Below are 103,547 nucleotides of genomic sequence, written 5' to 3' on the forward strand. Positions count from 1 at the left end.
GTACACGACTCAGCGTACGGATCCGGAGATAATAAACCAGTCAGAAAGTATTGCTTCACCATTACAGTGACCCAGCTTTTACGGGGCTTCTTTAGCTAAAGGCCCTCCTCGGCTGTACATTATTGATGGGACTTAAATTGAATGTCTCTTTGTTCCTGCGTGGATGGACACAAGGCGTGCGTCTCCCTCTAGATTGAGAGCAGTAGTGGTTTGTGGGCAGCGGGGGAGGGGAGCGTGGGTGGGTGACTCACCCCCGTCCCATCACGCAGCAGGCGATTCATCCATCACATTAAGAGGTGCCGCATCAATCATTAACAAGGAGCCCCCCTGTTGAAAGGATGATGGACAGCTTGACAAATAAGTTAAGATGAAGTGGGACAAGGTGATGCTGGCCTTTTTCACTTTTCGGGCAATTTATTCAAGACACAACAATGGCATATCCAAACGCAGGCAATGAAATGATTCTGAATTGAAATTGCCATAAGGAAGAAAATAACAGATAATGGGCTCTAACTCTGAGAGCTTTAAACTCAACTCAACTGAACTCACAGAATGAATTTTCTGATGCTTTTAGGGAGTCTGGAGTGGTCGGGCATCGGTTAATACTTCTCATGGGTGGCCAGTGTTTTTTTGTGCTCGCCAGGTGTAAAGGATGCATATGCTGATAAGTCTTGAAAAACCTTTGAGAGGATTTTAACAGCAGGTATGGCATCCGCTCATTCAGAATAGTTTCATTCAGCCTTTTCAATGGGGATGTGATATTTTAGCTGTTTGCACACCAAAAGCCGCTAATCTGTTTGTCTTCAGTCAGCACACCAAAGACCTGCACCTTCTTGTAATTTTACCTGATGGACTGAGTAATGAGGTGCTGAAGACACAGACAATAGTATTTAAAGTTCAGTGGATCAAGTAACAATGCATGGAATGAAGGATCTGTCTCTCTGTGGTCTTCTTCAGCTCTGCAGAGCAATTTAACACATTTTATTGTTCAGATATAGCGATCTGGTTGGGTTCGCTGTCACTCCTGTAATGATGTTTTCATCTGCAGACTTCTCAGCAAAACAAGCTCTGAAAACCCTGCCTGGCACTAAACAGAAGATGGGGTTATGAACTGGTGATGGTGGAGAATTAGGCAGCTACTTATGTTTTTCAGGAGTTGGTGAGGACAAAACAGATCCATCAATTATTCAATTATTATTACGTGTACAGCTATTTTCTATTATTTTTTGAAATAGTGGTACTTGATATGTCCCAGCCTATTTATTTGTGACATGTCAGAGCCCAAAAAAGTACCCAAAGCAAATCAGAAAACAAACAAAAGAAAGAAAAAGAATCCATAATTAAGTAAAAAAAGATTATGTCTTTTTCTGTCTATTAAATCTGCTTAAAAGACTAAACACCCTGCATGTTTGTCTCACTTTTGGTTCGACGACTGTGTTTTTGGTATTAACTCACAATAAAACTGTGCTGCTCTTTTAGACGGAACAACTCAGGGTTATGGATATAGACTCACCCGCTACTTTGTTAGGTAGAGCAACAGTAACCACTCATTACAACTGTGGTATGCAGAAGAGCAGAACATAACAAACTTTGAAGCAGCTGGGCTACAGCAGCGGAGGGAGCCACTCCTGTTGGCTAAGAACAAGAAACTGAGGTCACAATTTGCACGAGTTTACCAAAACTGGACGACAGTCGATTGGTAAAACGCTGCCTTGTCTGAGCAGTCTCAATTTTTGATGCAACATTTGAGCTGTAGCGTCAGTATTTGGACTAAACTACATGAAATAATTCATCACTGACAGTTTAGACTTTTGTTGGTGTAATGGTGTGGAGGATATTTTCTTGGAACAACTCAGGCCCCTTTGTACCAGTTGAACATTGTTAGAAGAATGAATGTTGTTGCTGACCGTTTTCATCCCTTTTGTCACGATCCTGGGTCTTATGACCCAGTGTTTTGAGTTTTAGTTTATTTTGATGTTTATAGTATATGGTTAAGCTCATTAGTTTTTCTATTTCATTTGTTATTAGATTCCCTTTAAGGCTGCAGACCCTGAATTGGGATACAGCCAAAGGCCACATTTTAAGGCCGATTACGTCACCACGACGCGACGAAGGCTGTCCCAATTCGAAGGCTGCTCGAAATGCGTCCTTCATTTCCCTGAATTTCAAGGACGTGGCGGTGTAGACTTCGTGGCCCAACATATCCCAGAATGCATAGCGCGGCGGTGGGTGTGGATAATTTTGCCGAAAAAAAAAAAACGGCGGATGAGGCGCGCCCGAAGAGTAAACTTTAAGTAAGTACTGAATATTATGTCACGTATTTATGTGCAAATGTTTAATAATGAAGAACATTAAAACATTACTGTTGGCCACATGTCGGCAAAGTTATGTGACATTAGTGACGTTTGTACTAACTTGGTTTTAAAGCCTTTACTTTCAAATATACGCTGTTCAATAGCTGAGCTTAATCTTACAGAGAATGATCAGAGCTCATGTAGAAACAAACAAACAAATGAACAAAAGATTTTCTCCTTCATTTCTGTCAAACAAAGCTGTATGAAACGTTTCCAGCTGTTAGTATCATGGTTGCTAGGCAACCTGGACGGAGGCTAGACCATCCACTTCCTGCCTTAGCGGTCTTTAAGTACGCGGCCCTTGAGGATCGTTGAGGCTGCGTACTTTAAGGCTGCAGACCCTGAAATGGGATACAGCCCTTGTGTCTTCCAACCACTGTTAAGTCTCCCTTGCCCTTCATGTGTTTCACGTCTTGTCATGTCTGCGTCTCGTTATGTTTCCTGTTTTATTTTGAAGGGGTCCTGAGTTCCTATGTTCAATGTTTTTAGTTTTACTCTCCCCTTGTGACGTCGTTATGTTCATGTGTGTCAGCTGTTTCCCTCATTATCCTCCTGCGTGTATTTAGTCCGTGTGTCTTCAGTCATTCCTTGTCAGGTCGTCTGTTGTTCACACCATGCTCTTTACACCAGGTTTCATGTCCAGGTTTTTTTATATTGTTGTTTAGATTCCCCAGTTTAGGTTTGTGTTCATTTTGCTTCAGTTTGCCTTGCCTTGTGTTTGTACCTTTTACCAGTCTCATTAAACGGCTCGCTTTTTGTCAACATTCAAGTTTTGTTCCCTGTTCCTTGGAGTCTGCGTTTTGGGTCCTTCTCGTCAATTCATACAGTCTGCCCTCGCCAGACTGTGACACCTTTATGACCTCAGCTTCTGATCTCTGCTTCCAGCAGTATAATGTTTCATGTCATAAAGTTTAAATACTTCAGACTGGACCCTCACTGGACCCTCTACAGTTTGCATACCGCCACAACAGGTCCACTGATGACACGTATGTGAGAATGCCGTTTGTAGATTACAGCTCAGCATTCAATTCTTCGTTCCCTCGAAGCTGGACAGGAAACTGCAGAGCATCCTCACGGGATGCATCACCACCTGGTACGGCAACAGCACCGCCTACAACCGCAAAGCTCTCCAGAGAGTAGTGCGGTGCTCTGAACGGATAATTGGAGGTGAGCTTCCCTCCCTCCAAGACATCTACAGGAAGCGGTGCCTGAGGAAAGCGGGAAGGATCGTCAAGGACTCCAGTCACCCCAGCCATAACCTGTTCAGACTGCTTCCATCAGGAAGGAGGTTCTGCAGCATCCGGTCCCGTACCAGCAGACTGAGAGACAGCTTTTTCCACCAGGCCATCAGACTGCTGAACACTTCATAGAAACCTCACCTTCACTACTGGAACTTCAACATTATCCACTCCACAATGTATATAAATGCCACTTGTTTTGCACAATATCCAACTACAAACCTCTGTATATTTTATATATTTTATTTTATTGTTTACTAGATTTAATTTGTAAAATATGTATACACACATGTAGATATACATATTTAGTATACGCATTCAGTAATATGCATACACTCTTATATTGTACATATATTTATTCATATAACTCTCAGATTTAGCCATTCTTATATTTTGCTTGTTCTTATAGTATTGTATTTTTGCACACCTCTCTTGCTTGTGAAGCTCGCACACAAGAATTTCACTCACATGTACTGTACCAGTGTTCCTGCACATGTGATGTGACAATAAAAGTGATTTGATTTGATTTGATTTGAGACTGTACATGGCAATAATTTTTTAATTCAAATGGTCTCAACAGTCCAACAGAGCACCTCTGGGGTAGACTGGGAGATTCGCATCATGAAAGTGCAGCCAGCCAACAAATCAGCAGCAACTATCATGTCAATATGGACTAAAATCTCAGAGTAATGTTTCCAACACCTTGATGACTGTGCTTCAAGAAGAGCTGAGGTGGCTCTGAAGGCAAAAGCAAGGTAAGTCGCCAGCACATGCTTCTTCAGCTTCCAGTGCTTTTCGAGGATAGCAGAGTCGTTAAATTTAGCTTTAAAACGTCCAAATATGTTGCTCGAGTGAACAATCACCACTACTTTGTGTCATGACCTTTTTTCCATTGCTCATTTTGGCAATCAGAGTTTCTGATTGCGCTTATTTAAACCGAAGAAGCTCGTCAAATCCTCGGTTTGAAACACATTCGGAAAAGATATTTTGGTACTAATTTTAATAAGAGTGAATCACACTTTTCTTGTTCTCGTTTGAATGTGTTCTCACAACTAATTTTATTGTTGGCATTTAACTGAGCTGAACTAACTGGAATGTGATTGCCTCTAAGTTTACTCTCTATCCCCTAATTTACACCCGTCAAGCACGTCTCTAAAGCTCAACATTTACCTTTGAAAATTAATGCTAATAAGAGTCTTAAGCTTTCATGCTCACACATCACATATAATGCTTCCAGCTACCTGCCAATCAAACTGTCTTCATGATGCCTGAGACTTTTCCCCACTGCTTTTGGTTTATCTTTTTGTCTCATATTTTGCACCGATCGATGATTGGAAGTAATCTGGTCTTGTAGAACATTTATGGTGAAATGGGCACCAGCATAGATCGTTGCTGGATTTATCCCACAATACCCCCTTAAGGCTCAACTGTGAGTGAGTAGTGTGTCCGGTCTGGCTCTCAGCACTAATTGGACCAACACTGACCCACACACACCCGACACATTGCACCGATGCTGTGCTACACTTGGGCATATGCTGCATTCACATTGTATCACATAAATACTAGCTGCAGACTGAAGAAACCTCAGGTTCTTGTTTAAATCACAAGCAGATCCATGCGTGTTACACTCGTAGTAGCACATGTAGCCTCGAGCTGTGAGTCTCAAGAAGAGAGGAGAGGTCTACAGAGGCTTGGTAAGCTCTCTTCTTTCTAACTGCACATCCTCACATTTTTTTCCCCTCTTTTTCGACTTGTAGTCTTCACCCCAGCTGATGCTGACTCAAGTGATTTGAATCAGTTTATCAGATTTTATGCAGCTCCCTAAAGCCTCTGACGTTTTTGGAAAGACCTTTAAATATGTTTTGATTTTGTGTAAAATCTTAGGAAATATCTTTTAGATTCTCATTTTATTACACTGAAGAATACACTTTAGCTGATATAAGACATCATGTTTGCTTGGTTTTATTATACCACTGAACATCAAAGGATTCTTCACATTCTTGCTCAGCGAAAAAAAAGTCAGACCACCTTATCATACTTTGGTGACATTATTTGTTAAGGAGCCGGGAGATAGCAATATGTGTAGCATAATCTCAAAAGAAAGAGGGAGACTACTCCGTCAAAAGTATACAACAACTAGCTGCATATACAGACCTCTAAATGTCATGTTTTGGAGTGTAGCAGAGGCGGAGGACATAAACACAGACTCCGGAGATGGATTTGAAATGAAAAAAAAAGAAAGAAAAGCTGAGCCTTTATTATGAGTCCAAAAACATAAATACAAAAAAAGAGGCAAAACAGAAAAGAAACACAAGCAACAAAATGCAGAATCACAAAGTACAACACAAAAAAGTTCGACTGAAGGTACAAAGTGTATAAATATGCACAGAACACACTGAGGGATAACAAAGGCAGTGGAAACAGCTGAGTAACAAGAGACAAGTGAAACTAATCAATGATAACCTGACGAGGGAAGTAAAATTAAATACAAGACGCAAGGGACAAGAGAGTACCGAAATAAAACAGGAAATACAATATCAGGAAAACACCTAACACCTAAGCACTAAGGAGACTAGGATTTTACTCTGGGTTACATAATACTGGAACGAGTGAGATGAAAACAGAACAACTATTCTAACCAAAGTCAGAAATGCAAGAATAAACATAAAAAATAACAAAACAAACAAAACCTGCAACAAAAATTCAAACTAAATCTCACAAACAGCAAAAATACTCATTAATAACCCTGAAAAAGATAAGCCAATAAATAAAAGACATACCATAAGAATACACTTCACCAAGCTATTTGCTTTACTGCAGAGAGTTAGACTGTTTATTATTACATTACAATACAATTTTATTTATATAGCACATTTTAAAAAACACAGGTAGGCCAAAGCGCTTTACAGAATGAGTTAAGAGCAATAATAAATACAAATACAAAACACAAAATACAAATAAAATATACTAACAGGCGGGTGACATAACTAACCAATAATACACCAGGCATAGTAGGCACAACCCGAAAGGCTGAAGGTTAAAACATTATAATCATTAATAAAGCGAAAAAGATAAGTTACAGTACACTAAAAATGCGGGCTCTAGGAGGCGGGGAAAGCAAGACTAAACAATAAGTTTTTAATCGAGATTTAAAAGATTGAATTGAATCAGACGCCCGAATAGCTAGAGGGAGGTTATTCCAGAGGTAGAGTGCGACAGCGGCGAATGCGCGGTCACCTCTGGTCTTGAGCCGAGATCTAGGTCGCACCAGGAGCATTTGGCCTGCTGATCTAAGCGCTCTCTCAGGGGTATGAAAGCTGAGGAGATCCGTAAGATTATTACATATTGTATCGATACATTGCTAAGATAATTGATAAGACTGTCATTTTCATGTCTGTTCACTACCTGAAGCTAAGTAATGTAAACCAGGAGAAAGTTGTCATTATGTGAATCAAGTCAAGTCAAGTCAATTTATTTATGTGCACATCTTTTTTTAAAAAACATGCGCTGAACAAAGTAGAGCTAAAAGAATAAAACAATAAAAGCAGCACAAAAAACTGACAGATAAAAAACAACTGTCAAGACTCAGTCTGGCTTAAATGCCAAAGAATAAAAATGAGTTTTCAAATGGGTTTTGAAGATGCAAACTGTTGTTGAGATCCTACTTTCAAGCGGCTGGCTGTCCCAAACTTTAGAAGCAGCTACAGCAAAGGCCTTATCTCCTCAATGCTTTGATCTACCTCTTGGTACAATCAGAGCATCTGGTCAGTTAACCTCAATTAGCTTTTAGGAATGTACTTGGTTAAAAGATCAGAAAGGTAAGAAGGTGTCTGTCTATTTCACAAGTTAAAAACAAGGAATAAAATCTTAAAATTGATTCTAAAACTTATCAAGAGCCGGTGCAAAGAAGCTAAAACAAGGGTTGTATGGGCTGGCCTATGTGTGCCTGTCAGGAGACAAGTTGCAGACAAGAAAGCACAGAGTTGCTGTTTCAAAAAAAAAACCCTAATGCAATAGTCAAGCTTGGATGAAATAAAGGATTGAAAAGAAAAAGAGAGAAAGAGCCTTTGCAAGGGACCTCACCTGGAAGAAACTAGCTATGACAGCAGCATATATTTGTTCATCAAATGTGAAGCTGCTGTCAAAATGAGACATAACAGAAGAAGAAACTGAGAAATCTGACTCTGAAAGCTTTTAAATGACTTATTCAGTTCACCGAGGCCTAGTAACAAGTTAGGAACTTGCTAGAAACCACTGTTAGCTGGGAAAAAATATGTACTCCCCAAACAGTTGGATGCTGGAGGATACTTGTGGTTGCTAGATAAAATTGGTTGGATAGATGTAAGGGTGCTTCACTAACACTCTTCTTGTGATTTCTTTGGTCTGTGGCTGTAATCGTCCATGCTTTGCATGGAACACACTGACCTGTCTGCAAATAGTTGCCAACTACTCCCCGACTGGCAGTAAAACCATATAGTGTCACACAAACTCCAAACAGAGAGCATTCAGTGGCTGGTGAAGATTTCTGGCATTCACTTAATAAAACTAGATACAAAGAAGGTGCTGCATCAAAAACCTTCTTGTTATTGGTCTGGTACTAGCAGATTGCTGTGGTCTGACTGAAGCCTATGAAAGATGCCAACTTGTCTGCAAACATTTGCTAAACTACTAGTCGGGTAATAGTGAAACCTAAAAAAGCGCAGCATGAACTGGTAATGGTATATTATGAAAAATTTTAGTTTCAAAGTAAAAGTTGTGGCTTACACACACACCAAAAGGTGCAACTTTTACTTTGAAGGTGAATGTTCTCTATTTCTGGTTTGCAGCACAAAGTTTTACTGCCACTCAGTGAGTATTTGGTCAACATTTTCCAGCAGCACATTGCTAGCACGTCAAAGCTGTTGCAAGGAAGTTGTCAGAGCAGCACCATATACCTCTTTGCAAACAACGTCGCCTAGAAATTTCCACCAACCTCCAGCAACCACTTGCCAACCAGTTTTATCGACCAGAGGTTGGCAGGGGATCGCTGACTGGTCTCTAGGCCTGTGAAACAGGGACATATGCTAGCTAGGTCTGTCTTTAGTAGAAGCTAATTACTAATGCATAGTGATAAGACTGGCTGTAAACAATAAAAATGTGATTGTGCAATAATCTTAAGAAAGCAACTGGAGAAATTCATTTGGGCTCTGGAACAAGAACTTGATAGTTGTTCATGTTTGTTAAGATAATGTTTGGTTTGAATGTTTGCTTAGGTTAGTCATGCCTTTGACTACAGTGTAGTCACTGGACTCATTGTAAACAGGCCAAACAAGTAAATGGCAGTAAAAACTTCTCAGTAAGTACATGAAAAACACCCAAACCCCAGCAGAACATCAGTATCATCATAATAGCAGCACCTACAATACACACGTGTGATGCATTTCTTTGCTGGCAGGTGAGCACCGAGCTGAACTTCACTGTTAGCCCAACATAAAAAAAAGTTCCATAAGAGTGAAAAAGTAAAAGAGCAATTTTGGAGTATCAGCACTAGAGTAATGCCAGTTTTTCGGCCTCTAACATCATACAGTCACCTTAAATAACCATTACATCATAATTACTTATTATCACTGATAGAATATCCTCCCTTTGATTGTCAGTACAGAAATCCTTCTCTCGTCGTCTCGTCTTCTAGAAAAAATCTGTATTTCACAACGGCTGGAGCAGAGTTAGTGATGAATGTTTTTTGTGGCGTGTTTGTTATCGGCAGATAACAACCAGTTTTGCCTTGAAATAACAATGTTTGGGTGTGTTATGCTAAAGACTGAGGTGCTGAGCTGTCTTCGCTGTCAGTTACGACGGTAAAGGTGTGGATGGTTATCGGCTTTCCTCTAAGTGCAAAGTGTCTATTTGAATGTTTTGTTAGATGATTGTTTTCAAAGACCAATATTTTATTTTTTTAACTATCACAGTGTTTGACCACAGTCATAAAGGAAAGCATGTATAGCTGATGTACATTTCGCAGCATAAATAACTTATAAAGCTCCTATTTATATGGGTGCTGAGAGAGAGCTCAAATTGGACTCAGGAATCAGACTCAACAGTTTACTGAGAAACAGGAGTGTTTATGGAAAGCAGGTCACCTGCTCAAGAAGACTACTTTTTAGCGGGAATGCAACCAGGAGCCCTGCCAGACAATGAAGTTAAGACTGGCTGAACATCTTGCAATATCTGTGAACTCTGTGTACTTGTCTGTTTCTTGAACAGAGTCCCTGGAGATGTAAACGGCTAGCAGGCAGGAAGGTGGAGAACAAACAGGCAGGTGGAGTGCAGGTGGAGTGTGTCAGGCGTTGTGGAGTGGAGGCGAGGAAGAAGGAACCCAAACGCAGGACTCGCAGGTAGGTGAAGCTGGGTGATTTATTGATGACGGAATGAACACACAGAACAGAGGAAGGACATGGCTGGCTGGACGACTGACTGAATGAACGAACGAACGAAGGAGGACTGACTGACTGGCTGGCTGGCTGGCTGACCGAATGCTGGCGGAAACAACAACATAACCTAAACATCATCAATGACACGACAAAGCACGAGTGGAAACAGAAGACTTAAATACACAGACTGATGAGGATGATAATGAGAGACCGGTGAGTACACAGCTGAACATAATCTGGCTAATGGCACGAGACGAGGTGACACAGGAACAAACAGGAAATGAAACAGGAAGTGGCAAAATAAACTGAACATGAACAAAACGGAAAGCACTGGGTCGCTGACCCAGGAACCCTGACAGTACCCCCCCCTCCAAAGGCCGGCACCCGACGGCCAAAAGAAAGAAAAACCAGAACAGGGCGGGCGGAGGGGGCCCAGGACGGAGGGACGGAGTCCAAAACAGAAACAGTTCAGGCGGGCGGCCGCGTGGCCGGCGGCCGAGACGGGACAGTTCAGGTGGGCGGCCGCGTGGCCGGCGGCCGAGACGAGACAGTTCAGGTGGGCGGCCGCGAGGAAGACGGCGGCGGCCGCTGAGCTGGTCCGGTGGGCGGCCGCGAGGAAGGCGGCGACGGCCGCTGAGCTGGTCCGGTGGGCGGCCGCGAGGAAGGCGGCGGCGGCGGCCGCGAGGAAGGCGGCGGCGGCCGCGAGGAAGGCGGCGGCGGCGGCGAGGAAGGCGGCGGCGGCCGCGAGGAAGGCGGCGGCGGCCGCGAGGAAGGCGGCGGCGGCCGCGAGGAAGGCGGCGGCGGCGGCTGAGCAGGTCCGGTGGGCGGCCGCGCCGGCGATGACGTCCAGAACGTGGCTGGGGCGACGGTGCGGCAGCCGCAGGACCAGGCGAAGCAGAGGCTGGCGACGCGGCAGCCGCAGGACCAGGCGAAGCAGAGGCTGGCGACGCGGCAGCCGCTGGACCAGGCGAAGCAGAGGCTGGCGACGCGGCTGAGGCCGGACCAGGCGAAGCAGAGGCTGGCGACGCGGCTGAGGCCGGACCAGGCGAAGCAGAGGCTGGCGACGAGGCTGAGGCCGGACCAGGCGAAGCTGAAGCCGAGTCCGGACCAGGCGAAGCAGACGCTGAAGCTGAAGCCGAGTCTGAGGCTGGCCCAGGCGAAGCAGACGCTGAAGCCGAGTCTGAGGCTGGCCCAGGCGAAGCAGACGCTGAAGCTGAAGCCGGGTCTGAGGCTGGACCAGGCGACGATGATGAAGCCGGGTCTGAGGCTGGACCAGGCGACGATGATGAAGCCGGAGCTGGACCAGGCGACGATGATGAAGCCGGAGCTGGACCAGGCGACGGCGTGGGTGAAGCTGAGGCCGCAGCTGGCGAGGGTGAAGACACGGAGGCCGCAGCTGGCGAGGGTGAAGACACGGAGGCCGCAGCTGGCGAGGGTGAAGACACGGAGGCCGCAGCTGGCGAGGGTGAAGACACGGAGGCCGCAGCTGGCGAGGGTGAAGACACGGAGGCCGCAGCTGGCGAGGGTGAAGACACGGAGGCCGCAGCTGGCGAGGGTGAAGACACGGAGGCCGCAGCTGGCGGCTGGACGGGCTCCTCGGGCCCTCCAGCTGACGAGGCAGGAAGCTGGCTGGGTTCTCCTGAACCTCCAGCTGACGAGTCGTGGGGCTGGACGGGCTCCTCGGGCCCTCCAGCGGACGGGACAGGAGGCTGGACGGGCTCCTCGGGCCCTCCAGCGGACGGGACAGGAGGCTGGACGGGCTCCTCGGGCCCTCCAGCGGACGGGACAGGAGGCTGGACGGGCTCCTCGGGCCCTCCAGCGGACGAGACAGGCGGCTGGACGGGCTCCTCGGGCCCTCCAGCGAGAACAGTCTCGGGACCAGCGGGCACAGGGGCCCCTGGCAGGCGCAGAACAGAACCAGCAGGCGCGAAGACCTCTGGCTGGAGACAGGCAGGGCCAGCGGGCGCGGAGGCCCCTGGCTGGAGACAGGCAGGGCCAGCGGGCGCAGAGGCCCCTGGCTGGAGACAGGCAGGGCCAGCGGGCGCGGAGGCCCCTGGCTGGAGACAGGCAGGGCCAGCGGGCGCGGAGGCCCCTGGCTGGAGACAGGCAGGGCCAGCGGGCGCGGAGGCCCCTGGCTGGAGACAGGCAGGGCCAGCGGGCGCGGAGGCCCCTGGCTGGAGACAGGCCGGGCCAGCGGGCGCGGAGGCCCCTGGCTGGAGACAGGCCGGGCCAGCGGGCGCGGAGGCCCCTGGCGGGAGAGCGGCCGGGCCAGCGGGCGCGGAGGCCCCTGGCGGGAGAGCAGGAGGGCTCACAGCTGGCTCTGGGTGCTGTGGCTGCAGGTCCGGGGACTGAATCGACTGGATGGGAGGCGACTGGACTGACTGGACTACAGACTGGACTACAGGGGACTGGAGGACGGGAGGAGACTGGACTACAGGGGACTGGAGGACGGGAGGAGACTGGACTACAGGGGACTGGAGGACGGGAGGAGACTGGACTACAGGGGACTGGAGTGAAGGCTGAAGAGCAGGTGAGTGAACTGACTGGAGTGGAAGCTGACCAGCAGGTGAGTGAACTGACTGGAGTGGAAGCTGACCAGCAGGTGAGTGAACCGACTGGAGTGGGGAAGCTAAGGGATGAACAGAGGTTGGCGATGCTAATGGCTGAGCTAATGACAGAGTTACCGAGGGGGATAAGATGGCGGCCTGGGCTAATAAGGCTGGTGCCTGAGCAGGGGACACTTCAGCTAGCCTAACCAGGGACAGTGCGAGGGCGTGAAAGGTTGGATCAGGAGGTGGATGAAGAGGTGAAGCAGTAGGTGGGCCGGTTAGCTCTTCCAAGCCTCCAGGGAGGTCAGGCTGGGTTGAGGCTGCCCTCAGCCTGGGCGCTGGGACAGGCACGGGAGGTGGCTGGACACCAGTCACCCCCACCCGGGAAACAAGAGTGGATGTGGAGGTAGACTGCGTCGCAGCTGCCTTCCTCCTGGGAGCTGGCACCGGTGTGGGTGTAGGCCGGGCCCTAGACATCTGAGGAGGTGAAATGGCTGAAGAAGAAGGCCAAATCTGGGCTGCCGTGCTGGTGGGGAATGGCTGAGTGACGGGTGTGGAAATGGTGACCGGGTGTGTGCTACTGGCAGGTTTATCAGAGTTCAGTCTGTTTTTTCTGCCACCACGATTTACAGTCTTTGCGGGAGCACAGCAGAAAAACTCTTCCCAGTCTACATCATCCAGGAGGAAATCCCCCCATGGATCGGTGGTGGATCTGTTGTGTGTTTTATGTGAATAATCAGACGATGGATGTGGAAAACAGTTAGTGGAACTCACCACCGGGAGTGGTTGAAAATAGTCCATATTATGGCGGCGTGTGCGCCGCTTTCTTCGGGAAGAGGAAGCGGCCGGGGTAAACAGCTGAGCCCCTGGCGCGTTAGCCTCCATTGAGTCGAGGTGGGAGGCGTAGCCGCGGTGCCGTGGCGAAGGTGGAGGTCCGGTGAATGAGGCGGCGGGTGTGCGAACGAGGAGCGGAGCGGCGAGAGAGGGAGCGGCCGAAACGCGGCACGAAACGTCCGCTCTCCGCGGCAAATGCTCCGAGGCAGGTGTGGCAGCAGGTGTGGCAGCAGGTGGGGGAACGCGGCGTCTCCGAGGCCCACCCAGAGCCAGGCGAGTCCCCTCGAAGACGTGCTCTCGCTCCGCGAAGAGCCGCTGTTTTCCCCTGACCAACTCTGCCCAACGGTAAAGCGCTGCCACCTGCCGCTCGTTGAGGTCCGAGTCCGCTGGGTCCCAATCGTGTCTTCGTGGCACGGGTCGTGTCATTCTGTCAGGCGTTGTGGAGTGGAGGCGAGGAAGAAGGAACCCAAACGCAGGACTCGCAGGTAGGTGAAGCTGGGTGATTTATTGATGACGGAATGAACACACAGAACAGAGGAAGGACATGGCTGGCTGGACGACTGACTGAATGAACGAACGAACGAAGGAGGACTGACTGACTGGCTGGCTGGCTGGCTGACCGAATGCTGGCGGAAACAACAACATAACCTAAACATCATCAATGACACGACAAAGCACGAGTGGAAACAGAAGACTTAAATACACAGACTGATGAGGATGATAATGAGAGACCGGTGAGTACACAGCTGAACATAATCTGGCTAATGGCACGAGACGAGGTGACACAGGAACAAACAGGAAATGAAACAGGAAGTGGCAAAATAAACTGAACATGAACAAAACGGAAAGCACTGGGTCGCTGACCCAGGAACCCTGACAGAGTGCAGGTGAGCGCTTTACTTTGCACGTACTCAAAACAGTTGACCAGTAGTGATGTGCGATACCACTGATTTCCTTTCCGATCCAATACCAAGTAATATTCAGGGTGGTATCGACGATACTGATCCGATACCGATACTTTGTACAAAAACTTATTTTATTTATTGTATCTCAAATTATAGCATCATAATGATTACAGGACATCAGATTACTTGTTTCCAACAATGACGGCAGCTGCTTAGTTTTAATATTACTCTTATTTCTCTTTCTGGGTCGCAAAAAAAACTTTTAACATATTTTCAGGTGAGAATGTAGCTGTGTAAACTTCAAATATCTGAGCCGACCGACACATCGTCTTCAAACCCCCGAGGTCTTTCGCTACTTGGGTTAAACATGATATATAAGCCACTTAGATAACTTAAAAATGTTATTGTTTGGCTTTTTCAGTGTTTTATTTGTTCGTGAGTAAATCAGTTTGGCTGAGATTAAAGTTATTAGATTAGATAACTTTATTAATCCCTCGGGAGGGTTCCTCCGGGGCTTTCACACAGCTGAATAAACGTCAAACAGAAAACTGATTAAACAGAAGTGTGAGACGGTCGAGAGTTTGTTTGAGACGGCAGTTTCACTCCACCGAGGGAGCTCGTGACGTATACCCGGCTTTCTCGACCACGAAGGCCGGGTCCTCAGGTGGAAGCAGCCTCTGAATTTGGACATCCCCGCTGTTTCCGGACATTTAACGTATTTCATCCAATAAATAAACACTATAAAATGTATTTATTTATCCCCCCCCCCCCAACAGCCTTTTTGAATGTCTCCCTAGTGTGGCCACAACACCTCACGTTTTTGCCACATGTATCGCAAACCATGTCTCAGTTTTTGTGGAGGTAAAATAAGGTCACACATGACTCCAATTACGCTCAGCCATTGTTGTGAGTGCGCACGCCAAGGGGCTGCGAGACAGCCTATTTCACAAATGACTATGAAAGGCGGAAGAGGAAGTAGTTCCTTTGAATGTAGACAATCCGAATGTTATAGTTTCTTTCCACTGTGTTCCTGTTAATGATAAACTACAAATTTACTCAAAATTACTAAAATATCGATATTTTAATGTGATAATCGATTCTAGAACATAAATGATTGGTATCAGAGGAATCGATATTTCAGGATCGATCCGCACATCACTATTGACCAGTTGAGGCAAGACTGGCCTGTGGTGATTGCAAAATTTCTCAGGATGGTAGGAATCCAGGTGAACTGATTTACGGAACAGGTGGAGAACGGCAGTGCCTTCTGACCTCTAAATGTCAAGAGCTTGATGAGATCACCTGGAGCAGGCAGTCTAGGAAGGTAGCCCTCCACCTGAGACTTTCAGAGATAAACTTTAGAAAGAGACAAACCACCCCAACCCTGCCTGCACCATAACACATAATGTCATCCCCATAGCACCATCTACCTGAAACACCTTCCTACAGCTATGGCTGTTACCATGCTACCTTTATATTAGTGCCGTTTTCAAATTATCAGTGGGATCTTGGAAAATGGGATTGCATAAAAAGTCTTCTTTTAAGGCCAGTTGACCACCCCACTAAAATGTGCAAACAGTTAAACTGACACCGCTGTTACATTTGTCTGTTAGCTGCTGCTAAGCTGAAGCCTGGGAAGTTAGCTTAGCTTTAAGCCGAGCACAAAGACTGGTGAAAATGGGGATTAGCATGGCTCCAAAGATAACAAAAGGTAACAAAATCCATTAAGTTTTTACAAGAGATTGTGTGCAAGACTATTTTTAATGACATAACCAAATTAAGACATAAAGGTATAATTAAGCTGATAGGTGGATTTTGTTACGCTGAGGAACCCCAGCTCGGCTGTTAGTTCAGGTATGCGAGTAATAGTTCATCAAGTTCTCAGCAAGAAACCCAATTACTGTATTTCTTCAGATGTTGAAAAATTCATATAAAGACACGGAGGATTTACTGCTAAAGGATTGCTGTCCTGTTCGCTCACGGTTCTTCTTCCTCTCAACGTTCGACATTACATTTCACCAAGTTTCACATCTCTTCTGCTTCATTACAAAAGGTTAATGGAACAGCTGGACCTTCCAGTTTGATTTCGCCTCCTCAGCAGTCCGGTGTTATCTTGCTGAAGTATTTTATATTTCTTCTGCCTTGAAAAGAAAAGAAATCCAGTTTTATTTTCTGTTAGCACATTAACGCATCACGTCAGCCTATTAGCAAGACTCTGACACTGTTTATTCAAAGTCATCATATTCCAGCAGTCTTCATGTTGCACCAGTCTTCTCGTCCTAAATTGCAGCTGGTCCATCAATTTTTTATGATTGCGCTGTCTGCTAAGCCTAATGTATAGCCTACAGACAGACTCATATGCATATTAATTAGAATGGAAATGACAGGACAATTATTCTTTCAGCTGAGGACAAAACTGGCCAAAACGCAAAGGTCTATAATAAAGAGCCCAAATCCTCAAAACTAGCAAAAAGAATGAGAGACAACAAAAAAAACACTCCCTTTAGAGATGCACTGCAACATGACTTTAAATAAAAGGTGATTAAAATGTGCATTGTCATGAGCAACATATGGAAGTGCAATACAGATTTCTAGCTGCTGCTCATCCCCCGCGGCTATTAACATTTTAGAGGGCAAAGCAGCTGGATTCAAAGGTTAATGTCCACACCATTAGAGAGCAACAGAGCACACGTTTATCCCTGTTGGTTTAATTAAATTACAGGGAACTCATAAATGGGAGATTTATCCTGAACATACAGTTACTGCAGTGGTAATGGAGCACTGCCTTCCAGCTCAGCTGATTTATCCCCCTCATGCTTCAAAGTGGGTCGTCTTGTCGTGAAGTTTGTCATGGCCTACTTAACAATACTGCAACTCCTAATTAGATCGTTTGTCAAGTCAGCTGATTGCTTTGCTTGTTCTTTTTATGGTGTACATGGGAAGACGTTTCACTTTTCAGAAATCAATCTCTCACCAATCATGGCCAGAAAAACAGAGAGCCTGTGGATTTCTCTGGTTTTCTCAAAGCCAAAATAATTTATTTTTAGGAGATGTGGCGAAAGGTTAAGATTGTGGGGATCTAAGAAGGCTAATCCGATCTAAATCCTCTATCCAGGATATTCCTGTGCTTAAAATGTATTAATTAAAGGCACTGTTGACAAGTAAACAGTAGAGCCTTACAAAAAAAGAGATTAGAAAAGAAAATGGTGATTAGACACCCTCTAGTGGTGGACCATTACAAAAGCATCACCCTGCAAACCTCAAAACAAACTTTATTTTATCTTCTGTGCACATCAAACGTTAGACCGAGGGAAATTCCTGAAAGCATAAATTTCAAATACTGGGATTCGTTTCTTGTGTACGATCCACATGCCTCCAGTTATAAAACAGCACAGAAATATGTGTGCCAGTTTTACTCAGTTTAATGTATTAATCTTTTTCATTTCCTTGAACTCAAGACATCCAAAGCCTTCTTGTATGTCAGGAATTGTTTCATGCAGACCGTAAGACGCAGTCTAACACAGCACTTCTATCGTATGCCTCTGATAACACTGTGAGCTTTAATAGTAATAATCCATGCATGGAAAATGGACTCAAATATACACATCAGTAACAAATCACATTCTGAAGATACTGTATTGCAAGTATAACTAATTTTTTTTTTTTTCAGGAATACACCATAGAAACAGCTGATAAATAACCATATATGTCCACTTCTTCTCTTTTTGTGTGATACTTTTATCATTTAATTATCCCTTGTAGTCTGGAATGTAACGTTGTACTTATTTAGCAGCGCATCAGAGCTGGCTTGCGTGAGCGAATCTATGCTGAGTGTAAAACCATCACACGCAGGTTTGGAATGAGAAGATTATTAAAAATACATCATGTGCAGTTCACTGCGTGTCGTCCGTGTTCCAGAGTCATGCACAGATGTAGACTTTTATTTATGAACTGCTCGCCAAATAAACAGGAAGCCGAGTGTTTAAATCAAAGATCATTTGCATGTTGACAGTAAGGCAAATTAAATGTGAGACGGGAATGTAGCAATGCTAACTTATAGCCGCCTTTTCTGTTTTTTTGCAATGCCAGATAAATATTAGAGGGACCCTCTCACATTATGGAAAAATATGTTTATTCACTTTGTTGCCAAGAAATGTCTGTGTGCTGAAGATATACTCGCTGTATACCTTGCCAGTACTGGGTTGCTTTTAGATCTGCCTTAATTCCTTATCTCATAGATTCGATAAAGTACTGGAAACATTCCTCAGATATTTTGGTCCATATTAACATGATAGCATCACACAGTTGGTGCAGATGTGTCGGCAGCATATTCATGATGCAAATCTCCAGTTCCACCGTGTCCCAAAGTTGCTCTACCGGATTGGGACTAGCCATTCGAGTACAGTGAACTCAGTGTCATGTTCAGGAAACCAGTTTGACATGATTTGAGCTCTGTGAGATGACACATTATCCTGCAGGGTGCAGAAAGCAGCCACCAGAAGACGGGCACACTGCGGTCATGAAGGGATGGCGTTTAAACGATGCTCAGTTGGTACTAAGAGTTCCAGAGTGTGCCAAGAAAATATCCCCCACATCATTACACCACCAGCAGCCACAGGCGTTGAAGCAAGGCAGGACGAATCTAAGTTTTTATGATCTTTAGGCCAAATTCTGATCCTGCCATCTGAATGTCACAGCAGAAATAAAACTAATCAGACTTGGAAACATGTTTTCAGTCCTCTGACCTCATGTGAATTGTAGCCTCAGTTTCCTGTTCTCAGCTGACAGGAGTGCCACGAGGTGTGGTCTTCTGCTGCTGCAGCCCATCTGCTTCGAGGTTTGACATTTTCTACATTCAGAGATGCTCTTTTGCACATCCTGGTTATAACGAGCTGTTTGAGTTACTGTACCTTCCTATCAGTTTGAAGCAGTCGGGTCATTCTCCTCAAATATTGGATCAATCCGTCTGGTGCCAACAACCATGGCACATTCAAAATCGCTCACCTTTCTTCCTCCTTCTGCTGCTAGCCTTAAACTTGAGCAGGTCATCTTGATGATGTCTACATAAGTTGCTGTTGCTATTGGCTGATTAGACATTTGTGTTAACGACCAGTTTAGTAGTAGTTGGGTAGTTTAACTTAAAGCCTCTGGAAACCAAACAATATTGCATTAATGCTCCACCCTCTTTCTCAAACAAATATGTTTCACAAAAATGATGACAGCTGGGCTTCTTTCTGTCTTTTGACAATTACTCAGACTTCACCTTTCATAGCTCGAAATACTCTGAAGGATTGAGCGAGTGCTCCAATCAATCACTTTGATTAAGTCTTACATATATACATTACACACCTCCACTCGTATGTGAATGTCACCCTGTCAAACTCATCATGTCGTTTACCCTGCACTGACCTCTGTTCATCAATATTATGTGCTGCTGCTAGCTCAGCCGCTTCAATTTTCAATAAAAAAAAAAAAAAAAAGATGCCACCATCAAAATGGCTGCCAGCCGTGCCACAGTGAGTAGAGCAGCGACCATTCCCAGGGCAAAAGATGCGCCCTTTCCATCAGACCGTCCACCAGACAGCGCTGTGCACAAATGAGAGGGACACCATTGTGGGGCGCTTTTATTTCAGCAGACAAGAGACGATGATATGACTCGCTGCAGATAAGAAAGTCCTTTCATTTCTGGAGGAATCTAATTAGTAAAAAACTTTGTGAATAGCTGCTCTCATTGGTGTCGAGTTAATACATAACACACTTAGCCTCTTCTTTGGAAAGAATGGCTGCAAGAAAGACGGGAAACATCAATATTTCATTATGAGAGACACAATACTATAATTATCAAAATATTGGAAAGAAAAATTAAATTACAGGAGAAAAGGGAAACCAGAAGAAATATCATAAAGGTGTAATGAGCTTCTATTCTTTTTTTGCCACGTTTCAAACTACACATTTGCCAAAAGCGAAACACTGATTGAAGGTAGGAGTCAGACTATTCGTCCTTATCATAGGTTTTATAACCTTTTATCTGTTCTCCTTTGCTCATAATGAATTCTGTGAATGATTTTCTGTGTTTTGTTTTATAGTCATTGTTATTTTTTCTCCATTTAGGCCCCTCAGCAGGCATCCAGCTCAGTGCTGGAGGCGGATCAGAGTATCGATACCAGTGTTAAACTTGTACAGTCACAGTGTATGTGCAGATCGTTAGCTCAGTTCAACATAAAAAATGGGTGAGCCTAGTATGTCTTCTCATTAAACTTTGAGCAAGGAGGTGAACAGCATTTCTCAAAACGTCAAACTGAGCCTTTAATGATACAGAGCTCTACCACCTGAATGTTATTCATGTCTCTGTGGCATATTCGAGGATCGCTTTTAGATGCACCGTCTGAAATCTGCAGAAAAAGAAAGACAAACATACAGTTCTTATAGCCACTGTGAGCACAGACGGCTCGGCGATGCCCTCCTGGACCACTGTGCTCCCTGTGCTCCTCAGGCTCCGCCTCTTCCTCTGGCATTGCTGTGGATCAGACCATATGTGGAGATATGAGCTGGGGATCTGGCCTGAATTGGAGATTTCTGCTTGAAATTCATACACTACCCTCCTACCTTGAAGGTGCTGCAGGAAGTGCACTCACAGAGTCGGGTGATGCAGTGCAGATAGTAGGTGGAGATGGTCTCATTCTGTTGCTCAATGAAGCGGAACACTGGGAAGTAGAAGAGAGCCTTCTGGATATCTCCATTCTCCAGCGTGGTAGTCAGCTCATCAATGGAGCACCTTTCAATAAAAGGTGAAGCTCGCAAGTGCCCCAATTACACCTAACACAAGTAGATACAGGCACTGTATTAATGAATGGGAGGGAGATAAAATTAAGACTACAGCTCCCTTAGGATTTAGGTAGCTGTGCTTTGCTTATTACACAGAAGAAAGAAAAAACCTGAAGCCATGTGTAAATTTTTAAGTAGCTGCTGGACTCAGAAACACAGCTCATTATCAAATCTTAAAGGAATAAAATAAATTCAAGTTACGAAAGGGGAGCCAGTTCCACAGGATGTTTTCAGATGGAGAGATGGAGGCGTTGTACCAAACAAGAAGTGGGTCAGAGATTCCAGGTTACAGGTGAGATCCTCAGACAGTCTAATGATTGGAGACTCTTTTCTTTTTTTTCAAACAACTTATTCACCTTCTTCAAAATGCATTGCCAACATCCACAGATTGCATTAAAATGGAAATGTATATTCTGGGTCTAACAGGTGAGGCCAATAAATCTGCTAACCAGCAGGGTGAGACTCCTCTGGATGCAAAAATAAGGCGACTGTGTAGAAAAACACTCACTTCAAGCCTCATAAAGACTCCGCTAAAGAGTTCACGGTCTCAACCTGTAGTTTCAGGTCTTATTCTATAAAATAAATAAATTATAGTTAGTGTTAGAGGCAACAGAAGGAATGAAGAACCCTTGTAGGCTAAGCCATTAGTGATGGGTCGTTCGCGAACGAAATGGCTCTTAGAGCCGATTCTTTGAAGTGAACGACGCGAGCCGGCTCCTTATTGGGAGCCTGAGTTTTTTTTCCCTTTCTCTCACCCTTTCTCTCGCCCTTTTTTCCGCTAAACTCCGCACGCGGCCTGTACTTTGCGCTGGGCAGAGGGGGGAGGGGCGTTACTTACACTCTCAGTAGCACAGGAATAGAGCCAGAGAGAAAGAAAGCGAGGGACAACAAGGTATAGTAATCATCCACTATTTTCAGTTGCAGATGATAAAGGATTCAGAAATCATGCAGCCCATATGACAGAGAATGTGCATCTTCTTTTTGTTTTAATATTTTAATTTATATTTAATTGTGTTTTGGTTTGCAAATTTGTTTAAAAGGAAAAAGCTGAAAAATAAATAGTTTAAATAGTTTAAATAGTTAAAAAATTAAAATGTAAATAGTTGTTTTTTGTGTTATATGATTTATTTATTACATTTTATGTGGAGTGAATAAATAAAGTATATTTATGGTGGCCCTTAGAGACAAAGCACGTACAAACTCCAAAATACGTACAAACTCCTAAGCATGTACAAACTCCAAAACATGTAAAAACTCAGAAGCACGTACAAACTCCAAAACACGTAAAAACTCAGAAGCACGTACAAACTCAGAATCACATACAAAAGACAACAGAAGTGCTCCAGGATGCTAGGGCGCAGTGTTGAGCTTTTGTTTCCTAGTGGCTACACAAGCCAGGAAGTATCAACAACCGGATTTGGTGTGTGGTAGTAACAGGTAAATGAACTTTTTTTTTTTTAATTATTTGGATAAATATGAGTGCTTGTCTATAAATACACAAACAATACACACATGCTTTCAATTGTGTAATTTAAGTGATCTGGGTAGCTCTCTTTTGGAAGTTCAGTAAACGCTAGAAATGTGTTTTGGAGTTTGTATGTGCTTTTTGGAGTTTGTATATGCTTTAGAGTTTGTACGTGCTTTGTCTCTAGGGGCCATATATAAACATATATAAATAAAACCACTTTTTTTTAACATTAGTAATTCCTTTTCTGTATAATTTTATATTATTGTTAATGATTAAATAATTAAAGCAACAAAACAACCTGAAGAGCCGGTTCGGAGCCGAAAGAGCCGGTTCGGAGCCGAAAGAGCCGGCTCTTTTTAGTGAGTCGAGCCGAAAGAGTCGGATCTCTAAAAAGAGCCGGAAATCCCATCACTATAAGCCATAACCCTCTGTAGCCCATGATGGTACGGTGGCCCTGAGAGGTCAAATGCACCACAACTTAAGAAAACACCAGCAAACAGAAAAATGCTACAAAAGCACAAAAAACAGAACGAAACAAAAACACGCGAAGGACTGAGACACCTTTAAGAAGCAGATTGCTATTAGCCATTTACTGTTAGCTTGCCACCTCTGCAGCTTTTCTCTCTTCATTTGTGTTTTGCAGTGTTGGGGAGTAACGCAATACATGTACCACCGTTATGTATTTAAAATACAAAATATGAGTAATTGTATTGCGTTACAGTTACCGTTTAAAAAGGTGGTATTTAGAATACAGTTACTTTGTTGAAATAAATGGATTACACGGCAGTACTTCATTGTTTCATATTGTCGTGGGCAGAGATGGGCAGTGACTTACTTGTAACGCGTTACTGTAATGCGATTACTTTTTTCAAGTAAAGAGTAAAGTAAGGGATTACTATTGCAAAAACGGTAATTAGATTACCGTTACTTTCCCGTAGGAACGCTGCGTTACTGCGTTACTAAAACCGTGATTTTCTTGCGAGAATGTCTCATGACAGTGACGTAAGCGAGTGCAACGTTCGTGACAACAGCTGTGTGCAGATCAACAATGGATCATATATCGAGTGCGGGAGAGAGTATGAGCGTGCAGCGTTTAAAGCGTGGAAGTACTGACCTTACTTTGAGTTTGATTCCATAAAAAGTGACAAAAACATTAGTGTCCGTTGTGCGTGGGAAGAAAACTTCTTTTTACAGCGAAAAAAACCCCCTAAACTTCCAAGCAAGCACCGAGTAGCTACGACGTAATGAGAAACTCACAGAGAAACTGCGGTATCCTTCCACTGACCGCTGCGGCACACCTGCACCAGGATAAACCTCCGCCTACTCTACTCCTGCTTTACAGGTGAAAATAGAGCAAAAGGACCGCTAGTCTTTGACTTTATTTATTTTCTGCTGTATTTTACTTGCATCTGAAAGAGTGAGTGTAAACACACACACACACACACACACATATATATATATATATATATATATATATATATATATATATATTTATTATGTGCTGGAATGTGCAGAAAATAGGTTTAAATGTTAAACTAATTTCTTCCAGTCAGAGAATGTTGCAGATAATTAAATTTTTGCTTGATACATAAAGTTAAAAGATTAAAACTAACAAAACAAGTTTTAAAAATAGACTTTTCCATTTGATTACATTTTGTATGATGGATTATGTAGAAAAAGTAGAATTGGGCTGAAAGATCTATCACTTTATCACCTATTCAGGTTGTAAATCATGTTTTTAAAAAGTAACTAAGTAACTAAGTAATTAATTACTTTTGAAAATAAGTAATCAGTAAAGTAACGGGATTACTTTTTTGGGGAAGTAATCAGTAATTAATTACTGATTACTTTTTTCAAGTAACTTGACCAACACTGGTCGTGGGTCAGGACTGTTTGGGTTTTGTTTGACAGCTACGTTCTGTTGTTCCAGGCGGCAGCGTTACGGTTGCCATGGTTACAGGGTGACGCTCTCGCTCTGCGTGTTTCCTGGGTGAGAGAGGCCTTTTTGTTGTTGTTGTGCTAAGCTAATAGGCAGAACGCTACCAGTATAGCTCTAAAGAATGTAGCATCATAGGCAGTGTAGTCCGTGCTGCAGGGAGAATGGACTGCCATACACGTTATGTGTCTGTGAGCGAGGGAGGGAGAAAAAGGAAAAGTACGAGCTGTCATCGAGCAAAAACGGGAGCTGGAAGCATGTAAATATAATAATAACCACTGCAGCCAAGAAGAGTGCCTGACGAGCCCAGCTGTAAGTAAGCTATTAAGACTCGACTGTACACCGTGTTCGTGTTTTCCTCTGAAACAATAAGTTCTGTTGGAGCAGCCTTTCAACGCCTCTCTCTGTCTCTCGCAAGCAGAGTTGACCCAGACAACAAAGTAAAGCTAGTTTTTGGCTACGAGCCTGCACAGAACCCACCGTATTAGCCAGAGGTCCCTTTACTACGGTTCGGAGCCGCGGACCTTCAGTAACAGTAATAAATCACAGCAATAGTACATTCATGTAGTTGTAAACAGCATGATAATATATTAAGTAATCCAAAGTATTCAGAATACGTTACTCTCATTGAGTAACGTAACGGGATACGTTACAGAATACATTTTGGGGCATGTATTCTGTATTCTGTAATGGAATACATTTTAAAAGTAACCTTCCCAACACTGGTGTTTTGTGAGTCGTTTTATGAGTTTTTGTGGTGTTTGTTTGTGCATTTTTGTACTTGCTGGTGTTGAAGTGCGTTTGACCTTTCAGGGCCACCACATAATGGTCGTGGACAGCCAGCAAGTTTCTTATAGTGTGGCTAAAAGTTTTGGGAAGCTGAAACAAAGTTTGTTTGTTTTTTTATTTGCCAATAAAAGACATCAAAGCCTATGAAACCCTCATGATTATTATTCACCGCGTCGTAAAAATGTGTAAAAACAACAAATAAAGACTGAAGAATCAAAAGTGCATGGAAAACAAACTTTATGCCACTGCCAAAACTGACTGTAAAGTATACATTATTTTTACTCATTATATGTTAAAGTGTTTGAATAATGTCAACACTTGAAAAAAACTCAAACACTTCACAGTTATCTGTAGTAGGCTATTAGTTCACTGCTTCCCTGAGCAGAGTGAATTTACTATTGGGAAAGCTGCAAAACTTTGTCAAAGGAGTCCAGTGTGAGGTTGATGAGTCGACAAAGCTCATTTCCTTCTAGTGACAGTGATACTGAGGTGATATACTGAGCTTTTGATTCCTGAGCGGCTGGTTAGCGATGCTGTTTTTGTTGCTGTTAGCGGCTGTTACTGAAACTGAAGCTGTTACTCTCATGTCTAATCCTGCTGACAATTACTAACCATGACAGTATGGCGAATAAAAAAGTATTTTTATGCATATTTTCTTATGTTAGAGCCATGACTGAATTCCAGGAAAGTCTCTCGTGTCTCCATGTCTTTTTATCCCCAGTCCCAGTGTCAGATTCACATGTATGAGTCTCAGTGTGTGTGTGTGTTATTTCCTGTTTTATTTTTGCTTCCTCTGTCTCGTTAGTTATGATTCAGTTCAGCTGTGTTCCCATGTGTCTCCTCTTCCCATAATCACCCCCCCGTGTAAATATTGTCTGCGTCTCCCTCTGTTCTCTCTCATGGTGCAGTCTGTCTGTCCGTTCATGTCCCGCTTAGGTTTTATATTTTGCCTTTTGTTGTATTTTTTTTTTTTAAAGCTGGTTTTTAGTTTTACATTCTGTCCACTCTCTGCCTGCCTCACGCTGGTTACATGACAGATTGACAAGTCCATACCAAACAATGATTTCTTGTCCACTATCAAAACACCAAGATGGAAAAAAATTATCCACTCAGTTTCACACACCAATGAGTTCCACAGTGGCTACGTCCCTGTTTTATATACAGGCTATACTAAAACTGAAATTGAATGCTTACTGTAAAAGAAAGATATAAATAATCCTTCAGTCTTGCCTTTTGCTTCTGCTTGAAAAAAAATAACAGCTAAATAAGGCTTAAAGATAACTGCACAATTAAAAGAGATTAAGTTAAAGTCTTAGTAAATCCTGAATAGCTGCAGGATAGAAGCAGAGGTTCCTGCTGAGGTATGTTTTGAGTGAATTAACATACATTAAAATGAAAACTGAAAAAATGATTGGCTAACTTGCATTGGGCAATCCTAGCACGTAACTGGATTTGAACCACTCAGAATAATGATGTTTTGCAGTTGTATTCAAATTAGTGCTGTATTTTGCCCTGTTGCCATTATAGCTAATATATTTTTCTGCATGTTTATTGTCAAAGACATATTTATAATCAGGTCTCTTGATGTGTTTGCTGGAAGAGAATAATAAGTAGTACATTTTGAGTGTAGTGAGCAACACAACACAACCACAACCAGGGCGATCGTGGCTCAAAGGCAGTTCGTCTTGTAACCGGAAGGTTGCCGGTTCGAGCCCCGGCTCGGACAGTCTTGGTCGTTGTGTCCTTGGGCAAGACTCTTCACCTGCTGCCTACTGGTGATGGCCAGATGGGCCGATGGCGCGATATGACAGCCTCGCTTCTGTCAGTCTATCCCAGGGCAGCTGTGGCTACAACTGTAGCTGCCTCCACCAGTGTGTGAATGTGAGAGTGAATGAATAGTGGAACTCTAAAGTGCTTTGAGGGCCCCGAAAAACGCAATATAAATGCAATCCATTATTATTATTATACATGAAGGATCCAAGGTTTAAGACTGGAAGGAAACACAACCCTATCCTTAGAAGATAGTGTACTCCCAGTGTTCCCAGACCAGATAAATGGGATGCTTGTATCGGGAAGGGCATCCGGTATAAAATGTGTGCCAAATGGAAAAGGAAAATATTTAAATTAAGTAAATGTCTCTATTTAAAAAAAACAAAAAAAAAAACAACTCATGATGTGATATTATAGTTTATAGTATATCAGAAATCTGTTCACTGTTTTTATTACAAATTATATCAGTAAGGAAGCTGACTAAATATTAACTGATAATTTATGGCAAAGGGGTGGGATTAAAAAAGTGTTTACTTCTTCCCACTCCCTTTCAACATGTAAATTAATAATTTTTCTTTTTCTTTTCTTTCTTTTCTAAATGTACTTGTATATTGTTCACATGTTGAAATAAATTACCAATCAATCAATCAATCAATCAATCAATCAAATGGATCCAAATATATGGATCCATCTGCAGTAGTGAACTTCTGGGAAATAAGGGAGCAGCTGAAAGTACCTCTCAAGTCATGTAAACTTAAAGTCTTTTTTTTTTCATTTAAGGCATGAATCATTTCCGCTAATTGTAATTTTGCGATCCCTTGTGAGCTGTTGTTCATTATTAGTTATTATTAGTTTACTTTAGTTATGAAATCTTGGCAGCAACATTTTAACTCCGGAGCTGAATAAAGTATTAAGACGCAAAAAATGTAAAAAATACTCTATTACTGACAAAGTAACAAAACTTTTGGTATTCCAAATCCCACTAAAGGTGCAGAGAAAACTCCTATCGTTCTAGAGTACGGCACTAAATTCAGTAATTACATTACAGTTACAATAATGCTGTAAGTTACAAAGACTCAGTTATTCAGTTATTTGTGCAGCACAGACAGAAAGAGAAAAAAATCAAACAAATATATTTCCTTTCTCTGTGTCTTTCCGCTACAATCAACTGATTTCACTTTGTTTCTCTAATAGAGAAAAATGTTGAGTGATCTCCAGCTTTTGAGGAGTGGAGATGTGGATATTCGTTTTATTTTTACTGCACGAAAGGATAAAAGTGCGATGGCAACACACAGATGCACCTGCGTAACATGGCTAACACACCTTCAGCTCTCACTGAGCATCTCCACAGACAGCATGCTAACAAAAAGCTAGCCAAGAACCCAGAATGATGTTCAAGCTGAGTGAATGGTGACCCCAACACAGTAATGTAAGAGTAATGTAGCAGTTAGAGTAATAATTTAGCTTCTCTGGTATGTAATTAATGTAGAGCATAAACTTTGAAAAAAGTAACGAGTAATATAAAATGCTTTTTTTCCCCCTTTTTTTGAGTAGAGACCCCAGCACTGACAATTTCAGTACATTTATTTATCTATCAAAATGAAATTTGATGATTTGACGATGTCTATCTCAATTGCAGGAGTTAAATTATGGAACAGTCTAACAGAAGAAATAAAAGAAAGTAAAAACATAAAACAGTTTAAAGTAAAATATAAAAACTTGATTTTAAATAAGTATAACAATGAAGAAAACGGGGTTAACCCAGGACGGTAATGTTGCTGGTAATGGTTTTGTGGTTCTTTTTTGGGGTTTTTTTTTGTTGTTTTGTTTTGTTTTGTTTTGTTTTGTTTTGTTTTGTTTTGTTTTGTTTTGTTTTGTTTTGTTTTGTTTTGTTTTGTTTTGTTTGTTTGTTTTTCCATAATTTGTGCATCTGCAAATATAAACCTTCTGTTTTTTTTCATATGAAAGAAACTATACCCTGGTGGGGATTGCTAATTTCTTGTTTTTGATTTATGTATGTTTTGTTTTGTTTTGCTTTACTTTTGTTTCATATGTTGTTTGTTTTAATTTAAGAAAATTTATGAATGAGAGGTAAAACGTGAGGGGGTAGGGACAAATAAGTAAATACTTCTACCTACTCCTTTTCAAACAAATAATGGAATAATATATTGTAATGATTGTGAAGGCTCATGTTTGAAATGTTTGAAATAAAAATGAACTGAACTGAACTGAACTGAACTGAACTGAACTGAAAATTTGCACAATTTAGTAGTTTTGACTGCTTGCAGCCATCATGAGGGGTACTCTCCCTCCAACGGGTCACTGCATATATTTGTTTTACCTCTTATTCTTCTTATTTTACCTCTAAAATATGTCTGGCCCTCAAACGGTTACTTAAATGAATCCAAGTAAAGCAGTTTAGAGAGAAAACGTTTCACTTATAATGGGCTCCTCCAGCCACACAATGGCTTTTATAAGGAATCGCACCCTCCACTTCAGTCTAACATAATAATAGTGTAATGATAATGTTGTGCTTTTATGGTCTTATTACCACTCAAAGCTTTTCTTCGCTCACAAGCCATATTCATGCTTTATTCTATGCACTTTATATTGAATTACAGCTGCCCTAGTAAAATATTACTCTGAAAATACAAAAGTGAGCCAAGTGCAATGGCGTGGGTAAACAATGCAGTGTTCCCCTGTGAAATGTAGATGTTGTATAAAGTAGAATAAAACTGAATAACTCAAGTAAAGCATTTCACAGCTGTGCTGAAGTGCAGTACTTCAGTAAATTAACTTCTAGGTTTTATAAACACAGGTCTAAATCAGACAAAGAGAGGCTGCAGAGTTGCTGTAAGGTTCTTACAGCAATGTCATGGTGGATGCAGCCACCTGCACGTGCACAATTGTTTTTAGTTTCGTGCCCAGAGGTGGTATGACAAGTGGCGTGTTGTAATTTATGCCCTCGAAAAGCAAGAGAAGATTAAAATAACTGCTGCAAGCCATTAATCTCCCAAAGTTACACTTTATCTCAGGTAGAACTGTATAGTGTGTGAGAGGTGTAGTTGGCACCCGGCACAAGGACATGCTGCGGCTGCCGATGAAGCTCCCATTGTCGTCTTTCACAGAAACAGAGGACCTACAAGGAAGGAAGACATTTTTTTAGCCCAGTTCTTATAACTGTACACTTACACATCTACCTGGTTGTTATTGATTGTATATTCCAGCAGGTAAGCAGAGGAGTAGTAATACTTGCGGTCTTCAGTGTAAAGGTGGTCTGATGCTTGGGTTGAGGGATCCACCCCCGTTATATTCCCGTATCCTGCGAGTTTGTGTCCTAAAGAATTATTTAATAGAAACATGATTTATTCAAAAAATGGTTAAAAAATAAATGTTAGCCAACATTTCTCACACAGCAAGCTGCAGTGATGAAATCACATCAAGGAAGTAGAACAGCTCTCTTAACTTTCTCATTCTCATCAGAGAGGAGGGTGACCTGCTGGGTGGGTGCATGCATCTCTTATATTAAGTCAGGACTTGAGTTGTTGCGTGTGTGTGTGTGTGTGTGTGTGTGTGTGTGTGTGTGTGTGTGTGTGTGTGTGTGTGTCAGGTTGAATTTTTCTTCCTGGAGTGCTCTTGCACAGTCCAAAACACCCACATACCCTTTTAGATCCTTAAATCTGCTCCGACTCTCCTCTGTTCAGGTTTGAAAGCTCCATGATCACCATCCCTTAAGACTTGAATCTAGGACGCATCGTTGATGCAATACTCACCGAGAAGTTACTTCCAAATGCATTTCCTCCTGTGATGGGGAAGCCGGGGCGGCAGGTTGAGGGTTGCTGATGCTAACAGACTCAATGAACTGATCCACAAGGCCAGCAATTTTGTGGGGATAGAGCTGGCCTCTCTTAGGGTGGTGATGGAGAGGCAAATGTTGTCCACGATAAAGACGATGTTGGATAATTCCTCCCACCCACTCCGTGATGTGCTGGCTGGCCACAGGAGCACGTTCAGTGAGAGACTGAGATTACCAAAAAGCGCCACTGAACGACACAGGAAATCATTCTTGCCTGTGGCCATCTCCCTGTACAACTCATCCACCTAACAAACTGTATACTGCAATAGCTACACCCTTTCTGCACACGCTCTTCTTTCTATTCAGATATTTATTAGTAAGTGACCTCTATAAATGTATCTATTGTATATATTGTGCTATTTCTTACTCCTTGTATTGTCTGTTTATGTTACTGTTTGTACTGGAGCACTGTAACCAACATAATTTCCTCTAGGGATCAATAAAGTATTCTGATTCTGAATGTTAGAACAGGAGATGTCACCGAGGTGTCCAGCATGGCCCGACAACCCATATGGTCCTGGATGTGGTTCACGATTAGTAAACTTTCACTGTATGTGGTGTAAATACTTGTGGTCAGAGGTTTACATACACTCGCCGGCATGAATATCGCAGTAAATCTAGGCTTTTGATGATTTCTTTTAACTGTTTATTGTATATTGAGTGAATTAACTTGGTGAACCAGTGGGCAGCATGAAGCCTGTATCTGTGAGAGAGGAGGAGCAAGGTTATTTCAGGCCCAGGTCAAAATGCGAACATTGTCAGAGAATGAAAGAAAGAAGATGCCTTATTTAGAGAGCCTCTGGTCTGTGGGTGGAAGTCCTGTAAAACAACATGGTGGCAGAGAGTGGGCAGGCAGGTGATGACGGCTGGTGATGGCATCAAGCTCCTTGGCGAAATGGGTAAATCAGAGGAATTGGTGAGCCTGTTTTAAGGAATATTGGGAACTTGTAACATGGGTTTTCATGAGAAGCCGTATTCACTTCAGGAGGCAAAACGATCAGGTGAAGTTCAGCAGCCTCTGCAAGCACTAAGTACTTTGGATAATTAGCAAATGCAGCACAGGTGACAGCTCGGGTCCACATCTCCACCTGCACAGGAAACTAAAACTAGACAAATACAAGTGAGACAGAAAAAACAAAAATCCCTTCACATCTTTTTTTCAGGGTGGTACATGTTTGCACAAGTTTGAATTAATTGGAGATTTTCTCTAATCCATATAGGGTCATAAATATACATAAACTTACGTAATTTTTAATAAGCGGTGTTTAAGGTTTTCCTTCTCATTGGTGATCATGATTGGCTACAACTGGTAGTTTATATTTGCCAAAATAATCAATGATTTGTAGGTGAATTTTACATTGCTGAGGACTGAGCGGGTGTGGACCAAGAAAGAAGCCCCTGCTCCAAAATAGATACTATTGAAATTTGCAACTGGCCACATGGACAAGCCAAATGCCTTCTGGAGAAAGATTTTATGGTCAGATGCAACAAAGGTGGCGCTATTTGGTCGCAATAACAAGAGGCTTGTTTGAAACACTGTATCAGTTGTCAAACATGGTGGTAGCAGCATCATGCTCTGGGACTGTTTGTGGATGGAATATTGAAGAAGGAGAACTACCTCGAAACTCTTCAACTTCTCCTCAAATTAACAGCTAGATGGTAGAAACTTGGCTGTCCAGCAGGACGATGATCCCAAACACACATCAAAACTGGTTTTGGAATGGCTAAAGCAGGCTAACATAAAGCTTCAGGGATGGCCTTCCCAAAGTTACAACCTCAGTCCTATTGAAAAATTGCTATTTAAATGAACTCTACCAATTGTGACAAGAAGACTGGTGAAATATTGAGCCAGAAGCTTGTTGATGGCTACCAAAAGCATCTAATAGAGGTGCAACATGCTAAGGAAAATTTTACTAAACATTACTGGAGGTATATGTATATTTTATCTACTATTTATCTACTACTATATTTTATCTACTTGCAGATTGGCTAAGGCCATCTTTGCCACAAGTGCACAGGGATATCGGGACGAGGGGGATTAATAAGCCATCTCACCACTCTGCCTTCTATGAAGTTTTGTGAAAAAGCTTCAGCAAACAGAGACGATATGAAAAGAGCAAATTCATGCACTGAATATCCAGCACAATCTGGAAAAACCTCTGTAAGTGCACAAAGGCGATTCACACTTAAAAATAGATGCTTAATCCACAGCTGTCAATCAAATAGACATCGTTGCCTGGATCTTACACCTGCTATCTCCTTGCTTATTTATGATAACAATGTATAAAGCTGTGTATAGCTGGTAGCTGACTGTTTTGTGGTCTCAACACTACTTCGGGATTCAACGAAAACGAGGTGAAAGCCAGGGATTGCATTAGTTTGTGCAAACAGTTCACTTTCTCCAGCTGAGGTTCTGTGGTCGTTTCCTAAAGGCTAATGATGAAACCCAGCGCACTGGCCTTTAAAGTTACATGTTTAAATAATGTCCATAAGGCTGTATTCCTTTGCACAGGCCCCGTGCTCCTTCGTATGGAACTAAAATAAAGATGTTTGGTTTCTGATCTGCTGGGATCTCAAACACAATAGAAAAAAGAGAATCTGTATTCTTCTGTGTTATCTGAATTAGCCTTAATTAGAGGAGAATGTCACAGAAGATCTTTTGTAGACACTTTAAATTCTCATGAATTAGTGAGTTGTCATTATTAGCGCCCGCATCAGTTAGGTTGACAGTCATAAGACAGAAGTAAGAGACATTTATCAGCTTTGTGGGTGTTTTATCTTTAAAATCATCTTTAAAACTTGAATTGAAAAAATAAATAATAAATACATAAAGGACATTTAGAAATCAGATCTTGTAAGGCGAGCCATCTGGGAAGAGAACGCTGTGATCATAGTCGAGATGATTGATGGGTGTCTTTTGTCAGTCTCTGGTTTAATGCTGTATATTTAGTGTGGAAACCACGTCGCACAGACAGGAAGGACATATTATTGTCAGGACGTGTGCTTAAACATGCAAAAAGAGTCTTTCTTTGCTTTCTTCGACGTCCTCTCGCCAGTGCACTCCCTTATTTATGTTCCCCAGATCTTTTCTAAATACATTTTATTCGCTGGTGACTCACCTGAACTTGGCTTCAAAATTCAAAGCCGTATCTCATCCTCATTTCCATTTTAGGAGGTGGGCTTAATCAATTATCACTGATGGTAAACTGAGAGGGGGGATGATAGCATTTACTCATCTCATACAGTTATCTGCAGACATTGTAGTTGCTGAATACATCACAAAATGGCTGTTGAAATGAGGGATTAGGGTGATAAAGAGCGGTGAATGCAGCTGAGCCGTGCAGATCAGAAACACAGCCTCAGAGCGTGACACGTGAGATTCCGCTGCTGCCAGCAGACATTCACGTAGGTCACCGAAAAGGAAAATCAATACTGCAAAAAATCTGAGAGATTAATTCTGGCGGTCGTCAAATGAGCCCTGGCAGTACCTTGTATTTTGCTCATTTCCATGAGACTGGAAACCTGCAAGGTCACAACATGAGGAAAATTCCCAGATAGATGCTAATAGCGAAGAAGACTATAAGAACATTCCTGTTTTTAGTCATGAAGTCGTGAAGGGTAGGACAGATGGAACAACTGCCGGAAAAAGTGTGGACTTTATACCAGTTTTTAAATTGTGTTGATAGGCCACGTAAAACCAGAGTTATGATAAAATTATATGCAATGTTTGGTTTTCTTCCTGAATACTATCATTGTTTATATTTACTGCGGGAAGAAATGGTAAAAACTGTGTTTTATGAGGAAAATGCTCAAAAGCACTTTCTGCCTGCGAGCAAAAACAACACCAAAAATGAATGTTACAGGTGTTACGGGAGTGATACATCTGTTGTCAGGCCTGCAGGTATCAGGCTGTTGTTCTCCTTTATCTCATAGTGGACAGACATTATTTTTTGGAGCGGCAGAAATGATTTGTGTGGCATTAAATTTGATGCAGAACAGCTGATTGTTCTGTAAATAGTTTGAAATGTTTATTTAAAAAAAACAAAAACAACCTTGGCTGCATTTTTAGGTCAACAGCTGCAAAAAACTTGTTTGCAAAACTCTTACTTTTTTGAAGAACTAACTATACAATTAATTAGCCCAACATTGGTCATTATATGCTGTATTTTGCAGACAGGACTATCTCCCAGACCACAGACTCATAATACAAGTCAGAGCTTTATAAAAAGAAAAGAAAAGAAAAAAAAGAAAAGAAAAGAAAAGAAAAGAAAAGAAAAAGAAAAAGAAAGCTTTGTTTTCAAAATTGGAGTTCAAGTTATTTTTACTTCCAGTATTAACATACTACACAGGTCATGAACAAGATTTTTTTTTAAATTTTCATTATAAGTGGGATAAAGCAGTTAATTAGAAGTAGTCTAACATAAATGTAAATGCTGTAATTTGATTATTTTAATAAACCATGTGACTTGGATGGATTCGATGCTGGCGTGACCACAGTGCACACGTCTGATGTCGCTCACAGTGGTCCAAGGGACCGCTCAGGGAGTTTGTGTGTTCGCTCAGACACATGAAAAATTAGAGGCAACATTGCCAGTAACTTCACATGCTTGTTTAAATTCCCCACAGATTTGTTTTATTTTGCTAGCTTCATAGGAACATGTGCAAAGATCCTGAGCCATCCCGCATTTCTTAGTATTTAGTTCGAAGGAGCCAGACTAGTTTTTTAAAGTGTTCTTGAACAATAGTTTTCCAGGCTTTCTGAAGGTCCTTCAAGGTTTTTCTCTGGATTTTTGCTTCTTTTTCACTCATTTTAAATTCAGTCCCTGTACCTGATTATTTTCATGTGGTTGTTAAGCCATTTAAAACTAACCTACTGAGTATTAATTGCTGTGGAATTATTTTAAACATGTTAAAATAATACAAAAACAAGAAAAAATGGCAAACAAATTAAACAAAAGATACAAAAAATGTTATCATAATAATCTTAATAAACAACCTGTGCAAAAAGGATAGAAAGTGGATGATTGGTTAAACCAACTATTAATATATAATCCTGTTCTTCCTGTTTGTGCTGTATGCTTTATTAAATCATACCTTAAAATTTGTTACATGTATTTGGTTTTATAACCTCAGTACACATCAAGAGATACACATATTTACAGATATACACACACATACACTGAAAGCCCTGCTTCCTCCTGCATTTTAAACGGAGTCATGCTGGGGCATTGCTTCAGTTCTGTGCTCATTCTGTTCCACTACTTCACTCCACATACACACATGCAACATCTTTTTAGTGTTGCACAGATACAGGGATGTTTTAAATGTAACTTAAAAAACATAATATTTTCAGGAAGTAGATTGAACTAATTATGTATAAAGCAATAAATGTAAAAAAAAATCACCAGATTAGCGAATTTGAGTATTTCTGATTAATAATTGTTGTTCTCTTCATCCAGTATTATGGAATATCCTCGTGAACCTATTATTAATTCAAGTATAAAAAAGGCACCAAACTAAGGGATGAACCTGTTGTGTCTACACATAACAGACAACTTAGTAAACAACTAATTTTAAACTGTGTCTTTAGGCACTTTGTTACTAGCAGGTGGTTACAAAAAGACATAATTTGTTCCCATTCCTTTAGCCGAAGCTCCAAAAAATACCAAAGACAACACAGTTTGACAGACATAAAATAGTTTTTTTGCTCTAACAATTTGGTTCCCAAAGACCTGTTGGCACATCTCTGCATGGTGTGCAGTGTATCTTTAAAAAAACCGAGAAAACTGGAGGACAAAATAAGAAGTGGCAGGCCTGACAAACAAACTACAGCAGATGAGCAACATCTGAAAGTCATGTTCTTAAAAAACAGGAAAAAATTCAGCAAACATCTGACACGGGACCTGAAAGATGCATCTGGCTTCTAAATTGATCCATCTACTGTTTGTTGAAGAAATGTTCTCAGTGGAAGAGTGGCTGGCAAAGAGGGGAGAAAAGTACAGAAAATTACAGAAGAACTGGATTGAAAATCAGTGACAGCAGGTCTTATGGAGTGATGAGTGCAATTTAGAAAAGTTTAGTTCAAATCATCATCAATATGTACAGACGAGCTCGGGAGAGAGGATCAACAGTGAGTTCAAAGAAGACCTCAGAATGTCCTTCGAGAAGCCTGGGAGAACTGAGATTATCTGTTTTTTTTAAAGTTTTTAAAATGTACTTCAGGTAATTAAAATATGTCAACCCCTGGTTTTAGTTTTTACACAAGTTTAGATATATCAGAGAACTGGAAGTGCTGGTGGATGAACAGCTGAACAAAAGCACAGTCTGTAGGTTCAGTTAAATGGCTACTGACTGTAGCTTTATATTTCTATTGGACAAGTGATGATTACTACTACTACAACACACAAATCTGACCCTCTCATTACAACACTATGCTCTGAAACATTAATATTACTTTGCCATGTACTACCCACCAAAACACTCATTTATAATAATGGATTGGATTTATATAGCGCTTTTCAAGGCACCCAAAGCGCTTTACAATGCCACTATTCATTCACTCTCGCATTCACACACTGGTGGAGGCTACGGTTGTAGCCACAGCTGCCCTGGGGCAGACTGACAGAAGCGAGGCTGCCATATCGCGCCATCGGCCCCTCTGGCCAACACCAGTAGGAGGTAGGGTAAAGTGTCTTGCCCAAGGACACAACGACCAGGACAGAGAGCCCAGGGATCAAACCAGCGACCTTCCGGTTACAGATATTTATGGCAATGATACCACTCCAGAGCAGCAGCCTACCTTATCAGGATGCTATACTGTAAAAACAGGAACTCAGAAGCCTAGTCTTCAAACTCCCTAGACCTAATCCATAGAGACTTGTATCCCAGAGGACCCAAGTTCCATGACCACAGGACACCCCCAACGGTCCCGTGTCCATACCCTGATGGATCACAGCTGTTCTGGAGGCGCGAGGTGGACCCACACAATATTAGGCAGGTGGTCGCAAAGAAGCTGATGGGTTTATGCCTTATGAAGAAGAAAGAAGAAGCATTCATGAGGGTAAGCCATGTGGAGAAGTTGAATAGATAATGACTCCCTTTTGTGGTTTATCGAGTCATTATCTTGAAGGGGGGAAAAAGGCAGGATTTATCCAAAGAAAAGGTCATAGCGGAGTTCATCATTAGGATTCCCCGAGGGGTCTGTGTAACAGTAATCCACCAAGATGTTCCACCTGCAAAGAGACAAAACTGTGAGATGGGATGGAGGATAGAGATCCAACTGCACATGAGAACGCTGCAGACTGGCGCCTTCGTGTAGAATAATAACATAAGGGCATAATGAATGTAGGCAAAACAAAGAAAAAAGAAGTAAATATGTAAAAGTGATAGTGGAAAAGATTCTGTTGAGACCTGCAGTATATCAAAAATATTATCTTTACTTCACACATATAAGCAACATTTATAAAAACATAAGATATTAATGAGGAAACAGTGATTTGATTACACCAGTTTTAGCTCATTTATGGGTGAGTACTCAAGGGCAGGACCACACCCATTTATGAGCTTGACCTTGATCACTGTATCTGACATGTTTGTGATGGACAAATAAGGTAGACCCTGATATTTCTGTTTTTGGGGGGGCAATTCAAAGAAATCTAATATAAATAGATCAGCTATATTCTGTCTTAAATTCATATTATTTTACTTTCTCTGAAATACCCATAGTGCATTTTCCTGCGTTATTTAGAAACAATACAATGTCTGTACACTGGTGCTGGTAAATCAGTGATAGACCATAATAAGCCCATCAGTATGTCCACTGAATTCTTTTATAAACACAGGTGAATACTCATTACCACATTTGTGGCTGTTCTGACTGTATCCAAGGCCACATTTTTTTGCCACACACAAACCCAGACACACACACATTTTTTATAATTTCTTTTTCTATGTTTGTATTGTTCAAATCCATGGATACACAGATGTTCAGACCAAGGTCAGCCTTGGCTATAGTCAACTAGTCTAATTAGTAACAAATTTACTCCTCATGAAAAGTGTCAGAATGTCCATATACACAGACGTACATGCTTAATCCCTCAGATGTAATAGGTTGTTTCATTTTCACGGACTTCATCAATATTTAAGGAAATGTTTTAAACTAAAATAAAGTTAAATCCTCAGAGCTTTGAGAGAGGTGAGTGAGTGAACCTGCATTATTATCAGCTGATCATAGATGGGTTTCTTATCACAGAAATAGTTCTATAGAGACATAGATGAGGAGATAAATACCACTTTTGTATATCTTTGGTGACGATTTTGTAAAATGACAGTCAAGAAGAGCTAAGACTGAAAAAAAATGCAGCTAGCCCGTCGAAAGGTAATCTGTATCTATCTGGTTGTGGTTGAAAATTTCTGTTAGTGTGCATTTGAAAAAACAAATCTCTTAAACTTCCGAGTGAATTCTTAGCTTCAGAAGTGCTCTTTAAGTGATCTATTTACTTTCAAACAAAGCAAAGCTACATATATTCAGTTTCAGGCAACATCAGACATCAACGGCTAATCATCGGAGATGCATAACACAGACACAAACACACACAGAACACACACACATGCATACACATATATAAACCACACTTTTGATACATGTGGAATTTCCAGCAGACAGCAACAGCAGTTAGAGGGAGCATGAGAAAATAACGAAGTGTCAGGGACTGAGTGGTCCCAGTGGTGATAGGAGCATTAGGAGCTGTAACCCAGAAACTTGAACAGTGTCTCCAGCAGATCCCAGGGGCAACATAATCCTAGGAACAGGTTCGAGCGCACCGAAACCTCAAACACTCAGGCCAAATAAAGTAGACACTTTTTTTTATCTTAAAATTATTATTTTACTTGTCTTTTTTTTAAAGTTTTACTGTTTTTATTTTAAAATCAGAATTTATATCCACCACAAACGTATATTTAAAACTTGAATGCAAACAGAAACTGGAAGCTGAATTCAAAAACAGATCAAGAAATCCACCTGCTTGAATTCACTCACTATTTCCTTTTGATATTGTACAGGGTTTGAATACTATAACATTTCACAGGAAAACAAAAACCAGGCAAAACAATGGCGTCTCTAATCTGTGATTTGATACATATACTGGTTACAAAAATGGAAAGAAAGAGAAAAAAAACGCTTGTTAAAAATATGGAGTCATTAAATGCAACATTTTCTAAACACGATTATTATGCAAACCCACAAAAGATTCTGAGGTATTGAACGCAATAAATATACAACACCTTAAATGATACACATGTCGCACAACATGCAGATGTTTATTTAAAGCTTGGATTCCAAACACCTGAGGCTGCTGTTGTCGCCGGGGGGCGGGGCTTCAGCAGGAAGCGGAGCAACAGCAGGAAGAAGCACACACTGACCACACTCAGGATGACCACACCTGAGATCAGAGCACTGGTCACTGGGTTCATGGAATGGGAGAGATCTCCAGAGGCTGGAAGATGGAAAGGGAAAGAAACTGAAAACAAGCTCTCGGATGAGGTTTTTACCACGAGCTGAGCCCGAGTCTTTCCCTTGCAGGAACAGAAGAGAGTTTGCTGTAAACAGTCATTTCAAAGGGAATCTGCTGTCATGATAGTTTACAACACTTTTATGTTTCACAACATTGCGTAATGGCACTTACCGAGCTGGGAGTTGTTGACAGGAGTTTCATCTGTAAAGCAATTTTTAAAGCGCTTATTGGATTTATTTTTACTTCAGCGGTCTTAATTGAAATCAGCTTTAAATTAGCAGTTTGACATTTCAGGCTGTTGCTTCTTATTTTGACTGGATTGCTGCACTCTCAGCAGGAAAGCAAAGCAGCATGTCTCTCAAAACTATTCCAGTAAAAGTGGGTTTATAGTTCATACCACTCCTGGTGATGATTGGACCGGCAGAGAGGATGGCGTTCCCTGATGCTGCTGCCATGGAATCAGGGGTCTCCTCTTCATCCCTTTTGCGCCGCCGCCCACAGATCTGCCAATCACATCGTCAGATTTCAGTCCTCAGTGAGGTGAGGAAACAGGTGGTGAGTCACAAACGGAGATTTTCACTCTTACAGGCATTAACATGATGCAGTCATCGGCCCGGCAAAGCTTGGTGACGCAGTGCAAAAACACAGTCGACATCTTCTGGTGCCTGTGTTTAACAAAACGGAAAACCTCAAAGGAAAAACGGCCCATCTGGCTCTTCCCGTTCTCCAAAACTGTCGTCTGGGGATCTTTATAGCAACTGTATGGAAGCAGACCCGGCAGAAATGCTAGATTTAATGTCTATGAGTACCCTTACGAACTCTTTAGGAAGAGAAAACGTGGCATTCAATGAGGATAAGCCATGTGGAGAACCTGAATAGGTAATGACTCCCTTTTGTGGTATCGAGTCATTATCTTGAAGCAGAAAAAAAAACGCAAGATTTACCCAAAGAAAAGGTCATAGCGGAGTTCATCATTAGGATTCCCTGAGGGGGTTGTGTAACAGTAATCCATCAAAATGTTCCACCTGCAAAGAGACAAAACTGTGAGATGGGATGGAGGATAGAGATCTAACTGCACATGAGAAAACTGCAGCCTGGCGCCTTCATGAAGAATAATAACATAATAGCATAATGAATGTAGGCAAAGCAAAGAAAAGAGGAGTAAATCAGTAAAAATGATAGTGGGAAAGATGCTGTGGAGAACTATATTTAAAATATCCTTTCTGCTGCAGTAATAGGTTTGTTATGGTAAAGACTCTTGCACATCTATGACGTGAAAATTATGGAAATTCAATAGTGAATAGCTGGGTTTTGTGCGGTACCGTTTGTCTAAGTTTGTGGCTTTCACAGCAGCAAATACTCTGGTTTTCAGAGCCAGTCCAGCCATGGGGATAGAGAGAGGCTGATTGTATGCTGAATCCTGGAGAAAAAAGAAAAAGAAGTTGATTATTCACTCAAAACATGGCATAAAACAAATGAAGACACTGAATCAGTCTTTACATAGCTGGTGTTATTCTATAGTTTTGCTATTTTTCTGCTGTCCGGAGCAATTTTTGCACATGTCTGTAGCCAAACAAGCATATGTGACATTAATCGTTAAAGAAGGAGCACAATTATATGCAACACAGTGATTATGTTGTTTAAAGTAAGTACAGAGTATTCTAAGCAGTGTGATTTTAAACAGGATTACATAGCAAACCTTTTGTGGAATATTGTTGTTGGTGGAAAAATACATGGGCTATTACAGAAAACCAACTTTTGTTGTTTTCATGGAGTTAGTTGGAAACAGTGAAAATACTCAGCACTGATAATTAAAAGACATTAAAAGATGTTATATGAACATCGAACCGAGGCACTAAAAACAAACCAAACCTGCTCATCCAGTCATGTGCCAGTTCTAATGTCTATTTTGTTTTATATAAATTCCTCTGCACCTCTTAAGCTAGAAATGGAAATATATTTTTAGTCCAGCGCTGCTTTGTACTCACGTTGTACAGGATCATACTGAGCGTGCTCACAAAAGTACCGTTGCTGTCTTTGACAGACACAGCTGCAGAGGATCTGTGGAGAGATGGAGCCTTTGTGAGCCTTGGCTTAATAAATAACATTTCGGGAGCAGAGGTTTCGAGTTAGTACAGTTATAAATCAGCTGCGCTTTTATTTATATACTTGTCTGATTTACGAAGGTCAGAGAATAATAGATGTGAATAATAGATGTGAATAATAAAATTAACGGTTTGAAAAAATACTGCGAGGCACAAAGTCACTGAAGCTTTTAAACTGGGAATTTAATTGTTAGCGCAGTTTTTGAAAGCTATAAGTGAATCTAATTAAATGAATATATCTTAAAGCCAGCCTTTCAGGATGAACTCTGCAAAGCAACTCCTGCAAAGGTGCAGCTCTCTTTTGGACACTGATGGATGCTTTGGCAGAAACTCACGATGCCAGCTGTGAGTTATTGACCAGGTACTCCAGCGGGTAGCTGCAGCTGAATTTATACAACAAACCAGGCAGATAGCTGATTATAGTTGGTGGGTCAGGGGTGTCGATGTAGCCTGATATATTCCCAATTTGTACAAGAGACATGTTCCCATAGGCAGTGAGCCCGTAGGCTGTGCTGACCTGCAGAGAGAAACATCGGCCAGTCACTTTGCTCCAACGTCAATACACAACATGATGAAGTTGATTATTGATTAAAATAAAGCCATGCGCAGTGCTCGAGTATTCTTTACCACCAGACTGTTGCCGCAGGCCTCCAAAGTGCTGAGGCTGATGCTGAACAGAAGTGCTGTGGGGAAAGTGTTGTTGTTGATGAAGCCGCGACACTGGGCTTCGCTTTGATGGCCGTTGAGGGCCAAATCTGCGTCGGTGTAGCCGGAGAAGAGAACAGGACAGAAGTTGATCTTCAAAGTGATGGTCTGAACCCCGCAGTACACGCTGATGTCCCTTTCACCTGGAGGAAGGCGAGAGACGGAGGTTCAGAGAGAAAAGTTGGCAATGTAACTGTAATAACTGAAATCAAGATAAAAAAAATCAAGACTTGCGGCATCATGCTGGTTCATGCAAGGCAGAAGTTACACATTTTTCTAATTAAGACTTTTATTCACTTTTGTACAGGAATTTTCACACAAGTATGAAATTACTAACCGAGCTCTGTGGAGGCAAAATCAATCAGGTAAATCAATCTAGTGTAATTTTGTAGATCATAGCAGGAGATTGCCGCAAAATGTCTGTATCCAGGAAATGTTTGTCATAATAGGGCCATAAACATTGTAATTAACATATTCGATGCATTCAATTATTTATGCGGTTCGCATGTTTTTTTAACGATAAATGAAGCTTCCAGCTTAGATAGATAGAAAGGTATTTTGATGATCTATAAGTATAAAGATATAACTTTATTGTCCTCAATATGAACTCTCAATAAGGAAATAAATGTTATTAGAAACACCATCAGTAAAAAAAAAAAGCATCAACCTACCAGAACTATTTGTGCTCATTTTAATGTGGCTGCTACTTTTGCTGCTCAAAGATCTACCGTGTTCCACACCTGTTGGCAGACGTGTGTGGACGGCAAAGAGAGAACCTGCTGGGGAGGATTCTCACCTGGAAACCTGCTGTGGTAGTTGGCATCGCAGTTGTATCCATTAAACTGTGTGGAGACCGACGCGGCGTTACTCAGGAGCAGGAAGATAAAACCCATTCGTGTCATTTCCGCGCCTAAGAGAGGTTTGTCCGCTGTCATCTTCAGAAGGTCACCACTGCATTAGCCACATTCCTCAGGTACGTGTTAAAAAACAGCACTTATCTCAAAATTAGATGTTCAGAAACAATGCCTCTTGTTTCCTGACTGCTCCGAGGTTTGACCTCTATCAAAGTAGTTCAGCCTTCTTTCCCCACGTCCTCTAATCCTTCTTGTCCTGCTCCCCCTGCACCCTTTTACCTCAGTTGCTCATGTTGGCCTAATGCCTCCATTACCCAACCCCTTTTAAACTGAGGTCACCCCTCTTTGCGGCTCATTTCATCCCACCCCCACAACCCCCCCCCCCCCCCCCCTCCGTCCACCCCCACATCTATTATTTTTCCACACCTGTTTACCTGTCTCCTGCCTTTTCCAAAGTAATTGGCTGGAACCCCTCTTCACCTGGTTAGCGATGAGAGAAAAGTTCAACTCTGTGGCATGCAGCTCTGGTGGCACCGAGTACCTAAACTAAACACAGCGTCAGCCTCACATGTATCTCTTGTGTGTGCACAGATGAGAAAGATACCTCGACAAAAAACCAGCTGCGGTGCAGAATATGGGAAACTCCATCAGATCTGAATGGACTGGACAAATCTATTCACCATGCCAAGAAACCTGAGCGTACTCAGAGGGTTTCCACTCATCTCTCCACAGTCTGATCTCTGTCTGTCAGATCACACAAACGGCGAGCCTCAGCAGGGGGGGGGGCCCAGCTCAGGAATTAAGCTGTCATCGGCTCCTGCTGCGGCCCACATTCACATCAACATAAAAGTCAACTCACGGTCTGATGCAGGGCTGTGTGTGGGTAATTGTGATGCACAAGACATCACTTAGAGTAAAGGCATTCAGTGGTGTACACAGCTACGGCACAGTGCTTTCAGCATTGCAGAAGGAAAAAGTGGACTCTAGCGTGTGCTTTTATGCCGTGTTTCTCTGCCTCGAGATAACCCGCTCACCTTGGATTTTACTGCAGTCCATCTAACAAAACATTATTATGTTGCACTTGTAGCATAACACAAAAAAACTTCTTCTTCTGAAGTACCTTGACCTTTTAAAATGATCTACTCATAATTAAAGAGGTGTAAGAGAGTGTTGCTGGAGTCTTCTGTGGTGCTGCTGAGCTCAGTCCAAGCCTGTGGAAAGCATGAATTTATACAGACACTATCTCTACTTTTAAGATTAGGCTTCAAACTTTCCTTTTTGCTAAAGCATATAGTTAGGGCTGGACCAGGTGACCCTGAATCCTCCCTTAGTTATGCTGCAATAGATGTAGGCTGCCAGGGGATTCCCATGATGCATTGAGTTTTTCCTTTCCAGTCACCTTTCTCACTCACTATGTGTTAATAGATCTCTCTGTATTGAATCATATCTGTTATTAATCTCTGTCTCTCTTCCACAGCATGTCTTTTATCCTGTCTTCCTTCTCTCACCCCAACCGGTCGCAGCAGATGGCCGCCCCTCCCTGAGCCTGGTTCTGCCGGAGGTTTCTTCCTGTTAAAAGGGAGTTTTTCCTTCCCACTGTCGCCAAAGTGCTTGCTCATAGGGGGTCATATGATTGTTGGGCTTTTCTCTGTATCTATGAAGCGCCTTGAGGCGACATTTGTTGTGATTTGGCGCTATATAAATAAAATTGAATTGAATTGAATTGAATACAAATGAGTCACAAATATGGAAAAACAACTTAAAATATGAGCACGACAGCTGTAACTACAGCATTTTTTAGGAAATATTTTGATTATTGGAGTTGGTGTTTAGCGGGTATTGGCAGCAGATCTGCCCATTTTCACCGTGATCGAGGAACATTTCACTCTGTGCAAATATGTGGCTCGCTTTGTAATAATGTGTTTGTGGATATAAATGAAGTAACTCAATAAGCTTTACAATATGTGCCATATTTTTCAGCATGCTCGGTTTTGATGCGTTCATGGAATTGGTTAATAGGGAAGTTGGTACATTGGATTATTGGCAGACTGTAAAATACCTGTGAACAAAGCACAGAGAAGAAATTGCTTAAAAATTAATCCAATTTGTGACTCATTTGTCAGTCAATCAATGTAAGTCTGGTTTGCTGTAGTTCATGAACAAAGTGACAACAATTTTCTATTTTTCATTCTTATTATTTCTTTTCCATCTGCGTCTTTCCTGTAGAGGAAAAAAGCACCAAATATCTCAAAGCAAATAGTTTTATAGCTTTTTAGACGAGCAGAAATAAACTTTTCTGTACCCTGCTGTCCTCATTCCTTTCTCTGAGTAATGACAAACAAACAGATGTGGAATTAAAGCACCTTCAGTGGTGTCTAAAGGGCCTTCAAACAGTCACATGCTTAAGAAAGTTGAATGCTGAAAGTTGCTTATAAAGTTCATGCTCGTGCAGTTCCCTGAAACAGAAATGTTCTAAACAGGATATTATTTTTCCTGGAGTCTCAGAAACACTTTGAAAAAATATTTTGGATAAATTCTTGGAAGCATATTAGTCACAAGCTTTTCGATGGGTAAAGCAATCATTTCAATACCCTCTTTTCATGCTAACAACTTTACAAGTAAAGCTTTAAATCTCTGAATACGTCATTTTTAATTAGAAAAACATTTTCATGCAGCACAGGTTGCAGCACATGGCTGATCTTAGAAGGTAAAACAGGTCATCCACCAGTCTACCCGGTCTGCATGTTGAAGTGTTCTAGCCTCCAAGTTGCCCACAGAGTGTGCATGATAGTTAGAAAGTGCTTGAAGGCATAAGGTAAAGTGCAGCATGAATGTGGCCTGTGGTAAAAAAAAAAAAAAAAAAAAGTGCTTTGAGTGCTCTGAGTAGAAAAACGCTATAAAAATTTGAAATTATTCACCATTAGTGGCCTGAGTCCTGAGTGGGGATATCTGGAATGTCCTGGCATCACAAGTGGAAAGGGAAGTTGTGTTGATGGCCAACCCTGTGGTAACATAGATCATTTCAATGCTACTCCAGAGATGATTTTATTGTTTTGTATAAATAAAGAAAACTGTGCGATTGACCTGTGGTCATATCACCTTGTGTTCAATTCCCGGCCAAGCAAACCAATGCATGCAATCACTGCATGTCAGCCCCGCTCTGGCTTCTCAGATCTCCCCTCTCTCCCCACTGTCCACAACTCTGAAAGTCTCCGACTGTTCTCTGGCTCTGGCAGTATTTTTAATTGTAGTTTTTACATTTTTAGTTTTAAGAGCCTTTAAATAAATCCTTGACTACTACAAACTGAGTTTCACAAAACAAAAAAAAAAAGATTATGTGGAAAAATAAATATTTTTTCCAGGTATTATTTTTGATTTGTATCAATTTTACTGATCTGGGTAAAATAGACTACATTTAATAAGACATATGCATACACAGTCATGGTAAAGTAAATCATGAAAGTAAATCCTCTTTCACTTAAGTAAATACAAACTGAGAGCAACATGACATATTACTCTGTGCAACAAGTTCTTTAATAACAATAACAATGAGAATAACTTTATTGATCCCAGAGGGAAATTCATATGTCTCATATCTCATAATAAAAACAAAATTAAGATGCATTGTGTGAATAACTAAATACATCCCTATGATCCAATAGCTTGTAGAAGCAGCAATAACTTTCAATGATATTTTTTTCTTCTGTTTGACTTTGTCAGTCTCTCACATCGATGCAGAGGAATTTTGGCCCACTCTTCTTTACAACATGACTTCAGTTCACCGAGGTTTGCAAAACCTTGATTCTTTTCTTTTTCAGCAATTCTTTGTGTAGATTTGCTGCTGTGCTTGGGATCATTGGCCTTTTGCATGACCCATTTTCAGCCGAGGTTTAGCTGTCACACAGATGGCCTCACATTTGACACTAGAATACTTTGGTACACAAAGGTGTTCATTGTTGACTCAATCGCTGCACGATTCCCAGGTTCTGTAGCTTCAAAACACGCCTAAATCACCCCTACACCATCGTGCCTGATCTGCTGTTTGGCTCTCACTAAACGTGGTTCGATACACTATATCCAAACATCTCCACTTGTGTTTCTTGTCTGTCCATTGTTCCAGAAGTCTTGTGGTTTCTTCAGCTATAGCTTTGCAAATCCAAGCTCTACTGCCATGCTTTTTTTTTTAGAAACCCTTCCAAACGAACCACACTTGTTCAGTCTTTTTTTGAATTGCACTGTCATGAACTTTAACATTTAAGATTGCCAACTGTAGAGTCTGACATGTAGCTCTTTCTCGCAGTTTCTTTGAGCATTGTACGGTCTGACCTTGGGGTCAGTTTGCTGGCATGTTCACTGCTGTCAAGATTGGCAACAGTCTTCAGTGTTTTCCGATTGTGAATAATCTTTCTCACTTGTAGAATGATGGACTTTAAATAGTTTGGTAATGACCTTATAACCACTCCCTGATCGATCGCTTGCTGTAAGATCACTGCTGTTGTCTTTCCTCCTTGGCATTTTGCTAGCCCACACCTGAATGCTCCAGACCAACAAACCAAAACTTCTGCTTTTATAGAGGTGCTCAGATTCACTGGTGAGCAATTAATCAGTTGCATTTAATTACCAGCACCTGGCACCCTTTTAATTCATATGGAAACAGTAAGCGTGTACTCAGTTTTTTACCCCCTGCTTTGGCATTTTGTTTCAGTTTTTATTAAACAAACAATGACACGTTGTAATATGTCATATTTTGTAGTTCATCGGGTGTCATAGTTACCTATTTTTACACCTGCTTAGGACCAGAGTGATTTGCTGTACTGTCCTGACACAAATAAAGAGTATACTTTTTTTTTTTACTGACTGTATATCAAAGCATTAGATTTATTCATTCAATCGTTTTTTGCATGAGCTCATTGAAACATTATATGCTTTGATTGTTATTCCCTTCCTGACCCTAATATTGTTACTGTCGTCTAACACATGTAATGTATGTCACCTGGTTCAGGCACATCCTGCTCTGTGGTTTTATGTGTCAGATCCAAACTCACAGCCCTACACAGCTTGCTGCACGTGTTTGCTATCCCCCCTGCCTTTCTGATACGGTAGTGCTGAAATACAATATGAAGTCTGAGCAAAACAAGATCAGATGCCCACGCATCCTGCTTTTTTTTTGTTTTGTTACAAATCTCACCCAGCAGATGACCTATTTAGCCAGTACACTGTGCGCTCAGTACAATTCTTTCTTAAAGATGCAAGAGTAAACTAAATATATCTCACCAGTGTGTGGAAATACATGGTTGCTGGTTTTCTTCAAATCTGGCATCAAAATCACTCTTTGTTAAACATCAATGAACTTTCTGATCCTTGCCATAAAACCACGATTTTCTGTGCAGCCCTCATGAGCTTTGCGAATGATTTCTTCAGGTCACCATGTCCAGAAACTTTTAATGGCTCGGGACCACCTGCCAAACTTAGATCTGCCCGATAGAGCCGCGTCTATCTGATCAGCCTGAAACACCCAGACTCAACAAACAGACATCTAAATCACACAATCTGGGCTGAAGCACAAAACCTGTGAGAGTGCGGCTGTAATCTGATGCTCCAGTTTTAACGCAGGCAGGAAAGTGAAGCCTTCATCAAAGGCCCTGCTGCGATTTGATCCTCGGTGAGTAATGTTTGCCAAAGCCAGAAAAAATCTTTATTTTTTGACAACAGCAGATGGACAGGTTCATAATGCATGATTAAAAACGTGACTTATAGTACAGATGAAAAAAAAAGAAAGAAAGAAACTAGCCAATAATTATTTATAACTCTCTGCTAATACAGATGATTAAAAGCTTGTCTGTGGAAGTCATCTCACTGACGGCAAGTTTTTATGTGAGGATATGTTTACAGAGGCTTTTGTCCGTTTCCTTTGTTTGGCTGAAAATGGGAAAAGTCCCCAGTGGGGTGGGATAACTCCAGGATGAATTATTGTTTACATATGAATCTCAACCCCATATTTAGAGAACAATACGTGAGGAGCACTGCTTTCCACCATCATGACCTTGTCAAGGATATCACTCAGAGGAAAGTGCAGGTCTTTTTTTTAGTCTTTTATTTATGTTTCCACTTGTAAATACCCCAAAACATAATTTAATTCAGGAGATATTCCAGATTAAATATCAAGCTTATTTCATAATCAGTCATTAATATAAAGCGCATTGATATACATCACAGTGAAACTGAAGGGAAGACCTAAGTAATCCTTCCTATTATTATACATATTAATGAAGTTCAGCCACATTAATTAGTCATAAATTTGAATTTTATGTGGTTAAAACAATTCATAATTTACCAGGCATACAAAATCCTTAAACACCAACACCACAGACTTCATGTTTGGTCAGAATCATGGCTCTGTGCTGCTCCCCAGTGGTCTCTGTGGCACACTGCATATAGATAAATGCTCATTTGAATAAAAAAGTGTGAAAGGGACTATCCGGTCTAATTTTTCGTTATGCCCAGTTTCCAGATATTATCAGATTTTTATGTTGTTATGAGTTGTATTGTGTGACTTGGTCAAAAGATTGCGTTTAGTATTTTGATGGTTTCTGTGGATCACCTGCGCTCCTGGGAATCAGTTGGTAATCAGTGGCATGCGTGATTAGGCCCAGAGTAGTGAGTAACTGGGACACATGAGAAGTAGGGGAGAGCAGGAGATGTTTTAAACACAGCACAGTGTGTATATATTAAAGGTACTCATATTTAAAGATTTTGCTATAGTACAAACCAGAAATATCATTAGCTTTATGTTGTTGTTGTTGTGGGAACACAGTCCTGTAGTACTGAACATAGTAATGATAATAATAATAATTTTGCACAGCAACTACAGGTAAAAGCTTGTTAAAAAAGCAAAGATGAGTAAAACAATACAAGTCGAATATTATAAAGAGTTCCTTTGCATACAACACAAAATGATCATAAAGAAAAGCACTTTTTTAATAGTATATGTACAGACTCAGAACCCAGGTAATTGGAAACTACACATGTACTTATTTGTTTTTCTAAACACAAAGTTAAGCACATTTAGAGCTCCAATAAGTCACTTTAGAAGAAAATTCAGGGATGTTTTTGCTGTTTTAATATAATAGTAATAATCCGTGCATCCACATTCTTAACTGCTCAAGCTGTGATACTATACTTACAATCAACAAGAAAATTGGTGCCTCCTAAATCATTTTTGTGAATCTAGTCTTTCACAGCAACACAGATCATCTATACAGAGGTGTGACCAGATTTATTTTCTTTTATCGATTTATCTTCGAATGACATATGTGCTACAGAGCCCTCAGTCTTGGTTCTGACTTTTTTAAAGGTAAAATAAGTTACAAAAAACATTTAATTTCTTGTATTTAGCATTCAGGGTAACTTACAGCTTTCATAGGTGCAACATTGATAGACACCTTTACAGCATCATTGCTAGATATGGAGTTTGATATATGGTCTTCTCAACATTTTAAGCATATTCATTAAATAGTAAATGAAAATAAACACAATCCTTCTGCAAGATAAGACCAGATTGCCATTAATCAAAGTAAGATTTATATTTTTATCCCAAATCCCAAAAGAAGCCAGAGGGAATTGTTTATTCTCGAGGCACAGAGCATCTGGACAGAAGTCTCTCTTTCTATAAACAACATTTTAGGGAGATTGCTGAAAATGAGCCCTAGACTGCAGTAATGGGGGTAAATAACAGTGATTATTGACATTCAGGATTATTAAATATTCTTCTGGTTATCCAAAAGAAATGGAACTGGACTGGACCAAGATAAAGTGCAGTATGAAGGAGGTACATGAAAATGTCCTATTTCCATGAAGCAAACAAACTCTAATGATGCAACCCCTTTATTACCTTTATTATATTCATCTATTTGTGGTTTTCTTTTCTCATTTGATTGATTTCTCATCTCCCGTCTACAAATGTAGATTGAGTAGGTTCATTCTTGCAGAACGTTGCAAGTGAATTTAAATAAATAATGTCAATAAACACATGAAATATCAAGTCTGTAACAAAAAAAAACAAAACTCATCAGTTTAATGTTGAATCAGGCTGTCTAATGGGGGAAAAAACCCTGCTGTCAAAATGTGGCTCAAAGGATGTGACAGATTTGCTTAGTTTATTAAAACTCCAACACAAAGCAAAGAGGTACTGTGGAAATCACAGACACACAAACAGTGTGCATGTGTGTCGTGTTTGGAGTTGTTGCAGGAAATGAGGTTGAACCAGAGTGGATGGATGGAAGAGACAAGAGTGACCACATGACCCAGCTTTAATGGCCTGCAAGGCCCCAGAGAGTGGTCCATGTTAGCATGTTGCCCTCTGATGTGACTGCCTTTAGGATAGACCTCGGCACATCCAAACCCAAATGCTATAAGCAATTACAAATCTTAAATTTTACTTACGTTTATGTTTTGACTATTGTAATTACTTAATAGCTACATCACTTTAAATCTATTAAAATGGCTTATATTGAACAATGGCTAAGAGGCCAAGAGTAACAAAATATACTGCTGCAGACACCTTAAGGCAGATATTTCATACTTAGATCAAAGAAAAGTTGGGTTAACTCATTTTTAAATAAAAATCATTGGAAAACACAATTAAATATATCAGAACATTTTATATAGGTAGGTAACAGGTATATGGAAACAAACAAACATGGAAGTAATTGAAGCAGGACGCTGATATGATATTACTGAAAAAATATGCTTATGCTCTGCATCTCTGAACATGGCTTAAATCACCAGTAGGTACAGCTGTACAGAGGAATAATGAAAAGCACAACAAATCAAATTATTAAAGTCGAAACACTAATTAAAAGTCAATTAAAATGTGTTTTTGTAATGTAAAGTGTCAGACTGTGAGAAATGTAAGATGATCCAAGATGATTTAAGATTATATATCCAAGTAAGAGTGCTTTAAAATCAAGTGCAGGATATGGGATGCCAGTGTAACTCTGCTAAAACTGAACTCATGTGCTCTTTGTTACTCATTTAACTTAATAATCTTGCAGTAGACTACTGCATAAACTGCACCCTATTGATAGTCTTTTAAAGAAATCCAGTAAAACTTCGATGCAGTAGTCCAGTAAGCTAGAGATGAATGCATGAACGTGTTTTTCAGAGTTGTGGAAGGAGTCACATATTGGCAATATTTAAGTTAGAATCTTAAAATAACTCAAAGACCCCTAACGTGTGGTTATACCTTGTCAGCTAATCTCTCTAACTTATGAGCTGATTGCATTTGGCTTTCAGGAACATTAAAATCATTTCCATTTTATGCTCATTAAGTTTTTACTAAAACATTTGCAGTCATCTGACTGTTAATTTAGGTTAAAGATAGCCATGTTTCCCTATTCCCAGCACTATCTGCCACAAAGCCACCATGTATAATGAAAAATGCAGTGGGCCCAGAATTCTATCCGGTGGTACACCACATAAAATGACATGTATGTTTGATACTTGATCTCTACAAGTGATGAAGCATTGGAATTATTTGAGAACATTATCAGAAAAACCTGCCCAGTGAAGAGTGCATTATCAGTTGTGTCAAAGGTTGTGCTTAAGTCACGTAAAATGAGGACAGCAACCTTCTTAGTGACTTACGTTAGTATGTGAGGTCTGAGGTCAATTACCATCTCTATGGGGGCAGTTTCTGTGCTGTGGGAAATAGAAACATTATAGTATAATGGGGCCTTAAATGATCACACTTATTCATTTTAGTCATTTAAATAGCTTTGATGCTTGAGGGCTGAAATGTTTCCTCATTGACATCTTACTATATAAAAGGACTTCAACCCACCACCCATCTCACAGAAAAGTACTATGAACAGGGCCAAGTATCACGGTGTCTGAACTCTTATAACTAGCATCCAGAGAAGAAAACACCTGAACTTACATGTAAGACAGTGAGGATTATGGTCAGCAGGAAATTACTGTTAACCTCTGACCACTGGAACATATTTACATGTTTATCTCAGAGTGAGCAATCTGTTTATCATAAATGAATGATGAGAGTCACACTGGGAAAAGGTCACACTGCCTAAAAGCAAAAACTGACTCTTTTGTAAGGACACTTTATTAAAGGTTATGTTCCTTATGAAATTACTAGCGTCTTTCAGACTACGCGAGGCATCTCAGTACACTGTTATCAAACATTTCAGGTAATTCAAAAAATATTCAATTCATTTCAAAGACAGACACAGTATTAAGTCTGAAGTCACGATTTTGACATTTTTACTGGACCAGAATGAATGTTTCCTTTCCAAACTCAACAGTGTAAACAACACAGCTTCTGTACACATCAACCTAGTTGTAAAAACAGTGAATGTTTTTGGTTTATGAACATTTTTCAAGTCAGTAAAGTGAATGCAGGGTAACCCTTTTTTTCTTTTTTTTTTAGCTTTTCAACTTTAAATGAAAATTTTAATAATTAATTATCTAATAAATGTTGAAGTCTTTTATTGAATGAAACTTTTGTGCAATTTCAATCCACTGTACTTTCAGCATGCACTATTAACCGCCTGCTTGTCATGACAGCAAACCTTTTTATCTATTCAAAATTTCAAAAAAGGACTTATTGAGAAAGACATATATGCTGGTATCCAGATTAGGAAAAATGGTGGGGAGTCCCTGTCTGCTCTCCTTATTTTATCTGAGATGGCATAACAACTGCTTACAGAAGTCTTACAATTAATCACTGCTACAATTTTAAATATGATCAGTTCATCTTTATCAGTAGGATACATATGACACGGTTATAATCCTATTAAAACATTACTTACAAACCCTTTACTTGATCCAAGTGTCAATTACAGACTGATTTCCTTTCTTTTATTTTGAAAATGATCACTTATAAGAGTTGTGGTAAGCTATATGATTATTTGCAAAATAATGCTCTAGCTGAAGAATTTCGGCCAGGATCTAGAGTCCATCCCCATTATGGCCTAAGATAGTGAAGTGTTTTCTGACATTTAATTGATTGAGAGTGGTGTACAAAATTGGCACAAAAAGTTACAACAGTAGTTAGAGTCTAGTTTGTTCATGTAACTGATAATCTCTTTCACACACACACAATTCATGCAGTCCTACAGGGTTATATTCTGGGCCCAGTAATTTTCACATTATACATATTACATTATTATTAAACCCTGTATACATTTCTACTGCTATGCAAATGGTACTCAGTCATTTATGTCAGTTTTATTTATAAAGGCAAAAGTATTAGTTAGTTTTGTATCATCTATATTATCTATCTACTATTTCTACAAATATTATTACTAGTGCTATTAGTATTAGTATTAGCAGACATGTATTTTTTATTTTTTTTGCCTTTATTAGATGGGTTTGTGATAAAAGTGAAGGTGTTGTACTGATGACATTACCTGGGCCTACAGTGCTACTTTTAGGGACCTTTTTTGTCCTTCAACATAAACCAAATAAATATCCACAAATGCCTTTTTTTTCATCTGTATATTGCTACCAAAATTAGAGCCCTGTCTCAGAGGGATGTTGAAAAACTAGTTCACACATTTGTGACTCCTCAATAACTACAACATGCTACAGTGAGAGAACTAACAGGGTGTAGAAAGAGAGATACACACAAAAGTCCTGAATGATCAGGCCGTGTCATATCTTAAAGACCTTGTAGGACTGTATTATCCCATAAGAAAACACTTCACTCTCAGTGTGTAGGCTTACTGAAGTTTCCAAAAATAGCATGGTAGCCTTCAGCTATCAGGCCCCTGTCCAAATGGAACCAGCTCTTAGTTTGGGTTTAGGAGACAGACACCCTCTCTATTTTTAAGATTAAGCTTAAGACTTTTCTTTCTGATAAAGTTTATAGTTAGGGCTGGATAAGGTGGCCTAGAACAATACCCTAGTTATGCTCCTTTAAGTTCAGGCTGCTGAGGGACCTCCCATCATGCACTGAGCACTTTTTTACTACTCTTTTCATTCTTGTTGGTTATAGCACATCTGCTTGCCATTCACTTTCATCTACTCTCCCCCACAGTTTGTGTTCTGTCCTCATCTCCTCCCACTCTCCTTTCTCTCCATCAACCAGTCGCAGCAGATGGCGTGGTCCCTCCTTGAGCCTGGTTCTTCTGGAGGACTCTTCCTTTCAATATGAAAGCACCTGGGGCGGTTATTGTTACGAATTGGCACAGAAAATAAAATAAAACTGAACTGAATAATGCTACATGTGAACTACTAAATATCTTGTATGTTTTTTTTAAAATTTTTATCACTGTTTTTTAATGGAAAGCACTTTGGTCAGCCATGTTGTTTTAAAGTGCTCTATAAATAAAGTTGGATTGAATATTTGTGTAGAATTTTTCTTCATTTCTTCATAATGTTGCAACCTTACTTACTGTTATGATTTACTGATGTTATTTAGTTCAATATGTTTCACTGTAAAGGTTGGGGATGTGTGTAAATAACAAGCCCCTGATAAGGAGACAGGATGGCTAGCCTTAGCGACAAGTCCAAGTTGACCAGACAGATAAATGAGGCTATCGTCATTCTGCAGTGATAATGGGAATTTCTCAAGGACTGGAGGAAGTTATCATAACAAGTTTAAAACTGTGTTCTGGAGTAAGATAAACCATCAGTTCAACCTACCATGAAGCCTTGGGCTCTTTGTGCCTCACAGCCATTCCTGGGAAAAATGCTTGCTCTAGCAAACCAAAGCCACACTTTTGCTAATGCAATCACACATTTTTACACACTGGAACTTGATCATTATTATTTACAGGGAATAATAACAGTTTCTGAGAAAATAAAATTCTATCCACTTCTTCTTTTCACACCAAAACGAAACAGGAAACTACATTTAAGTTTAAATCAGGAAAAGTATGTAAATAGGAGGTCTGCTTATCCTACTGGCCATTAAAATTGTTAAAATAAATTAAAATCACATGTATTTTTCAAACTCAGTATTAGTAATTGCTTTGAAGTGTGTACATACTGAAAACACAAAAGTCCAACTCTCACTGCACACTCCTCTCCTCAATCAAAATACAGGCTTCATCTCGACATCCAGGCCTCACTGACTGACCCTATCTGCTTTATTTCAGCTGGTCTGCGATCAGTTTGTACACACCTGCACGGCAGCGGACCTAGTGGCGTGTCTGAGGAGGCAAATCTGACTCAGGATCTGCAGCAGAGTGTGTCGTGTATAAGTATTTTTCCCCACTTCGTAACAGAAAAGAGGAAAGCAGGCCCGCCATTTCCCCTCCTCAGTGGTCTCTTTTTCAGTCCTAGCTTGTAAAGCCGGCCGACGGTGGCGGCGGCGACATCGGCGGGAGGAGGCGGAGGAGAAGGAGGAGCGGCGGAGGCAGGCAGGCGGGCAGGCGAGCGGAGAGACGCAGGGATCTGGTGTGCCACATCGGGATGAGAGCGAGGCTGAGATCCGGGTCGAGTGAGTCAGCGAGTGGACCTTGCAATCACGGCATCCTTAAAAACTGACTGATTCTGGACGGAGCCGAGCGGCACAACAATACATAAACTACTGAACATTTTTTTATTGTTGTTGTCATTTTTCGCTTGTCTTTATTATTCCGCCCTCCCTCGGTCTGCGCCTGCCATAGCTTTAGTTCTGATTTTCATTTCCACCAAGCTGGGTGAAGCGGGGGGGTCCGGTGAGGTAGCGGTGTAGGAGGAGGTGGAGGGTTTATTAATTTTTTGCTGTTGTTATTGTTTTCGTACGAGCTCATATCTGAAGGGAAACCCAGACGAGCCTCATATTTTGACAGCCTTTTGTTGCACTGACTGGAAGCGAAGATGTCGGGGCAGAGCATTACGGACAGGATAACTGCAGCCCAACACAGTGTAACGGGATCCGCCGTGTCGAAAACAGTATGCAAGGCCACCACGCACGAAATAATGGGCCCGAAAAAGAAACATCTGGATTGTGAGTATCTTTAAACACCACACGGGTTTTGGGGTAAAACCACCACTGAATTTTTTCCCAGTGGAAACTAAGCTAAGCTATATCGATAGCTGAGCTATTAGGCCTCAAAGCCTTTAGCACAGGCTACATAGGCTAGGATGCTAGCGCTTGCTCATGACAGGGAGATTAGTTATATTGTTTAAACACTGACCACAGGCCTTCTTGAAATAGTTTTGAACGTAATTACGAAATCTTAAGATTGACAGCCTTTATTTATGCATACAGTTGATTTAGCCTTTTCGTTTTACATATAAGTTGCTGTAAACCTAGCTTTTTTTTTCTCTTTTAGCTCCCACTACTTCCTATATTTACTCATAGCTTGAAATTATAGCCGTAATTCGCTTATGTGACTGCTGCTTCATACAGAAAATCCTTACAAAATATATCAGGAAGCTGTGGGCCCTTGCACAACATTTCCAGGAATGCTCTCATCTTTAGTGGAGTGAGTAATTTGATACCTGCTGATACACTGAGGTGACACTGAAGGAGCAAAAAAGAAAAATCACAGTTTGAGCCTGGAGTACCTTAAAGGACACGGACAGTACAGATCACATCTATGACAAGAATACATATGTACCCTGACGCAGGCACAGGGGCTTAAACCCTCCTCTGACTTATGAGTACATAAGAGGGGTCATTGCTTGTGTGTACTTAAAGATGCAGTGGTACTATTTTTCTGCATTTTGATCCACAAAAATTAAAGCAATGAACATGGTTTTATGAAGGCCCTGTGTCTTCATAAGAGTTCAGTGCCATGTATGTGTGTGGAGGGAGGGGGGATTGTATATTTATCTACCATGTTCAAGGCTGCTAACCCAGCACAGTGATTTTTGGACTCAAGAAGCTAAAACTGTGGTGAGTATTTTGGGTTGATGGTAAAGCTGCAGGTTCCACACCTGTTGTTCTGCTCAGGCGACTCCCCTGAGGTGACATGAGTGAAAGTTGGCAGAGTCATACACTGTTGGACTGATCCCAACAGAAGCCATAAATCCAGCGTGACTGAGATGTGTCTCAGCACACACAGGACAACCTGTATGTGTGTGCGTACATAATGCCACAAGGCCCTCTTATTGTATGTTGACACTTAAGAAAGGTCGGTCGGCTGGGTTGGCAGGCTTACTTATGTTTTCTCAATTTTTAATCTCCATTTTGACACAAATTTTCTGCATTTTGAGTACGTTTAGGAGGATTACATGCTTTCACTAGAGAGTTGAAAGTACTATGAATGACTGGAGACACACCAGAACGATACATGTGGTGCTTTTTAAAAAGTGCGTTACGAGTAAAAGAAGCCACAGTTGGCTTAATATCTGTAAATTTTAATCTGTATAATCCTCAGAATTCTTTCAGATTCACATATTTCGCAAAGTTTTAAAACACATGACTAATGACAGTAAAGGTGTTTGTCTGTGTAGTCAAGTGTTTCAGGCTCCAGATGCATGCAGAGGGAACATTATAGGAATCTGATCATTTATGCGGCCTATTGTAGAGACCGAAAACACATTTGAGAAGCTGTAGTCTGTAAATGTTTTATTTTTTAGGTTGTCCTTAAAACTGGATATAGCAGACACCTTTTTTTAATGGAGGTTTTCAAGTGTAAGAAGAAAGTCGAAGTTCTCAAATGTCAAATATCATCTAGTTTAATGCAGATGTAATAGAAGTTTTTCTACAGTCTGCATCATTGTTAATGAAATTGGCACTTCTTTTATCAAAGGAAAAAGTAAACAGGACAACCAAATGTTCAGTTTTGTCAGTTTTCAATACTCTGATGCACTCGGCAGTTTGTGCGTACGTGGAATGGAAGAAGAGCTCAAAGTGCACAGTAGTAAAAATCAAGCTTGTAGTGTAGCTGAACTTTGAATCTACTAAAACTATACAGGTGCTTCATAAATAGAAGTCCAAAGTCTGATAGCCACCTCTTATGTGACACTGTCTGACTGGTAATCATAATCAGCTTTAAGTAGACATCATTAACATAGACTCATGGACTCATTAACAGTTTGATCCACAAAATGCCAGAAATTGTTTAAAAAAAAAAAAAAAGTTGTCTCATAGTTTAAACCTCAACCTTTACTTTAAAGTCACATTTAAGTAAAGATGGGGAATTCAATAGCAGAGAGTGCAGAGGATCTGCAGAGTAGTTGATAATTAATTTTGTTATTCAGTGACTGCTTGGTTTGAGTAGTGGAGGTGAGGAACGAGTGAAGCTGAGTCAATGGGCCAAAATGTAACTTTATTTTATGAAACATGTCAGATCAGTATTAAAAAGTTCACAATGATCAGTCAAAATGTGGTGGAAGAATTTACACACATTTACATTTTTGTCATTGTTGTTTTTTTAAGTTGTCACAATAAGTACCTAATTCATCATTTATATCCTGTCTTATAGCTCCTGTGGAAAGCCTCCTTTCTCTTAGTTGCTCTGTCCTCACTCTGATGCATTTTAGGACTAAAGGAATGTTTAAGATGACACACTAAGACTGATTTCTGGGTCACAGGCACAAATCAGTGTTATAAAAATACTCTTTTATATCATTGTACTCGCATAGTCTCTCTCGCTCTATTTTTTTCCAAGATAAAATAAATTAGCAGCAAATTATTATTCTCTATTATAAATATTCGTATAAATAAAGCCCTGTTTTTAACACGTTCTAGCTGATCCTGCATTGATTGTCGTTACATGGATTTAAACTGCATAATGAGGACTAAATGCGGATTTATTTTTAATGCACAGTTCAGTGGCATCACTCATTGTCATGACAGTTACATGAATACATTTGTGTCTTGTGAATTGATTCACTTAGAAATCGTTCATGTCAGCCACTGTGGACATTTAGCAGGCTGATTATAACATGACAGTGCTGTCAGTGCATCCTCCTCCCCCATCTTCTTCCTCCTCCTCCTGCCTCGTCTCCTCTCTGTCGTCGTTTTCTTCTCTGGGCAGTTCAGCCACCCATGCTAACTTCTCTGCTGCTGCTTCTGTGGAAGGTTATCCTGTCCTACTTAGAGTCCCCCGCCTTTTGAAAAGTCAAATATAGGACAGAAATGGAGGCCCAATTACCCCTTCAGTCTGATCGCTTCTGTGAATGGCAGGGTCATTAGCACTGATATACTGGGATGCTTCGAGTAGTATCATTCAACCAGCATATGGGTGCGGGGAGAGCATATGATCAGAGGAAGTGGGACAGAACATGTATGGTTAACATCTTATGCCCTGCACTTTATACTGGTCTGATAGAAGGGTGGTTTGCTGTCAGTAATAAGCTAGATTAGTTTCAGGTTTCTGCTGCAGTGATCCCTGATTGTACTCAGACAACAGTATGATGATTTACTCATTATCATGCAGATTTTATGTGGAAAACCACCTTTTTAAAATACCCTTATTTGGCCAATTTACCTCACTGCTCCAGAGGATTTTGGATAGAATAATAGCAGGACTTCAGGACTACAAGAACCTTTTGTTACTACCTGATCTGTAAGTTACTGGTGTGATTGTTTAATTAACTGCATAGACTTTACGTGAAGCAGAAAAAAGTCTTAAGATTGACAGATGTTAGAGGAAACAGCACCAGAGCTGCCATAAATAATACAGAGATCAACAACACGGTATAGTTTTTTAGGTGCGCATATTGGACTTGGAGATTTGTGATCAAATATTCACTATTTTATGTCCAACAATATGAAATTAAACTGTAAAATGACTAAACAAGATGGGGAAAACTCAGATTTTAGAGCTGTTGGTCACATTTGTTTGGCAAATGATAATTCTGTTATCCACAAATGTTGGACAATTTCTTAACAGTTGATCAATTACAGTGTCTTAGCTGATTGTATTTTATAGTATTTTCAGTGGTGTTTTCTGTTAAGCTGATGGTGTTGTGTTAGATTAGAAAACATCAGTAACATAGTTGGTCTTTACAGCATTGTTAATCTCTTTTTGAACAGTCTTCCTTCACCAAAACCATCAGTTTTGTCACGACTGATCGCCAGCACAAAACGTAGTAATGTGAATTAGCCTGTGTCGCAGTTTTTGGGATTATTTGCCAACTTTGGGGTTAACAGGTGAACAAGTTGAACTACCGTGAGCACAGTGACCTGCTTTGGAAAACATGAAAATTAGATTCAATTCAATTTCAATTTTATTTATATAGCGCCAAATCACAACAAATGTCGCCTCAAGGCGCTTCATAGATACAGAGAAAAGCCCAACAATCATATGACCCCCTATGAGCAAGCACTTTGGCGACAGTGGGAAGGAAAAACTCCCTTTTAACAGGAAGAAACCTCCGGCAGAACCAGGCTCAGGGAGGGGCGGCCATCTGCTGCGACCGGTTGGGGTGAGAGAAGGAAGACAGGATAAAGACATGCTGTGGAAGAGAGACAGAGATTAATAACAGATACGATTCAATACAGAGAGGTCTGTTAATACATAGTGAGTGAGAAAGGTGACTGGAAAGGAAAAACTCAATGCATCATGGGAATCCCCCGGCAGCCTACATCTATTGCAGCATAACTAAGGGAGGATTCAGGGTCACCTGGTCCAGCCCTAACTATATGCTTTAGCAAAAAGGAAGGTTTTAAGCCTAATCTTAAAAGTAGAGATAGTGTCTGTCTCCTGAATCCAAACTGGAAGCTGGTTCCACAGAAGAGGGGCCTGAAAACTGAAGGCTCTCCCTCCCATTCTACTTTTAAATACTCTAGGAACAACAAGTAGGCCTGCAGAGCGGGAGCGAAGTGCTCTGGATGATGAACACTGGAGACCAGTTTTTAGTTTGCGCATCTGTTGTTAGTTTCTACTTTGTCACAGTAGACAGCGGCAGGTGTCTGCAGTAGACTACACTGGACAGCCTCCAGTTATTAAAAACTCTAATTTAACTGTATGAAATCTTTCGTTTTAAGATTTGATTCACTGCACCAACGAGATGAACGTGAACATTCCCCAACTGGCTGACTCGTTGTTTGAGAGGACCACCAACACCAGCTGGGTGGTTGTGTTTAAATCCCTCATCACTACACACCACCTCATGGTCTACGGTAACGAGGTGAGACACTTGATCCCATTCCCATTACGATCCAACTGGTTCCACTTTAATGGCAGAATATTTGAGTGTCTGTTTCACCAATTAGTGGTGTTGTCTTTAACTGTTGTCACGCCTCCTGCAGCGTTTTGTCCAGTATTTGGCTTCAAGGAATACACTTTTCAACCTCAGTAACTTCTTGGACAAAAGTGGATTACAAGGTAACGTTTTTTGTTCTTATCGTGGAAGTTTCAACAAAATACGTAAATTGTAGTAAATGCTTATTTGGCACCTCCTGTCTTGCGTTCCAGGCTATGACATGTCTACATTCATCAGGAGGTATAGTCGATACCTGAATGAGAAAGCAGTTTCATACAGACAGGTTGCCTTTGACTTCACAAAAGTTAAACGCGGGTGAGCACTGAAACCGATTTCCTATTCTGTGACGATGTAATCTACAATAAAAGCTGTAAACTTGCTTTCCCTTTAAATATATCTTTAAAGAAAGAATGTTTACATCTGCAGCAAATAATAATGCTCATTTTGACTAAAGCTGGGTTGTTTTAACCCAGCTTTCACATCAAATAGTGAAATATAGTGATAAGTTACTCACGGCTCAGAGAGGTCTTTAAATACGTTGTCTAAACTGTCTAAATTGGCTCTTTTTTGCATTTTTGACTGTTAAGCCACCTCAGCAGAACTTGCATCAAATTAATAGTAATAACCCATTTTTTAAAATTACATAGAGTCAAACAGCAAATGATAAATTAATCAGTTGATCCACAAACGATTAATTGTTGAGCATTTTTATACTTCCACAGCAGAGTTAACAGAATTGTTGTAATTCGTCTGTAATTTGTTTTCCAAATAAAGTTTAGTATATACTTTTTGTTGTTGTAATGGAGGAACTTGACACTCAGTTTGCTGGACAATAGAGCTTTGTGCTAAATGGTACTGCTTGTTCTGGCTTCTCCAGTATAAAGATTTTAATTTTAAATTTTTTAAAACAATTTTGTGAAGCCGTATATGTTTAAGTGAAAATCTCTAGGCTTCAGATTGATCTCCCCTTCAGCTGTGACAAATTACAGCAACATTTTCCTGTTTTGTTTTTGACATTTTAGAGCCTGCTGACAGATTTATCAGTAACTATTTTCAGCACTGTCATCAGTCAGTCTGTTTTAATATCTGCATTGTTTGCTTCCCCATCTCTCCTCGTTGCCCTCGTCTGCTCCGACTCTGCGTGTGTCCACACAGAGTGGACGGCGTAATGAGGACCATGAATACAGAGAAGCTGCTGAAGACTATCCCCATTATTCAGAACCAGATGGACGCCCTTCTCGATTTCAATGTGAGTTTAAGGTGAAGCCCCCCACCCCCCAGCCTCGTGGTTCTGCAGCTCATGTAGTAAGAAGCTGCTCATCTGGAGTGTGCAGAGTGCACCGAGACTGCTGTATTTCCCTAATTCAGAAGCAGACTTTTTGTTTTTTGTGTGTCAACAAATCGCTGTGCAGAAGCTTTAAAGATAAATGTCTCGGCTGATTGCTTTCCCTCAGGTCAATGCCAACGAGCTGACTAATGGAGTCATCAATGCAGCCTTCATGCTGCTCTTCAAAGACTCCATCCGGCTCTTTGCTGCTTATAATGAAGGCATTATCAACCTGCTCGGTAAGACCTTTGCGGACTCACCTTCTCTTTGTAAATCCTGTGCTGTTGTTGGCCATTACAAGTAAATACAATCTTTTTTTTAATATATAACCAAACAGAGAAATACTTTGACATGAAGAAGACTCAGTGCAAAGAAGGTCTGGACATCTACAAGAAGTTCCTCACTCGAATGACCCGGATATCAGAATTCCTGAAAGTAGCAGAGGTAAATTAGACTACATTTATCTCCACAAATGCTCCTGCTGTCGTGAGTGCAGGGAAGCAAACGCAACTCGCTCTTTCTTTCTAACAGCAGGTGGGAATCGATCGAGGAGACATTCCAGACCTTTCACAGGTAAGCGTCAGAAAACCTGAGGTTTCCACTCTTATTAGGAAGACTTTTCTTTTCTTTCTGTTACTGCCAGCTCTAACTGCTTTTTTTTTTTTTTTTTTTGATTCAGCATTGTCCTTGTTAGACTAGAATATACTATACTCGGCTCACATTTTATTTACAATTAGTCACTTTGCATGATTTCCTTCTTGGGCGCATGTCTGCCAGAGGAGGCGGTCCTCTTTTCCAGTTCCCTATCCTCTTTCTTCCTCTTCTGAATCTCCTTCTTTTCTTCTTGCCCCCAGTACCTTCTTCTAATTCTTCTGACAGTAAATAAAGGTGTGGAGTCCTCACACTATAGTTGAAGCCTGCATAGTGGCAGATGTTTCATAATTTACAGTAAACTGTGCACACTGTTGTGCTCGTCTCTGGGGGGCCAGTTTTACATAAATAATTTACCCCCGAAAAACTGCAGCTAAGAAGCCTTTCCTCTCACTGTCACCACCTTTATATTCTGTATTTTCCCCTTATCTTTCCACTTTAGTTCACAGTTTGTGTAAGTACTATCATTCCACTCTTCTTCTATGTCCGTGACTTGCCTCAGTGTTGTCTTTTTGCATGCCTCTGCTCTGACTCTGTCTCCTACATCGTGGTGAAAAACAGTTGAAGGAAAAAACACTCGCCGTGGTAAAATTCTGTTCACTTTTGGTCGTGTTATTGAGGTATAAGCAAGCATAGCTCATCTCCTGTAAAATGGCTGCCCCGTTGTGCTTAGACACCGCCACTTCAACAACGGCCGGGTTGCTGAAAGTGTTGTGGTGCTGTACGTCATCCCACACAGATGTTACTCTCATCCAAAGTAGCTCTTTGGCTGGAATGTAGTTATCGATCAGTGGTGGGTAACTAATAGCCCAAAGCTACCAAAAACGTGCAGATCAAAGACATAAATTGGCTGTCTACACCTGAGTTTTCATGGTGTGGTGTTTTGTACTCCATCTTGGTTGCTCACCACTGTCTTTTATGGTCTTCATGTCTATGTAGACTACATTTTCTGTCTCAGGAAGTCACTGACTCTGTTCTCTGTCACGACAGGCTCCTAGTAGCCTTCTCGAAGCTCTAGAGCAACACTTGGCCTCTTTAGAGGGCAAAAAGGTCAAAGATTCCACTGCAGCCAGCAGGTATATAAATCCTCTTGTATTTGCCTTGGATCACAGCAACTACCTCAACATTTATATTAGATCAGTCATACTGACTTATCTGTGCTGCACTGCATCTGGTGTGAATTTGTTTCCCTGCAGGGCCAGCACTCTGTCCAATGCTGTGTCATCACTGGCCAGCACAGGGATGTCTTTCACTAAAGTCGATGAGCGAGAGAAGCAGGCGGCTCTCGAGGAGGAACAGGCTCGACTCAAAGCTCTCAAGGTTAATGCATTTTTGAAACGAAAAATGAAACATTATTTCACGTGGCATGCATTAAATCTCCCCAGCGTTGGCTTTTTTTTGACTGGACTTCATTACTCATCAGGAACAAAGGCTTAAAGAGCTCTCCAAGAGGCCTTCATTTGCCACGACTGATACATCACCAATCTCCACCACTGGGGGCACTATCAGCACAGCACCAGCCATTGATCTCTTCTCTACACCCAGCTGCTCCAATGGGTACTGCTTAGATCTATATTTTGTACTTGAAAAGAAAACGCTTCAGTAACTAATTTATAACATATAAAATTGTGAGTAATTAGGACAGACGTTCCCAAAGTGTGGGGCCCGCCCCCTAGGGGGGGCGCAGAGCCATTGCAGGGGGGGGCGCGGCATGAAAAGGGAAAAAAACAAAAAAAACAACGCTTGGACACTGCTAGCACGGGCGCCCACACGAACGCAAAGCAGGAGATGAAGCATAGCTGAATATGTTTCCAAACCAACTTCATTCTATGGTGAAGCATATCTTCCCTTTGGTTTCACCTGCACAAGTGCCGAGGTAGGTCTCCCTGCAGGATTGGTTTTCCCTTCGTTGGGAGCAGCGCTGGGCTGTTTAAATCACGGACAAACAGTATCCCACATTCTTGATTTGTAGTTCACAAACACTTGTTGTAATGACTAACTACTCCTGACATGTTGGAGATGTTAGCTCTTTATACAGTAAAGTTACAGCGGGATACAAATAACATCAGGCTCATCCTGCCACAATTTGTTCCCCCGGTTCAAATCACGGACAAACAGCATCCAACAGTTGTTTATGTTTTTGAACCCATTTTGCAGAGGGATTTTTTGAAAAATGTATTGATAGCAATGATGAATATTATTACACAGGAAAAAAAAAACAACTACATGTAAAATAATTACACCGTGACGCCTCTGCCTTTCTAAATGGAGGGACAGTAACTGCGTGGGTATGTAAGCGTGTAAAACAGGCAGACAGTCAGATTAACAGTATTTCGTCTCTATCTGCCATTCTGCAATTCATCTCATGTAAACAATAACGTGCACACAGCGTGAGGTGAAAAAAGGCACATACCTTTGACATTGCGTGACGAACTCTGTATTCCTCGTCCACACGTAAACGCAAAAAAGGAGTTTTAAAAAATCTCTGTTCTCAGTGATTCGAAACGCCGTTTACGTGTGGACGAAACAGCTGCGTTTTCACAAATACCCGTGTAGGTGTGGACGTAGCGTAAAAGACTTAGTAGTTTATTTTCTTACTACCTGTAATTTATTGCAGATTACTTGTATTTGCTTAATTGTTTACTAAATGTTTGAGGTGTGAAATAAACCGCAATGGAGCAAAATATGGGTGTGTGTGGTTGGAGGATGTGTTCGTGCGTGTGCGCGCGAGGGGGGGGGCGCAAACATTTTTCTTGTAAAACAAGGGGGGCCCAGCAAAAAAAGTTTGGGAACCACTGAATTAGAACATGTAGGGAACCTTTGTAGCATTGTCGTTGCAGAAGAAGGTATCAAACAGCCATGATGAGATGCTCATGGTAGTAATGACATGAGAGGATGTACATGTGAGATAGCTGAAGCAGTTTATTAATCAGCTGAAAAGTATTTTGTTGGTTTTCTTGATTTTGGGTTTGAGACTGGTGATCATTCAAAAAATCACATGATCTCACCGTGTGCCCAGGGAAAGGATAACGGGTACGTTTCACCCTTCTTAATGCTTCCTCTTCTACAGCTGCAGTCTGTAACCCAGAGGTGTAGTCAGTTTATTATCACATTGGCGCTGGAAGCAGCCATTAGAAAATGAGTACGCCGTTGTCATAAAGGGACAGACATGGTCAACAATAATATTCAGGTAGGCGGTGGCATTTAAGTGATACTCCGTTAGTGCAAATAGGCACAAAGTGTGCCAAAAAATGTCCCCACACCATTACACCTCCACCACCTGACTTAACCAAGGCAGGATGAATGCATGCTTTCATGTTTACACTTAATTCTGACCTCACCATCTGAATGTCACGACAGAAATCAAGACGTTCCTGAACAACAAATGTTTTTCAGTCTTCTGAAACATACAAATTTTAGCCTCGGTTTCCTGTTCTTACCTTAAGAACAGCGTTAATTGCACTTGGTGTGGTCTTCTACTACCTGTAGCCCATCTGTGCACAGAGAGGCTCTTCTGCATACTGTAGTTGTAGTGAGTGGTTATTCAGGTTACTGCTGCCTTCTTCCTCTGACCTCTAACATCAACGAGGCATTTTTGCCTCAGGAACTGCCGCTCATTGAAATATTGTAGTGCTCGATTTGAACTTCAGCAGGTTGTTTTGACCTTGTCTACGTGCCTCAATGAATTGAATTGCTGCCATGAAATTGACTGATTATATACTTGCGTTAATGAGCAACTGAGCAGGTGTACCCAATAAAGTAGCAAGTGAGTGTATTTACACTGAAAAGCTTAAGGGAGAAACTTCTGGTTGGAAAACACATGCTTCTATATTAAGATAATATACTAATGGTGGTATAAGATGATGTATTTCCGGATCACGGAGCCACATGACAAAGTAAAAGTTTTATTAAAGTGATTTTGCTCAATGTGTACATTTAAATATGACAAGAGCTATGAAAGCATAATATTTGATTTAGAAACAAAAAAGGGTAACCCTTCCTCACTAGAGCAGCCTTTTCGGTCATTAACTCCAAATGGTTATCTGTCAGAAGAGACCAGGATGAACACTATAATCAAGCAGTTTCCGGGGCTGTATTATGGATTTGTTTACCAGGCTTTTTTCTTCTGTCCACAGCGCAGTGAAGATGGAGAGCGACCTTTTTGACCTGCAGCCTACTTTCCAGCCCTCCATGCAATCAGGCACCACAGGGCTTCCAGCAGCGACAGCATGGGCAGGTAAACCGTCGCCTCTCCCATCACGTTCCAACCAACATCTGCTTCTGGACTTTATTTGTTCTGCATGCTTTCCTCTTGTTGTTGTCTGACTCTGAATCCCACATCTTCCTCTGCTCTTCACTTTCTTCTGTCTTTTGCTTTTCTGTCTCTCTGTCTCTTTCCTCTGCCCGCATAGATCCTTTCACGTCTACTGAAGCTGGAGATGATTCCATGCCAAACCTTAACCCTTTCCTCTCAAAACTCGTTGTCGATGCCACTCACTTACCTGTCGTGTCTTCAGACGGTGTTAGCTTTTCCTCTAGGACATCTGGTCATGAAGTGTTTGGTGGTAACAAATCATTTTGTTTCTCAGAAGTCTTGTCGTGCGTGTTCATTTCTGTGTAGCTTCTTATAAGCATGATTAGCCTGCATGTTTCCCTCTGCTGGTTTAGTTTGAATGTTGATTACCTGTCTGCTTATACACATCTCAGTTCTCTCTTCCTGTCTTCCTGTTCTAAGCTCAAGCTCAAATTAGGTTAGCTTCTTAGCCTCTTTGTGCCTCTCATGTACCAAACAGGATCCTCCATGTCCTGCTATGGAGGTAGTTTGGGCTCTTTTAATGAACAGTTTGGTGTTGCATTGTAGTGCAAAGATGCCTTAGAGCTTTAAGTGGAAATATGTTCTTCTTTTACCAACACTATTTTTGATTCTCCAGATCGTTACAATCCCTTTATTGACACAAACTCATCCGTTTCAACCAATTACAAACGCACAGTGCGGATAGAGCACTCCATCTCAGGTACTATGATGGCTCCCCATCACAGCCTATGTTTCTTGGCAAACATAGGATCCTATGCAAATCCCCCTCCCTCCCCCAAAGAGCCATTATTTTGTCATTCATGGTAGAAATATAGGCAGAAACTTGTGTTAAAGGAAAGGTCTGACATTTTGGGAAAATATTTTAACAAATGTTAATATTTGTTAAATTAGGGTTAGGTTAGGTTAGGGTGCTGGGTTGGATCAGTGACTGTGACAGCTGTTCCTTAGTGATTTGGGGCCATTTTGACCTGGTAGCATCACACTGTTGCTGCAAATTTATTGAAGCACATCCATGATGCAGCTCTCTTGTTCCACCACATCTTAAGTATATTGTGTTGGGTTGGTCTGGTGACTATGGAGGTCATTTGAATACACTTAACTCATTAACTAACTTAACTATTCAAGAAACAAGTTTGAGATTATTTGAGCTATAACCCATTATGCTAGTGGAAGTGGCAATCAGAAGTCAGGTACACTGTGATTGTAAAGGGGTGGATGTAGTCAGCAGCAGGTGATGAAATGATGCTCAGTTGGTGTTAAGGGGCCCGAAGTGTGCCAGGAAAAATCCCCTATACAATTGCATCACTACTACCAGCCTGAACTGTTGATGCAAGGCAGAATGGATCCATCCTTTCATGTTTATGCTCAATTCTGACTGAATGTTGCAGCAAAAATCGAGACTCAAAATCCAGGCAACATTTTTCCAGTCTTGTTCAGTTTTTGTGAAGCTGTGCAAACTGTAGATTTGTGTCTTAGCTGACAGGAGTGGCACCTGATGTGCTCTGTAAACCCTAGAGATAGTGTGGGGAAAATTGCAACAGATCAGCAGTTTGTGAAATGCTCAGACTAGCCTGTGTGGCACTAACAACCATGTCACGTTCAAAGTCACTTGAGTTTATGTCAAAATGTAGACAGTTTGAACTCTTTTAGTCAGTGTGTCACTCAGAAATAATACTACTGTAAATCCCCTCAGACTGCAGCGTGAGCCAACCAAAACTCTGGCACTTCTTTACAGTATCACAGTGTTGTTGATACTCTTTGCCTGGTTAAAGGACTAGGATTTAGTCAAAAGCCTTGTATAATGTTATTTTGAGCTTTGAGACTTTTTCCTTAAATATTTAAAAGCCATTTCTTTTATGTGGGTTTTCAAAACATGCAGAAACTATTGGTCTTTTCAATCAGTGTAAAAAAAAAAAATAATTCACTGGTTCATGCTTCTCATCAGCAGCAAAACAGTTTGACATTAAGCAAGCAATTTAGCAAAGTCTGACCAAGCTAGCTGCCATGTGACCTTTTGTGAATCCTCACAGCTGCATCACTTGCTTGACAGGAACATCTACCAATCAAAATATAATGTTCCTCCAGCTGATCCGATCTACCACCAGCCATTTTCTTTAGGTGTCCACCTATTTTCAGTTTTCATGTTAAGCTGTAACATATGCTAGTCTGATCAATTTGTATTAATCTCCAAAATGTCAAACTATTCCTTTAATGCTTGCCTTTGGGTTGCTGCAGTACATATCCACCTCAAATTTTGCTTAAGAGTTTAATAACTTTTGTACATGTTAGCTCTCGTCTTTCTTTATGTAATATTGCTGTCAGTTCCTCCATGTCTCTCTGGCCTGGCCTTGAAATACTTTCTTTCTTCCTATCTTTCTTTTCTTTGTGTTCTTCTTGCTTCCTGTGGCGTGTCAGACTCCTTCTGTGGTCCAGTGTCCATTGCCCAGCACCTCCCACATCAGGCTCCCTTCCCCACTGAGCCCTCTTCTGTAGCAGGTCTATTCAGAGGTAGAGTACTGAAGGCATCTCTCTGCCTCATTCATCAGTAGATCAATGCTTTTTCCCATCCTGTAGAGGAAGCTGTGTTATTCTGCTCTCTGTTCAAATGTCTAGAATTTCTGTAGTTAGAAGTGCTGGTGCAGAAACCTTGGGTCCAGGCCGTGGTCAGTTTTTAGAGTATTTCTCATCTTGTAACTGTGTAACTGCAGCGCTCTTCTCTTTCATCTCTCTGAAGGATACTCAACACCACAGGCCCCTCCACAGCCATCAGCGGGGGGACTGCAAGTGGACTTTGAGTCAGTTTTTGGAGCCAAAGCCACAGGCAGCAGTAGCCTCAATTCTGATGGTAAGGATTTCATATTCAAGTGAACTGACAATACCAGTGCCATAGCTTTTTGTCTCTTAGTAAGGCAGACAGTGCTTAATTATAGTTTGCAGATGATGGATCAAAAGCCGTCCTTCACTTAGCTGAAGAAAGTTGTTTTTTTTCCTCAGGAAAAGGGGGAGGAAATATCTGAAAGTGGACCACATTAATGTTTTGTTTTTTCTACCATTTATTTTAGCTGTAGTTGCTTGAAGAAAAACAGCGAAATCTTGCTATTTAGAACTGCACTAAGTCATGTTATTTGCTTTAGATAGCTGTGTCTGGTCCTGACGTCAGATGCAGCTGAAACACCTGCAGCTCTCAGCCCCATCTTGCAAGTCGCCAATGCAGGAACATACTGTTGTTTTTCTTCTGGGTTATTTTTACCCCACACTGTCTGTGTGTCTGCAAGCGGCCAAAAAACTGCATATAGTGAAGAAACTGACAGATTATAGACCCTTGGTGGGTATAATTGTTTTTAAGAAGTGTTTTAAACACTGATAACTTACTGAACGTGCAGAATTTCAATGATGAAATAACAAATTCAATCTCTTCAAATCATCTGTTTGAACAGAGAATGAAAACAGTTTCCAGAAAACCCTGAAAGGATTACAGAAAGTGATTATCAATGCCCTCTAAACAAAAACATCACCTTTGTTTTATAAGAAGGAATAAATCACATGACCTACAGACCATTATATTCTTTTCATTTATATAATCAGTCCAAAACAGGCACACACCTCTAGCACTTATTGGTGGTTTTTTTTTGAAGAAGAAGAAGACGAAAAAACCCACTATTTCACACGTTGTTAGTGGTTACTTTAATTTCTTTAAAGCAGATGCTGCTAACATAATGTTTTGCTTGGGGGAGAAAACTGCAGAACTCGTAATCGGCATTGTAAGCTGTTTTGTTTCGCCCTTTTCTGCCCTCATAGCGCTGTTTTTGGACCAAACAAGCAACTGTTTTCTTTTCTTTCTTTTTTAAAATCTCTAAATGTCACTCGAAGCTATCTGGCAACACCAAACTGCAGAGAAACATCATATTAATTAGCTACTAGCTGGTGCCATACCGCTGGCAGCTGACGCCAAGGTGTGCATGGAAAAGAGGATAAAGGGACCCTGATCACAGCTGCTGAATACTTGTTAGTTCTGGTATAACACAAGTGTTGCAGGAACTTTAATGATTTCAGATGTTGGCAGCTGTGGACATATCTTTTTTTTTTTTTTCAGGAATAGGTAGAAGCCAAAAACTGAGCTAAAGGGCTGAAAACAAAAATCCAAATGAATTAAAGTGTCTTTTTTTTTTTTTTATAACACTGGAGGTACGTTAGTCGCCTTTGTAGTAATTTTATGTTTACTAATTAACGAAAAAGGTAATACTGTGTCAGCTGGCACAGAAGAATTAAAATTCATGAAAAATTGAATTTATAATAAGAAAATAAGCCCCAGTTCGAAGTGTTTGTTACTGACAGTCTTTGTCATTATTACATTGTGACGAGTATCTTTTCTTTTCTGAGCCAGTCCTCTGTTCTGTCTTGTCAGATATTACTGGGGGTATCCTGAAACCGACTCTTGCCGGCTCTAACCAGCCGTCCAATCAGCAGCCAGAGAAGTTGGTGTCAGATGACCTTGACTCCTCCCTGGCCAACCTTGTGGGCAGTGAGTGCGATGCTTTGCTTTTAGCTGCTCTAATTAAAGCACGTGTTCATTAAAGGGGGGGAAACATTTGCAGGCTAACAGCTGCTCGTTGTATTTCCTTTTTCAGACCTCGGCATTGGAAATGGCACGATGAAGAAGTAAGTGATGCTTCGTCGCTCTGTGTGTATGTGTATGCGCACGTGCGCTTCAGCGGCTCTGTGCTCTCGGGCCACTTAAGGGCTGGTGCTAACATTGGCTGTGTTAATCCGCAGTGACATCCACTGGAGCCAGCCAGGGGAGAAGAGGATGACCGGCGGCACCAACTGGCAGCCCAAGGCGGCGCCAACTACGACCTGGAACCCTGTCTCCATGGTGACACAAACAAACTTTTCACTGCAGATTTTTTTGCTCTTATTCTGCTGTCAAATAGAGAGCTGACATGAAACCAGAACATCTGGGTTCTCTTACATAAACTCAAAATCTGTTACTAATTACACCCATAGCTATAAACAGAACCTTGGAACAGGTACTGGTGCTTTAAACAAACCGTCTATAACCGTCTATAACCGTCTATGGTCAGATACACACATATATTTGGACAAAGGCACAGTTTTGGTAATTTGGTTCTGCACAACAGCTTAATGGGTTTGAAGTAAAGTGATGAGGCTGTGATTGAAGTGCAAGTCCTCAGCTTTTAATCACGGTTTTAACGAATTATGTCCATTTTTAATAGGTTCAGAGTAATTGGACAAATTAACATAAAGATATGGGCATTATTTGAAATACTTTGATTTTTATTCAAGCAAAATGCTGAGTTTCCTCCCTTGAGATGAATCGTCAGGTCTTTACCACAGCCACATTAATACAATACTTGTGTTAAGCTCCTTGAATTAAAGCTGAAAGTCTGCACTTCAATCAAATGTTGATTGCTTTATTTCAAACCCATTGTTGAGGTGAGTCAAAATTACAGCAGTGTAAAGCTATGTTGTTCAGGATTCTTTTAATGGACGTTTCGCACGCTCAGTAGAGCTTAACAAGCCCTGAAGGGCTTTAGATGGCAGACATTAGTGCTGGAAAACAAAGAGTTGCTGCACGTTATTGTCGTGGGAGTAGAGGTTTTTAATCTGCTCATAAAGTAACCATCGTTTAATTTTGTCAAAGCCTCAAAGGTTTCCATTTGTTGCGCTCCATATTTTGCAATATGAAAAGTAAAGAATCAGCGTGCACTGACAAGGAGAGGTAATTAAAAAGGAGCTAGACCAGCTGTTGAGTCGCGACCTTTGTACCCCTGTCACCGTGGCTGTCACATTTAATGTTGTTGCCTCGTCTTGTCTTACCTGACCTGTTTGTGTCTCCTCAGCCTCCGTCGATCATGGCCTTCCCTGCCACCACACCCACAGGCATGATGGGATATGGCATGGTAAGCACGTGTGAAGCTTCTGTAAAACTCCTCATTTGGTTTGAAGTGTGAAAGAAAAATAAGCTGGATATCCATTCAGGAAGTTGTCAAATCAGCTTGTTAGATAAATATTTCCTGTGCTCTTTATCACTTGGAGAATTAATTAAATGCACTTAAAGTGGGTCAAGTGACTCATTGTTTGCTGATGTAAATAGTCTCAAGGCTGATAAGTAAAGTGAGAGGTGAATTCTCAGTATTTAATTCAGTCTATAAATATTAATATTCAGTTTTCATCAGCAGATAGATCTGAGAGATTCAGGATGATGTGATTGTGTTGTTTGTGCTCACTACTGACCCCTCTGAAATTGATGTTTAACTTGCTGCAGCCTCCACAAATGGGCTCTATGGGGATGATGAATCCGCCCACCATGATGTACTCCCAGCCGGTCATGAGGCCACCCAACCCCTTTAGCTCTGTGTCTAGTGCTCAGGTGGGTGCACGTTAGTTTGCTCCGGGTTGATGCACAGTAAAGTTTGCACAGTTACCAGGTTGAGTAAACTGGTGTATCCATTGTGCTGTGATGTGCACCATGATTAGTCACTGTGTAAGTTTTGTTGTCAGTGTGATATTGCTGAGGATGATGACAGTTTAACAAATGAACCCTTCACTCTGTAGAGCTGAATGGGACAAAAACTGTGAATCATCTCCCTTGTTTTGACTCCCTGTTCCAAAAAAAAAAGTCTTTTTTCTTCTTTTTTTTTTTATTAACCCTTCTCTCATACATCACAGCTTCTCCAGACTAATCTCATCCCTCCTTCAGTCTCTGTACTGACTCTGACTTCTCCTCTGGTCCTCCTACCTCCTGTATTTCTCCCTGAAATAGCCCTCTGCAGCCTCTAGTCCTTCCAGCCAGAGTCCTCTCCGAGCCCCTGGACAGGACCCGTTTGCACACCTCTCTCTCAAGGATTTCTTGTAGAGCATCTCTTTAGGTACATCATGCTCTTTGCTTGTGGATGCACCTGCATGCTTTGCATGTCCAGTTGTCCATTTGTTTAATTTGTATTCAGTATAAATCCGTCTGATTAGATGTATTGCTTTTTACTAATGTTAACATGGTGTTGCTCAGATTGCTTGCCTTATTGACAGATTTAGCCATACTCATTCTAACCCCTAGTTCATCCACTATCACCACATGTTGCTCAAACCTGTTTTCTCTGAACTGTGTAGACATTGGTGAACTAACAGCATGTTTGCTAAGCTCTGACCTAACATATCTATACTAATGATGCTGTCAGAAACCTACGTAAGCAGTAGTTGCTAATGAAGCTGATGTTATATCCATGTATTAGAGAAATTAAATTAATCATCATGATCCAAATGTAGTGTTATTTGTATTTTATGTGAGAAACAAACATTGTTTGAAATGATGGCATTAGCAGATAGCGTAATAGAAATTAACAACTATGTGGGATTTAGCCACTAATCTGAATTTCAGTTGTCAGACTAATTTCCATCATTTTATTATTTTAGTGTAACCACATTAATTAATAGTGGACCTAATTCTGTTAACTACTGTAGCTGAAATTAGGAGAAGTTCAACACTGCTAACAATTTCTATACCTTTTTTGTTTGTTTTTGTACTCTGGAAGTCTAAAAACAACAAGTCCTGCCCTTAAGAAACGCTTCAGCATAAATTTGAATGCTCTTTGTATTCATGGTGCTGTCGTTGGCGAATGTGCTCATGAACAGGCTGGTTCATGGTTAACAGTGTTAAGACTCCTAGATATGAAGATTTTGGGTTAATTTAATGTCCCAGTCACATAGGCCTAGAGACTAATCAGTAACAACCTGGATAAAGAAATATTCATCCCCCAACCATTTGGCAAGTGGTTGCTGATAGTTGCAAGATGAAACTGGTTGCAAATCTCCTTTTGGTTGCTTTGGTTACTTGCAGTTTGGATGAAAGATGCTACTCTTGGATTCAACAGTAAGGCAAAAGTTGTGAATGGTCTGTTTCCAGTTTGTCACGTTTCCCAGTTTGACTTCCACTGGGTGAGCAGTTGACAGCTCAGGATCTACCATCCAAACTACAGATGACCATGGCAATCTGTCAGTGATCGAAGCAAGGAGGGGTTTTTTGGAGCAGCTCTTTTCAACAGATTTCACCTTGGAAACTTCAGCAACCACTTGCCAGCCAGTCAGGGAATACACGGGTTTTCCCAAGCAACTAGTCATCAACTGGTCTTAAGGGCCTATGCGACTGGACCTAAGAGAGAATGCTCCTCTCTTACTTGTTATCACTGCCAGGATATATCAGTGTCAGGTTCTGACTGTTAACAGTTGCTGGACTGGATTATGTCTGCAGGCATTTTAGTAAGTTTCTAACATTGTGCATGACCTTTTCTTGCAGATGCAGTTCATGTAATTTGAAGGAAGTGACTCTTGGAAGATGAAAGCACCCAAGCAGCAAAACTTTGTCCTCGTTGCAGTCTTCAGAGAAACATTCACACAACGGTGCAGCGACTGTCAGAAACCATGCTAACAATGTCCAGATGACGTTTGGCGATAGCTCACATCCATTATTCTATAACTTGTCCGAGACGTCGAGTGATGCTGCTGTCTAACCCACCCACCCCTTAAGAGGACTCCTTATCCGTTTTACAGTGTAATCTGTAAAGATAGTTTTGGGTGCTGAGAAACTTAAATGTTGATGTATTTGGACATGCTGTGGTTGGATGTAAAGGGTTGATGTTCAGAGGGGAGGGAGTGGAAGGGAAAGTAGAGCAGTCCTTCCCTTTCTTGATCCAGTCATCAGTCATCTATTCCCTACGGTTATTTAACTGTCACTAAGTAGTGATGCTAATGACGTTTACACCTGTTTAGTTTTTGTCTTTTTTACCGTGTTTACAGTAGACATTCCTTGTGTGTTGTTTGTATTTATTTATGATTATTGGTTTAAGATTGGGGGAAAAAATAATAATGTAAAAACTACAGAACACGTGGGAGTGCTTCAGCATTAAACAAGGATCTCAGACTATCATTAAGAGATAGAGTTAAAAAAAAAATAGCTATTATATAAATGACACCTATTAAGCGGAATGATAGAGCACTAAATATTCTTTTTGTGTTAAGAAAATTTTCTACTAGGTGAAGGACTTCACAGTCCCCGTTGTAATTAAAGTGCAGGGGTTAGAGTACAAGTCAGTTAACAGTATATAGTTGATTCTGTGCCTAGGGTTTTACTTTGCAATGGATCAGTTTTTCTGACTAGTTGGAAAAAAACAAACAAAAAAACAAAAAAATAACACACTTCATCCACGAATCTGAGGCGTCGCACTGGGTGGTGGGCTCCATTTGCTTTAAGCTTGGCATGCCATTGACTCACTGACTGTAATCAAGGCTGCCTTTACTCTGAATGTGAACGAGTTGTCTTCATGTTGCACACATCTTTCCACACTGCAGTTCCTCAGTGAGAGGGGGCGGGGGTGGGAGGGCGGATGGCGCGTCCAGTGGAGGGGAAAAGAGTCGCAGATTAGTTGTAAATTAATTGTATAAAAGATCCCGAGGGCAGGGTGGCAGAGGAGACGCACTGTTGATCGGTGCTCTGTGTATATAAAACCTGACTGTTCTTTGAACGCAAACGTTGAAAGATGTATGAAATATGAAAGCAATTCAATCAAATTTGACTCTACCTAAGTTTGATTCAGGATATTCTCTGCGTTTGTCTCCGCAGATGTTTTCTTTATGTAATTAGAACGTGTAGCAGACAATGACTGAAGTCTTTTCTTTTCTTTTTCAAATAAAGAGCAGCTTCCACAAACTCTTGTTTATGTTTCGTTAGTTAATAGTTGAAGCTGTTTACCTGATAGCACTGGATTATAGCACGTTTTCACACAACAGGCTGTCACTAAATTACGTGCTGAATCTTGTGTGGGCGCAGTCTGTTCCAAGACGTTTTTCGGCTTTAGTGAGTGAAATTCAGGTATTTTAATTGGCTCTAATTAGCAAAAACACATGTTAGCGCTTTATGGTTGTATCACTGGCCTTTCATCCAATATGCTCACATCTGGCTCCAAAAAAATCAATCAATCAATCTTTTATATACAGTCTATACTTAAATCATAGTAACATACTAATAGAAACAAATTTACTCTCCAGTTTGACTCTTTCAACCCTTAAGTCTAATTGGAAGATATTAAAAGAATTTGTAGCTTTTGACATTTAATTTTTATGTTGATCACACCTTGCAGGGTTGGGAGAAGGGGCTGCATGCACTAGGACTGGTGTGGAGGACCACATGGATAAACTAAACTCAGTTCTGCTCAGTATAAATTTGAATCTCTGTGAACTCACTGGTGTGCCTTTGGGGAAAATGAATTGCCCACCTGTGCTGTAGTAGGATTGGGATGCTACATCACTATTTGTGGGATATCCTGATCTCAACTGGGAGGCCAATTTGAGTCTCTGCTGAATATGGTTTCTTGTAGGATTAAGGGTTAAACACTGCAGATTCACATCCGTCCTGTGAACGCTCATGTCCCTAGTAGTTATCATTAATTCCTAAAGTCTATTTTAGTAGGTTCATAAAAAGATCCACACTTCTAAAGTTTTTGTGAAGAAGAGAATTTAACGTGGAGACTATAATGGGTTTTTTATTCCAGGCTGTAAACACGCTCATTAGAAGTCTGTGGACATCAACTTGCTTCTGAAGCCAGTCAACAAATGGCCATTCAGTAAATTGCTGCTTGGGATGAGGGAGAGGGCTTGATGAGTTAAACACAAGGCCATCAAACAGGAAAGCTGAGTAGTGATCCTACGTGAGGCTGATTTTTAGACCACATGTATACACCCTCAGCTGCTCTGATGGAAGGCACTTAAAACAGAGGGGAGAGTGTTTCCTTTATGGGTTTCTGTCTACTTTATCTTTAAGATCAGAGACTCACCTGAAGGATCTTATCCAGCAGATGACATCCTGCTTTAGTAGACAACATAGTCACATGGTTGCTAACCAGTTGTCAACGATTTTTAAGGTCTTTGGTTCAGGACAGTTTTTTTGCTGTAGGGGTCACAAGACGGTTAAATGATGAAGGGAAAATTATTCCGTAGACTAAGGTTTAATTTGCTGACTAGAGAAGTCAGAGTCTAAAATGTATTAGTCCTAAATAAAATCAGCATAATTCATGAGCTATTCAAATATAAAACCTATAACAGGATTTTTGTGCAGCTTATGTCACAGTTCACTTTCCAACCGTTTTTATTTGTGCTCTTCTTAAGCTGAAAACATGAAACCAGGAGGGACTCAGGTGTTGAAACTGTGGCTGTGCCCTGAAGCCACATCAGGGTCACCGTGGGAATATTTATGGTCTGCTTACTCCAAATAATTTCACAGCATTCAGAGTGCAGGCAGAAGGGAAAACAGTGCCTTGCTGTAAGCTTGTATTTGAGGTTTGGGCTGTCCTAGAGCCTCGCCTGCCCGTGAGGATGCTCACACCCTTTTGTCAAACAGACCGATGATGTCAACGTGTGTAAACTGGAGACACCTGCTGGACACTACCTGGCATTACACCACCGACTGCATAATTCATTTATATTTAAGTGTTAGATCAGTTAAAATTAAAGCTTGAACTTGACATGAAACACCCAGACATTCACTAAATAAAAATAAATATTTATATAGTTACTGAAAGTCAAATTAAAAACTGCAGCTCATGCTCATCAGATCCTCCCCATGCACGCGCTCTGAGTCCGCCCCCTCCCACGCGCATGTCCGGAGATCCGGCGCATCCAGCAGCAGGAGACCTGTGGAGGAGGTAAAAACTTTATTTCCCGTGTGATTCTTTTTTTTTTGTAAAACATGAAGATGGGAAAGACAGAAGCGGGCTGTGAGAAGTCCTCAGGTGTCCTGTAAGGTAGGCAAATATAAAAACAAACAAACGATGTTTTCCACTTGTTGAGTTTGAAGTGGAAAGAAAGGAAGTGACACTCTCTGGAGATTTAAGGTAAACCTCTGCCACTCACGTTAATAGTTTAACGTGAGACTTCTCAGGCGTGCTTCATTTAAAACCAATTTTTACTCTATGAAACGTTCATGTGCTTAAGTTTGCTCAGCCAAAGAAAACTTTTGCGCCCGCCCTGTTGCTGGTTCTCTTTTATCTCTGAAGGAATCATCAGCTGCACAAAGACCAGACGATTCCTCGCGTTACTGTCCAGATATCAAAGTTTAGTGTTAACGTATCAGCATCTCTTTCGCTTGATAAACTTTTTTATATAAAAAAGAGCACACCAGCTAAAGTTTAGCACCACTGATAGAATATTTTTCCTCAGGCACCCTTATTACTCTAAACATAATTTGAGTACTTATTAGAGTAACAGTAAATATGTGCCTGTGGCTCATTTATTAATATATATGACTTGCTTATATCAATAGCATCAGTGTGTAAGCAGCTTTTCCCGTGGTTAAGGAGCTGCTTACTTTCCAACCTGACCTCCTTCTTCAAAAAAGTTCCTATATTCAATATCCAGAAGTTCACTGTGTGAACTTCTATAAGATGTGACTATGAAACTACATACAAGCCAAAAAATAACAGGAACCCCTGATTTGATCTTTAATATTGATGGTTTTGTAGGTTTAACTTTCTGTGTAAACCTTGTTAAACCTCCATCAGTCACATGATAGAACCATACGCAGTGCACTAGAAATTTAAAGCAGCTTAAGGCAGCTATATACTTGGGTAAAGGAGAAAATATAGGAGCTACAGCTTTAACAATAACTCCTCTAATGGAATTATTTTCATTGCTTTAAATACTGGACCTGCTTCTGGTTTAAATTGGAAAAACTGGGCTCCACGTCACTCTTAATGAGAAGCCTGCTGTATAGAGGGGTAGCTGCATAGACAGTGACCACCCTCATTAACTTCTAATGCAAACCCAGTCATTTTGTTCTATAAGCAGACCTGAAATATTAAAGAAACCACTTAGATCAGAGAAGAGCTTCTAGGGGTTACTGCTGGTAGTCTTTCAAGGGGTAAAGAGTTAAGGGTACAGCTCTAAACTTTGAGAACTTTACAGGATCTGAATTAACTGCTGTGTACTTTGACAGAACCAGCAACCATTTCCACGCCTGTCCGCTGAGAAAAGCAGGAGAAGGAACCATGATAGACCTGAGCCACCTGACGGAGGAGGAGCAGGCGATGATCATGACGGTGCTGAAGAGGGATGCTGAACTGAAGAAGGCAGAGGAGGAGAGAGTCAGGTTGAAATTTGAGTCTCAGTCACGTATGACGATATGAAGTCATATTTTTGGACGTCCTTTAAGCCACTGTTTACTCGCGTGTCGCTGCTTGGCTTTGTTCTTGACGTGCACTGAGACATTTTGGGCTGACTCTTAAGTTAATGTCATGTTGTTGAGCTAATGTCATTTTATTGATTTAATAAGAACTCCCAAGTCCCTCTGTCACCCGTTCTGTGAGAAGAGGCCTTTGTCGGATCGTCAAAATAATATTTGTCTGCTCATAATCCAATAACACAGTAACAGCTTGGCTGGACACAGACGCTGCCTCCGTAGCTGAGAAACCTCAATGTGAGATGAGCAATTAGATTACAGCCAAGTCCACACGTGGGAGAGGATCATGCTGGTCTGATGGACAGGAATAGAAACCCTTAAAGGCCTCAGTGATGGGAGATGCATCAAGAGTGTCGAACGTGATGGGGAAAAGAAGTTTAATTTGGTCATATCTTTTTAGGACTTTTAAAACAATTGACATCTGGTGTTTCCCTGTCGTCTTAGCACCTTCGGGCGGGGTCAGAACTTCCTCACTGTGCATATTCAGGGTGTGTGAAGACAAACAAGAAGCTCACATCTTCTCTGACCTCTCCCTCTTTCAAATTGCAACCATGTGTGCAAACTATCAAAAATCCCCGACGCTGTGTACCATGTTTTGATTTCATTTTCAAAAATCGAGAATGCCATCAAACAGCGTGCTTTTTATTGTGGCCTTAATGCAATTGGCCGGCCTGACTTTTTCCATCAGCGGGGGGCTGAATGCTCACTGTGTCTCGGCCAGTCTAGTGTAAAAGGATTAAGCCAACAGTCTGTAATAATGTGCTACCCTTTTTTCACATGACCACCGAGTTCCTCTGTGAAGGAGGAAAGATGAGTTGGAGCAGTCAGCTCAAGGCGGAGGAATTTTTTTGTTCCCTCTTTGATTCAATTTAAAGTTGATGGAAATGTTTTCCGAATTCCTGCACAGTAAAATCAGAAGCTTTTCATTAGCTTAAGCTGAAATCTGAAAAATGCTTCACACGATTAAAAACACAAAAGAGAATTTGTGTTGTGTTGATTGCATTGTGAACACCTTTAAAGGATTTTTGGGGGTTTGTCTGTCCTTTCTGCGCTCTTGGCTTTGTATTTCACCCCATATTTGCAGATTAGTCCTGCTCAAAGTGAATTAAAATGGTGTCAGATTCTTCATTCAGTGCAACCGAAAGCGAGCATTGTCTCGCTTTTGCTCTTTTTTGTGTCTGTAGCCATTCAGCGAGACGTGCCACTCAGCTAGGATTAACACACTGCATAAAAGAACTAGAAATTATACAGAAAACAACTCTCCACTTGAGCGTTTTCACTTCATTTCTCTTTTGTGTATGTCTATTTTATTCTTTATTCTTTTTATTATATCCTAACAGGAAATTGGAGAACATAGTAAACAATGCCTCCCAGTCCGACGCTAAACTGAAGTACCTGACAGGAGAGTGGTTTTACGAGGCCAAGTCACGCAGACACAGGGACAAGATCCACGGCTCGGAAATCATTCTGGCTTCCATGAAACAAGGAAAAGCGGCTAGTTTAGGTCTGCTCATTCTGCGCTGTTCGCTAAGAGTTTTAAATGCACATTTCGTGCTCAGGGGGAAAAAATATTTTCCTCTTTTTGACCACAGCACCCTGTTATCACAACAGAGGCAAGTACAGATTTTACTGATCTGCTGGATTTAAATGTTTTAGCCTTTCGGGGGTAAATACATACAGAGTGCTGAGGTCAGAAATGAGGCCAGGAAAGAATTCCCTCTCAACGTGTGGTGAAAATCAGAGTTATTCTGCTTCATTAACCTCGGCAGTGTTGTTATTCACAGACTTTTCCAAACCGCTCTCTCCTGCAGATGGTTCTCTTAGACTTGACAGACCCAAGGTCGCGAGCAGTCGAGCTTCAGACATTGTTCCTCCACTGAAACCTGCCAGACAGCTGGAAGCAGAGCAGCCACAGCAGATTAGGTAAGCAGTTGTTTCCTATAGTGCTGTGCAATACTGCAAATGTTGTTATTGATCCGATGCAGCAGAAGAAAATACAGGGCCATGTGCCGCCCTCTAAAGCACTTTGGGTCAAGTTCTGTTGTTTAAATGTGCTGTAGGCTATAAATAAAATAAAATTTCTCATGTTTGAGGTCTAGTCAATGATATCCAAAACAAACTGTATATAAAAAAATTATATTAAACTAATATCGATCTGATACCAGTACCAGCTTCACTGTGACTCGAGAAACGGACCGCGAAGGATGCGTTCACATGTAACGCTACCAGACACCAGGCTGAACCAGCTCTGTTTGTCTCTCTCGTCAGCCTGTCAGCGTGAATATGTACTCGGAGTCTTGTGACTCAGCCTGTGTAAACATAGGTGGTGCTGACAAGGAATACATCTGTTTTATAGCCTGGCAGCAAGCTACTGTACCTTCTCGGCAAAGTGTTTAACTCGATAAAACTCTCAGAGCAATTACTCCGATTGGGACATTACGAGATGTTGTTATGTTTGAAATTAAGTTATGCAAAAACAAAAATAATGTCAGGATCGTCCTATCCTGTGGTTCTAATTTGAATGAGAAGATTGTTTTTTATTGTAAGACCTTTTGTTAATATAAGACTGGATTAGTCACACCGTTGACTGTGTAGTGAAGTCACTTTGTGCCACACATTCAGCACACTTCTATTATAGTGCAGTCAATATTTGACTTAGCCCCTCTCAGGTATTTGCACTCTGACAGTGTTGGTTTGCAGTGCATTTATTTCCCATTGCTTCATTACATCACATGAGATTTAAATGCAGTTAAATGAATTGAATTAGATTAATTTAATTCAGCCACAACATAGACATGTCGCAAGTGTTGTCTCATATGTTTGCTTCTTTGATGTTTGGGTGGTTTGGATGGGCAGACGTCTTTTGCTTCTTTAATGTCATTACTGTCGCGAGTCCCAGTCATGCACGGTGTTGTTTACATATTAGATTAAAAATACACCCATTATTTTTTATTCTTTTTTCCCAGTGATGCAGAAAAAGAGAATCAAAGTTCAGGGATTCGCTCCCCGAGAATGGTACGTGTTGAAAAACAGGCTGGACTTTCTTTTTTCCTTTTCTTTTTTCCTGTTGCAGAGTTAACAGCGCATTTCATTCTTTTCTGTCTTCAAGCCGAGGCATAATCCTTTTAACCGTGCTTCCCTTGTTGTTGTTGAGCCTCCTGAAAATAATCATTACCTGTCAGCCAGTCGAGACCAGGAGTCACAGGAGACAGGTCTGAAATGAAATTTGAACATACAGATGTTTGCGGGGCTATCTGAGGGTATCCCGCAGTGAGCCTCTTATCTTTTCTGTCCTCAGACCCCGTCTCTCCACTGAAGAATCACCCAGCAGGTGAGGCCAATCAGACATCAGAGGGCTCCTCTGTAGGTTTCAGGCCAGTGCCAAAGAAGAGGACCTTTCTCTCCAGACGTCCTCTCAGTCCGTCTGAAAGCAACGGCCTGGGGTTGGATGCTCAGCCGGGGTCAGCGGGGATTGTTCCCACACCACGACGGAGGCTGCAGCGGGGATCCAGCGGGAGCTCTAATCAGTCTGGCCTGAAGAGCCAAGATGAAATGCCTCAAAGAAGTGCAGTGTCTAATCAGGTAGCTCGGTCATCCACATCTGCAGATGAAAACTCCTTGCAGTCACTGTGTGACAACTCTCAGGTTTCCTCCAATTCAAGTCTGGAAAGACAGAGAAACCCAGCTTCTATAACAAGAGACAGGTCAGTGGGAAACTTATACTGGGAACCTGTAATTAAACGTTGGCATCCTTCCACTGTAACTCACAACCTGTATATTTTCAGAGTGTCCAGATACACAAGAAGTGATGCGTCCACTGAGACGGGACCATCGCAGAGGAGTGAAGAACGAGATGACCAACCTCAAAGAGAGCTTCCACCTTTGAGTTTTGTCACGCTGCCTTCCACCAACATTCAGGACAAAGAAAACAGCCGTGTGGGGCCAGCGATGCGGCAGGAGGAGCGGAGTTTGCCCCAAAGCATTGTGGGTAAGTTCAGTAACAAGGTAAGACAGGGCAGAGCTTTCAGGCATGTATTCCTCTTTCAGGGAGTGGAGGAGATAAAAAGAGGTGAAAGTTTAAAAAAATGAATAAAATCGGAGAAAAGTCTGAAAAATTGACATTTTTTGGGGGGGGGAATTTTTTAATTTTTTTATTCTTCATCTTTTATTTATCTTGTGACCCCGAGTGTATCTTCGATTCTGGCATTTTCCTCTGTTTGTCTGCTACAGACAGACGATTAATCTTTTTTTTCCCCCACTTCAGACAATGTCCAGATATTTAACAGAAGATAATATATCGTAATTCCAGCAAATCCAATTTAACTCCACCGTGGACGACTATCTAACATACTGATTTGTAGCAAGTATAATAAGCACAATATTCACCATTTGAATATTAAAGTACTAAGATTCAAGAATGAGCTCTAAACCATAATTAGGAAAATAAGATTATCTGAATGTATTGGGCAATAAAACAAATATAAGACACAATTAAAAGGGGCGATCGCCTGAATGAAAAATCAAGCAAGTTTTATCACCCTCTTAAAATGTTGTTAAAATGTTTTACTTTAGACTAAATATGAAACCACACTGCCATCAATATAGCAACACCACAAAGTTATACTGCTATATGAGGTCCATTTCCCCTTCAGGGTCATCTTATTTTCTGCCTCTGCAAGCTTCCAGCACTCCTACAAGCACTCCTCATGCACTCACACATCTGTGATTTCACCAGAAATTTAACCTCAAATCCAGGTTTAAGGTGACCCGACATTCATGCCGGGGATCATCACCGGTGAAGGCGAGTCTAAATTTGAAGGCGACACATCAAATTAGGAGCTTATCTGAGAGAGAGTCAGTGTTTTGCTTTGTTTTTCACATTTTTTCTACTGTGTGCTGTGAATTTAGTGAGTCAATGTTGAACTCTCCTGTAATGTACCAGGGCAGCCAAGGAGAACATTGCACCGTCTTATAACACATAAAAGAAAGACAAATTCGGCTCCCACCAACTTAAAGATGAGAAATTTAAAAGTCAGAACCTTTGGGGGCCTTTAAACTTAACTTAATGTGTCAAAACTTCAGGAGATCCAGCATCACAGTGACAAGTGATTAGAACTTGACTTCTGTAGAGTGACTTTAAAAACATAAAAACTGGAATAAGTCCAGAGGTGAACAAGGAGAAGACCTTGAAGGGCAGAAAGCTGAAATTGAAGAAAACACTTTTTCCTCAGTGGGTTGTAGCCCTCTTTGGTCACACCTTGCACACTAATACTGTTTTATTTATTCATTAAATTGATGTTGTAATCCCGCCGCTTATTGAAGTAGAGCCAAGTATCTAATTCTATTTCCCCACGTTGCTTTTTAGATCCGGATCTCCCCGTATCCTATGATCTCAACTTCGTTGATAAGTCTCATCAGCAAACCCAGAGGTCAAATCATGCAAATGTGTTTAAGCTTTCCACTCAGGCCACCAGTCCCACTGGTGAGGATGAGGAATCCATTGCAAAGGTGCTGGAGTGGTTCAGCCGCAGCACGGACAGCAGCGATTGGCTAAATTCAGACGATCCAGTGGTTACAAAGAGCCCCGACAAACATGTGGAAGTTAGTAGATTAAGATCTGAGGGTTTATTGTCGAAAGATGCTGTGGATATAAGTGACAGGAAAAAGGAAACACTTGAAACAAAGAGGAATCATTTGCAAAGACAGATCAACAGTGACAAAGAGCTTCGAGCCGCTGACAGAAGAGGCAGCAAGGAAGTGATTGAATCACAAGAGGAGGTGAAGACGGGTACCAGAGAGAGAATGCATTCACAAGATGTGAAAGACGATGCCGATGAAAGCCAACCACCTAAAATATCTCATCTGAAGTCGTTCTGGGAGAAAAGCAATACAGGCCCTAAAATACTCATTGGGAAGTCGGTCTCATCTGGCGACAAAGGTCAAACATCTGCTCAGCTGACGACAGAGAAAAGGTCTGATATGGCGTTGGTTCCTGGAATATACAGCGGGAATGAGATTTATGATAAATACGCTTCAAATCCGAGTGATGAAAGAGAACAGCAGCTGCTAATCACTACAGATGTAGGAGAGAGTGTTCATTTAAATAACCACCAGCAAGCAGACAGTCTGGTGATTAATTTGCCCCAAGAGGGTAATGATGATTCAACATACAAGTCAGATTATTTGATGCTGCTGTCCAGTGAGAGAAGAGGTTCAGATGCTGAGATCTTCTCTTTAATCAAACCTGACAGCTTTTCTGAACCAAGAGAAGTCCTGCTGCAAGAAGAGCTCTCAAAAAGTCTCCCTGTGTCTCAGCTGGATACAGACCTTCTAACAAGGGCCAGCCTGGATTCTGAGAAGCTCTGTTTAACCAGAAACAATGTGTACATGGACTATAAGCAACCTGGGAATGATGTGCAGATCACCACAAAAGCACAAATTCAAAGAGGTTCAGGTGAGGATAAAAGCATTCATTCGAGCATGTCTCCAAAAAGAAAAGAGGACTCATCCAATAAAGACAGGACTAACAGTCCTCATCTAAATAGGCAGGCGTTGCAAAACCAAGAAAGCACTGCAGAGCGAATAAAGCAGCTCAAATCCTTCTGGGAGCAGGAGAGGAACAAGCCCGTGTTTTATACCGGCAAACCTAGAGCTTTCGGAGATGGTAAGGTGGCTCGTGGAGCAAATCAGGCGAAACTGAATAAAAGATTCACAAAATCAGAATATGACCTGAGGTCAATTGGCAATGAGTCAGGCAGTGATGATGAAAACTATGACAAAAATCATCAAAATTTTTCTATTATGCCACTAAATCAGAGAATAGATAAGCTGTCTCCGAGCCTCGGCACAAGCCGGGCCCAGTTTAACACTCTACGCGAGTTCTGGGATGAGGCCACATCAGACTCCAAGGGATCGTTTTCCTTTGACAAACCCAAAAGCCCCAAAAGGAAAGAGGGAAGTGCCCAGCTGTCGTCTCAGGACGTAAAGGTCGTTGATCCAGAGATTTACAGACTATCCTCTGCTGTCGAGAAAACAAGACCAGCCGTGATGAAGTCATCTCCACCTCCTCTGAATCGATCAAAGTCGCCACATGACAGACAGACGGGCTCTGGGTCCAGAGCACTGGGTGATGGCAAAAACAACCCACCTAATTATAACTCAACTGAGTCAGGCCAACAAAGATTGTCCAGAAAGAGCTCAAAAGATTCCAGCAGAGAGGAGAAAACTTCAAAACCACAAAACAGCTCAGGAAAAGAGAGTCGTATTCCTAAGAGCAGAAAAGACAGCTTTGGTTGTTCGAGCAGTCGGGGTAATTCTATGCGCCGTGCCACCAGCATGTTCGCTTTGAGCATTCCCGATGAAAAAGATCAAAGCAAACTGAAAATGGATGTCAGCCCTGTTCACTCTCAGAGCAGAAAGCAAAGACAGAACCCTGAGAAAGCTATAGTGCCGAGACGATCAGAGGAAACGGAGGCTCTGACTCCACGAGCACGCGCCTTTGTTCCTAGAGACTACCGGCACTACCTGGGGATGACGGATAAGACCAGCGTCCACACCTCTCTCGCTCCGGCCGTGAAGGACGAGGGGTCAGAGGGCAAATCTGGGTATGAACTGGATCTGACTGGGCCGGTGAGGGCCAGCACACCGGTTAGCTCTGAGGAGCGATACAGCAGGAAGGTCAACAAGATGAGTCAACGCCCCCTGTGGGCAAACTACAGCAGCTCAGACACTGGCCAGGAGTCCTCTGTGAGCAGCACGTCAGAAACCTGGTCCAACTCGAGAAACAGTTCAAATCGTAAGCACCAGTTTTCACTCTGATGTTTTACTTTCTACTGCAACTCAAAGCAAGAACTTCTCTCTAAAATGGTTTTACACATGTCGTCATAAAGTTTTTTTCCTTCAGCTACAGTTATGCTTGAGAAAATATCGGTTGAGCAGTAGAGGTGGGAATCACCATACATCCCACGATACGATATTATCACAATACTTAACGCACGATACGATATTATCACAATACTTAACGCACGATACGATATTATTGCAATTTTTTTTAAATATTTTGCGATATTCAGATTCTAAACTTTATCAATATTCATTTTATCTAATATCAAAGTCTCACACTCAGTCTTTCTCTCATTTCAGTTTTATTGTTGACAAACTAAACCAATTATAGCTATTCTGAACTATGCAGTTTATGAAAACTATGCAGCCCCTTCAGCAACTGAAGAATTTGAAAGTAAATGAAAACAAAATATAATTTTACATTAAATAAAAAAGTTTTAAACTTAATTAAAATAAAACATGTCTTAAATTAAAATAAGTAAACTGTCATGTTTATTGCTGCCAAAAAAAAAGTTGAACACATTTGGACAGTGAAGGAATGTCAGGATTCTTGCTCAGAAAAAGGATCAACATGCTCTGAAGTCAGAGCACAAAAACCTTTTTTGTAACAAAATATCGATTTCTGCTGTCCCTGTATCGATACATTATTAGCAAACAAAATATCACGATACTACACAGTATCGATTTTTTCCCCCACCCCTATTGAGCAGTGCACTGCAACTGCTTTGACCTTGTGATATCGTTACCTTTTGAAATGGGTCATTTGAATAGCCTAGACAGAGACTGTCTATAAGTAGAATACAACCAGCAGTCCCTACTTCAGAGAGACGCATCGCAGACCAGGTGTGCTCATGTAAATTACAGTAAATCCAAGGTGGCCCGGGATTGTTTGAAGATGGATTATCCTCGCGTCAGGTGATCTGTAGCAACCTATGGGTGACATCTGCAAATAGTTCTATTCAATTCAATTCAATTCAATTTTATTTATATAGCGCCAAATCACAACAAATGTCGCCTCAAGGCGCTTCATAGATACAGAGAAAAACCCAACAATCATATGACCCCCTATGAGCAAGCACTTTGGCGACAGTGGGAAGGAAAAACTCCCTTTTAACAGGAAGAAACCAGAACCAGGCTCAGGGAGGGGCGGCCATCTGCTGCGACCGGTTGGGGTGAGAGAAGGAAGACAGGATAAAAGACATGCTGTGGAAGAGAGACAGAGATTAATAACAGATATGATTCAATGCAGAGAGGTCTGTTAATAAATAGTGAGTGAGAAAGGTGACTGGAAAGGAAAAACTCAATGCATCATGGGAATCCCCCGGCAGCCTACATCTATTGCAGCATAACTAAGGGAGGATTCAGGGTCACCTGGTCCAGCCCTAACTATATGCTTTAGCAAAAAAAATAGTACCAGTGGGTTGCTGGAAACATTTAAAGAAATTGAAATTAATTATTTTGCATAAAATAAACCAGAAAATAAATAAACGAGCATCCCCCCCCACATTCATCACAAATATCAATCTAATTTTTTTCAACAGCTGTTTTGTGTAGGTCGTACTCCTGTGTGTACACTCCGATACAGTTTGTCATCATGGCTTGGATCCAGCTGTGTCCTTGACATTGTGTCCGTGTCGGGTTATCTGTGTTGGCAACAGCAAATCTCAGTAAACAGACTGTGTACCTGCAGTCAGCTGTCTGTGTTTAATTTGTGGGCTGGGTAACTTAATTAAAAAGCGAAAACAAAACAACATTTCACCAACAGTTTTATAGTGCTATATACTATTCTTCAAACCTCAAACCTTGAATTGTTTAAAGGTTAATTTCTTTTCTTTTCTATTTTCATTATTACATAATTGTAAACCTCAAACTTCAAATACTTAGATTTTCATTTGTGGATTCAAAGTAAATGGAGCTGCAATAATCAGCTGATCAAAAGCTGTTTCGTAATCAGCTGTCAAAGATTAGCAGATTAGCCTCTTTTCTTTGCATTGCAATGCCGTTAACCGAAAAACACTGTAGATTGCCATTTTTCACATGCTTCTGTTTTTTTTTCTAGAACAGTTTATTAAAAATATTTCAGACTATTTATCATTCAAATAAGAATAGATAAACCTTATTTATACCTTTGTCAAGTCTAAAAGTTTCCTCCACGCATCCAGGATCCAGACGACAGGCATTAATCAGTGCCCTTAATTTGCTTCATGGTGCTTTCTCAGCTTTCAAGACCATTAATCAGTTAATCAGAGCGTTTTCCGCTGATTGCAGGTGAAAATGACGACGGTGACCAAAATCCTATAAGGAAAGCACTGCGGCGAGCAGAAGCACGGCCCAAAAATCTGGCTAAAAGTATGGAGGATATCACCGCATCATTATCACCACGTGAGCACGTTCTCAATGCTAAAGCCCGAATCTTCCATATGTAGACACAATTTGAGATGACTGATTCTTAATTCTGTTTCTCCAAGGACAAGAAAGAAGACAGGACTCAACTTCTGACCTCAGGCGCATTAACGATGGTAGAAACTGCCTTTTTTCCTTTCAGAAAGGATTTTATTGCCAAATGTTGAGCAGATTTACAACATTAGGAACTTTTTGCGAGACATATGATAAGACAAATACTTATCTTTTTTATCCTTCTGAGAACCAAGGAAAAAAGTATCTCTGTTTAACTTTTTCTCAGATTTTTGTGTCTACTACAGAGGACATGCATAATTAGGCTGGGTCTCCGGACGATATACATTTTCTTGCGATCATAACGGAAATTTAATCAGTATTTTAATCTTCTGCTTCCCAACTAACCACGCTCTAGCTTCTGTTATCGCATCACCCTCCTCGGCCTTATTTTCGGATCCAGACCACCTGAAGAAGATGAGCAAATCAGTTCCTTCATTCTTACAGAAGGAGGTAAAATGACTTCTTGCATCTTTTAGTCCTGTAGAAAAAAGCCTGCACTGCATCTTCGAGCACAGAGCTTTGTTTGCTGTCTGTGTTGTAGGATCCTGGCGAAACCACTGACTCCACCTGCGACGACAGTTACCCCCGAGAAAGACTAATAATGGGCAGCTCAATGTCTGACCTCACCATCTCTTCTGGCAGGCCGTCTGTGTCTTCTGTATGTTTATACACAGCAGAATGCGTCGCTTTGCATGCACATGTTTCCCATTCACTTATCTCTCACTTTAACTGCGCTGCTTCTTGGCTTTAAGCTGAACTAGAGAAACCTTTTTCACAACAAAAGCTTTAAATTAAAAATACAGGTGTACTGAAGGCTGCATTCCACTTAGCATTCATGCTATTGCTGGCACAGCCGCCAACATGTCGTGGCCTACAGTGATACACTGACCTCATTCTTTTGTAAACTTTGGCCGTGTTTAATATGAGCATTAATCATCAGTTTTCTTATACTTTGAATATTATGTGAAGCAGAATATCTCCAGTTGTATTGATACTGACATAAATAAATGTTTCGACCACCACTGCACCCATGTCGGGATGACAGCCAGAATCAGAAAGATCCCAAAGCTGCCAAGCATCTGTGCACTGCAACTCAGCTGAACAGTGGGAGGCTAACCAGACGTGAGCAGATGTGCATTAGCTAAACAAAGTTGGTCTTCGGCCAAATCTTAATTAGTGAACACTTTTAATCAAGTGTAAATTGAAAATTTGTTGTGATTTTACCACTTCTCAGGCCTTAGGAAGCTCCAGTGAGCCCTGGAGCAACAAATACTGAAACACTGAGTGAGATATGAGGTTTGTCAAGTAGGGCTTCTTTTAAGCTTATCCATAGAGATGATTTTAAAGGAGAAAACTGATAGCTCTAAAAGAAATTTGAATCCTCTCCACACCTCAGTGCAGTTTACAGCAACTTTCAGTGCTACAAACAAAGGTTTCAGGTCAGGTCAAAGTATAGAAAAGTGCACTAACAAGAACTCTGGTCACTGTTTGTACCTCACACATTCCTTCTCCGTCTGTATCTGCTGCACAATAAAACTCAATAACCAAAAGCTCAAACATGCATGCATCAGACTGTCTTCTGCTTTGTTTTATAATAAACAATGTTTATCTTCATGTTTGCGTATGCTTTCAGCTAAGTGGAAGTGTGATGACCATGTACAGTGCCGACTTTGCGAATGTGGAGGTCCAGGGAAGCATCCAGTTCTCCATCAACTACGTCCAGCGGCTCAGAGAGTTTCACATTTTTGTGGCCGAGTGCCGAGACTTGGCTGCTGTCGACCCGAAAAGGGGCCGCTCAGATCCGTGAGTGCTACTTTCATACTAGATTATAAACCAATGAAAGGAAATGTGATATTCCTGCATCATGTTTTCACCCCCAAAAAAGGACACCAGGTTTCTTTTAAGTCACTGTAAAATAATAATGAGGGGCATATACAGAGTATTGACTGTATATAAGAGATGGCTGTAGCCACTATAGCACTAGCATTTACCTGCAATATAGCAAAGTGGCAAGGTCAGAACAGCAGTGCATGTGGTTCATGATGTTTCCTCAGCTTTCACTAGAAACTTGAAGTATAAGAAAGTTTTTTTTATTAACTTATTGTATCTATTCATTTCTACTATATTCTGTCACCATATCACACAAAAATGAATAAGTTATTATTCATTTTAGCACTGTGTATAAAGCAGAAAGCCCCATTTTTGGCCACCAACTGTGACTACTTCCTCCATATATTCTGTAAGATTTGTTTTCTTTCTTTTTAAGGTATGTCAAGAGCTACCTGGCGCCCGATAAAGCTAATCTCGGAAAGAGGAAAACATCGGTAAAAAAGAAGACGTTAAACCCGACTTTTAACGAGATCCTCAGAGTAAGACTATGTGGATATTTTACTAACACACAAATATTCCCACACTGTAAATCTTGCCTGACAGCAAATAAAAGCGCCCTGCTCTTTCCTATCCTCCCAGTATCGAGTTCGCATGGAGTATCTCAGGACCCAGACACTCATTCTTTCTGTTTGGCATCATGACACGTTTGGCAAGAACAGTTTCCTGGGTGAGGTAGACGTGGAGCTGTCTAAGTGGGACTTTGACCACACCCAGATGAACTACTTAGCCCTGAAAGCCAGGGTAAGAAAAAAAAAAAAGATAAACACACACAAAGGCTTCTTTATCTGCGACATTGTTTTCTTATCGCATAACGGCGGTTGATCTGGAGAATGTGGTCCGTCCGCTCATTTATTTTCCAGAGTCTTGTTTGAGTTGGTTATATCAGATGTCACATGATGAAGTTTTCGGGTGTTTATGTAATGTCTCCCGTGTCTTAGACGACGCCCACGCTAGCGCCGTCAAATGACCGAGGAGAGATGAAACTAGCCATACGTTTCCTGCCACAGATCATCCACAGCGAAGGTCTGCAAGTATTCCTCCTGTTTTTTATATTAGATTAGCAGTATTGTTTAAAGTGAGCACAGCAGCCTCTCTCACCTGTTTGTCAAAGCTTTTGTTATTCTGACATCAGAAGAAAGTCGGGTTAAAGGGAGACGTGTTAAAAAAGACTTGTGTAGCGCCCTGTCCTCACATACATGGCTTTTTCTTTGCATTTTGACTTTTGAAAAACTTTTTTTGGCTGAAGATTTTCATACTCTGCATTTCCTTCTGTGCAAGGAAACAGATTTTGTCCTGTAACGTCAAAGGCATGTGCCTTTTTCCTTTTCTGACATCAGACTGCACAACACATCATTTTTTTATATGAGGCGATTTCCTGCAGTGGCAGACAAAAGCAAGATTTTAATATCTGCAGTTGCATGAATAGAATATGGATGTCAGTGTTTCCCCTGATGTTTAGAGTGAAGTTGAACCTCACTCTTGATTCAAATGTAAAACTCAGGCCTTCCGCTTGGCTTCTGATTGGCCAAAATTTCTACATCACCATCTTTTGCTTGACATTTTTAATCCGGATGGAGATATTTTTCACAGTGCTTCTGTTTTTTTCTTAAAATGATGAAAGTTGACACCTGCCCATTTAAAAACAAACAAACAAACCATGTAATGTGAACGATAAATAAGAATTATTTTGAACTTTTAATCATGTATGAGTAGGGATGGGTATTGATAAGATTTTCACGATTCCGATTCCATTTTCGATTCTGTTTAACGATTCGATTCTTTATCGATTCTCTTATCGATTCTTTTTAAAAAAGGAGAACACTAAGGTCTAATAGCTTAGAACTTTGTTTTATATCTTCTCTTTGAACAAGATAGAAATTTAGGAGTAACATGGCCTTACAAACACAACAGTGAGATCTTAAGAGATCCAGCCTACAGCTCTTCAATGGGGTGTCACAGGGTCCCCAGGAAAAAAAAATTGTAAATGTAAAATAATAAAATAAATATTCTTCTGTAGCAATAACAAAGTATAACATCAATTATTCTGTAGCAATTACACAAGAATATCCAGTAATGTCCCTGCCTACAATTAAACACATTCACTTACCGAAAATCATCTGCTGTGGCAAATGGGTGCAAACCTTTGACCACAAACTTAGTCACTGCTCGGTGACATTCGTCTATCCTGGCCTGAAAGGAGACGCTAACGGTAGACTGCAGTGAGAACTGCCAGCATCTGAGCCAGACTCTGTCTGTCTCTCTCATCATGGTCATCTAAATGCACAGTAATGGCAGGTTTTGTAATAAGGCAGATCACGCTAACATAATATGTACTGTTAGTTGATTATTTACCTGCCGCATTAACAGGAGAGGACGTGCAAACGTTACCGCTGCTGCTGGGTTGAGATTCACGAGTCCGGAGCGGAATTAAAAACACGACATTCATTTAAGGTCATCGTGTGTTTTGTGAGCAAATGCTTTTGTATATTTGTAGTGTTTCCTCCCTTAAATGAAATATCTACTTTGCAAGTATTGCAAGGTGCCCTGTTGTCATCCATTCTCGTAAAGCAAAACCAAACTTTTGAGCGTTTGAGCCGCTTAGACGCCGTGTTTCCTGCCAGGTAAATGACGCTCCGCAACGTGGTGACGTCATTCGGGGCGACTGGAATCGATAAGGGAATCGTTTGCAAAAATGGCAAACAATTCCAAGGAATTGAAACACTGGGAACCGGTTCTCAACAAGAACCGGTTTTCGATACCCATCCCTATGTATGAGTATAAAGGTGGAGTTCTTAAGGAACTTTTTCCAGGAAGTTTGTTTGCAGGCACAGCTATCGCCATCTGGTGGCCTTCTGACAGAATGCAGGTTTAAGAGATTTCAGCTTCCCTGTTCCTACCTGATTGTTGCATCTTGTACTTTGTGTTATGTTTAATTTAGGGTAACACAATTGTGTTTATTAGCACCTGTCCATAGCGTCCCAATATACTGCATATGTCAGGCGTCAGCAACCTTCGACATCAAAAGAGACATTTTAGCTCCTCCTACCAATCAACGGGAGACAAGACCAGCACACGTGGGGAACAGATGATATAATATAATTGGGAGAGAATTGAGAGAGAATAAATAAACGCATATAGTCTATGTATTACAAGGGTTATATTTAAAATTCTAACCTGTGGCCGATGGTTCAAAGTATCATCCATTAAATCCATCCATCTCATTAAAAAAAAATTATTTGTTGTACTTATTTTTAAATTATTATTATTATTTTATTTTATTTTTTCATATTTAAATGTCTAAATGATGGCGTCATTTATTAAGGGAAGAAACCAACGCAAACCAAGCTGACCCTGTTTAATAAAAGTGCTTGTCCCTCCCATGTTAACTCATGATTTAACTGTGATTAGGACTTTTTGGGGGGGGATTCTGTGATCAGCCACACTCAGGACTGATTACTGCCAGACCTGCTGAATAAAATTAAATCACTAAATACAGCCTGGTTGTAGTGTGACGGTCTGGAGCTGCTTTGCTGCTTCAGGACCTGGAGAGCTTGCTATAATTGAAAGAATCGTGAATTCTGCTCCCTACTCCTGAAAAAGAACATCTGACCATCAATTGATGCTTTGAAGCTCCATCAGATTTGAGTAGCAGGACAGTGATGCAAAACACCTCGGCATGGCTCTGAAGAAAAACAAAATGATGGTTTTTGAGTGACCTAGCCAAAGTTTGGACTTAAATCTGATTGGTGTGACCTTAAAAGCCTTTTCATGCTTTAAAACCCTCAACTGTGGTTTGCTTAAAACAATTCTGCAAAGACGAATGAGCCTGAATTCCTCCACAGTGATATGAAAGGCTTATTACCAGTTATCACAAACGCTTGATTGCAGTTCTTGCTGACACGGGTGCCAGAACTAGTTATTAGATTTAGGGGTGTAATTACTTTGCCAGGTAGGTTGGTAAACTCGCCCAGAAGGGTGATGACAATATCCCATCAGCCTTTTGCAGCAGAGGGGTAAAAACTGCATTTTGTATTTCCTTGGGTTATATTTGTCTAATATTTAAAATGTGTTTGATCTGAAACGTTTAACAAATATGACAAATATGCAACAAACCAAAGAAATCGTGAACAGTAAATACTTTTTCACAGCACTATAGCTGACTATCACTGTACAAAGTGTGTGCAAGAATCAACCTGATTACCAGTTAAATAAAAGCAGGAAATAAAAGCATCATTTAAATCCAGTAATAAAATGTTATGTATTAACCTCCCTTACTGCAGTATGTTTTAGTTTTTAAGTTCAGTCTTATACTTGTGTAGAAATACTAGGTTCATACCAGAGTCATAAAAATGTAATGTCATTTTCTTTAAAGGTGTAGCTAAAGACAGTTGCAGCACTGGAGAGATTCACATTTGGGTGAAAGAATGCAAGAACCTGCCTCTAATCAGGGCTACCATCGACCCATATGTAAAGTGGTATGCACAGCTGATTCATCTCAAGTTAGCCATTTAAGGGGTTCTTCTGTATTAGTCACGACATGTTTTCTTCTGCCCGCTCATTTGAAGCTTCGTCCTGCCAGACACGAGCAGGAAAAGTCGCCAGAAGACGCGTGTGCTGCGGAGGACGGTGGATCCGGTGTTTAACCACACGATGGTGTATGATGGCATCAGAGAGGCTGATCTAACAGAGGCATGCGTGGAGCTCACTGTGTGGGACAGAGACAGGCTCGCAAGCAACCTGCTGGGGGGCCTGAGGCTGGGGACTGGAACAGGTAGGCTACTGATGGAAGAAGTACTTATTAAAATACGCAACCTGATGAGATGCGCTCAGCGGCCGCTTCATTAGGTACACCTGTTCAAGCACTGCAAATGCAAATATTGGATTGGCGACACATGGTATCAGCTCGGTGCTTTCAGTCGTGTAGACATCATGAAGACAACCTCTGTTAGATGGGATAGACAAAGTTTCCAGCTGCCAGTTGAGGTGGCACTGAACGACAAACTGAACATGCCTTCTGTTGTGAAGTTATTGGAGCTTTGATGTTTACATTATGAGTGAAAGCAGTAAGACTTGCTCATTTTAGTATATATATATATGTGAAATGTCTTTAATCTTCAATGCTTTGATCATTCTCGTTGGCTGGTTGCATGCACAGCCTTTATAGTCTGCGAAACATAAAAGTGTGCAGAATGTAATTTTCAAAAACAGAATGACATAATGCGAGTAGTGTTTCTAGATCAAAGTGTGTAGAAAGAAAACAAAGGCTTTATATGATGTAGATAAGAGATAATTATTCTAAGAAATTTAACAGTTTCATGCTGGAACGATGATGTTTTTGGTGCTTTTTTTTTGTCTCTCTCTCTGTAGGCAGAAGTTACGGGGCAGTGGTGGACTGGATGGACTCGAGTCCTTATGAGGTGGCGCTGTGGGAGCGCATGATGGCTACCCCGAATGAATGGGTGGAAGCCGTACTCCCGCTGAGAATGCTGAACTCTGCAAAAACCGCTTTCAAATAAGTATCTCAAACTGTGACGAGATTACAGACGAGTATAAAGTAAAACTGCTTTTACATTTCAAAGTTTAAAAATAAATGAAAGGCAGCGGAGTGAAACGCTGGAGTCATCAGTTTGGCTGAAATTTTACAGAAATCTGTGGGCCACCCAGCATAAAGGTGGTATGAACACTTAGAGAAACCTCTGGAGGGTGAGTTTTATTTTTAGACTCATATTCTTACACAGCTATGAGAATTAAGAAGAGGATCGACCAATGCCGACGTTATTTTTATAATTCCAGCACCTTAAAGTTGTTTGTTCTGTTCTAATGAGACACAGTAACATCACTTTCACCTGTCTTTTGCCGAACATTAATAAGACACTGGGTATTTTTTATTTGTATTGTTATTTGGAAGAACTTACACTTAGTATATACTATAAGTTATCAATGTTATATCACCTGGACGTGCCAATATAGCCTTTGTTTACTTAGCTGAGTCTTCAGAAAACATGGCTTCTTGGACTAACAATTATTGACAGTATTTTCAAAAATGTAATTCAATCCAAAGACAGATCTCACGTGTGATGAACTGTTAAAGTGCCGTGTTAATTATATTAACCACAAGTGCAATAAAAGACACTTAATACAGATCATTTGAACAAGTCTGCCTTTTTTAATTGTTCAGTAAATTATAAGAAATGTAACATTTAACAGCAGGTTTTTCTTAGTGTTTTTCATTGAGCTCTGAAATATCTCAACATCTGTTTTCGTACAACCGTTATAGATAACAACAAGCCAGTGCACTTCTACTGCCAGTCCCAGGCTCAGATAAATGTGGAGGGTTGTGTCAGTGAAGGTGTTTTGTGTAAACTCTATGCTACTGTTGGACAAAGCCAAAGGAGGAGGAGTGGGGTGGGGGGTGCTTGGAGGCAGTGAGAGAGAAGAAAAGGTTGGTGTATAGAGGTGGAAGTAGGGATTTTAAAAGTAGCTTTAAATGTAGAGAATTAGATTATGTGATTGTGAAGTCCTACAGAGGTGTAGGTATGCGCTGGAGAAACAAGGAATAAAGATCAGTTGAAGCGAGAGAGGGTATACGCATCGATAAGAGGGAAGCTGTCATAGTCTGGCAGAGGCAGACTGTATGGAGTGACGTAGAGGACCCAAAAAAAGCGAGCTGTTTAACCCTTTAAGACCTTCCATAGAACCAAGTCCGCCAGAGCTTATATTATATTTTTACATGCTGTGGAGCCATTTTTGGGAGCATTTCAAGTTGCTATACATCAATACAACCATTATAGCCCAGATTTTAATAATATGTCTGCATTAAGTGCATAGTAATTACATAAATTGCAAAAAAGTGCAATAAACTACAAAAAAATTGAAAATTGTTTTTGTTTTTTTAACATATATTTCTAGTTAGAGAAATTTAAGAGGCTTATCCCTCAAAACTGTAAATACAAAAAAGTTGCACAAAATAGTTTCCCACCACAGGAAATTTATTTTGAGTGTCTTCATAGTTTTATTTTTGAAATACATCAATTTTTATATACTGCAGGAAAAACGAAAATAAATATTATAATGCAAATTTGCAAAAAAGCAGCATATGCATCAAAATAAACTATTTCCAGCAGTGCAATATGAGTCCTAAGCATCCCAGAAATGACACAGAAAGTCATAAAGTCAAACATAACTTATAAAAACACCAGTATAGGCTCATGAGGCCCTGATGGTAAAAAAAAAACTACATCTCCGCGAAAATGACGTCACTTCCGGTTTCGGGCAGGTCATGGCGGACATGGGAAAGTTTGCGCTGACGTCTATTCCAATGTAGGAAGTGTTATGAACAGCTGATCGGATCGGCAAAGCGTGTTTCTGGAATATTATGTTTGTGTTACTGCAAGTGCTTTTTATGCAGTTTTTGCAAAGCTATATGTGGAAGGAAACTGTGACCGAGGACAAGCTGATGGCATAAGATGTAAGTACAACTCCTCCGGTTTCATATGCAAAAAAAATTATTGCGCTAGCTTACGTGGTTGCAGAGCTACCGGGATTTAAAAATAGTTACGCAAAACGGAGCGTGCCCGCTCTAACCGGCTTTAAAGGGTTAATGAGGCTGGTAAAAAAGGTACAACCAAAAGGCAAGGCAAACTGAAATAAAACTAAGATTAACCTAAACTGGGAGAACTAAACAAACAACATGAAAAATCTGGACATGAAACCTAGAAACACGGCATGGAGAACAAGGCGTGAACAACAGACAACCTGACAAAGAATGAACAGAAACACAGACTAAATACACACAAGGGTGATTAGGGGAAGTGGAAACACATGGGGAAACAGCTGACACTAGTCTGACATAACAGCAAAGCTGACTACACTGACATAGGACACAGACCTTCAAAATAAAACAGGAAACATGAGACGCGGACAAGACAATATAAACTTGACAACATAAGACACGCAGCATGAAACAGGGAGAGGGAAACTTAAATACAGGGATAGAAAACACAAAGAGAAACTAATAAACAAACTTTGCTACCCTAAAGAATTTAAACATAACATCCAAATAAACTAAAACTCAAAACGCTGGGTCAACAGACCCGGGAACGCGACAGAAGCGGGTGTAACAGTGAAGCTGCAAGTAGCAGAACTGGGTGAGTGGGTGGAGATGAGCGTCAGCAGTGATTTGTGACAGAAGGACAGATATGATGTATGGTTTGGAGACGGTGGCACTGATAAAAAAGACAGGAGGGTGGGATGATATTCATTTAAAGTGACCGGGAAGGACATGGAAAGGAGTATTTCAGAGGCTCAGCTCAAGTTGAGTCGTTTGGCAACAAAGTTACATTTTGTCATGCTGAATAAATGTCAGGTTAACTTGTTCATAGATTAACTTTTGTTTTGGATCCACCGTCAATAAACTTTAACTTCTCTTGATGTTTCTGACAAATTACCTGCAAATGTTGAAACGGGTTAATATTCTAAACCTACATACAGGACAGACGCGTACAGAGCCGTATGCACATCAGCAGGTAAACCTTTGTTGTTGTTGTTTTGTCATTTTGTTAACAGCAAGAAAGTTAAAATAATATTCCTTATTTTCCAACCCCAG

General features: G+C 41.0%; 4 protein-coding genes across 13 annotated transcripts; 2 read left to right on the forward strand and 2 right to left on the reverse strand.

The window, feature by feature from the left end:
• Positions 1-18,111: 18,111 nt before the first annotated feature.
• Positions 18,112-31,715, reverse strand: LOC146503480 (beta-tectorin). The gene is given in 7 exon segments (XM_085131210.1): positions 18,112-20,807; positions 20,897-21,101; positions 29,945-30,042; positions 30,151-30,217; positions 30,265-30,444; positions 30,852-31,070; positions 31,396-31,715. Coding segments are annotated over 7 exon segments (1,086 nt in total). The 5' UTR covers positions 31,536-31,715; the 3' UTR covers positions 18,112-20,630.
• Positions 31,716-38,843: 7,128 nt separating this feature from the next.
• zpld1b (zona pellucida-like domain containing 1b) lies at positions 38,844-44,493 on the reverse strand. Its single transcript, XM_085184621.1, has 10 exons — positions 44,053-44,493; positions 43,179-43,399; positions 42,887-43,068; positions 42,435-42,507; positions 41,769-41,866; positions 41,391-41,471; positions 41,033-41,204; positions 40,844-40,949; positions 40,618-40,647; positions 38,844-40,428 (listed from the first exon to the last, which is right to left on the reverse strand). The coding sequence occupies exons 1-10, from the start codon at positions 44,189-44,191 to the stop codon at positions 40,253-40,255; spliced, it is 1,278 nt and encodes a 425-aa protein (XP_085040747.1). The 5' UTR covers positions 44,192-44,493; the 3' UTR covers positions 38,844-40,252.
• A 12,729-nt stretch (positions 44,494-57,222) lies between these two features.
• Positions 57,223-79,231, forward strand: picalmb (phosphatidylinositol binding clathrin assembly protein b). 10 transcript variants are annotated; one of them, XM_085184624.1, is made up of 24 exons: positions 57,223-58,061; positions 63,000-63,142; positions 63,264-63,339; positions 63,430-63,532; positions 64,373-64,466; positions 64,672-64,783; positions 64,882-64,988; positions 65,076-65,117; positions 65,638-65,649; positions 66,186-66,271; positions 66,392-66,515; positions 66,619-66,752; positions 69,332-69,432; positions 69,608-69,760; positions 70,127-70,210; positions 71,926-72,018; positions 72,245-72,355; positions 73,916-74,032; positions 74,139-74,169; positions 74,284-74,383; positions 75,372-75,431; positions 75,797-75,901; positions 76,295-76,400; positions 77,822-79,231. In XM_085184624.1, exons 1-23 carry the CDS (start codon positions 57,932-57,934, stop codon positions 76,385-76,387), a joined length of 2,211 nt encoding a protein of 736 aa, XP_085040750.1. In that variant the 5' UTR covers positions 57,223-57,931; the 3' UTR covers positions 76,388-76,400; positions 77,822-79,231. The 10 variants fall into 10 exon arrangements, with proteins under 10 accessions (XP_085040750.1, XP_085040752.1, XP_085040754.1 ...); XM_085184626.1 differs by lacking the exon at positions 76,295-76,400; XM_085184628.1 differs by lacking the exon at positions 71,926-72,018 and having other exon boundaries at positions 57,224-58,061.
• Positions 79,232-81,125: 1,894 nt separating this feature from the next.
• Positions 81,126-101,085, forward strand: sytl2b (synaptotagmin-like 2b). Its single transcript, XM_085184623.1, has 20 exons — positions 81,126-81,221; positions 82,511-82,663; positions 84,094-84,257; positions 84,565-84,676; positions 85,720-85,768; positions 85,863-85,965; positions 86,052-86,457; positions 86,539-86,741; positions 88,119-90,548; positions 92,864-92,977; positions 93,064-93,114; positions 93,408-93,502; positions 93,594-93,710; positions 94,686-94,855; positions 95,319-95,421; positions 95,522-95,683; positions 95,881-95,965; positions 99,315-99,417; positions 99,508-99,713; positions 100,310-101,085. Exons 1-20 carry the CDS (start codon positions 81,175-81,177, stop codon positions 100,456-100,458), a joined length of 5,022 nt encoding a protein of 1,673 aa, XP_085040749.1. The 5' UTR covers positions 81,126-81,174; the 3' UTR covers positions 100,459-101,085.
• The last annotated feature ends 2,462 nt before the right edge of the window (positions 101,086-103,547 follow it).

The sequence above is a fragment of the Neolamprologus multifasciatus genome, chromosome 14 (genome assembly GCF_963576455.1).
Source record: "Neolamprologus multifasciatus chromosome 14, fNeoMul1.2, whole genome shotgun sequence".
NCBI lineage: Eukaryota > Metazoa > Chordata > Actinopteri > Cichliformes > Cichlidae > Neolamprologus > Neolamprologus multifasciatus.

Excerpts from the sequence above, each read along its gene's own strand:
- zpld1b (XM_085184621.1), bottom strand. The coding sequence starts at position 44,191 with ATGACAGCGGACAAACCTCTCTTAGGCGCGGAAATGACACGAATGGGT. Across the intron at positions 43,400-44,052 it reads CTACCACAGCAGGTTTCCAG|GTGAAAGGGACATCAGCGTG; the intron begins GTGAGAATCCTC and ends GCCTTCCTCCAG. Across the intron at positions 40,950-41,032 it reads ACTGCATCATGTTAATGCCT|ATCTGTGGGCGGCGGCGCAA; the intron begins GTAAGAGTGAAA and ends TGTGATTGGCAG.
- picalmb (XM_085184624.1), top strand. The coding sequence starts at position 57,932 with ATGTCGGGGCAGAGCATTACGGACAGGATAACTGCAGCCCAACACAGT. Across the intron at positions 64,467-64,671 it reads ACGCCCTTCTCGATTTCAAT|GTCAATGCCAACGAGCTGAC; the intron begins GTGAGTTTAAGG and ends GCTTTCCCTCAG. Across the intron at positions 64,989-65,075 it reads AATTCCTGAAAGTAGCAGAG|CAGGTGGGAATCGATCGAGG; the intron begins GTAAATTAGACT and ends TCTTTCTAACAG.
- sytl2b (XM_085184623.1), top strand. The coding sequence starts at position 81,175 with ATGTCCGGAGATCCGGCGCATCCAGCAGCAGGAGACCTGTGGAGGAG. Across the intron at positions 84,677-85,719 it reads GAGCAGCCACAGCAGATTAG|TGATGCAGAAAAAGAGAATC; the intron begins GTAAGCAGTTGT and ends CTTTTTTCCCAG. Across the intron at positions 85,769-85,862 it reads GGATTCGCTCCCCGAGAATG|CCGAGGCATAATCCTTTTAA; the intron begins GTACGTGTTGAA and ends TCTGTCTTCAAG.